Consider the following 144,179-nt stretch of genomic DNA (forward strand, 5'->3'; position numbering starts at 1 on the left):
TACGAGTGAACAATGAGTCTATCCTCTTGGACAGCAGTTGTGTAATGTACTTGGGATCCTGCTTGGTAGTGTGTATGGTCCTGCTAAACTGACCAATTCAATATTTATATGAAAGTCATGGGATTCCAACCAACAAAAGCAGAAGTATTGTAGAATGATGAACTAAAGCCTCGACAGCCCACAATCCTGCTGCTTTTGAATTTCTACATGTACTGGTATGTGTTTCTCCTTACACAAGGCATAACATGACTCACAAACAACACTCAAATGACAAGGAGTTTGGTGTTTTGTTAGGTGAGGAAAGTTTCCTAGAGATGATCTATAAATAATTTAGCATAGCAGGGTGCCATGCGGATGCCCATGGCTGTGCCGCAGATTTGTTTAAGTGTCTGCTCTTCAAGGGAATGGTAGTTGTGCATTAGTATATAGCTGGTAAGCTGTATAAGGAATGAGGTAGCAAGTTTGGAGTGAGGAGGATGTTCAGAGAGATAGTACTGAATAGCAGTGAGGCCAGGGACATGGTGGGTGTTGGTGTTTACACAAATCCATATGACGCTACTTGGCACCCTCATGGCAGCCTCCTATGCTAACCTGTTTATGAGCCATCTGGGGGAACCTTTCTACCCTGCCAAAACCCAAACTCCTAGCCTGGTGGCGATTCATTGATGATATCTCCATGATCTGTAACCAGAGCTGATGCCCCTCCACAACCTCTATGCCTTCTCCATTTAGTTCATCAGGTCCTCCTCAACCCAATGTGCCTCCTTCCTGGACTCACACCTCTCTGATATCCCCATCTATGTCTCTGTCAATATTAAGCCTACTAACCACCAACAGTACCTACATTTTAACAATTTTCACTGTGTATACACACACACACACACACACACACACACACACACACACACACACACACACACAAAAAAAATCACTCCCATGTAGCATAGCTTTCCACGGATGGCATATCTGCACTAATGAGAACTCCCTTTTCTCACAAAAGGATTATGCAGACAGGCTGCAGTTATTTAGCTTGAGTTCAATGGCTACTTCACAACCTGTGTCCTGTGGAACCTTCCCTCCAGTGTCAGCTTTTCTGAACTACATAGTTGGGAGTTGTTCTTGCAACACATCTTTCTCTCCCATAATATCACTGGCCTCAGTCTCTGCTAAATCATTGTCCCCACACTCTCTACCTACCTGTTTTCCCTTCCTCTGTCCTGTCATTCCCTCGTAATCCACACCATCATATGATCCTCATTGTGTGTCTCACGAACCCACTGGCCCTGGTGCCCTTGAGGCAAATGCTTAACCTTGTACCTGCCGCCACTCCCTGCCACATTCCTGTTATGCACAGCTACTGCCTCCCTCCAAGCCACTATCTACCTGTCCCCCACCCCTCCTTCTGATTCCCCCACCTCCCTTTAGCCCTCTAATCCCCCCCCCCCCCCAACAACACCACCATCACCAGACACAATCCCTGACCCCAGTCCACCTGTGAACCACACATGCACTGGTGGGTAGCCTGTAATTCTTTTTGCTGATGTTTTTCAAGCAAATATTTAAAAAATATAATATGGATGTTTCTGATGTTAATGTTAGAAAGATTGAGGCGTAAATGTACCATATATTTCGAAATCCAAGACTACTCCGAACTCCCATTGTTCAACATGGGAGTACAGAAAAAACATACATAGCTACAAATATTAAGTTTATTTTGAAAAATTATAAATGGTTACTGGTATCTTACTACAGGTAACTGAAGGAGACAATAAAAGTACTGGAATACGGAACATAAAATCAAACAGACCTCCTTAATCAGATACAGATGCCACTTAGTCCTCCTAAGTGGAATGGTCCACAGAATCTGCAGTGTCACTTCACTCCCATCTAATGCATTTGTTACAAACCAGTAAATACTGAAGGCTTCATCAACTTCCTGGTTAGGACTTGAACACCTTCAAGTAGCCAATTGCCCTACAACTGCTTCAGATGGACTTTTTTATTTTCAGTTTATAGTAATGTTAATTATGATGATATGAAAGTAAGGACAACACAACACCCAGAGAGCAAAGGTTGTTCGACATCGCAACACAAGTCCATTGTGTCACATCATTCTTGTACACCAAGCCTTAGGCTGTACATTTTTTCATTTGGTTTGGTATTCTACATCTACATCTATTCTCTGCAAACTACCATGTGGTGCATGGCAGAGGGTACATCTCATTGTACCTTATATTAGAGTTTCTTCCTGATCCATGCATATATAGAGCACAGGAAGAATGATTGTTTGAATACCTCCATATATACATAATTATTCTAATCTTATCCTCACGATCCCTATGTGAGTGATACATAGGGGGTTGCAGTATATTCGTAATCATTCAAAAGTCAGTTCTTGAAACTTTGTTAACAGACTTTCTCGGGATAGTTTACGTCTATCGTCAACAGTCTTCCAGTTCAGTTCCTTCAGCATCTCTGTGAGACTCTCCCATGGATTAAAGAAACCTGTGACAAATTGTGCCACCCTTCTTTGTATGTATTCAGTAGCCCCTGTTAGTCCTATCTGGTATGGGTCCCGCACACTTGAGTTATATTCTAGAACTGTCGCATGAGTGATTTGTAAGCAATAACCTCTGTAGACTGATTGCACTCCCTCAGTATTCTACCAATAAGCCGAGGTCTACCATCAGCTTTACCTACAACTGAACCTATGTGATCATTTCATTTCACATTCCTACAAAATGTTACACCCAGGTATTTGTATGAGTTGGCCAATTCCAGTGACTCACTGATATAATGGTCAAGGGATACTATGTTTTTTTCATTTTGTGAAGTGCAAAATTTTACACTTCTGAACATTTAAAACAAAATACCAATCTCTGCACCACTTTGAAATCTTATCAAGATATGACTGAATATTTATGCAGCTTCTTTCAGTTAGTACTTCATCACAGATAACTGCAGCATCTGCAAAAAGTCTGAGGTTATTATTAATATTGTCTGCAAGGTCATAAATATACAATGAACTGCAAGGTTCTGACACACTTCTCTAGGGTACAAGTTACTTATACATCTGACGATGTCTCTCCATCTAAGATAACATACTGTGTCTGCCCTACCAAAATGTCATACACTCACAAATTTCACTTGATATCCCATATGATAAAGCTTTTGATAATAAGCATAGATGTGGTACTGAGTCAAATACTTTTCGGAAATCAAGAAATACTGCATCTACCTGATTGCCTTGATCCGAAGATTTTAGTATGTCATGTGAAAAAAGTGGAAGTTAGATTTCATATGATCATTGTTTTTGGAATCCATGCTGGCTGGCGTAGAGGTTGTCATTCTGTTCGAGATACCTCATTACGTCTGAGCTCAGGATGTGTTTTAAGATTCTACAACAAATCACTGTCAAGGTTATTGGACAGTAGTTTTGTGGATTGCTTCTACTAGCCTTCTTGTAGACAGCTGTTACCTGAGCTTTTTTCCAAGAACTGGGCACAGTCTTTTGTTAAGGGATCTATATTTAGAAGAGGGCTAACTCAGCTGCAAATTAAGTATGGAATCTGACAGGGATTCCATCGGGCCCTGGAGCTTTGTTCAGTTTTAATGATTTCAGCTGTTTCTCAACACCACTGACACTAATACTTACTTCATTCATTGTTTCGGTGGTATGAGGATTAAACTGAGGTAATTCTTCAGGGTTTTTCCTTGTAAAGGAACACTTGAAAACTGTGTTAAGCATTACAGCTTTTGCTTTGTTATCCTCAGTTTCAGTTCCTGTCTCATTCACTAGGGACTTAACACTAACTTTGGAGCCACTAACAGCCCTTTACATATGACCAGAATTTCGTTGGGTTCTGTGAAAGATCACTTGATAATACTCTGCTACGGTAGTCTGTGAAGGCACCACACATTACTCTCTTGACAGCCAAATGTGTTTCATTCGGCATTTCTCTGTTTACAGCCCTATGCTTTGTTTTATATCTATTATGCTGTTAGTCTCTGTTTCTTTATAAGTTTCTTTACAGTGACTGTTTACCATGGGGGTTCCCTCCCATTATGGATTGTTCTACTGGGTACATATCTATCCAGTGTGCGGTCAATTATTCTTTAAACTTGAGCCATAGTTCATCTACACTTTCCTGCCCTGTGCTGAAAGTTTCAAGTTCCTCACTGAGATATGTCACTACTGACTTCTTATCTAGTTTACTGAACATATAGATCTTTCTTCTTGGTCGTTGTCCTTTGTACTTTGATAATCATTGTTGCCACAACTGCACCATGCCACTGATATGTTTCAATGCGGTCATCCTCAAAGAGGTCAGGTCTCTTTGTTGCCATTAGATCCAATATGTTTCCAACATGAGTGGAGTTACTAACTATCTGTTCTAGGTAGCTTTCAGAGAAGGCATTTAGTACTGTTTCATGAGATGTCTTATCATGTCCACCATTAACAAAACAGTAATTTTCCCAATTAGTCATTGGATGATTTAAGTCTCCACAACTAATTACAGTATAATTGGGGAACTTACATACAAGTGAACTGAGGTTGTCTCTAAAGTTTTCAATTACATCAGGAGATGAGTCTAGTAGGTGATAGAAGGATCCAGGGATCATTTTATGCCCACCCCTGATACTGAGTCTTGCCCAAACAATCTCACATGCATCTTCAATTTCCGTCTCGGTAGATTTGAGTTTCTTGTCCACTGCAACAAAAACACCACCTCCATTTCCCATTTGCCTATCCTTAAATTCTCCCCAAAAATATCACTGCTAACAATAACAGTTTTCAACTAGCTTTCTGTACCTAATAATATGTGAGCTACACTGTTTTTCATGAGCACTTCAAACTCTAGCAGTTTGTTGCGAATGCTTTAGCAGCTTACCAATAGATTTTAATGCTCTCATCTGTAGGAGACATTTCTTTTGATCTCACACTCATGCTTCTGGTTTTTCTATGGCTATCATTATATGGCTCGGCTGGAGATGTATCTAATCTAAAAAAACTCTTGTGTGCACCCCACACACACAGTCAGCTACCTGAGCAGCAGCCTCAGATGTATAGTACAAATCTGACAGATTTCGGGGGACTCTCAACTCTACGGTGCAAGCCCAGGAAGTCACAGCATAGCTTGTCACAGAACCTTCAAAGTCTCTGGCTCAGTCCTTCCACTCGACTCAGAACCACGCTCAGTCTTGGGGACAATGCTGCAAATTGTGAACTTCGTTGAAACTCCATGCATAAGGCTGGTCTTCTCGAACTCCTCTACCACTCGCTGAAATGGCTCAAGTGTGACCTCGGAGTCCAGATGACAGGCATCACTTCTTCCAACGTATGCCACACTCTGCAGTTGGTTGCACCCTGTTCCTCCAATGGCCGCTGGAATAACCTCTTCAGCATGTTGAACGAGACCCGCCAGGCATACACACTGAGTGCACCTGGTGCCCTTTCCTGTCCCTTGCTGCCATTTCCCTAAGGGGTACCATCATTCACCATATGTTTGAACTGCAGACAATTCATAGACCCCTATCATTTTGAATTTGCGTCCTCTTGACAATGGACAAACCAGGTTTCCCCAAAATAAGAGAAGTGAGTCCCAATGGCTCCGTTTCCGATTCAGCGAGAGGAAGCACCTCAAACTTGTTGGTTAGAGGGATCGGTACAACACCCTGAGTCCTTCCTGGTCCATGTGTCAGCTATACAGGCTGCCTAGATCTACCATTGACAAGTCACTCACAGTCAAGTGGACGAGTAATGACAGATCCTGTATTTTCTGCAGATGAGCCAGGATCTACAGAAGAGGAAAATACTTGAGGTACCTCTAACACTTCTTTGCGAATGCTTCGGCAGTGTACCATTACGATATTAATACTCTCACTTGTGGTAGGCATTTCTCTCGATCTTACATGATACTTATGGGTTTCCTACAGCTGTCGTTATCTCGATTCGGAGGTGAGTCCCCAAACCTATTTTTTTTTTTTAATGTGCACCCCGGCATATGTATGCAGCTAACATGAGTCAAAATAAAATTATTTTTATTTTTGTATTTTCCTTTATTAGCTCTCGTTATTTGGTTATCGAAATATTGTATGTTTTGCCATGAACAAATACACGACATGTTACATGGTAGTTCAGCAATAGTTTCTGGTATAATCACGTTCTTTCCTATCAGAATAGTGTACCTCAACACTTTTTTTCCAACGTCTCAGAAACTAAAATTACAAATTTCAGGAATGCCTCAGACTCTTGACCCAAGATGACCGCCACAGGGAAAGAAAATTTATTCCGAGAGACAGAGCTCTGCTACGGACAACTCATCATTACCCCCGAAGTTGCGCGAATCGGCTTCAAATAAGAATGAATGATTAAAACAAATTAAAAATGACTAACCGTTGAACTACGTTTATGAACGATAGCATGCATTGCATATTTTGATAACTTCCGTTATTAGGCTACGATTCGTTTAAAACAAAGATCTGACATTTCAAGTACATCATTATTGTCTCGATTAACACATTGCTTACGTCTTTATCCCTACATTTTACCTATTCCACCGGAAAACCTACATGCTAATTACTAACACCGCCAGAATTTTTCTGCATGCAAGAAAAAAAGGTTTTGACAGAACGCATTGTAGTTTGTTCGCAACAGTTGGCTACCGTAGAAGTAGTAGAGCATGGATTTACGCTTTGAATGCATCTTCAATGAAAAAAACTTCAGCGAAAATGAGGATGAAATGCACTACTTTGCAGTAAAACATTGTTTATGAGTACCCTAAAGCGTAGGTCTACTTAAAATTTGCGTCTCAAAATTAAGACTATATTTAATATACATATTTCATACCCGCATGTATGAGAAATGTCTGGTAACTTTTGGGAGAGTTCGCACAAGTAAGTGTGCCTAGTTAGCTAAATAATCCACGAAAGTTACATTGATTTTGGAATTTCGTGTATTTGCAGGTAGTACAGAAATCTCTTGAAAATGGCTGGAAACTTTTGGCAGAGTTCTCACTAGTAAGTCGAAAACCTCGCCAATATTCCTGGAGTGGCTTTGTAAACATTGGTTTAACCAGAAAGTTACACTGATGTTTCTTCGGTGGAAAAAAGCACTTATGAGTGGAAACCAACTGATATTTACTAGTGTCATAAAAGATTTATATTGCAAAACGAAATCACTATTTCATGAAAAATATCTTACTCAAATTAGCATCACGATAGATGTAAACAATTCTCTGTAACTTTGTTATTGACCCGGCATTGTTCACGTTATGGAACACGGTGTAACATTTACCAGCTAACGTGACTCTGCATTTGCTTCTATAATTTCCACACGTTGAATCCAAGATCCGTACTCTTAAATGCCTTGTTAAATTTCGTTTTTGTGAAAGACGAATATTGTACTGGTTCAGAATATGCAAAGCTTTGAATATATGACTAGAGAAAAAGGCAGAATTAATATAATAGGCATCTGGTAAGGATAGATTCCTAGTTTACATTGCCCGTGAAATGTTCGTTGCTTTTGTTCCTGTGGTGTAAGATGTGAATAGTATGTGTGTTGTGTAATATGATATGTTTTTGTACATTTGAGATTATTGAAGTGTAGTTAAAATTCAGTTACCAAGCCATAACACATGGCGCTGTGTAAAGTTTTGTGCTCTTGTCAGATTAAAGTCTGTATTGCTGCAATTACAGGCCTAACAGAAAGTTTGTTTCATGTTTGTACACATGATTCAGAATTGATACTCAAAATTTCATGGAGCAAATATTACTTGCTTTTTTTTCTTTTTACATAAGGAGCAGTTTCATGCAGAATGAAGCTGTTAATTTGCACGCATTTTATGTCCATTGTATTTCACTTTGGTTATGTTTTAATTGTGTTTTTGTTACAGTCAGCAGTGGCTTCTGGATAAACAGGACCTGATCAGAGAACGGCAGTATGATTTAGGAATTTTAACTGAAGAAGAGTACCAGAAAATTTTCATCTTCTTTTGTAATTGTGAGTAATCAACTCTTAAGGTATAAATGATTGGCCCAATTCTTACTAATATATGTTTTTTTTTATTTCGGTGTTATCTAATTTGGTGGTTTGTGCTAATTAGCACTACTAAATCATTGCTTCGCTAGAACTGTTTTCAATGTTTTGCGGCAAAATGTGTTGATGTAAGATGAGGTATTTGGGTACTTCACATTCCCTAAAAATTATTAAACTGCATATATGGTTCACAGCTAGTAAAATAAGACAAATGTATTCTCAGAACTGTGTATCTTAAGTGAGTAAATTATTTAGCCAAATAAGATTTTCTTGGTCCAACATAATAACTTCTACAAATTCTGTGTTAATTTCTCATGTGATGTTGTGCCATCCTGCACCTCTAGCTTAGATCTTCTGTTGTGTTATTGAATAATTTCAGTTAGATGTCATTATAGTTCTCTCATCAATGCAGCATCTAGTTCTTTACCCAACATTACCCATTTGAGCAAGCCCCTATTGCAGAAGACCCGTAAGCTGGCAGAATTGAACTAAAGTTTACAAAGTGTTATCTGGGGATAGTGGTTGCATGCTGTACTGAACTTGTGGTAGCAATGCATAACCAGTCAAGTTAGAGGCACCAAGGGGGAGAATTATATGGCATAGCCAGTGACAAGCTTCTAATCTGGTAGCAGCTAAATGCTGTGAGATACAGTTTGCTCACATTTTGTGCACAATATTGCCGTAATTTTGCCTGTTTGCCAGATATTGACATTTTTGTTAGTGATCACTTTCCGCAGACTTGTCATGTGTAAATAGTTACTTTATATATAGAGTTTTTCTGAAATACTAGAGTTAGGTTTTGTTGACACAGACTGATGTCTTTGTTGACAGACAGGTCTGTAGGTTAGCAGTCACACGGTAGCCTTAGTACTATGTTAAGGTGGTAGATGATTATTTGGTTGAGAGTTGGCAAAGCAAATAATGTAGATATACAGTTTTCCAGCTTGTGACAGCTCGTACATAGTAATGGCTAAGGTTGCTTGTTTAAGGGGGGAGGGGGGACACTGTAATGCAGTGTGCAGTCCCCTATGATCTGCTGCCTTGCTGTTGGCTGACATCTCAGTGTGCCTTTAGTCAGTTAGCGTCTTCAGTCTCATTTGACATGAGCTACAAAAATAGATCAGCTAAACTGTTTAAAGGACAGTCCATGGGCTGTGCTTGCTCACCGTATAAAGCAGATGTTGGTAATACGTCTCCATGTCAAGTTGAAGGCAACCAGAGGGAGGATGATGAGTGGTAGCCAATGAAAAGGTGTTAACTGCATGTGTCATAGTGCTGCTAACATACAAATTAATTGGGTGTTCTATCCTTTACATTCTGCTTTTGATGCGTGTTGACATATCTGAGATTATCAGTTCATCTGGAATACGAATCTTGATTGTGGTGACAAAATTACTTTCTTCATTTTCTGCTTTTGCCACTAATACAAGTTTCTTTTACTGTTCTGTACAGCACTGTCTGTGTTGAAATTAATATTAACAACTTTATCTCATAGGCAGAATCTGTATTGTACCGATGTCTAGGTTACGCTGGAAGATAACAGTGTTTGTTGAGAACTACCAACAATTGTGAAAGTGATATCTTGGTTGAGGTGATAAAAAGAAACACAAAAATGAGGCAAAAACCAATTAATGAAAACTCAGTTTATATTACGTGGTTTATATTACATGGTTCCATGCATTTGCCCCCGACAGGGTTTTCTCCGAAAATTCAGTTTGATCACACTCTAGCAGGTAATAAGTTAAGGTGGTTGTTACGTTAAATCTCTGATGATAAAAATGCAAGGATTGTTATATCACTGGCTTTTCTGCTGCCTTAACTTCCCATGACCGCATGCGTCAGATGTTACCAACATACACTTCAAGGTTACAACATGGACTGCTCCTTTTGAAGTTTACTAGTTGATCATTCATGGAAGTCTTCAAAGCTTTGATCATTACCAAGATTGCCTTAGTACGTTGCAATCATTGTTAAAACATATGACTTCTATGATACATTATTGGAATTGTGTAAATGGTTTAATGAATACTCTTCTACTGGGCTCTGTCTGCAGTTTAGGTTTATACTTGACAGTCCCATAAATATTGGGCCATTATATGTGAAACTCCACTCATTGATGGTACGCGCTGCAGTTTCAGCATTATTCCTTGTGACAGCAGAGTACTGTTTCCACTGTTATAGACCAGCCTGTTCCATGTAAATAGAAAACAAACTCAGTTTTGTTATTCAGCATGTAAGAGCAAACGAATTCAGGTAAAAGAAATGACGGAGAAACAAAAGAAACATATTGACATTAAAACAAAAAGTAGACGTAGTTGGAAGATTTGAGAAGAGGAAAACTGCTGCAAAATGTAAGTGCTGATTGTGGTCCGTGGAATGCAGACTGTTTGGAACATAACACTGAAGTGACAAAAGTCATGTGATGCCTCCTTTTGCCCAGCATAGTGCAGCAACTGAGCATGGCATGGACTCAAAAATTGATTGGAAGTCCGTGCAGAAATACTTAGCTGTGCTGACTTTATTGATGTCCATAACTGCGCAAGTGTTGCTGGTGCAGGATTTTGTGCACAAGCGGACCTCTCAATTATGCCCCATAAATTTCTGATGGGGTTCGTGTTGGGTGATCTGGGTGGCCAAATAATTTGCTATAACTGTCCAGAATGTTCTTCAGACTCAGAAGAAATTGTGGCCTGGTGACATCATCCATAAAAATTCCATCATTGTTTGGGAACATAATGTCTCTGAATGGCTGCTAATGGTCTCTGAGTAGCCAAACATGACCATTTCCAGTCAATGATCGCTTCAGTTGGACTAGAGGACCCAGTCCACACCATTATGGACCACCAGCTGACACAGTGCCTTGTTGACAACTTTGGCCCACGGCTTGGTGGGGTCTAATCCACACTTGAACCTCCTATCATCAGCCCTTACCAACTGTAATTGGGGCTCATCTGACAAGGCCATGGTTTTCCAGTTGTCTAGATAGGGTTAAGAGCCCGGGAGAGGCACCGCAACGATGTCATGCTGTTAGCAAAGGCACTCGCGTTGGTCGCCTGCTGCCATAGACCTTTAACACCAGATTTTCATCGTACGTACAACATTGATCCCTGCCATTATATTGCACAAAGTTGCTTGTCTGTTAGCACTGACACCTCCAAGCAAATGCCACTGCTCTCGGTTGTTAAGTGAAGGCCGTCAGTCACTGCATTTTATATGGTGAGAGGTAATGCTTGAAATTTGGAATATTCGGTATACTGGAATGTTGAATACCCTAACAATTACCAGAATGGAGTGTCCCATGCACCTAGCTCCAGCTACCATTCTGTGTTCAAAGTCTATTAATTATTGTGGTGCGGCCATAATCATGTCAGAAACCTTTTCACATAAATCAACTGATTATCACAAATGATAGCTCCACCAATGCATTTCCCTTTTATACATTGTCTACGCAATATGACTGCCATCTGTATATGTACGTATCGCTGCCCGACAACTTTTGTTGCTTCAGTGTAAACAGAATAAGCAGAAAATAAAAGATTTTGTGAGAAAATGTGATTGTAGTCCTGGACCATATGCACAAAAAAATGAAGACATCTACATTTACATTTGATTTATTAGATGCTGCTCGTTTGCAGTGGTTTAGTCAAAAACGAGCAGAAATGTCTCATTGTTTCAGGTGTGATGTGTGCTAAAAGAGTTGAATTTTTCATGAAGCTCTGGGGTTAGAGGGAAAATTTAATGCCTCATCTGGAAATCTAATCAGATGCCAGACTGCCCGAGTGGCCAGAGATAGTAGTCATGCCTATGTGAAGTGCTTGCTTGTGCGAATGTGTGTGTGTTTTTCTTTCTGAAGTAGGCTTTGCCAAAAATTCAGTGTGTATCAGTTGTTTCGATGTGCCTTTCTGCAACTCAACAAGTCTTTTACAGTGAGTAGCAATCTATCCTTCTTAAAATCATACCCTGAAATGAAGTCCATTCTGTCAGACATTTGCCCTTCACACCTAGAATAGCTTTTTATTTCCCTTCCAACCTCCACAACATCCTTGTCAAACCCTATGCCCCTTCTGCATCGATCGCCCTACCCTGTGGCGCCTACCCCTTGACCATCCCTGCTATAATACTTGCGCTGTGCACTCTCCTACCACCACCTATATCAGCCGTGCCGACCATGCTCTACAACATGACAGTCATGACCTCAATGTCTGTTACACCACACCTGCCATCTGAATTCTTCCCCGAGACACCAGTTTCTCAGAAATCCACAGATGGGAATTAGTCATACATCATTGGTTGTCGCCACCCACCTGGGCTTAATTTATTTTAATTTCTTCAGTCTCAGTGTTTCTTCACAGTAACTATTGCTTTCTACACTCCCTTTTAGTTTTCTACATCTTCCATTTTCTGACCTGTCTTCTTTTTGTTGATCCCCTCCTACCTCAGTCACATACAGTGCACTTAGCTTTTCGCTTTTATTAACTTTATTACCCTATCTTCCATCTTTAAGATCTCAAGTTTTCAAATCTTGTCTGCTGCAGTTTCCAACAGTCTTTCCATCTCATCCTGGGGAATACGGAAGCGTCCGATCCCGCCTGTCGGCTTTGACCCATGACATCACAAATATGGCAGAAACGATCATAAACCACGATTCCAATATGGCACATATAAAGTCATTACATACACATTATGAGGACGAAAATACATTGAAAAACAAACACACACACTTTCCACAAAAAGCCTAATGACACTAACAGGACAAGTGCGGGAAATGGGGGGTTTTTGGGTGGGGACAAACTAAATATAAACAAATTTAGAACCCACCCCCATACAAAATGACGAAAAAAACCGATACCGCAAGACTCCCCAAATACCACTAAACACAATATCATCTGGAATCGGGCACTTCCCTTGACCTATATCACTCAACAGCAGCTGCCCTTCCCATAAATTAGGACCTAACACTTCCCCTGACCTATATAGCTCAACAGCAGCTCCCGATCCCATAAATTAGGATCAAACACTTCCCCTGACCTATATAGCTCAACAGCAGCTCCCGATCCCATAAATTAGGATCAAACACTTCCCTTGGCCTATATAACTCAAAAACCTCTCCCGATACCAATACCAACATTCACAGCCACACATTTTAATTAAACACTTCCCTAGACCCCAACACACAACACACACACTGAAAACAAAACAATAAAAACTTACCCCAAAAAAGTTACGGCACCACAAACTAAGTTGGCCACCACAATCTCACACAGGCACAGGCGCGCACGCGCGCGCGCACACACACACACACACACACACACACACACACACACACACACACACACACACACCAACGAAAAAATGCTCAACCAAAAGAAAGGCCCGACCGCCGGGCGGTGTGGCCGAGCAGTTCTAGGCGCTTCAGTCTGGAACTGTGCGACCGCTACGCCATGCCTCGGACATGGATGTGTGTGATGTCCGTAGGTTGGTTGGGTTTAAGTAGTTCTAAGTTCTAGGTGACTGATGACCTCAGATGTTAAGTCCCCTAGTGCTCACAGCCATTTGAACCTTTTTGAAAGACCCGACCCACCCACACCTCAACCCACCCCTCTCCCCAACCAACCCAACCTTCCCCCTTAACCCAAAATAAAAAACCAATATACAAAAACCAAATGCACCATAAAAAAATCTCAATTACACACTAAAACTCAACAAAAACTTCAACAAAATAGATCCTCCACAACTGAAACACAAACCAACACCCCTCCCCCCTCCCCCACAAACACACTAACACAAAATAAACCACCCACCCCTCCCTGAGCCGCAGCCAACCACCCACCTACCCAAACCACCCTAACCAACCACTTTCGGCCTATACATTTTACTAACAGCCCTTAGAAAACCCGAAAAAACACAATAGCCCTCAGGGACACTCTTCTGCCAACAGTACTCATCTAAATGAGACTGAAGGTTGGAAGAGCGCCTCTTCCCCCTCCCAAGAACTGACTTAACAGCTCCCCACATCCCCTCTATGGTATTTGTGCAAGCCCCCGTCTCATAATTTTTGAACTCTAAGCTATGGTTAACGACTAAATGATTGAATCCCCTTTCACCCAACCCCCTATATGATGAAAATGCATCTGAAACTACTGTGGCCCTCGGTTCTATGTACTCCTCAATTAACCCCACTAATTCCGCCTTAGACCTCCCTTCTACAACCATAAAAACACATTCAGAACACCCAACCCCCAGAACAGCAGCCCCCCCCCCCCACCCAGAGACCAACCACAGACTTACCCCTCCCATACTTCCTTTTCCCAAACCTCCACAACAACCCCATGCCCCCCCCCCCCCCCCCCCAGCTTACCCCTGTACTTAATGAACTCAGAACACACTTCATGGCAAGAAGAAAACCAATCAAGCACACTCCTCTCACTCACACCAGTCTCATGCACGCAAAAACTGTGTGGTGATCTATAACAAAAATAATAAGTCACCAGTACAATCTTGCGCATGCCCAACCTAGACTTCTCGAACCAGGAACCACGTCGTATGGAAGGGCAAATGTCATCTGTTCGACAGCGCCACATATAACCGTCCCTGGTCCGAGGCGCTGGAACTTTAGCGAACATCATTTCTTCGCCACAAATAGAGCATTTCACAACCTCGGCAATTAAACAGAAAAGCAGCAAAAACTTGATCAGTTCCAAAGGAGTGATCCCCATCATATCCCTCAGACGCGCACTGTTAATTTTATCCGTCATATCCATTCCTGAACAAAAACAACCGATTAATTTTACTAAAGTTACCACATGACGTACAGCGAACAACACTAAATTAACCTTCACACAAAACCACAAACTCGTTAACTCACTGAAACGAATTCCACTACAAACACAGCCAACACTCAAACAATTCTGGATAATGAGCAAGAGCAAACTGAGCCCATTGCACCACACAAACGAAAACCCTGAACATCCCACCAGAGGGCACAACAAACCACAACACGACGACATCTACAAACACATCACACTCACAAACCAAACTCCCCGCCGTCGTGACATCACACACCACAACACCCTTATTTCACGGGTCAAAGCCGACGCGTGGGATCGGACGCTTCTGTCGACCCTCATCCTGTCTGTTAAGTCTCCCCTGACCTGGAGTTCTGGATGACTTTTCAAACTCCACCCCTTTTCCTAAACCTGATCAATCCTTTTCCTTCATCCCTCTTCCTTCCTTTTCAGCCCTTCTGCAGAAGGAGCCGCTGGCTCCGAAAGCTGCAAACTGTAATACATTTTATGTGTGCGTTCTCCTGCTACTGTGTGGTGAGTAGATTTTTTTATCAGTCCACTTAGATCATACTCTGTCCTTTTCATAATATTGTTGATATTCCAACCTGGGCTATCCATTGTTTGAACGTTGCAGTTAAGTATCAGGACAGTAAAAAGAAAAAAAAAAAGAAAGAAAAGAAAATAAGCAAGTAAGTAAGTAAATAGTTATAATTGTTGTTTATTGTTGGTTTTATATACACTGTGGTTTGAATATGAGCTACAGTGATGTGGAGATCAGTCTCAAGGTTGGCTTTATATTTGGAGAAGGACCATCATGTGCCCCATGAAGATTCCCATAGCAGTCCCTATGATTTGTTGGTAGGTGTAGCCCTCAAAAGTGAAGTAGTTATGGGTGAGGATGAAGTTGGCTGGGATGACAGTAAATGATGTTTTAGGAAAACTTTCAGGTGGCTGTTGGTAAAGGTTTGTTCTTGGGCTGAGAGGCCATTTGTAACTGGGACATTTGTATAAAGTGAAACTGCATTAATGATGATGACATGGGTTCCAAGTGGGAGAGGGATGGGAATGGATTTCAGATGTTCCAGAAAGTGATGAGTGTCGTGTATGTTGGATGAGAAGCTCTGTGTGATGGGTTCGAGGTGGTGGTCAACTAGATCAGAGATGTGTTTGGCAGGACATTTAAGGGCAGCTACTGTGTGACAGCTGGGATGGCTGTACTCGTAAGCAGTCTGAGACAACAAAGGTGATGCACCATGAAGGAATTATCCGAATGTGAGGGAAATTGGTAGATGTGATGTACATGTACAGACAAGCAAATCATTCCAATTTCAGAGAAACTGGATGATTTTTTTCAAGAGAAAGAGCTTCACAAACTGAGCAGGTCAGTAACGCGTTGGTCTCTTGGCACTCTTGCTAGCAGTTATTCAGCTCGGCATTGATTGATGAAGTTGTTGAATGCCTTCCTGAGGGATATTGTGCCAAGTTTTGCCCAGTTGGTGCATTAGATTTTCAAAATCCTGATCCGGTTGTAGGGCCCTGCGTGTATAGCTCCAACCATTCTCAATTGTGGAGAGATCCGGCAAACTTTTTGGCCATGGTAGGGTTTGGCAAGGAAGAATAAAAGCAGTAGAAACCCTCGCCATGTGTATGCTGACTTTAACTTGCTGGAAAGTAAGTCCAGGATGGCTTGCCATTAAGGGCAACAAACAGGGTATAGAATACCATGATGTATCCTTGTGCTGTGGGGATAATGTAGATGACAACCAAAGGGGTTATGCTATGAAATGAAATACCACCCCACATCATTAGTCCTGGTTGTCTCGCCTTATGATGGGTGAAAGTCATGTTGGTATTCCACCGCTGTGTGGAGCGTCTCCAGACATGTCTTGCTGGTCATTGGGACACAGTTCAAAGTGGGAATCATGTCCAAAGACAATTCTAAGTCAATGAGATTCAAGGCCGAAGACATGTCTGGAGACACCTTGGACACAGTGGGATGCCAACCTAGTTGTTGCCTGCCGTATGTCTGGACAACCAAGAGTGATGGTGTGGACCGCTATTTCTTTTCATGGCAGGACCCCTTTGGTTGTCATATGTGGCATGCTTACAGCTCAGTGGTACATCATTGATAGTCTACATCCCATTTGTCGCCCTTTGTGGCAAACCATCTGGGGTTACATTTCAGCCAGACAATGCCCATCCACACACAGCGAGAGTTTCTACGGCTTGTTGTCATGCTTGCTAAGCCCTACCAAGGCAAGCAAGCTCGTCAGATCTCTCCCCAGTTGAGAATGTTTGGAGCATTATCTGCTGGGCTCTCCAACCATCTTGAGATTTTGACAATTTAATGTGAAGCTGAATAAGTGCTTGCATAAGGTCCAGAGGTGGACCAACTCGTTATTGACTTGCTCAATTTGTGAAGCTCTTTCTCTTGAATAAACCAACCAGTTTTTTTGTAATTGTAATCATTTGTTTGCCTGTACATGTACACCACATCTACTAATTTCTGACCCATTTGGATATTTCCTTCATGGTGTGTGATTTTTTTTTTTTTTTGTCTTAGAATGTATTTTTAGAAGTAGGTAAGAAATGTGGATGTGTCAATCGGGAGGAGTAAGGAGTTAAGTGGAATCGGTTTTGAGTCCCTGTGAGGGCTTAGGGTTTTCAGCATTTCTTGTGGTTCAGTGTGGATGGAACAATTTTTTGTATGTTGTGAAAGCAGAAGTTTCTAAAAAACACTAACAATCAACCTAGTGAGTGTGAGGTCGAAAAAGGCCAGTGGTGTTTACGGCATTTGATGTCCCACATATTATCTAACATGCAACCATAATATTGGCTGCTCATGGCAATGGTGGAGTGGGACTGGAGGTATCTACTGGTGAGCACAGCACGAGGCTATGGAACATAGTTGAACTGCTTAGTCAGCAAGTAACTCACAGCAGTGGTACAGTGCTAGTAGTGTTGATACAAGGCAGAACAGTGGCAACAATAAAAAAAAAATGCAAATATTGCCTTATATTTACAACAACAGTTGCTGAAGTTGACATTTTGTTAGAAAGCACCCCAAGGAATTTTGCAGAGTGAGAAAGAAGGAGCAGATGAAATATTAGCATTTCTGCAAGATGAGTCAGTGGAATGGGGTGGTGTATACTCTCAACTGTGAGGACACTGTACATAAGGAGTACAATGATGATAATATTTGCTTAAAAATAGTAATTTTGAAACAGGTGTTGAGCCATGTAGTTCATCATCCTTGTTGGACATGTAGCCACAAATCCTGTCTCCAGTGAAATGTAATAAAGGACAATCTTTGTCCAAGGAGTGGGTACTAAACATTATTACATACGTGGAAGAGTGTCTGCAGCATAATAAAAAAAGTTATGAATAGATTTCAAATATGTCTGCAGCAATATGATCATGTAGTGCATACGAAAAACTACAGATATTCAAGGGAAGACAAGATGCACTAGTTACAGAAACTGGTGTTGGCATGTTCCAAGGATAATCGATGCAGTTTACATGATGAGCGTGATAGTGACCTATTAAGTTACACACATCAGATTGCACTTGACATAAGTTGCAGTGATTTCGATGTAAGATACGGGTGGTTGCACTTGCACAAATTCAAACAGTACTACAGAACTGGAAGCCGTAAAATAACGAAATTTCAAACAAGACATCAACTTAATGATGCATGGCAAACTGTGGAATTGGCCAGAAATTTTGTTGTTGTTGTTGAGATAAACAAACTTACCCCATTGTTCAGTAAGGAATTTTTCAACTCCGACAATCAAGATTTGGAGAGGAAATTACAGGTACCAAGAGAATTGTGTCAAGATCAACCAACATCAGTGCATTAACATATTTGTGTCAAATTAAGCTGGCTGTTAATCTGGACAGTACATTGGCTGGAAAGTTATTTATTGTGCTGCAAGAAGTTGGAGGTGCCTATGGTGCCCCTATGGTTCTTTCTCGTGTGTGTGATCTTGCAAGGGCGGTAGGGAATGTTTACAAAATAGCAACCAAAAATTGGGAAAATGGGTTTAAGATAACTAAAACAATGGTATGATAGCTGGTCAAAATATCTTGCTTTTGCTTGGTTCCTGGTGTGCATGTAAAAATCATGGTCCTTTACAGCAAACTATTCCTCTGGAAAACTGAGTAACATTGCAATTCATACCATCTGGAACTATTGGACAAATTCAGCCTCTGGATGTTTTTTTTTCCCATGCTTATGAAACGTATCACACTATCTGCAACTACACCTTAAAGGATAGCCAGTGTCACGATAAGCTCCATGAAAGACGGATTTGGTTGCATGTTATCAAATTCCATCAGTTCTCATCACCCCGTTAGTTAAGTTTCCCATTGATCAATCTCTTGGTAACTGTTATGACATGGCATGTGTCAAGTGCATAAGAAATGCATACATGAATGAAGGTTTTATTATTTTTTTAATTTTATTTTTTTTCAACATCAGTATTGTTCAATGTGCACTCTTTCAAAGTGGATACCTAGCTGAATGTCCTACACAGTTAGTAACTCCCAAAGAGTTTGCCATCTTAATGGTGCAAACCTGTGTGATCATTGTGGTGCACCATTTTTCATTTGGCGTTCATGGTGTAAATTAATGGTTTATTTTGAATGATTCTTGAATGTCGATGATGTCCATTCTGTGAAGTATAATATGTACATCTCATAAATGTTGAGCTGTGGACCTCCCAGACACTCATTTTCTTTTGCTGTTCTGATGCATGTGGCAAGCCATTAGCAGCTAATATTTTTTCTGTCACAGTTGTTAACACTGTCAATTGAATTTGCAACATTGCACTGAAGGGGTTACTTGTAAGAACAAATGATGTGATAACACAAAATTGTTAAGGCTTTTGTGGCAACTTGTTGACAAACTGCCTATTGGCTTCTGTCTCGGGTTTTTCGGCCGACGTTCATCTAATGATTTTTCTGACGTTTCGCCAGCACGAGTGGCTGGCATTGCCGGCAATGGAGGGTGAAGCTTTGACAATGCCAACCACTCGTGCTGGCGAAACGTCAGAAAAATCATTAGATGAACGTTGGCCGAAAAACCCGAGACAGAAGCCAATAGGCAGTTTGTGATGCGATAACGATTCAGTTGGTACTGGATAAATCTGATCTGTTCAAGAATTTTGTGCTTGATTAACAGGTGACCAGTACTATCTGACTTTGACTGTACTTTTCTAGGGTTTTGTCGAGACCATTTGTTAAAGTATATTTTTCTGTCTAATTTCATAAGTATTGATCACATAATTGTCTTGTATTTCATATTTATAAGAATGTATGTTTATTGCACATAAGGGTGTGTGTTGTAAGACAAGGTTTAGTTACACATTTTTATCTTGTAAAATTTTGAATCACAGTATGTTTTGAAATTTTACAGAATGAACCTGCATTGTAATGAAATATTTCTGTCACTTGTGTTACTTATTTCTCAGTGATTCAGGTACTTGGGGAGCAGCTGAAGCTTAGGCAACAAGTGATAGCCACTGCCACAGTTTTCTTCAAACGTTTCTATGCCAAGAATTCTCTGAAATGTATTGATCCTTTGTTGCTTGCTCCAACATGTGTCTTCCTTGCTTCCAAAGTTGAAGAATTTGGTGTAATATCCAATAGCAGACTTATTACTACCTGCCAGACTGTTAGTAAGTACATAATGTTGAATATACAAATAATTACTGTAGTTACACGAAATGTAACTAAAATATGACTTGAATAGTATTGTGGATGAAGAAAATTGTATTAAAGTGTGTTATTGTTGAACAAAGTGGAAGTAAATCATTACCAGTAAGCAATAAGCCCTCCTTCAGGAGGGAAATAACACTTGAAATTTTGTAAGTGCTTAATGAAAGAAAGTTGTTGGCAACAATTGTACAGGGTGGCACAGATAAAAGTAGTCCATGTAAGTGCAAAGAAAATGCAGTGAAATTGCAGAAACAAAGAGCTGAAATGAACTTACTATTTATTCATAATGGAAAAAAGTGAAAAATACATTTATAGATGATGTTGGGAGTGACCTCCTGCAACACAAATACACAACTTTTCATGTCTAAGTGTGTTCAGATACAACCGGCATGAAGTTCGGATATCGATGGTGGCAACTTCACAAGTGATTATGTCTTTTAGTTCCTATATTGGGTGTGGATTTGTTTCATACACCTTGCTCTTAGTGTCCCCACAGGAAAAAACACATGTTGTTAGATCCGGCAAATGTGGTGGCCAAAAATGTTTGCTGACATTTTGTTCCTCAGTGGAGACATGTGGACTCATTCCAGGGGTGCATTAGATGGGTGGCACACTGGCCTATCATTCTGGAAGAGGCAGTATATCTTTCATATTCAGTGAGTTGAACACAAAATATGCAAAATTTCCATGTATGCATCTGTGTTGAGGGTAGTTTTGAAAAATATTGGTCCGATGATATGTCTTCCTGTTACACTGCATCAAACACTGGTTGCTGATGCACAGTGTTAGGGTTCTCTGTTGCCCAGAACCTCTGTTATGTGAATTAACATGATTGGAAAAATGAAAGGGTACTGGGTAAATGGAAGGGGTCTAACAAACCACCATTGATGATACTAAAAAGCCACATGCAGTAATCTGCACATTTATGACTGTCATTCTCCCATAATTGCTGCACAACCATCACATGTTATGGCTTAAAATTAAGATATTTCAGTGTCCACTGGCAACTCCTCTTACTTAAATGTGCCTGTTGGGCCACTTTACATGTAGACTTTTTTGGCCTCTGAATAATTCTTTTGGTAAATGTCTGCAACAACGTCTGATTTGTGAACTAAAGCAATTCTATGGTGTTTCACATTTTGTACAGATCTGTAGGTTTCTCGGTTTTTGTACAGACACTGTATTGCTCTCTTTGCTGGTAGTCCTCTGTCCAATAACTTGATCTTGAAAATTTTGAGTTTCCTTTATCGAACCTGTTTTCAGTATGCTTACACAATTCTAGTTCTTTCTTCTATCAAGAAAGTCATTCAAATTACAAAGGGAAACATCCAACTTCAGTGATGAAATAAACTGAAATGCTGAAAAAGAAAACTAACAATGGAATATTGTGTGAAATGTTCATTGTTGTAGCTTTTTACTCTATTTCAGAAGACAAAATGTTGCATTTGCTTTCAAAGGGGAGGTGGGTTACTTTTAACTGTGACACCCTGTTCTTCCCCAACTGAATTTCAGGAAAGTTACATATTTAGCAGTCAAGCAGAAATTGAAGTGCAGAAAAACTGTATGATGATCTATTGGTTTATGGCTGATTATTCTTTGAATGTACACATTGCGTTTATTCTAAGATACTTGTCATTTAGAAGAGTTCTGTGGTCTACTGACTGCCTTAAGAGGTAATGCTACACTAACTTATGTTACCTGCTTGAACTTAGTTTGTAATAAGAGGTTTTCCTTTTTTTTACAGTAAAGAATAAATTCAGCTATGCCTATACACAGGAATTTCCTTATCGTACAAACCATATCTTAGAATGTGAATTTTATCTTTTGGAAAATTTGGATTGCTGCCTCATTGTTTACCAACCATATAGACCACTGATGCAACTAATACAAGATATTGGGCATGAAGAGCAGTTACTGGGACTGGCATGGCGAGTTATAAATGATAGCCTACGTACAGACGTGTGCCTGCTATATCCACCATATCAGATAGCTTTAGGTATGGCAGCTCTTTCTTTTAAAACTATTTTTAGTTAATTCCTTGTTAATTTAAAATGTCAGTAATTTGAAAGTTTTAGGAGTGGTATATAAAAGTATTTCAGTTGTCATGATAGTCCTAGTTGTAAAGTACAGTGATTAATTAAAATAAGAAATTGTCTAGTAATAGAAATAAGGAAAGATACAGAAGTCGTGTACTGCTATCAGCTTAAAAACATGGTGACTAATGTTTATTACTGTTCGTTGAAGGTTATGACTAGAAATTATAGAAACTGTTAGTTTGCTTATTGTGCTATGGATATCGGATGGTTTTTTCAATATTATCATACATTTGAGGTTTTGAAAGTAACTGATTTATTTTAACTACCAACATGGTAGTGGAATGCGGGTGATAAGTTTTTCATAAAGGGTGACAGGTTTAACTGATTTTGGTGGTAACTAGAAGTCATAGAAGTGCAAAAGACGAGATGATTGCAGATGATAGGTAACAAGTTGAAAACTGACAGCCAAAGAAAGTTGGGTAATTTAATGAATTATAATGAAGACTATTTTAGAAAAGATAAGATTTTTGACATTGATTGTGGTAAATTGGTTAAAACAGATGAAAATGCTTAAAATTAATAAACCATTCATGCTGCATGGATGTATGCTAATGGAAAGGCAAGGAAACACCTAATTTTGTTGCTGAGCACCAAGTCACTTTGTATCAGTGAAAGCAAAAACTGCCAGAGGTACTTGGGACACACTACATAAGATTTATGAAGTTCACTCAGCTGAAAACATTGATTTACTTACACACACATTTCATGTCATCGTCTGTACAAGGTCATCCAGCCTAATTTGAAGAAATACAAACTCAACTTTCTCTGTTAGACAAACCAATCAATGATGGTGAACCTTGTGTACAATTTTTGCAAACTCTGCCAAAAAGAGTTCAATTACATTTGTTACAAGGCCTGATTATCTGCTGAAGGGGAAACGTGGAATAAATTACAAAAATGGAATTTAAATTCTGAGTTGAGAATAACAGATCATGATGATGAAAGTGATGCTGCAGCAGTGATGACGGAAATGTAGGCTAACAGCAATGAGGACCCAATAAGACTACATCTGAAACAGATGTATTAAAAAGTCTCATTATAAAACAAATGAAGATAGAAAAAGGTTTTATGTGTGAGACTGGTGATTTACCAAAACAATGTAACACAGATTTTGTGTGTTTTAGCAGCAAGGAAATGGGCCTTCAGTCAAATGAGTGCCCAAGCATAGAGAGAAGAAAGGGTTGTGCTATGTTGTCAACTTTCGTAACATCAATGGGAAATTGAAGAAATTTAACCCCACAGATATTTTGAAAATTGAGAAGACAGGTTCATTGTGAGATACAACATTTTTTTCTGTAGATAGATACAAACAAACTGGTTAGTGAAGAGTGGTACATTGATGGTGGTACAGTGTATTATATAACAATTCTTTGTGTTCTGTACACCATGTATGAGCCATCTAAAACTCCAAGAAAGATGGATAGTGCCCAAAATGATGTACAGGTTGAAGCATTTGTTATCGGTCAAATTAATGTACTGGTATTCAGTGGACAGAAATTGAGAGAGCGATATTTTGATGATGTTTGGTTTTGTCCATATGACTGTTGTGGTTTACTTTCTCTTAAGAAAGTTGCACAAAAGGAATAGATCAAGAAATGGAAAATGATGATGAGTGTACGTATTTTTCAAAAACAATATTGCAATTGCTGCTGCTGTAGTCAGTGTTGAAAATGAGTTTTCTCATTGAGCTAAGAAGGTTTTTCATCAAGAAAAACCTTTTGTTGTTATTGAAATTGATGATCCCTTATAGAGACTGCATGGAAAAATGGGTCATCAGAGTGAATGCTTTGTGTGCCAGTTTTTGAAAGGCGGTGGTAAAAGGAGAATGATTTATACCAGCTTCTGTGAGGGGATGTATCTGTGGTAAAAATCATCAGTTGGTATTTGGAGAATAGAGTGCAGAAACCCACCAAACATGGAGATATTTGTGGACAAGTAGAAGAAAATGGTTTGCATGGTCATTGATACTTTCCTATTTTTAACCCTTTTGCACCGGTGAACTCCTGTAGAAGTCGGGAGGGACTGTGTCCTTCAGTTGGAGGACTGCTGTAGCAGTTCCATCTCTCTCGGGATTTCTCCACTTCGCTACACTCGGTTTCTGTGGAAGTTTGACCTATGCGCCATCTGGTGGCCATCTTGGAAGATTTTAATTAGCAGTAAAGTTGCAAGATGGCAGTTGCATTCAGTTTCAAGGTGTAGTTTCAGCTTCTGTTGCACTACTGATTTCTTGTCTTGTTTCTGTTCTTTACTGCATTCCTCTCTTAGTTTCTATCAAGATTAATATGGCAGAGAAATGACGTACTGTGGAGGGCATTGGCACCTCTGGAGATGTCGTAGCTACAGCGGTAGAGCCATATTTACGAAAGGGAGACACAAGGTATTGTGACAACAGGTACTTTTGTTGGTTGTATGACTGAACAACCAATGCATGTGGTACAGTCAAGCACACAAAGAAAGATATAACTAATGTGGCTGAAAAATTAAAGCAAGGTGAGCTTACTTTCTGTTCTGCGTCGTGGTTACTGTTGGTACTAAAATAGTGTGACAAAAGAGAGGTATGAATGCTTTTGACATTCTACTCTACAGAAATGGTGGAAACATTGAAGGTGGATCATCAAACAGAAGAAATTGAAACCTGCAGCAATATTGACTACAATAAATCTGTGGATAAAGGTGACATGGATTAGACAGTTGAAAGCATCAGAAAATCCACCAAATGGTACTGGAAGTTGTTCATTCACATTGTGGACATGTCACTTTTAAGTCTTGCCTATACAAGAATTTATAAGGAAAAGTAGCTGTGCCATCTTTCAAGTGGGAGTCATACAGGAAATCTAGAAAAAGATAAATGAGAGAAAAGGAGATCTGGTGGAGAAAAGAGATCTGAACTCCCCTCGAGACTGATAGCAAGACCTCATGTGCCTGACAAGTGGAGCAGATACAGAACTTGCGTTATCTGCAAGGAGCAGAAGAGGAGGAAGGAGATCAAAATGTGATGTAAGTAATGCAATACAACACTGGGCACCTTTGCCTGTTTCAAGATTTACAACACACAGAAGTAGTTCTGAAATGTAACACTTTGTGTGATGAAATTGACATAATGGAACGTATTGAAATGTAACTGAACCAAATGTAAATTAACATTACTATACATGTGAAAACAGAAATAACGTTAACCATACATTTTTAATAAAGAGCACCCACCCCACTAATGCTGTGTCCAAACCTACAGACATGAAAAAAGGCATGGAAAAAATTACAAAAATTGTCTAAAGGATCAAGAACATCCTTTTCATTCAAAATGAAGAAAAAAACATTTAAATGTATGTATAAATATTTTCTTAAATAAGTATATGTTATAAAGTCTTATCATTGTGATTAAACTGAGAGCGTGAAAGCAGGTACAGAAAAGTACTGGTTGGATGGGAAAAGATGCTGTACGGCATGCACAGCCAGGCAGGACAGGCTTGTGTCCTCGGCACATGACTTGACTTCACTTTGCAGGTGTGAAAGGGTTAAAAATAATTTTTCCAATTTGAGGGTAGCCTATGTTTTACTACCATAGGGTGAAATTAAAGAAAAGTTACCACTGGCTATTACAATTATAAAGATTGAAGTTGAAATTCCTGTGAAAGAATTAAGTACTGATGATAGCAAGAAGTTCCATAATAAAGATGAACATAGGTTTGCTGAATCAGTTGGACTGAAATATTCACTTGCTGCACCATATACTCCACAGCAACCTGGAGTTGGTGAGTGGGAAAATAGAATCCTATGTGAGATGACATGTTCTTGGCTCTGCTTTGCAAATCGTGTGAAAAGTGTTGTGGGATGAGGCAAATCTGGCTGTAACAGACATTCTGAATCGTTATGATCCCACAAAGATTAAAAGTAAAACCCCAGTTACAACATTCGTATATAAGGGAGATCTGCTGAAATTTTATTTTTGCATGTAAAATCTTCCTAAGACATTCAGAGTGCTGAAGTTGCATTTATGTAGATGTTCCATGGACGTAGCGTGGTTTGTTTATTTTTTGTGTGACCGCTTATTTTTTTATATATTTCATCAGGTTATGGGTGCAGAATAATTGCATAATTGCGGCACATGATTTTATTACATCTTGGGTTTCATGTATGATTAGAGTTGCTCTATGCATTGTCTGTGATTTTTCTTTTTCCCATGTACCGTGTCAGATGAAGGGATCAAAAGCAGCATCATGAAATTCAACAGATCAAATTCAGGCTTTATTTGACACCTACAGCATTAGAGATGTTGTGGACGGTCAGAGAGCAAAACCTGAGGATTTGACAGTGTCTGATGGAACACTGTGGGTAAAAGACAATGCTTGTGCCATGTGTTGCATTTCAACTACAATTGAGTACACACAACTTGAATTTTTGATTAAGTGAGGTGAACGACTGTCTCACACAAAAATCTTCCACAAGTACTACATGAACGTGAGTGATATGGTGGCAACTCGAAGATGTGGGTGAAATTGTGTTGGACATAGTGATCGTGGCTAAGAACCTTGTAAGCCTTTTGACAAAGTTCTATACACTAAGTCATGACGTGGGACGGTGTGCCCGCAGATCAGCAAATGATCTGGAAACTCCAAGAATGGCTCAGTACTGGAGAAAAATGACTGTGACATAGAGGAGGTGTCCATCATGCTGGCAGCGACTTCATCACAAGGCTGGAAGCAAGAGCATATGAGTGTGAACGAAAAGAATCTGAGTCAGGAGAATTCGAGAGGAAAATTTATTTACTAGACCTATGGGAAGAAAGGCCGTCTGTCGAGAAATTGACACTATAAGGAGAAGGAAAACAACGAGCAAGAAAAAGGTAATGTAAATAACGTAAATGCTTTTGTTGTCACTGATGGAGGGTCATACAAAAGAGTTCTGCATGTAAAGTGATTTGTGAGAATTTGCTGAACGCTGATGTAAGTGATGTCGTGACTACCAACAGTGGGGCATTGCGGCACGTCACTTTTTGGCGGGAGTGGTTCAGTGAAATTTGCGAGTGTCAAGACATTGAAATTTCACTTGAGACAATGCTAAATGTGAAGCACAAAGAATCAGATCAGTTAAAATAAAGAAATTTTTAATGGGCATCGGGTAGATGAATTGATGATGTGGTGTGTGTCCCTAAAATAAGAAAGTATTTGTTTTCTTTCTGTGTTTGTACGATGAATGGATTTGAAGCAAACTTTGTAAATAAGTTTCTAAACCTTTCTCGTGACGATTGTGCCATTGCTCAAGGGATAAAACAAGAAAACCAGATTTACAGGATGCTGTTTGTATCAAACACCCAGTGTGATGTGAATTTGACAACCACGAACATCTGGCATTAAGGATTGGGTCATAAAAATGTCAAAACAGGTCTTATTAAGGGAATAAGCATGTCTGATGTGACATCATTCTCTTGTGAAACATATCAGTATGGAAAGTCTCACAGTTTGTCTTTTAACAAGAAATTCGTAAATTGGTGATTTCATACACAGTGATGTATGTGGACCAATGCAAGTCTAATCACTTGGTGATGCAAAGTATTTTGTAACATTCATGGGTGACAGCTAATTTTTGTCATGTCTGTTTTTTGAGAGATAAATCTGACATTTGTGATCGTTTCCAGGAATTTGAGAAGTTTATGTCGAATAGGCTGTGTAAAACTATGAAGATCCTGAGGATCAATCGAGGTACTGAATACTTGAACAAGAATATGAAGAGCTTTCTCATCAAATGTGAGATAGCGTTCACGAAAACGGCACCATATACTCCTCAACAAAATGGGAAGACAGAATGCGAAAACATAAACATTGTCAAGTCCGTGAGGTCTAAGCTAATTGCGGCAAATATTCCAAAAATTTTGTGGGCAGAAGCAGTTAACACCACTGTTTATATACTGATTCAGACTTGATTCAAAAGGGAAGAAATGCAACACCATACGAATTACGGACAGATGAAAACCCCAAATTTCACACGAGAGAACTTTTGGAGAAGCAGTGTTTGTTCCTAACTTGCTCTGCTGGCAGCTGGAACTTAAGGCCAAGAAAATGTCCATGGTAGGATATCAGGGAGACTCTTGCAAGTACAGACTTTTTGATCCAGAAAACAAGAAAATCATTGAATCCCACAATGTGACTTTCAATGAGGGCACCATGACTATCCATAAACCTGTTTTGAAGCAAGATTGTGTTGATTTATGTCTTTTAGTTTTGTGTTTTGGACACGAACACCGAAGAGCGAGAGGAAAGTACAAGTAGAGAGGGATCGAGATAATGAACAACCACTTGAAGATCAACAGGAGTCTTGCAGATTACATGACAGGATCCAGTCTTGACCCCTAGACAGATATTATGCGAACTATGCAGATTATTTTGAACTGAACACTGTTGAAGAGGCAATCTGGTGTTCAGACAACAAAAAAGTGGCAACGAGCAATTGAAGAGTAATTTGAAGCACATCTAATGAATGAAATTTGGATCATCATGCCAAAAGAGACACAAAGGTTGATAGGTTCAAAGTGGGTTTTCAAAATTCAAGCACTGAAAACTAAAAATGGTTCCCAACATAAAAATCGACTTGTCGCACGAGGATTTATTCAATGTCATTGACTGGACTACGACAAACTTTCCTACTGGTAGTGAGATGTGACTCACTATGCACATTTCTCATGATTTTGGCTGAAGAAGATTTTGAAATGTTGCAGTTTGATGTAAGAATTTCCTTTTTATATGGAAAAATGAATGAGGAAATTTGTATGTCGGTACCACAAGATGTAATGCTGGACAAGAACAAATATGTATGCGAGCTTAAAAAGGTCAATGTATGGTTTAAAGCAGGTCTCATGTTGTTGGAATCGAACACTTTGTCAATTCTTGAGAAAGTTTGATTTTTAAAGAGAGCAACACAGATAATTGTATTTTCACTGGGAAAGTTGGAAATGATTGGTTTCTTGGCTTCTTATGGAGACAATGTCTGCCTTGATAGCTGAGTGGTCAGTGTGACGGATAGCAGTCCTAAAGGCCTGGATTCGATTCCTGGCTGGGTCGGGGACTTTCCCCCCTCAGGGACTGGGTGTTTTGTTGTCTTCATCATCATTTCATCCCCATCCGGTGCATAGGTCGCCCAATGTGGCGTTGAATGTAATAATACCTGCACCAGGGCGGCTGGACCTGACCCATAAGGAGCCTCCCGGCCAATGACGCCGAACGCTCATTTCCATTTTCATGGAGACAATGGGTTATTGATTGGAAAAAGCAAAGAATCTGTCAAAGTCATTGTAGACAAAATGGCAAAAATGTTTGTAATAACAGGTTCAAAAGAGAGTCTTTTGTGGAATGGAAATTGAGCGAAGTGGAGAAGAAAAAACGCTTGTGCACCAAACAGCATATGCAACATGAATCTTGAAAAGTTTTAGCATGGAAAATTCAAATCCTGTATCCATTTCAGTGAATCCAAATGTGAAATTGTCTTCACTGGATTAAAATAAATAATTTATATCGAAATTTTCATTCAGGGAAGCAAATGATTAACTTTTATTTCTCGCTACTCTTAATCAGCCACATCTGGTGTTCAAAGTGTGTGCAGTGAGAAAATACTTGAACACTTATGATGAGAGCCATTATGAAGCTGTCATAGGCATTTTCAAGTACTTGCAGTGCTTGATAGATTTTGATATCCTGTACAGAAAGGGTGAAGGCAAGATGAGCATGTTTGGTATAGTGACAGGGGTTATGCTGGAGCCGTAGAAACAAGATGACCTACTTCTGGTTTTATTTTTCTGTTAGCAAATGACTGATAATGTGGTTCTCTCAGCATCGAAGAATGGTGTCTTTATTCACCACGGAAGTCGAATATGTAACAGCTGGCATGGCTGTAAAAGACATGATGTGATAGCCAAAGTTTGAGTCATTTCAGAAATCAGTGTGATAAAGCAACAAAAATCTATGTGGATAATCAGACTGTGATAATACTCATAAAAAATACAGAATTTCACAAAAGATTGAGATACATTGATATCAGATATCGTTTCATAAGAGAGAAGTATGAAGACGGAGTGATCATTCTCCGGTATGCTCTAAGTGAAAAACAGTATATGAGCATTTTAACCAAACTACTGAGCAAGGATAGGTTTCTGATGTTGGTACAAGTTTGAACATAGTCAGAAATGGATTTTAAGATGCTGAAACAATGGGAGCATTGAAATTTCATTTATGCATTTAAAGTCTCTTAGACATTGATTGTGCTGAAGTTGTGTTTATGTAGATGTTCCACGAGCATAGCTCCATTTGCTTATTCTTTGTTTGTTACTTATCTTTACAGTTTGCATTGTATTGTAAAACGCAAAAATGTTTATCTGTTGTATTCCTGTTTCTGAAATTGAATCCCATATGTGCCATCAAGGTTGTTTTGATAATTTGGTGATATGCGGTACAGAAAGCAATGCGTGGATTCTCACGCAAAAATGGAAGAAGTTTAATGCTAAATCTTCAAAAGATACGTGGTTGCTTATGAGTAGTGTGGGTATCGTGTTTATTTTCGTGAAAAAAGGTTTCCTGTGTGAAGAAATGTACAGCTCAGTTGTAAAAAAGTTACAGAAACCACAGAATTGTGACTAAAAGGATTGTCGATGTGTCAGATATAGATGAAAAGGAAGAAGTTACAGAAAGTGAATGAGAAAACATTGACTTTGATGATGATAGTGAATTGTATGAATCAAGATGTAAGTAACAAAAAGGTTAGCAACTATTTTATGAGAGTTGAGAGCAACTCTAAGCATGAAATGAAGACAGAGAATGCAATTCAAAATTTGAAGAAACCATAATGTTATCATCCCATCAACAAGGAATGATGCTTCTTTGCGAGACGCCAAGGAATTGTAAAGAAGCAGTGTGGCCTGAAATTCGTGAACAACAGAAGACGGAAGAAAGTAGTGGAGGAAGAAACGAATTCTCTGAAGAAAACTAAAACATGGGAATTAATTTTGCTACAAAATTAAATGCAAATAATGAAGTGGTTCCGTATAAGGTTCTGTTGGTGGCAAAAGGATTTACTGAATTATTTGTAACGGATTATGTTTATATATTTAGCTCTGTAGCAAGATTTGAGATTATGAGAGCCCTCTTGAGTGTTGGAATTCAGTAGGATTGGAGTAGAAGGCAATTTGATGTAAGGGCTTAATATCACAATGGTACTTTGAAGGGGGAAATTTACATGTATTAACCAGAGGCCTATGATGATGGCACATGACGGGTATGTGAATGGCTGAAGAGTCTCTACAGTTTAAAGAAAGCCTCAAAATGCTGGTGTGAATGTGTTGTTAAATTTATTAATGAATGTAATTTACTGGAGAATTGTTCAGATTCATGTATGTTCTATAATGGAAACTGGTACTACTGTACTTATTTATAAATATAACACAGCTTACATAACATCATTTTAGAGGATATGACAGGTAGCCTATGGGGATAGGACAGGTAATCAGTTGTGGCTCTGTTTAAGGAACCATCCTGTCATAAGCCTTAGTGATTCAGGAAAACTCGAATCAGGATGGCTGGACAGCTCAAGCCTCCCATATATGAGATCAGTGTCCTAACAGCTGCAGTGCCTCATTCAGTAATTCTCTAATGAATAATATTTCTTCATTTAACCCACAAATTGTATCATGTAGCTTGCCATATGAAACACAGTTTTCTTCTTCACTACCCACCGATGACTCCTGAACTGAGAAGATGCTGCTGTGCTCCATGACTCAGTTCTGGACTCCATATTCAATTATGTTCTACTGTCCACCTGAAAAATTAAGCCAATAGGTATTACTATCATGCATTATACATCATGACACATGATATTTGTGAAAGCAGTAAACCATAATCAAGTATTGAATGTGACAAGGTGCTGTATTTATCCCCTTTCATTACTATCCACTGCTGTGGGTCCTCTAAGTAATCTTTAATTGTGTAATATACATTACTTGTGTAGAACATTTTAGCTGCCTTTTTAAAGACATGTGGTAGTAATCTTTTTCACTTCCTTTGTATGATTTTATCCCCGCATATAAAATGTTGTTATGAGTGTTTTCTTTGTTTTTCCTGGGTAAATGTAACTCCCAACTGGCTTGTGTTTCATGATTGTATATAGAACTATGAGTGCAGTATTTATTATTATTTTCCCTGGTATGCAGAACAGATTGGTGTATTTTCTCACGTGGTGCAGTAAGGATGCCCTTTTTTTAAAATAGCTCTGTACAATGAGCCCAACTACTATTTTCAGTTACAATTCTCATGGCCCTTTTGTGCAGTTCAAAAACTGTTTCCATGTTTAGTGTCTTTTATCCCCGGAAAATAATCCCATAGCTAAGAATTTAGTGTATGTAGGCATAGTGTGTCACCATAAGACATTGGCTTTTACAAACTGATGCTAAAATCTAAGAGCATAGCATGCTGATGACATTATTTTTGTCAGTATCTTTGAATGTTCACTCCATGTTAGCTGACAATGTTCGCCCCTAAAAATTTTGTGTTTGCTGTACACTCTATTGATTTATCATCTATGCTTAAAGTGACAGAGTTGCTTTCTCTCTTCGTGCTGATGTGCATACTGTTAGTTTTTAATTTATTACATGCTGCCTGATTATAAACATCCTTGGGGGTTTCATTTGCTTTCCCTAATAGGAGTTGTGATGTTTTACGAGTGACTATAATGTTGGTGTCATTGGCAAAGAGAACTTTTTCTCCATGTCTTGAACTATCTGGAAAATCATTGATAGACATCAAGAACAGGATTAGACCCAATACACTACCCTGAGGAGCAGCTATATTTATGTATTTTTTGTCTGACAGTTGTTCTGCTAAAGTTTTATCATTATAAGACTTGTGAATGATATCTTCATACTGCATCCTGTTTTCCAAATAAGGCTGAAACCACTCATTCATTGTTTGTCTTGTATCTAGCATTCCTAACTTCCTCAGTAGTATTTTGTCCCCCGTGTTAAAAGCCTTGGACAAGTATAGAAAAATGCCTGAAACCAAACTGTGCTTCATTAAAGATGCTGTATTTATACAAGTAACTTATCAGTCTATCGTTCATGATTCCTTCAGTTATTTTTGAAAAAGAAGACTGCAGTGGAACAGGCCTATAGTTTTCCATACTTTTTGCGTTATCTTACTTTAGTAAGGGCACTACTCATGCACACTTTAGGTACTGTGGGAAATATCTGAACTAAAGGATTCTTTTATTGAGAACTTTTAACATCGCAGCGCATCAGCAATCGTGAATATTTTAATGATTATAAGGAATCCGCCTTGATTGCAGATAGAAACCGGATGTTGACCTAGGTTTCGGTGCGGATAACCATGCCTTCTTCGGAACACACTAAAACTACAAACTGCCTAAAGAGGCATGGTCCAACATTAATACAGAACGCCCAAAAGGGCAAAAGACTTGCATAAAATGTAAAATAAATGGTACATGTGTACCATGTCAATAGCTGTATTTAGCTCAAATGTCAGAAGCGTGCTTCCTCACCCCAGCCAACGTTCGGTGGGCCGCGGGCTCTCAGGTAAACTGAGGTGGCACCGACAGCTAGGCTGTGAGAATGTCAGAAAGAAACGCGCATGCACAAATTGAGAAATTGTCTCCTTCCATGTGATTGGCATAAAATGTGTTACGAAAGTGATGCGATGACTGGGTCAAAGGCACAGGAAGTTAATGCTTGTGTATGTATAATGTCCTAGCTCGAGGACGATTTTATAGAATTATAGAATGTGGATAGGCTGAAACTATATATGTGGGATAACAAATTCCATGGATGGTCAAAACGTGTGCACGCAGGACAGACAAAATACCATCAGCTAGAAGCAGTCTAAAAATACGGGGGACGAATAGCCCATTTTTCAATTACTTGGGGTCAGTGATAGTATTTGATGACTATGCTTGGATAAGTGTGTAAAGTTACTATATTAAATTCTAAGCGCTGTTGACCAGAAAAGGGTCAAATTAGTATGACAGTCTGAATGTAATTTTGTGAGAGGACGTACAATGTCCCTTCATTGCTCTTAATATCTAATGACCGACAGAGGTAATTTTGAATAGTGATATTGGATATGTACCAAAATAGTGTAAAAAGAACCTAAAGCTAAACTGGTTCTTAAAATCAGGTACTTGAGATACTGAACCATGAAGCTTAATAAAGTGAGATCTGTGAACGCATATAGCTTGGAACAGACAAACTACCTTTATGTTCTAATAGTTGTTGACGTGAAAGGTCAAATAATGTAATGGGCTTAATATACATGCGTGAAAGGATGTACAGCGCCGCTTTCATTGCCCTTATTATCTATTTACCGACAGAGGTCAAAGTGATTAGTGCTATCAGGTGTTACCAAAATTGTATGCAAAGTTACATGTATATGCGTGAAGAGACCTACGACATCACTTCAAACCTTTTTAAAAAAGGTTAAGGATTTATTTCCTAATTTTAGGTCAGAGCTCGGACTTGGAATGAATATGACTTTAAACATCCTTGCATCACCATATTCAACTTGGATAATAACAACTAAGTGGAATGGCTATTTGGACCGTATTAGAAATATTGGAGCTTGTAAGAAGTGAGAATACTGTCAACATATACAAGAATTACTCATTATAAGGCTTTAAATGAAAGAAAAAAACATGTGTATTGTATTAGTGTGCCCACATTTGTAAGGGCAGCCGTCATAACTAAAATTAAGGGAACATTTTGTACAAATGGCTCACGTGCCTAATCCCTTGGCCAGTACTGAGCTGCTTCATTCTGAAGTTAAGGGTATGAAATTAGACATATTAGAAGAAATGGAGATTTTTAAACATCTATGGTATGACAGAGACTGCATCCTTAATGACCAACTCCAGTTAAAAAACAAAAATTTTTTTGAATATTTTATCCCCTTGCTCAGTGCTTCACATTCTACCATATGACACAGAAGATAGCTGATGCATTCATGCGGTTGCTTGGTGTCATGGATGGTCAATTCGGCGCCGCCTCAATTTACCTGAGAGTCCGCGGCCCACCGAATGTTGGCTGGGGTGAGGAAGCACGCTTCTGACGTTTGAGCTAAGTACAGCTATTGACACGGTACATATGTACCATTTATTTTACGTTTTATGCGAGTCTTTTGCCCTTTTGGGCATTCTGTATTAATGTTGGACCATGCCTCTTTAGGCAGTTTGTAGTTTTAGTGTGTTCCGAAGAAGGTGTGGTTATCCGTGCCGAAACCTAGGTCAACATCCGGTTTTTATTTGCAATCGAGGCGGATTCTTTATAATCATTAAATTGTTTTATTGTATTTGTTAATGGGCCTTGTATGACATCTATGCACACCTTCAGGTCATAGACAGGAACTTCATCTATGCCTGCTGACCTCTTATATTATAATTGTTGTACTGTGTTCTTAACTTCAAGCTCTATTGTGGGAAACATTTCCACTTTGGTTGTTGTGTAAGTCATTGTGGGTGCTACATGTGTTTTAGGAAGATTTTGCTGCAGCTTCTCCACAAACATCAGAGCTATAATTTCAAAATTCCCTAATTCCTGAGGACTTTGTTATTGTATCCCCATCTTTAATTTGTATGTTGCCATACTTGTCTACCTTTCTCAGTTTATTATTGTACAACACTCCACACAACTTTGCTTTTATTTTCTGCATTATATACTAATGTGTCATTGAATGATTTTTTGCCCCAAGCAGTACCCTCCTGTATATTTTTCTATACGTGTGGTAGTGCTCAAGGAACTGTGGATTAGGCTTCTGCAAAGAACTGAGAAATTTGAAGACTTTCTAACACCCGCAGTTGTCCATCCATTTTCCTTAGCTGCTGCAGTTGAAGTGGCTACTTTCGAAAATGTTACTTCGAAAACTAATTTAATCAATGTACAAAATTTAGAGAACTTAACATCTACATTGCTTTCTGTACATGCCTCATACCAGGTTCGATTTGCCAATGATGTAGAAAAAGTATGTACCTTATGATCTGAGAAAATGCTTTTGTAGGCCTGCAGTTTTGCAGGTTTCACTGAGTCTGTCTTTAGCTTTATTGTCTGGCAGTAATGATACAAAATGCCAGGACCTTATTAGTACTTTTATGCTGTCAATGTGTCTAAGTATATGGCCCAAAATTGGAGCTGAACTTTTTCAAATCCTTGTGGCAGTGTTTACCATTTGTGCCACAGCGAAAGTCTCAAAATGTTTAGGAAGTTATTACTAATTTCACACTGAACACCTGTATTAATATTCGTGTCTCAACATACTACTAGGCTAGTTTTGGGGATGGAAACCCCTTCCAAGGCTTTAGTTAATTTATTGAAGAAAGTGTCCACATTACTGCTTAGTGAACAGTAAATACACATAATGATCACCTTGTAATCAGCTAGCTTTGTTTCTTCAATGGCTGACAATTATTAGTGTTTATAGACACTAAATGTAGGTAGATCTACTCACTTTAAATCGTGTGCCACCTCTGATAGAGATAATGAATCCCCACCCTTCAAGGTAAACCTTAGTAGCATCTTGCACATCCATACGATGATAATACTACAGGATGTTCACAAATTTCCATTATAAATTTCTAGGCTTTTAGAGGGGAGTGAGTACATAATATTTTGAATAGGAACATCTGGAAACATACTGTTTCCTTTTTACGAAAGTTTCAGTTCAGGCATTTAAGTCATACACATCTGCTTGAGGAATTGAATTAGGTGTGTCCCAGTACAGTTATTAGGTAACAGTTCGACAGGAAACATAATGAAACATCTGTTATCTCTTAAGCACATTCACTTGTATTAACACTTGAACATTGTATGTGTACATTATTCCAAAATAGAAAAGAATCCAGCGTAGTGTACTTACATAACAGTACTGATATATTACAACAGCGGCTCAATGTGGCGAACACCAGTGTACGTACTAAGCATGACCTGATACACACTATCCATCTCACCTGGTGTCTCTTCAGTTTCTAGTACAGCAGCCAGAACTCGTGCCAGCAGATCTTCTTTTGTCTCTACAGGAATCTCGCAAATTAAACTTTGCATATGACCCCAGAAGTAGTAGTCTGTACAGGTGATGGTCTGCTGTGGTACATGTCATCCTGTCTACCCTATTGCGTGCCCAGACAAGCAACCCTGAGCCTTTTCTCTTTCCATCAGCAGACGTGGATGCATTAGATATCTGAATTGAAATTATCATAGAATGTAACCGGTATGTTTCTGGACATGGGTTTCTATTAAAAATATTATGTACTCACTCCCCTCTGTAAGTCCTAGAAGTTTGTAAATGGAATTTGCGAACACCCTGTCAATGCTGTAATTGATAATCTCTACACCAGTGCCCCGTAACACACATTACGATGCTGTTTAAGGACTTCAACTTCAAGCTGATGTATTTTATTTTTATTGGACTGCACGTTTTGATGAATAATAGATAATTCTGAGCAAATCTCCATGGTGCTTGCACACTCTAGTGTGGTACATTCTATTTCCAACGTTCACCATGCAGAATTCTCTAATCTGGCTGAAATACTTTTAAGTGGTTTATCGTAAAAAAGGCCTACCTCTCCTGCCGATGACAGCATGTATTACACCATGTGTGACCCCACACCCACCCAACATACTCACACTGATGACTCCACGAACCTCCCTTTCCCAAACTTGTCAAGTTGCAGACCATGCCTAATGTAACCCCGTCTCCCAATAGCCCCACTGGCACTATCACAGTGTGTGCCCTGCCAGCAGTCGTTAGCACCCCCTCCAGCTCTGCATTGACATGCCTTACAGCATGATCACACTGCTGGAACAGCCCCTATACGACCCCTAAAAAACACTCCATTTCAAATATGCCTTCTCCATGATATCACATTTGAAACAGTCAGCCTACTAGTTGTAAGAACCAAGATTATAAATAATATCACTACTCATTTCACTCACAGCTTTTTTGAGTTATCCACTTAGGTTCCTACCTAACCTAACCATCAACAAACTTGCCACATTACAAAAACAGCCAAATAATTGTGAGAAAGAACATTATAACAGTCTAATTGTGCTCTTAGATCCCTGTCTAATGTTACCCTTGGAAATCATGCCAGATACGGAAACAGCCAGCGAAACATTTCCGAGAAACAGGAATATAAGAATAATTGCTACTAGTTTCTCTAGCAACAGTTAAGCTGTGTTCTAAGGTTCTACCCTAACCACACCCTCGTAACTAGTGACACCTTTTGAATAAACAGTGTAGTTTACAATCATCATAGTTTACACCAGTTACTAAGTGAATCACAGATAACATTTAATAACTGGACACTTACATCCTTTGCATTGTTAACTCGTGATCTCACACAGCACATTGGATTAAAGCAGACAGGTGGAATTGACCCTATGCTTGGCACATGTTTTATTTTAAAAACTGTCTATTGTGTTTTACTAACAATTATCTAGACTGTACTACTTATTTGTCTTCATTCCATTTCGATGGTCAAAATAACATATTTTGAATTTACAGTAAATTGACTTTTTCCCCGTGGTTGGACAAATGCATTGACTGCAAAATCATGCATTCAGAAGAAAAATACTAAAACTGCAACACAAATTTATAATGTGTCACACTAAATTTGAAAACAGCATTTGAATGTACACCACAGTACAGATATTTGTATTGTATTTTAGAGAGACATTGTAAAACATTACACAGACATAAATGTTTCATAATAAATGAGGGCTGCAACTTGCCTCTACAGCAGTATTCTTAATTCATCAAATTTCTCAGTATCTGCATCCTTGTTTTATGCTTTCTCTTCTTTACAAACATCTGTCATTAAAAGAATAAAAGGGTGAGTTATCATTGACACTAAATACACTATCTCATCAAAAGTATCTGAGCATCTGTTAATGGATATCAATATGAGGTAATACCTTTATGATAGCTTGAACTCTGTTGGGGACTCTTGCAACTGAATGTGAAACCTGAGTTTCTCCTGGTATATAGAATGTTCGAATAACTTGTAGGAATGCAGTAAGGTGACATCTTCAACAACTGCTGATAGTTTGATGGGTGCACACCCTGTCATTTTCAAGGTACAAATGCAGGTGGGAGGTGCTGTGTAAGGGAATTTAAAACTGTGGTTTGCAGAGAATATCCAGAAAGCCATCTCTATTTATAAGGTCACTCACTAATTTAATTTAAACTGGTTCCTTAATAACACTATCGCAGTAGCTGGAAGTACGTGCCAGACACTTCATGTTACTATATCATATACAGGGTCCGGCATAAAAAACTCCCCGATTACAAAGTAACGTGCAGCGGACAGTAGAAGGAGCAGAGTGGTGGGGGGCGCGTCGTTAAGTAGCTGCCTATGTGCCGTTTTCAGTGTACGCCATGGCGTGGTCTGGTGAACATCGTGCCTTCGTAGTGGAAGATTTTATTCAAAATGGCGAATCGCCTATTAATACTCAACGTGCTTTTCGCGTTCGCTTTGCGCTCGGACGACGGGACCCTGTTCCCGATAAGAAAACAATTTATTCTTGGGTTGCTAACTTTCGTGAGACAGGTTCCGCATTAAAAAGGAAACCACCTGGACGACCACGGACTGCAACAGGCCCCGGAAATGTTGATGCAGTTAGAGCTTCAGTTCAACAATCTCCTCGATGATCCGCTAAAAAGCATGCGGCAGCATTACGGATATCTGATCGAAGTGTGAGAAGAATCTTGCATCGAGATCTTAAAATGCATCCTTACAAAATTGTAACTACGCAGGAACTGAGTGAACGAGACTGTGGTGTCCGTGTAAGTTTGTGCCAAGACCTTCTTCGGAACATTCGTCCCAACGATATTGTGATTTTTTCTGATGAAGCATACTTTCACCTTGCCGGAACAGTGAACAGCCAAAATTGCAGGTACTGGTGTGAACACAATCCCCAAGAACTTCATCAACGACCACTTCATAGCCCTAAAGTAACAGTATGGTGTGCTGTTTACAATTCCGGAGTGATCGGTCCTTACTTTTTCGAAGAAAATGACAGGAATTTAACCGTCAACAGTGAACGCTATTGTGCCATGCTCCGCGACTTTCTCCAACCGCAACTAAGGGAGCTTTTTGGTGAAATAGAGAACGTGTGGTTCCAGCAAGATGGTGCTACTGCCCACATAGCGCGGCAGTCACTGGCATTGGTGAAGGAAATGTTTCCTGGACATGTGATCTCGTTGCGTGGAGACATTGGCTGGCCCCCACGATCGCCGGACTTAACGCCCTGTGATTTCTTTCTTTGGGGCTATTTAAAAGCAAAAGTTTATGAACAACGTCCACAATCTTTACGAGCCCTGAAAGAACCAATTACACAAGAGGTTGAAGCTATTCCACCTGAAATGACTCAAAGAGTAATGAATAACTTCAGGGAAAGACTCAAACAGTGTGTCGACAGTGCAGGAAGCCATTTAAGGGATGTTTTATTTAAAAAGTAAGACCATAAGAGTATTTTCTAAAATGGCATAATATGTACTTTTATTTAGTATAAATAAAATTGTTCGACCTTATTTGTTTTTGTTTTTATTAGCTTTCCTTAAAGGGGAGGTTTTTCTGCCGGACCTTGTATAAGCCAGTGTCCCGCAATAGAATATGGTACCGGACAAGCAAGATTATGTTCAGGAGATGCAGTGTTTACTGCCTGATACGGTGTATTGTAGGATCAGTGCTGACCTTAGGAAAAGTGTTGAGAGACAGACTAACAATCTCTTGAAGAAAAGTTCCTTGTTACAGGAGATTATCAAGAGATTTAATTCTTATTGTAATGACTCCTAGATTATATAGCATTTAAGATCCATAAGGAAGGTGTTCCTCTTAGACCGATTATGAGTAACATTAGTGCTTCAACATATTGTGTAGCAAAATATGTTGCTACTGTGTAGAGCCCACCAGTAGATTGTTGAGAGCATCACATTAAGAATTCACTGGATTTCGTCCAGAAATGACTGGGAATGCCTCTGAATGACTCTGATATTTTAGTGCATTGTGATGCAGTTTCTCTTAACTCATGGTCCTCGGTCTGACTGGTTACGGTTAATTGAGGTTAGGTTTGGTGTCGATTTAATGAATATATTTTGACTATAGCAAGACCTTTCTCACTACTTTTTGTCAATTTGTTTATGGAAGACTTCAAGGAACATGTCTTGGAGCTGACAAATAACCATTTCATGATAGAGATGCAAAAAGGATGTTCGCCTTCGCTTTCTTGATGTGTTTGGTGAGGAGGAAGGTTGATGGTATGTTGGGACATGCCATTTATAGGAAGTCAGTGTACTCAGAGTTGTATCGGCAGGCTGATAACTGTTGCCATCAGGCTCAGCATGAAGAGGTATTTCGTACACTGGGTCACAGGACCCATGTCATGTCAGATCCTGAAAGTTTGTCAGCTGAGTTAGCCCACCCTTTCATCAGAATGGTTGTAATGAAAAACACATCAGATGTGCAATGCACTATCGACCAACCCATGAGTGATGATAGTATGAAGGTAGCACCAAAGGCTACAGTCTTTTTGCGTTGCACAGGATATTTCCCACACAGTTGGTCATATTTTGTGGAAATATGATGTGAAATGTGTTTTTTAACCATCATATAAGATTAAAGACTCTCTTATGATTCATAAAGACTGATCTTGATTTTGTAAGGCAGGTGTCTGTCTTATTCCTTGCAGTTGTGGCATATCATCATATCATATATATTGGTCAGACCTTTAGGATTATCAAGGACCAGTGAGCTGACCATAAGTATCACACACACACTTACAACATTTGAGGACATCTGCTTTTGCAGAACATTGCATTGGCATCAGTCATCCTGTGGGAAATAACAGCAGGAAGATTCTGCCAAGCATTTCCAGCTGTTGGGATAGTGTTATTAAGGAAGCAGTTCAATACTAAAATCAACAGCATTAAAAAGACAGGAAAAGGAAATATGGGTACAAATAAAGATCTGCAGTAATTGGCTGAGCAAACATATAATATTTCTTCCAAATAATAACTTGGTGTTAACAACCGAAACTGCAATTACTTTCTTCCTTCTCGTTTTGTGATAGTTCATCATTCCTGAATCTGAGAATGAAATAGACTCTTAATCTTACAAAATACTTTACAGTAAGCAGGTTTATTTCCTCACAACAGCCATTAGGAAAACCTGCAACTAGGCCATTCCATTCACATATTTTTCTGAAATTTTGTAGGAACATTTCCACATATTACCAATGAACATTGGTAAAGTTTTACTTTCGCCAGTTTAATACTTGGTGAAGTATAGTCATTTGTGCGACCCCATAGCACAGCTATCAACAGTGCACCCACGCGTTATCGGCTACTTTAAGGCACAATATCTCTGGAAATATGTTATTGAAAGACACAAAACTATGCTGTCTTGTACAACCTTTTGTGCTCTTTTAAATGAAATACTAAAATAAATTTCTGAACGATTTGCATAGGGATAGTTTGAAGCAAAGTTGGCCAAAAAATATACACTCTGAAAAAATGTGAAGCTTATCTTTTTATATCACTGGAAGTAATTGCGGGATACACCTGAAAATTTGCATGTAGTAGCTTTCCAGTAGTGTACAAATTGAGGGCAAAGTGGACGATTTTTCTAAAAACGTCAAAAATGATAACTTTGCCTCACTTTTGCAAAAAGCACCCAAAAACTATATTTGGTATTGAACCGCAAACATATAAGGCCCTAAAAAACGACGACAAGTTGGGAGACCAATATTCTGCTGTTACTCAAATCTGGTATCGTTTATGTTCTAAAGTTGTTTAGCGTTCTCTGTGGGAGATAATCACAAAAATCTTGATGGCTAGGAAGTGAGCTCGAGTCAGTAAAACTGCAAGTAATTTATTTTTTTGTTTTTATTTTATTTTATGTATTTATTTGCACATTGCTACAGCGTCCAGCTCTACAAAATTCTTTTTCTAAAACTGAAATGGAATAAGGGATAAAATAAAAAAATAGTTTTCTCTTTTTTGTGAATCTAATAATTTGAGGTACAGTAGAGTCTTGATAGTTCGAGGTGGAAGGGACCAAGACCATCTCAAACTGTTGAAAAGTCATATTGTCGAAATGCATGTAGGGACGTTGAAAAGAATAAATCACGTAAGAACCTCACTTCAGTAACTTTGTGGACACAGTATAGGAGTGCAAATTTTTTATTGTCTTCTTTATTTAGTAGTTTCGATGTTTCTGACTTAACAATCAAAGACATGAATTTTGTTTCTTTGTTACAGCACTCATTTTAGAAGGTTTACATACAAAACCAGTCAAGAAAGAAAACTAAACACATCTCTGTACTGTATCAACAACGACAAATGTAAAACATCAGTTAACAACAGATGGTTTGGCTGTGTATACAATTAAATACCAGGAGAAGGATATGCATGAGGTCATTGACAAAGACACAACAAGGGGGAGTGAGTAGTTTGGCAGGTGTTATGGCATGAGTGTGGGGGAAACATCGAGGATCGCTATACAGTACAGTAATCTCCCCCCCCCCCCCCCCCCCCTTTTATGCAGTTCGAATTTATAGGAAACTCATAATTCTGAGACTTGAATTATTGAAGCACATTATTTCAAAAGTGTCTCTTTTTGTGTTCTCCCTTATTAAAACTTTTTTCCCCAAATATTTGCATCATTGACATTATGTGGTATGTAGTACAGGTTTCCTCATGACATTCTGCGGCAAATTAATGAAACCTATAAAAAAATTCAAGTAGCTTGAAGTAAACATAGGGTTAGGATCCTGAAAGAGGCCTCTTCAAGCTTTGGCCTCTGGCACTTACAGAAGTGTATCATCAGTTTGGGATCTTGCATAAAAAAATCCTTATCAGGTTGGGGAACCTGTTGTACAGAAACTCATTCATGGCTGCTGTTGCACAGCTGTCGGACATGGGTCCTATGGCAATAGGGATGCTGGTTTTCTCCTTTAAAAGGAACCAGTAGTGGTTAAGGCTTCATGGGCCATAGTGTGACATTTACACAATTTTTCTCATCTACACTAATTTTTCACATTAACCCACACTAACCGCAAAATATGGTAACACAAAGTATGCTATACCTTATCCCAAATTAAACTAGCACATCAGTAGCATTACACAATAAAAAGACAAACTGATAATTCTATAAATCCATTCCATAAGAAAAGTCAGGAAGTCTGCTGCGAAAACTTCAACAAAATTTATACAATGTAAAACACATTTACACATTTTAAAACCTGATGGCTATTTACATGATGTATGCTGCAGCTGACACGCAACAATTTTACTATCATCATCTCCATTGCCTTGGTAATGCACAGTTAAACTGTGAAGGTTATAACTAGTTTGACTCTGTAGTTATAGCAGAAAAACATACTGAAATACGTCACAATGAATAGTGACAAAAGGAACCCCTTTTTAAGTTTTTAGATTTATTAGGACTTTATCTCACTTTCTGGTCATCAAAACTTTTGATATTGCCTTCCTCAGATAGTACTAAACAATTGTAGAACGTAATGAAAAATGCAAAATTTAATTTGAGCACAAGTGGAATATGGACCTATTTTCATTGCACCTCCATCTTGTCATTGTGTGCTCGCACTGCAAAATCAAATACAGTTTAGGTGGTTTAGAACATGCTCCGTGGTGTCCCACAACAGATTCTGCATTTTTCAACCAAAATTGGGTGAGAAAGAAGTGTTGTGTTACTTACTGAACACTCCTTGTACTTTTTAAACTATATGCATCTTTGTCACAAATGAATAATCTTAGCAGCTTTATGCAATTGCTTCTTTTGGTGATCAATTGTTTCTTTTAATTATTTCTTCCTTACATGAACTGAGTGGTGCACCTGATGAATCAATGAGTGGTGCACCTGAATCAATGAGTGCATCCTCCCCTCCACGGGGGTGTGTATTATGGGCACATACTGCTGTACTCAATTCACTTTCATCAGTTACACCCACAGAGCATAATGATTTTTTGCTCCTATTGTACTAGCACAGTGCATCTGTTGGGCAATTTGTGTTTGAGTGAAATATCTGGGGTTTGGTTTGGTACATCAGATGATATTGCCACTCCATTCCACACAAATTTCTTCTTGCCTGCACAAAAGGACCTACACATTTCCTCACTTAGTCTAGTAGGTAACTGGAAAAATATATCAGTCTAGTAGGTAACCGTAAAAACGTATCATAGTATACTTTTTTGTGAAATTAAAGTATGAAACTAAGTACTAAAAAGTTGTAGCCTGATATGCTTATCTGCAGTTGAGAAATGTTCAGACATTTATACAGTAGTAACACCCGAAGAAGTGGTTAAGTTCTGAAGACATTAAGAGTGAATGGAAATGTTAAATATTTTCTCACAGGCCTTAAAGTATAACTAACCATCCTAAAATGAGCATGTATTTTTCGTAACCTTCGTGTACTGGTGCCTCTTGGCATCCTTGGAAATCAGAAAAATGGTGTTCTATTTTTGATTGCTGCTACAATTTATAGTACCACTAAACTCTGAAATAAGACTGCATTTGCATTTTAAATGTTCTTCTGCACTCCACATACACAATACACAACCATTTCACAGTATGTTTATATGTGCTGCAGTAGTGAAGTAGCAAAAACACTGTGGGAGTTGTGTGACTCATTATGTTGGACTATGATAAAACAACAAAGATGTTGAAAGTTGTAAGACCCTAAACTTAGGAATAGGGAAAAGACGCCCATGCCAGTAGATTCTTTGTGTTTACAGCACAGAGAGATTAAAACTGTAGGTTTGATTTGAAGGGGGAGAGGAGACTGTGCTGTAATGAGTTGCATCAGATTGTGATAAACAGTTTTAGCAGAAATTGTGTGTCCCATGTAAATCATAATTCATAGTAAAAGGGATAACATTCAATCATTTGTTACGGTGTATGGTAAAGAAAACTTTATAACACATGCATTTTCCATGTCTCCTATTCCTCTTAAAGTCACTGCTGTGTTCTTCTTTATATATCCTAATCTTCTTCTTCTTTCGATTTCGGCCATCTTTGGACCACGTTCAACAATTCACTTGCCCGGCTTTTTGATCTTTTTTTCTCTCTTCCCAATATTTCCTCATCATTTTCGAGTGGTTCCTCCTCCGCTCTTCCGACCATTTCCTGTTATTATTCTTTAGTTTCGTTTTTTCTGGAAAACACTTAATTTCGTTCACTATTTGTCTAAACTTTTCCCTGTCCCTGATTGACTCACGGGTGACATTAAAATAGGCCAAATCCTTTTTCACCATCTGTATCCATTTATTGTTGGTTTTTTCGTTCCTGTTACTATGTTCAAACACTTTTCTTGTTAGTCTGTTTCCATCCATCCTCGACAGGTGACCATAAAACGTTAGTCTGCGTTTACGCATTGCCTCACTCACTTTCTCAATAGTTTTGTATATTTCCTTATTACTCTTTAGCTTGTACTCTTCTCCAATCTTTCTCGGTCCTAATATCTTTCTCAAAATTTTCCTTTCTTTCTTTTCCATGTTTTCTATTTCCCCCTTTTTGTTAAGAGTTAGGCACTCCGATGCATACAGGCATTCTGGTCTAATGACAGTTTTATAATGTCTTAATTTAGCTTGAATCGAAATGTTTTTTTTGTTATATATGTCTTTGGTTTTTTGAAAAGCAAATTCCATTTTCCTTGCTCTCGCCTGGTTTGCACTCTTGTCTAAACCATTCACTTGAATTATTTCACCTAAATACTTAAATTTTTCTACTCTCTTAATATTGCCGTATTTAGTAATAAGATTTTTCTTGTTATTTCTATGATTAGACATATACACGGTTTTTTCAAATGAAATCTGCAGTCCAGCTCTGGCCGAAACTTCTTGTAGTTTCTCCAGGTAGTTCTGAGCTATTTCTTCGTTTCCTGTAACTATTGCCAGATCGTCTGCAAAAGCTAAACAGTCCACTTCTATTTTTTCTTTTTTTGTTCCAATTCTGATGTCATTCTTGGTGCCTTTGAGTTCTTCTTTCCATATTCTCAATATCTTTTCCAGTACGCAGTTGAAGAGGATTGGGGATAAACCATCACCTTGTCTAACACCTGTTTTAATTTCGAACTTCCTTGAAATTTCACCCATAAATTTAACTTTGGCCTTACTGTTTGTTAGCGTCTGTTTGATAATTTGAATTGTTTTCTTATCGACCCCAAATTCTTCCAATACTTTCAGTAATGTTTCTCTATCTACCGAGTCGTATGCTTTTTTGAAATCTACAAATACTATTGCAAATCTCTGGCCTCTTGAGATTCTGTAACGAATTAGTGTTTTCAGGTTAAATATTTGTTCAACACAGGATCTACCTTGTCTAAAACCTGCTTGATATTCACCTATTTTTTTATCCAGAACTGGCTCCACGATTTGAAGTAATTTCCTTGACAAAATTTTGTATCCTACTGGTAGTAGCGAGATCCCTCTATAATTATTAACATTCATCTTATCCCCCTTTTTGTGTAGTGGGTGTATCAGGGCACACTGCCAGTCTTCAGGAATTCTTTCTTCGTCCCAGATCTTCTTAAACACATGTTCCAAAACTTGTGGGAGGTTGGTATCCATTATTTTTAGGATTTCTGGTACTATGGAGTCTTCACCTGGGGCTTTATTGTTTTTTAGACTGTGTATTATGTGTTTTATTTCTTCAGCGTCTGGAGGTTTTGACTCGGTATTAGTATTTCGGTGGTTTTCAAAACTCATTTTATCTTTGGGTGGTTCACAATTTAGTAGATTCTCGAAATATTTTGCTAATATTTCACAATTAGTCTTGTTTGTCAAACCTAGCTTGTTCTCTTCATCTTTAAAACATAAATTTGGGGATTGGTATTTGGTTAGCTGTTTTCTAAAAGTTTTGTAGAAATCTCTAGAATTATTTCTTTTAAAGTCTTCCTCAATCTGTTCTAGGTTATCCTGAAATTGTCTTCTTTTTTTATTACGGAAAAGCTTGGCTGTTTCTCTTCTCTGGATTTTAAAATTGTCAAGATCTTGAGGATCTTTTGTGGAGTTCCATTTCTGCCACAATTTCTGTCTCTTCTCCAGGTTCTCATCACATTCATTGTCCCACCATGGATGTCTTCTTACTCTTTTCACGAGACAATTTTCTTTTGCTATTTCAACTATTTCGTTTTTGATCTCCTCCCATCCCGCTTCCTTATTTATTGTGGATATGCCATCGCTATCTTTGTGCAATGCTCTTTGAAACCGTTGTTTAATTTCTTCATTTTTTAAAGTTTCTGTGTTATATTTTGGAATTTTGTAAAAGGTTTTCTTCTCTTTTCGAAATGGGAGTGGTCTGAATTTAATCGTAGTCAAATAGTGGTCTGAATCAACATCAAGGCTTTTCAGCACTTTAGTGTTTTGAATTTCTTCTTGACAATGAAGTGAGATAGCCACATGGTCAATTTGGAATTCTCCGAGAAGTGGATTTGGTGATCTCCATGTTTTAGTTTTTTGGCTCAGCTTTTTGAAATGTGTTGTCATTATTTTCAAGTTGAAATGCCTACATACCTCTATAAGCCTTTCTCCATTTTTTGAAGTTCTTTTGTGACCTGGGAAGAGGCCTACTGTTCCATGGTATTTTTTCTCCCTTCCTATTTGTGCGTTAAAATCGCCTACCAACATTTTTATGTTCTTCTTTGAGCATCTATCCAGTTCCATTTCAAGTATCTCCCAAAATTCTTCAACTTTCTCCGGGTTATTTTTGTTGTCCTGGTTTATGGGTGCATGACAGTTGATTATAGAGTATCCTTTGTTTTTACATTTAATCTCAAGAATGGATAGTCTCTGAGAACTCGAGTAGAAGTTAGTAACTGAATCTAAAATTGAGTGATGTACCAGAAATGCTGTTCCCAGGTATGGCATTTGTTTCATTAAGATTTTACCTGGTTTTCCTTTAAATAAACGATAGTTTTCAAAATCTAAAGCAGTTTCATCTAAAAACCTTGTTTCTTGTAATGCACATATTAAAATTTCTTTCTGGTTCAGCTTTTCAATCAATAATTTCAATTTTCCTACTTTAATTAGAGAGTTTACATTTAGGGTTGCAAACATAGTTGCTTTCTTAAATTTCAGTGTTGAGGGCTGCATACATGTTGGTTGGGGTCCTCCAAAATCCTTTGACCCCTTTGCATTGTTTCTACGAACAACGGAGGATTTGCCATTCGGTCTACCTCTTGGAGTAGTGTCTATCTTTGACGACGTTCCCATCATGCTTTGCAGTAATTGTTGGATAATAAATTGGGGGATCGGGTTGCCCCGAATCCGAAATTAAAACCAAGGTAGTAAGCCCTGGAGTTAGCTCTTCCGCTCTCTCTGCCGTTGGGAAATTGTTCCTCTTCCGCCATTGAGACCGTTGGCTGGGTTTCACCTAGTAACCCTAGGCAGGGGCCCTATGACAGGGTGCTACCATCTGGAGCCGGACGGACCCTGGTTTTTTTACGAGGTTGTTACTCCTCCCCCTCCACACTTCCCCATCCTCTTGTTTTTAGATGGGCCCGGGCTTGGGACCGGCTTGCGGCTAATCTATTTTACATTGCCGTTACATGATATCCACAAACAGCTAGTGGCTAATATTGTCTGTGTATTCCCTTGGAAGAGAGTTCATATTATTTTCTCCATGGTTACGTGTGGGAAGCATAAATCTTCCCAGTAGAACTCGTGAGTCTATTGTATGTATATACAACACTTGTGCCAATAAAATGAACCCATTACAAACTAAACCTTTGAACTACATCAGTTTCAAAATTGTTTTCAGCATAGTAAAGATTCCACACGTGTTGCAGTGAATTTGCGCAGTTGGTAAACCATTAATTGCTGCTCCAGGCACAAATTTTCTGCTTATTCTCAAGTTTTACAATGTTCCTCACAAGATGATATGTTATTGTAAATCAGAGAATTTTTTAAAATTAAAGTGGGTCTACTGCACTTCCCTAATACATGCTTGATGGTGTTTAGTTTGTCTCAATTTAGCTTTATTTTTCATCTGATCTTACATAAAAGTACAGATTATTGATTTTGTATTAGTTTGCAACTTTATCAGAAGCCTTTTTAAAAGTAATAAAATAAAGTATACCTGACTATTCTCTGCAGTAATATAAAACCTAATGGGAAAAAATTATAAATGAGTTTCATGGTAAAAGATTTATAATTCAGCAGATTGATCTTATAACTAATCTGGAACATCAGAATGCCTTAGACATCCTTTAGAAGTAAAAGATCAAAAGAAAAGAGGGGGAAAAAAAGAAAATAAGAAACTACATAGAAATGACACAATAGAAGATACAGTAAAATGGAAAGAAGTATGGGAGAACATTCATTATCTAGTAAAAACAGTGAAAAATGGCTCAGATTCGGTTCTCATGTGCTGAATAATTTTGATGTTCAGTACAGTTCTTTAAATTCCTTGCTTGATACCACTTCATCTCCCACCTACTTGCCTGTTTTTGTATGTTTGAAGAATTGCCTCTTTTCTGTTGCTGCAAACCAGTTCAAATGCCTTTGCTTTTTGAATGCAGTATCATCTCACTCTACTAAAATGGGAAAATATTATGCACAGTTTCATCATTTACTTATGTGGAACTGCTGGCAGTTTCACAAACATTTCCTGGGATCACGCTCTACTATCTACAGTTTGCACCCTTGCTGAAATATCTTCTACCAAGTCATCAAATATTATACAAGATCATGCCTAATTAAGATTATTATTAAAATGTTGCATCAATCATTTACTGCTTGCCTTGTAGTATTGTTGAAATTAAAAATGAGTGAACCCTTCTTCGCTCTAACAATGTGATATGAGATTCAGCCTGTGGTACTAATAATTTCTTGTCTCATGTTTGTGTAAGGCATCTGTTTAGGGTCTATTACCACAGTCACAAATTGTGTGCAGAATAAAATATTTTTCAGCTGTGATGTTCGTTATTACCCACAGTCTAGATTTTCTTGCTCATCCACTATGACTGGCCATGTGTCCTATCACTTCATAGTATGATTTTAGCCATATTGTAGGCCTCATATGAACTTACTATTGAGACTTTGAGTTTTCAGAACTGAAAAAGAATGACACTATAATGTCATTGAATTCTTTGTGTAATGTATCTTCAGTGTGCATACTTCGCTTTTTCTTCTGAACACCCGGTTTTCTCATCTGCAAATGATTGTGATGTATAATATTCTCATACTCCTGTGTACGAATACTATCATTCATGATTGCTCTCTTTATTCATGTTTTAAAAATATTTCATGTAGAATTTATGTTATTTTCTGAGTCACTAGAATTTGTGTGCACACCCCCATTTTATATTTACAACTTTTCTAAATAAGTTACTGCACTGCTTCGTTCTTAACAATGTTGTTTTGGTCATCAACTTTTAATGTTGGATTGATGCCATTCTTGGTTCTTGTTGCTTGCAAGCTATCCTCTTCATATCAGTACAGCTCGTGCATCCCATATCATTGACAATCTGCCTAATGTAGTCATCTCTAGGCCTGCTCCTACAATTCTTTTCTTTTACCATACATTTAACTACGATCTAAGAAATGACTTCTGTGTTAACATGTGCCCAACCACTCTCTCTTTTCATTACAACGTGTTCTTTGTATGCACATTTTCACATTGACTTTAATCCAGAACATTTCCATTCTTAATTTATTAATGTACTTGATCTTCCCCCCCCCATGAACCATGGACCTTGCCGTTGGTGGGGAGGCTTGTGTGCCTCAGCGATACAGATAGCCGTACCGTAGGTGCAACCACAACGGAGGGGTATCTGTTGAGAGGCCAGACAAACGTGTGGTTCCTGAAGAGGGGCAGCAGCCTTTTCAGTAGTTGCAAGGGCAACAGTCTGGATGATTGACTGATCTGGCCTTGTAACAATAACCAAAACTGCTTTGCTGTGCTGGTACTGCGAACGGCTGAAAGCAAGGGGAAACTACAGCCGTAATTTTTCCCGAGGGCATGCAGCTTTACTGTATGATTACATGATGATGGCGTCCTCTTGGGTAAAATATTCCGGAGGTAAAATAGTCCCCCATTCGGATCTCCGGGCGGGGACTACTCAAGAGGATGTCGTTATCAGGAGAAAGAAAACTGGCGTTCTACGGATCGGAGCGTGGAATGTCAGATCCCTTAATCGGGCAGGTAGGTTAGAAAATTTAAAAAGGGAAATGGATAGGTTGAAGTTAGATATAGTGGGAATTAGTGAAGTTCGGTGGCAGGAGGAACAAGACTTCTGGTCAGGTGAATACAGGGTTATAAACACAAAATCAAATAGGGGTAATGCAGGAGTAGGTTTAATAATGAATAGGAAAATAGGAATGCGGGTAAGTTACTACAAACAGCATAGTGAACGCATTATTGTGGCCAAGATAGATACGAAGCCCACACCTACTACAGTAGTACAAGTTTATATGCCAACTAGCTCTGCAGATGACGAAGAAATTGAAGAAATGTATGATGAAATAAAAGAAATTATTCAGATTGTGAAGGGAGACGAAAATTTAATAGTCATGGGTGACTGGAATTCGTCAGTAGGAAAAGGGAGAGAAGGAAACATAGTAGGTGAATATGGATTGGGGGACAGAAATGAAAGAGGGAGCCGCCTTGTAGAATTTTGCACAGAGCACAACATAATCATAACTAACACTTGGTTTAAGAATCATGAAAGAAGGTTATATACATGGAAGAACCCTGGAGATACTAAAAGGTATCAGATAGATTATATAATGGTAAGACAGAGATTTAGGAACCAGGTTTTAAATTGTAAGACATTTCCAGGGGCAGATGTGGATTCTGACCACAATCTATTGGTTATGACCTGTAGATTAAAACTGAAGAAACTGCAAAAAGGTGGGAATTTAGGGAGATGGGACCTGGATAAACTAAAAGAACCAGAGGTTGTACAGAGATTCAGGGAGAGCATAAGGGAGCAATTGACAGAAATGGGGGAAATAAATACAGTAGAAGAAGAATGGGCAGCTTTGAGGGATGGAGTAGTGAAGGCAGCAGAGGATCAAGTAGGTAAAAAGACGAGGGCTAGTAGAAATCCTTGGGTAACAGAAGAAATACTGAATTTAATTGATGAACGGAGAAAATATAAAAATGCAGTAAGTGAAACAGGCAAAAAGGAATACAAACATCTCAAAAATGAGATCGACAGGAAGTGCAAAATGGCTAAGCAGGGATGGCTAGAGGACAAATGTAAGGATGTAGAGGCCTATCTCACTAGGGGTAAGATAGATACCGCCTACAGGAAAATTAAAGAGACCTTTGGAGATAAGAGAACGACTTGTATGAATATCAAGAGCTCAGATGGAAACCCAGTTCTAAGCAAAGAAGGGAAAGCAGAAAGGTGGAAGGAGTATATAGAGGGCCTATACAAGGGCGATGTGCTTGAGGACAATATTATGGAAATGGAAGAGGATGTAGATGAAGATGAAATGGGAGATATGATACTGCGTGAAGAGTTTGACAGAGCACTGAAAGACCTGAGTCGAAACAAGGCCCCCGGAGTAGACAATATTCCATTGGAACTACTGACGGCCGTGGGAGAGCCAGTCCTGACAAAACTCTACCATCTGGTGAGCAAGATGTATGAAACAGGCGAAATACCCTCAGACTTCAAGAAGAATATAATAATTCCAATCCCAAAGAAAGCAGGTGTTGACAGATGTGAAAATTACCGAACTATCAGCTTAATAAGTCACAGCTGCAAAATACTAACACGAATTCTTTACAGACGAATGGAAAAACTAGTAGAAGCCAAACTCGGGGAAGATCAGTTTGGATTCCGTAGAAACACTGGAACACGTGAGGCAATACTAACCTTACGACTTATCTTGGAAGAAAGATTAAGGAAAGGCAAACCTACATTTCTAGCATTTGTAGACTTAGAGAAAGCTTTTGACAATGTTGACTGGAATACTCTCTTTCAAATTCTAAAGGTGGCAGGGGTAAAATACAGGGAGCGAAAGGCTATTTACAATTTGTACAGAAACCAGATGGCAGTTATAAGAGTCGAGGGACATGAAAGGGAAGCAGTGGTTGGGAAGGGAGTAAGACAGGGTAGTAGCCTCTCCCCGATGTTGTTCAATCTGTATATTGAGCAAGCAGTGAAGGAAACAAAAGAAAAAATCGGAGTAGGTATTAAAATTCATGGAGAAGAAATAAAAACTTTGAGGTTCGCCGATGACATTGTAATTCTGTCAGAGACAGCAAAGGACTTGGAAGAGCAGTTGAATGGAATGGACAGTGTCTTGAAAGGAGGATATAAGATGAACATCAACAAAAGCAAAACAAGGATAATGGAATGTAGTCTAATTAAGTCGGGTGATGCTGAGGGAATTAGATTAGGAAATGAGGCACTTAAAGTAGTAAAGGAGTTTTGCTATTTGGGGAGCAAAATAACTGATGATGGTCGAAGTAGAGAGGATATAAAATGTAGGCTGGCAATGGCAAGGAAAGCGTTTCTGAAGAAGAGGAATTTGTTAACATCCAGTATTGATTTAAGTGTCAGGAAGTCATTTCTGAAAGTATTTGTATGGAGTGTAGCCATGTATGGAAGTGAAACATGGACGATAAATAGTCTGGACAAGAAGAGAATAGAAGCTTTCGAAATGTGGTGCTACAGAAGAATGCTGAAGATTAGATGGGTAGATCACATAACTAATGAGGAAGTATTGAATAGGATTGGGGAGAAGAGAAGTTTGTGGCACAACTTGACCAGAAGAAGGGATCGGTTTGTAGGACATGTTCTGAGGCATCAAGGGATCACCAATTTAGTATTGGAGGGCAGCGTGGAGGGTAAAAATCGTAGAGGGAGACCAAGAGATGAATACACTAAGCAGATTCAGAAGGATGTAGGTTGCAGTAGGTACTGGGAGATGAAAAAGCTTGCACAGGATAGAGTAGCATGGAGAGCTGCATCAAACCAGTCTCAGGACTGAAGACCACAACAACAACAACAACTTGATCTTCAACAGTCTCTTCTGTCACCACATTTCAAAGGCTTATAAGTGTTTCGTTTCTCCAATCTCATTGGTCACATTTTGCATTCATAGAGAACTGTGTTCCAAATGTACTTTTTTGTGAATCTTTCTCTGGTTTTGAAATAGGTGGAGTTTAATTTTAAGACTTCACATTCAGCAGATTCCATACTACCTTTTCTGATAGTTAAAATAGGCCACAAACATTTAAGTGACAAGCTGCCTAGCTCAAAAATGCCAGTTGCAATGGACATATCTTATACACAGTTTTGAGTTTAGAAATATCGACAATAAAACATGTCCCCTGGCAGATTGAGATGTAAGCCAAGAAAGTCTACACACACAGTCAGCATATGTTTGTATTTAAGCCCTGAATAAAATATTAGTTCCAAACTTGTGCATGGAGTAAATGTTTTCATTGATCAGCAAGTTTAGTGTATTTTTGTTTAATACAAATTCTTAATTATAATTAACTGCATTTCAGGGTGCCTTCAGATTGCTTGTGTAATTCTCCACAAGGACTTAAAAACGTGGTTTGCTGAGCTGAATGTTGATATAGAGAAAATACAGGAAATTGCTAGGTATGTAATTAACCTATTTGAGCTGTGGAAATCGTATGACGAAAAGAAAGATATACAAGCTTTGCTTGCCAAGATGCCTAAGCCCAAAACACAACCCAGCAGATAATGAACTTATGGTTCTTAGAGGCATTCAACAATCATGGTGATACATATAGATATATGAATTAAACAGCAGCATTATTTTATTATTGTACTAATTATTATAATGCATTATGCATTATAAAAATAATTGACTAAATGTTTATGTTAAACATTTTTGATGAAACAGAAATTGTGATATCTGAGATATTGAGTGTGTACTCCTGACTCTTTTATATCACTATGTGCATTTAAGAAATAAAATATTTTTAATGTATTAGTTTGTTACTTTGTTTATTGGACTGAGTTATTCCAAAGCCCTTGCCCTTGTTGCTCATATTTCATGTAATATTTTGTCTCCATCCCATTCAGTTGCCTACATTGCACACTGCTGGAGAACTGAAGATTTCACTGCAATATGTAGTTCGGGTTGTGTGTTATGCTCCAGTTGTTCATGCTTAACTCCCTATAATTTCACACTGTACCCAGAAGTGAAGAGTGGGATTTATTTCGCAGTGAATAAGTGATGTGGAATACATAGCAAATAATTTACAACAAATCTGGACCATACCATTACTTCTGGTGCCCCGAAAAATGGCCATAAACTTTTAAACTAATATTCAGGGCAAACATCACATACGTTCAACAAATCACAACACATTTCGTTAGTGTAAAATGTGGTCATGCTACAATATAATGTCAATTGATATTAATGAATTATAGCCAGCAAAAAATGCTCCTATCAGACCACAAAAAGTTGAATATATTCCTATTCAGAAGACTCTGACAGGAAAGTGGGGAATCAGCCATCTCAATCCTTATCCCGCCTTCCTTCCCAAAACTTTTGGCATGTAGGATAATGCGTTCATGCCCTTTTAACCCAGAACATTCTAAATCCTTTTACTCAGTTTCTCTGTGTAGTTAATTACTTACACTGTCTCACTTTGTCTTTCTTTCTCATTGCTACTCTGTCCGCCATACCTTGACAGATCAAAAATTGTGTGGTATTCAACTTATTTTTTCCTTTATACCCAAGTGTTTAAAATTTTGATTCAAAATGCATCCTTCCCTATTCCTACATGGTAAAGTGTGAGGAAGGGTCCAGACCCTCCAAACCTATGTATGGTCTCCACTCATCCATATTTTTCATTTTCACTGTCTCCTCTCTCTTGTACTTCCTTTGCTTCTATCTCCTTTCTCTTTTACTGCTACTCTCTCTCACTGACCATCAATATCCCCTTTATCTTTGGCTCCCACTGCTATTGTCTTCATCCATCTTTCTTTCTTGTTTATTGCCCCTTTCTCTCTCCTGCCATCACTGTCTCCTCTCTATTCCACCATCATTGTTCTCTCTGCTACTTTCATTTAACACAAAAAAATGTGGCTATGCTGGCTTGCCAAAACTTCTGGTGAGGAAGGCGGAATGAGGACTGAGGCAGCTGGTTCACACTTTTCTGTAAGAGTCTTTGAAGAGGAACATATTTGCCTTTTTTGTACTCCGAGAGGAGCATTTTTGTGCTGGTTCCCTGCTTTTCTCTGCTATGGCAGGGTGTGCTCTTTATATAAAATAAATACTATAGGTTGGTAAAGTTTTGACAGTTTATTTCCTTCAACACATTTGTAGACACTAAACTCTTGATAATCCGGTCCTCAGTAATCTAGCCCACATCTGGCCTCCAGTTGGTGAAGCAGAAATGACTTGCACAACAATGAATTATTGTGTGCAACAATGTTGTTAGTTAATTACAATATTAAACAATGCTGTACAATACAGGAGGAGGAGGAGAAATTGATGAATATGATGCCAAGTGGTTGAATGAGGAAAACGTGACATAGACCAAACTTTAACATGTGAAGAAATACACAGAAGTGTGCAGAAAAGTAATAATCAAAGTGACAAAGGAGAGGGCATACAGATTTCTCACACTGCTGATGCTGAAGCTGCAGACATCTTCCTGGAGTACATTATGCAACAACCAGATACATGCAGTGTGAATATAATGCTTGTAAATAGGTTGCATGCCAGGGTTGTCATCATTCCAACAGATAAAGATTCAGGGCATGTTTAGAAATGAATGTATCCTTGGATTTAATATAGTCTTAATGAGTCTAAACAAAATTTCAGGCACTTCCACTCATTCAGCAGCTGTTATGTGCAAGGAGTCGATGGGCTTAGTGAGAATCTAGTATACTTGGACACATATAAACAATATATAACTGTGCATAATACAAGATTAACACAAAATTGTTTGCTTTACGTTTTTTCTGGATACTTTGTGTATCAATCACAGTTCATCGAAAATGCCTGGCTTATGTTTTGTATCTTAAGAGAGCAAAAATGTTGTTAGAAGTATTTTCCTGACTTTGCAGTCTTTCCAATGTTATGTAATTTTTGTTTTTTTAAAGCATGTTAAGTCCGCCCCCGGTAGCTGAGTGGTCAGCGCGACGGACTGTCAGTCCTAAGGGCCCGGGTTTGATTCCCGCCTGGGTTGGAGATTTTCTCCGCTTAGGGACTGCAGAGTTGTGTTGTCCTAATTATCATCATTTCACCCCCATCGATGTGCAAGTCGCCGAAGTGGCGTCAAATCGAAAGACTTGCAGCAGGCGAGTGGTCTACCCGACGGGAGGCCCTCGTCACACGCCATTATTATTATTAAGCATGTTAAGAACCTTTTTAGCCCTTTTCTTGTCACTGCTGTACCACTTTGGGCATGGCTAGACAAAGGCCTTGAGTTCAAGTTTCGGTCTGGCACACAGTTTTAATCTGCCAGGAAGCTCACTTTGGGCATATTTGTATAGGCATCAAGTACCCATTATACAGAGACAGTGTGACATAAAATTTTATTGGTGAAAAGTGCTGGCTAAAAGCATAATTTGGTGACTTCATAGCCCTTGTGATTACCCTAGAACACTTTCCATCTGTTCACTATGTCAGTAAAAACTACATTTATGCTTCAGAATGGATATTATGTGCATATGTATGGTTACTTTGAACCTTTGGATCTTGGTAAAGCATAATCATACCGAAAAAAGTTTTAAAGCTACCCAAGAATATCATCTTAAGAACATATGGTAAAAATCTTGATGATCTGCCATGAATATAAATTACATAAGTTGCCGTCCCCACAATTGGTACTTTTTGTACCCGAAAGTCATGGTTTTTTGGGATTTAGACAGGAACCGCCTGTAAACGAATGGTGCTTTTATAAGGCACCTAAGATACATCCTAGATCATACCTAACGTAAAAGAACCAACAGATTTGCTCAATCTCCCTGGGCTAGGGAAAGTGTCTAATATTTTAATTTTGACCCTGTACTATAGCATACCTGCAGTGTGCCTATTCTTCCAATAAGTATGCAAATGGTTGCTAGGCCAAGGGCTATCCAGAAATCTGGACCCCTTATTTCTGTCATCAATAGAACCCGCAGTATGACTGCCTGAAATATGAAAGCTCGCACACGGCTTTTTGGTACATATTGGTACTGTGCTAGGGCTGCTAAGGCTGACAAGGTGAAGGAGAAGTGGCAGTGAAAAACACAATAAAGTACACGACCGTAGAAGTAGAGTAGCCACCTACTTCCATACTCGCACTTGATTCACAAATACTGCCAGAGTATATCAATAAAGGATTTTTCAGCTTAAGAGTATGACTTTTCATTCCTCATTCAATGCATTGTTACAAATGTGAACACTTTTGGCATACCAGCTGATCCAGTATAAAACTGTGAATATTCAGTTAACATTGCAAAATGAAATACATAAGATTTTAAAGTTACTAGAAAGACCACGAGAAATGCTTGCTTGAACATAAATGCAGATGCTAGTCAAGCCTGCAGGTTGTGCTATTGTATTTGAACACAAACAGCACCTTGCAATATCCTCAATATATAGCAGGAATCAGTCATGGCCAAAACAGTGTTCTTTGTAGTTGTGAGTACATTATGTCAGAGCTAAATGAATTCGATCATGGGCAAACTGTTGGTGCTCATATGATGGGTGCTTTCATACCTAGAGTAGTCAAAGTGTTTGATGTTTCAAGTGGCATGATATCAAAGATTTATACTGCATACAGGGAAAGTGGAAAAATGTCACCCACTAAGTCACAACGCTGATGAAAATGTGTGTGTTGAGTGATCATGACAGAAGGTTGCAGAAGAGGATAGTGACGAGAAATAATAGGATGACAGCTCCAAATGTCACTGCAGAACTGCATGTCACATTTGCGAACACCATCAGCATCAAAAGAACATGAAGGGATCTCTACAAGCTGAGAATTGCAGGGTGAGCTGGAATTCCAAAACCACAAATCAGCAATGAAAATGCCTGTAACAGGGAAGTGGTGCCAGAGCCATGAAACCTGGACTGTGGAGCAATGGAAGGAAGTCGTGTGATTGGATGAGCCTTGTTTCACATGGTTTTCAACTTTGGGCTGAGTTTAAATCCCAAGAGTGAAACATGGTAAGGGTTTGGTGGTGATTTAGGCAATCATATTGTGGTATTCCATGAGCGTCATGGTTACTCTGCAAGGTCTCATTACTGTGAAGCATTATGGGACCATTTTGCCTGATCAGGTCCATCCCATGGCACAATGTGTGTTCCCCAATGGTGATGCTGTGTTACAAGATGACAGGGCCCCTGTTCACAAAGATTGACTCGTCCAGGACTTGTTTTGTGAGCAGGGGGTTGAATTGTCACATCTCACTCAACCACCACAGTCATCAGATCTCTATCCTACTGAGTCTTTGTGGTTTACCTTGTATAGAAGAGCGTGTGATTGCTATCCACTTCCATTATTATTTCTTGTGCTTGCCACTATTTTGCCGGAAGAATGGGATAAGATTCCCTTGAAAACCATACAGAACCTCTATTCATCCATTCTGAGATGAGTGAAAGATGGTTTGAAAGCTAACAGGTTTGCTACACAGGCATGGTAATATGTTATGTTTTCAGTGTTTCAGCATTTTTGTCCACCCCTTGTACATTCCTTACGTTGATCAATAAAAATAAAGTACATGTTGCTTTCCAAAGTCCCACTTCTCTATAATCCCCAGTGACAACAGTCTGTGAAAACTAACAGTTAATCAAAGAAGACTAGGTAAAAACCATCAGACCCTGCCACACTGGCTGTAGCTGTTGGATCAGATGGCCTTTTAACACAAAGGAAATAAAATTATCTATGGCTCCTTGCACAATACATTAGAGCAGGGCTTCCCAACCTTTCCAGCTGGCGGACCCCTTCTTCAGTCGAAAATGCATGGCGGATCCCTAGTCAGTCAAGAGCACAGTAACTTTAAATTTCAGAGCGAAACCCATGGGAACTGAAAGCTTCTTAATGCAAGTGCCATGTTCCCAATGACTCCCCCCCCCCCCCGAAGTATCAATAGTCTTTGGTTTAGAGATGAATGAAAACAACTTGAAATCAACAATCCAATTTGAATTCCCAGTGTATCTAGACACTTACTGGTGGATTTACTCCCTTTGTTCAACACACTATAGCCTGATTAAAATTACTTGGTAATTGACATTTCACATGATGAAGCTGCCTTCCTCCAAGAGCAATCAACTTCATGTCCAAACTGTTTGCTGTTGACAAGCTGCCACTTGCAGTCTGTTCACTTCCATTGTTTGGCTACTGTTGTGTAAGGAGCATGCATATTTCGTAATAGTCGTGTGTGTGTGTGTGTGTGTGTGTGTGTGTGTGTGTGTGTAATTTTTCGTAAAATCCGAAGAAAAATGTTCAAATGTATGTACAGTCTATGGGACTTAACTGCTGAGGTCATCAGTCCCTAGTCTTACACACTATTAACATAAGTTTAACTTCCGCTAAGGACAACACGCACACGCACACGCACACGCGCGCCCCCCCCCCCCCCACCCCCCCCCACACACACACACACACACACACATGCCCGAGGGAGGACTCGAACCTCCGGTGGGATCGGCCACGCAATCCACGAAGACATGGCGCCTTAGACTGGGCGGCCATTCCGCACGACTGTGAAGAAAAGAGGCGGACCCATGATTCGGGATACAAGCACATCACGAAAGAAAAGAGACCAAGTAACTGCCTTTAAGGGACTATTGTAACATCTGTTGTGCAGTGTGTGGGGATACATTCACCCAGTTTACATGCGTTTCCAAAACTGGATTTCGTAAGCCAATGTCCCAGTTTCGCTTTTGGTTGGTCAGGTAAACACTTCAAAAACGATTCTGGAAATCTGCTTCTATAAAGCCGTTTTCCAGTTCCACAATCGATTTTCGTGCCAATGTAAACAGCTCGGAAAGTCTAGTTATTTTTACGTCTTCGCGTATCTACTGAATGGCAGCTATCAGTCCATAGCCGGCAGCTAGCAGTGGCGTTCCAACAGTGTACTGCCAGTTGGTAGCTGGCAACTAGCAGGTGGCGTGGCAACAGTTTAGCCACAGCTGACAACTTCAATTACTACTTGGACACTATATTGTGGCGGTCAGCCTCGACTGTAAACAAATTAGGAAAACAAACAGACTCTCTTATTTCTATATAAGAAGACAAGCATTTCACAGAATGTAAGACTATTTTTCTCAAAGGAAACAATTCTGGGAGAGGAGGTTTACCTTTTACAAGGTGGCACGTGAAAAGTCCTCATTTGTTTACGCTCACAGCCAGTTGCCACAATATAGTGTCAGAGTAATAGCAAGTAATTGTAATTGAAGTATAGGCAGACCATATTTTTAACTGAGAGGACGGAATATATTATAAAGAAAAGAAATTAGCTTTAGAGATAATTTCAATTTTCGTAACAAAAATATCAATGCCAACAGAATTCAATTAATAATTATTTTGTAAATGATAGAAGACAGAAACAAAATTCCTACAGAGCTATAGTTCAGGTACGTTCACTGAGCATCTATAAAGAAAATAGCTTTCTTCTTTACTATAGATGAGTCTGTAGGAATAATAATGGAATCCTAATGTGGTGGTTGATGGTGCTTCTGCTGACACAATTTTGGAAAGTTGGGTACAATTCTTGACAACTGGAGACGGATGTCTGGTTCTGCATCTAGACAGCTTCGGTACTTAGTTTTGTGGGCAGCATAGATCGAGAATCCAGACTCACACATGTATGTTGTGGCAAACGGAAGTAGTACACGTTTTGTCTTTTCAACAAGGCGGTAGTATTTCTTGTTATCCAGACGGATCCAAAAGTGTGGGTAACCGTCAATGTCAAAACTTGATTTCAAGGTAGTGTCTATGGCAATTTCTATTAACAACTCATATTCATTTGATGATAGAATGTTCGGCTTTTTGGATACAGTGAATGGGTTGACCACCCATTCGTATTTCTGCAGCTTCTCATCTTCAGCTGTTGGGGAATGAATAATCCTCGAACAATGACATCAAGCTTCAGAGATGTTCCAGGATTTGATGAAACAAATTCTTCCCAAGTGCCAATCTTTTGTTTTTCAAAAAGTCCTTGAGGAGAGGAAAATACTCGACCTTCCTCTCCTTGACACTCTCTGCCCAAAAATTGATTTTCCTCTTGAATGCTCAAAATTTGTCGATAGCAGTGACCTTTGTTTCACATTGCCCATGGAGTGAGATATTTATTTCGTTCATTTTGGAGAAAATATCTGACAAATAGGCAGGTACACACTGCCAATTTTCATAATTAGTAAGGTCTGCTAATTTGGTGTTATGCTCCAAAAGGAAAGCTAAGACTTCCAATCTTAATTCGTACAACCAAGAGAGTGCATTCCCTCGTGAGAGCCACCTCACCACTGTGTGGAGAAGCAGAAATGATGAAGGCTTCCCATACCTTCACACAGTATTGTGAAAAGTTTTACTTCAAAGGCCTTGATTTTATGTAGTTAATGATTTGAATGGATTCGTCTAAAACTTTCTTGAATGAAACAGGCATTTGTTTCGTAGCTAAAGCTTGTCTGTGGAGAGCACAGTGACTAGTGGTGCAATTCTTGGCGTTTTCTTTTATTTTCATTATTGCTCCGACTGTAGGATCCGTCGTAACTTTTGCACCATCTGTGCACACATCTATGCAATTAGACCATGAAACTTGGTTAGTCCTTAAAAAATCATCCAGTGGACAGAATATTTCAGTACCTGTTGTGATGGCAGGTAGTGGTCTGCACAATAAGAGGTCCTCCTCAAAACATCCAGAAAATTCATAGCAGACAAAATCCAATAAAATCACTAATCCTGCAACATCAGAGGATTTATCTACCTGCAGAGAAAATTAATTGTGTTGGATGCGAGAAACAAAAGTGTCTTTCACATCATTTGACATGTCAACAATACGTCTCTTGGCAGTATTGTTTGATAATGGCACCGAAGATACAAGCTTTACTGCCTTTTCGTCTAGCATGCAAGAAACAATATCATTAACACACGGCTTTATGAGATTTTCTGCAATGGTATGATCTTTGCCTGTTTTTACCACTCGATAACTAACCATGAAAGAAACTTTTAATGAATTCTCATTAATTGTTTTTGCATGAGTTTTCATGCAATGCTGAGAAGCAGGTTCAGAACTCTTCCTTTTGAAAAAAATCGATGTCTTTAGCCTGGAAATCCGGGTGAGTACCTTCAAAATGATGGCCAATTTAATTGGAACCATTGAACTGTTCGGAAGGACTCCCGCACAAATTACAAACTGAGCTTTACCCTCCTTTGTCTCCATAAAGCCCATTTCTAAACAGCTTTCGTTGTACTTGCACTTCTTGGTTATTCCACTTCCGCAGGATATTGCAACCAATGGAGTACTTGCAGCATTTTCACATAATAAATGCGGCTGTGCAGCTTCTTGTGATTGTTCTTCCTTTGGTCGTCGTCCTTCCTAATTCATTTCAACAGGAAACTTCCCTTGTTGTGAAGGCAATGGAGAAACTGCACCCTTCTTCAATGATCCTGACTGCAGCCACCGATCCATGTTAGAAGTAATAAACTGGTCAAAACTCGATTTATGAAATAGGGGTGCACTGACAAATCAAGTTTAACATTTAAGAATGCCTGGGGCCGCATACGTGCCAGCGAGCACTGTGATTGGTCGACAAAGCTAGCTCCGCTCATGCGTGAAAGGTATCAGTGTGCCTAGCTCCGTGCGCCGGCGCACAAACGACCCACATATTGTTGCGAAACAGTCGATCAGAGAAGCCGCATTCTCTGGCACTAAACTGTGTATGTGTTCTCACTTAGGAACCGCAAAGGCTGCTTGGGAATACGACCTGAAGTAAAAGTACACATGTTTTTCACATGAAAAAAAAAAAAAAAATAGTGATGAATTTGAGTTTCACATTTTTATTCAATAATTTTACTTACTGTTTTACACGATTTGGTGAAAGGTGGCCACGGACCCCCTAGAAAGAGCTGGCGGACCCCTAAGGGGTCTGCGGACCACATGTTGGGAAGCCCTGCATTAGAGTAAAACCTCAAGCTTTCAATAAGAATTTTCATTGTCTTCAGGAGGAACAGGTGACTGTCATAACTACTGCTGTGATTTCCTTACATAGCAAATAATTGGTCTATGTTGGATGACTTACGTCATCGTGGCATTGATCTCCAGAGATTCTATCAATGTCTCTGATGCTATCATGGCCTGACTCCCGCTAAACATAAAAAAAAAAAAAAACGTGGTGAATTTCTCTGTAGTACAGGATGTCCATAATTAAAGTTACAGTTCAAAACACTGTAGAAAGGGAATAACTGCTCAATTTGACATCAAATTTGAACAGGATATTGATGCAGGAGGAAAAATTCATGGAACAAAAGAAAAAATGAATGACAATTTGACCAGCAAGTGGTGCTGTACGTGTCAGGACATGCACACCAACAGATGCATGGCACAAGACTGTTCCTCAGTTTGCATCCGAGTTGCCCAACATGACTGTCTCAATGAAGGGTCATACACTGCTGGTAAAACTCTTTTACAAGAATAGTGACTGTGTGCTAGTAACCCTGCAGAAGTTCCAGACACTCAAGGGTATGAAAAAGTCTGCTAAGAATCTGGAGAAAAGATTACAAAATTTGAAAGCCAGTTTCTTTCAAAGTGAAGTGTGGCGAGGGAGGAAAGCAATTGATCCAATGTCTATCGAAAATGTGGCCACAGCATTGAGGGGTAGTGTACAAACGTGCAGTGCAAGGGAAATTGCCCAAAGATTGGACATGCCTGTGAGCACAGTGCAAGAAATCCCACGAGACATTCGCATTGCTATCCATACAAAATCACCTGTATTCAGGAGTTGCTTCCTGCTGTTCTGCCAGCAACACAAATGTTCGTTTGGGAATTTGTTTCACGCATGGGAGTGGACAGTGAGTGACCATGGAACATTGTATGGACAGATGAAGCCCATTCCCATCTCCAAGAACATGCGCAATAGAAAATCCACACACACATCAACTGCTACCACTTTCTTCTGCGAAGGTGGCTGTGTGACGTGGGTTTCTACATTGTTCATCGTACAGCTGTATTTTTTTGAGGAGATGAGTCCTGCGGGTCCTGTCACTTGTACCGTCACTGTTAAACAGTCTGAGTGTCTTTTGCCCACCAATGTCATTCCAACACTTCAACAGTGTGGATGTGTGGGCAGGATTATTTTTAGGTAAGATGACACTGTCCTGCAATTGCATAGCCAGTGATGTGACTGCTGCAGAGGCATTTCAGAAATGCTAGAATTATTGGCTATCTTTTCCCTACAGCCCAGCCATCCAGATCATGTGATCTTAATAACATGTGACTTCTGGCTGTGGGGATATCTGAAATATGCTGTGTTCAGTTCTCCAATTATGAATGTTACTGAGTTCGAAGGCACACATTGGGCAACACACTCTCAATGTGACTCTCAAGTCACTCCGATCTGTTGGGGAACTTGGTGTTTCTCAATTTCAACCTATAGGAAGAAACAGGAGAAGTATACTGAACATGTGTTGTGCCAGTCTCACAACAATTAGAAACCAATGTCATTTGCTTTTTATGCAATTTTTAGCTCAAGGACTATTAAAAAATCAATTTCATTTTACTTTTTATGTGGTTTTTGGCCACAGGACAATTAAAAACCAGTTTTCCCCATCTGCTGTAATGGATGGGCTTACCTCACTAACAGTGCCACAACTATTGACTGCTGAACTTGTTTAGTCATGCACATTGAACAGTATGGATGGTATAATGAGCAACTCAAACCGTAGCTGTCATATTGCGATTCATCTGTCATTTGTAGCCCACCCCATTTATGTTAAGACGCTTACAGCGCCATGTATTGGTAAAATTTTCATTACATTTTTTTTGTTCCATGACGTTTCCCCCTGCATCAATAATATGCTGTTCAAATTCGATGTCATTCTGAGCAGTGACACTCGACAGCATTTTGAAACTGGAACTTCAAGTATGCCACCCCGTATGACAATGCTAAGAGCCAGCATCCGTGCACCACTAGGAGTATAGCTGCTGTCCTGTCTCAAGTTATTCTTGCACATTCTGATCCATATGTCTCTTTGAGGACAATGTCCCAATAAGTTGCTGCACCAGACAAGACTTGCTTTATGAAACTTAATTTTAGTGGGCTGTGGTCAGCAACCACAGATCATTCTAAATCACAATTTTCTGTATGCCATTGGTGCTTTACACATTGTTCAGAAACTATAAATACTGATTGATCGATTTAGCAGCTTCTACATTGACAAAGAGTTGTATAAATTCCAGAGATCGTAAGGCCAAGACTGCCCTCAACTGGATGCAGAATCTTTTTTTTCTTGGCCAGTCAGAAAATAAGTCTTTCTTCCTGTCTACCCAGGATCCTACTTGTTTTGCTAGATGTAGCCACACAGAAAGGAAGTGTGCAATAGGAAGATTGTCTTGTAACTGTTGAGCAACTTTGCAGTTCCAGCTCTTGGCATAATTCCCACAAACATTCATTTAGAAGATGTGCTTTTGAGATTTTACCCTGGAATTCAAGTGGACATTCTCAGAAACTGCTATAACCCTGTGTACCAACATATTCAAAACTACTCTCTTTTCAACTAATGACGACAGTGTGCATTGGCTTGCGATGAATAGAATGGGTGAGTATCCCATCTGGTTTATGTTCTTCTAAAACATCTAAAAATGGCAACTTTCTTTTTCTCTCCACTTTGATAATGCACTTCATGTTAGGGTGTGTTGTGTTCATTTTCTGAAGAAGCTGCTAGAGATTTCCTTGCTCTGTGGGCAGATTATACACACATCACCATAACAATGTGGCAAAAGGGAGTCAATTCTGAAGTGCCACATTTGGAATACTCCATAAAGAAGCTATTCCTTGCTGTAGATAGTGAGGAACACATGACTGACTGATTTGTCATTTAAAAAACAAATTCTGAATGTTGTACAGAACAATAGCAACATATAAAAAAAATCATGATTCAGAAAAAAATGCCCAAAGCAGTTCCATAAATAAACATAGAATTATGTTTCATGAAACAAAAATCTTGTCCTATGCATCAACTTACAAAGACTCCATCATCAGAGTGGCCACAGAGGTCATAATGAGCAACAATATCTTTAATCGGGACAGCAACCAAAGTGCTTAAAATGTCTTACACCAGTTGTATATTTGCACATGTATGGGCTTAGATTCAAGGAGAGCTGGCAATGAAAGATTATGACAACAATTTCAGTTTGTGTGGTGCTCAATGGCGTGGTTGTCAGTGTCCATACAAATTCCTGATCTTTTCAATTTCCAGTCTCGCCATTTCCTGAATGATGATGAAATGATGACAACACGAACACCCAGTCCCCAGTCAGAGAAAATTCCCAACACGGGCGGGAATTGAACCCGGGACCCTGTGCTCCTGGGGCAACAACGCTAACCAATAAACCATGAGCTGTGGATGGCAATGAAATAAAAGGTGTCGTGAAACTATAAGAATAACTTCGCTGAGAAATAAAAACAAAACAATATTCAAAATTATAGCAGTATGTTGCACACATTAGCACCCTATTAACTTCTTGTCCTTCTGCGTAACAGTCATTACCCTGTTGCTCTGTCCCATGCTTAGTAACATACTTGGACCCTCCTTTGCATGCCCCCCTTGTTTTGTCTGTGGTCCTGCCGAAGTCATCCACTGTATAAGACTGATGACACATAGAAAGTTTCTACCACACCCAAGCTTGGTCAAGTGGGCTCACATCAGCAGATGCATTTGGTTCATTCCTACCTTCGGGAGGAAGATGAGCATGAAGTATGCATGCTTTGTCTTGAATGAGAAATGTACTGCAGAAATTTTGACTGCAGAGCTGGATAATAGATTGGATGATCAATATTGCACAATCCTCAAATTATCCTAAATAGCAATGAGAAGTGTCTGACATTCTTACATAATACCAGTCCAAAATATGAGTGACCCATCCATCTGCTGAATCCATGGGATTGCATGCCTGAAATATGCATAGATCCCTGGCCATCTCCACATTCTTCTATGACAGTCGTTAGAAATCTGGTGATGTTGGTGACGAGAACTTGATACCAGTGATTCAGTGTCCTTACCAGGTGTTCCCATTCACAACTCCTTCACACATCATGCGGGTGAGGAGTTTGTACTGTTGTTAGGAATGGATACCTTGAGGCCACATTGATTGCATGGTTGCTTACGGTCTGTATTGACACAGACCTACCAATTACCTAAAAAGGCAGTGCATAGTACTTTTGAATTCTCCTCGGGACACTTACATGTCATAATTAGTAGGTAGTGGTCATGAGCTGGTGTTTTCAGTTGCGGGTAATCACAAGGAGGCAGAACTTCAATGATTCACGAGGCAGACTGAATGTCCATATGATGATGCTGCGGTGTATTTATGGAGCCAACTTACCATGCTGACAAACCTTTCTGTGATAAAGTGACAATTTACACACAGTCTAAACTTGAAATTACTCTTTGATTAATGTTGACAGACTAAATGGTGTCCATGATTTGTAAAATCCCGTTCACGAGTGGAGGGAAAGTGTGCTGTACTGAATTACACTGAAAATGCAGGTTTAATTTTTCCTGTGTGTTGGAAATGGCTGTATGTTTCATTCTCATGTAACCAAGAGATTCTTGAGAAAGAGGTTTCTGATTTAAAAAAAAGTATGCAAGTTATGAAGGAGATGCAATACTGAATTTGAGCTCTTTATAAATTCAGTGGTGAATGTAAATGGGCTTCCTACATGAGAGACTACAAGTAGCTTATATTACAATGGAAGTGGTGACACTACTAACATTGTAGCCATCAATATATATGACAGCATGTCATCATGGTGATGTCACACACCAAATATTTCCCATAAAAAGTCATCAAAGATGGAGTTACAACAGTCAATTGTATCTGGTGAAGATGATGGAGTTTTTACTCTAGTTTGACACAGCAAGAAGATCAAGGAAATTTTATACAAGGCTGTGCTGCAGGAAACTCCCCTCTCATCTAATCTATGGAAATTGTATGTTTCTCGAGACAACCATGAAGTCCTGCCAGTTCTCTTCCAAACACTACAACCTCTCAAACAGTAAAAGGTGGTCAAGGGTGATTATTATTGGACTCAATCATCCATTCCAGCAGCTCTTCACAAGTACGGGGAAGTCATCAGTCTGTACAAAACAATCACAAAAAACAGCCCTTTTTCTGTGCCATCATTTAGCATTGTTAAGGCTTGGTTGCCCCCCTATGAACCATGGACCTTGCCGTTGGTGGGGAGGCTTGTGTGCCTCAGCGATACAGATAGCCGTACCGTAGGTGCAACCACAACGGAGGGGTATCTGTTGAGAGGCCAGACAAACGTGTGGTTCCTGAAGAGGGGCAGCAGCCTTTTCAGTAGTTGCAAGGGCAACAGTCTGGATGATTGACTGATCTGGCCTTGTAACAATAACCAAAACGGCCTTGCTGTGCTGGTACTGTGAACGGCTGAAAGCAAGGGGAAACTACGGCCGTAATTTTTCCCGAGGGCATGCAGCTTTACTGTATGATTAAATGATGATGATGTCCTCTTGGGTAAAATATTCCGGAGGTAAAATAGTCCCCCATTCGGATTTCCGGGTGGGGACTACTCAAGAGGATGTCGTTATCAGGAGAAAGAAAACTGGCGTTCTACGGATCGGAGCGTGGAATGTCAGATCCCTTAATCGGGCAGGTAGGTTAGAAAATTTAAAAAGGGAAATGGATAGGTTGAAGTTAGATATAGTGGGAATTAGTGAAGTTCGGTGGCAGGAGGAACAAGACTTCTGGTCAGGTGACTACAGGGTTATAAACACAAAATCAAATAGGGGTAATGCAGGAGTAGGTTTAATAATGAATAGGAAAATAGGAATGCGGGTAAGCTACTACAAACAGCATAGTGAACGCATTATTGTGGCCAAGATAGATACGAAGCCCACACCTACTACAGTAGTACAAGTTTATATGCCAACTAGCTCTGCAGATGATGAAGAAATTGAAGAAATGTATGATGAAATAAAAGAAATTATTCAGATTGTGAAGGGAGACAAAAATTTAATAGTCATGGGTGACTGGAATTCGAGTATAGGAAAAGGGAGAGAAGGAAACATAGTAGGTGAATATGGATTGGGGCTAAGAAATGAAAGAGGAAGCCGCCTGGTAGAATTTTGCACAGAGCACAACATAATCATAGCTAACACTTGGTTTAAGAATCATGAAAGAAGGTTGTATACATGGAAGAACCCTGGAGATACTAAAAGGTATCAGATAGATTATATAATGGTAAGACAGAGATTTAGGAACCAGGTTTTAAATTGTAAGACATTTCCAGGGGCAGATGTGGACTCAGACCACAATCTATTGGTTATGACCTGTAGATTAAAACTGAAGAAACTGCAAAAAAGTGGGAATTTAGGGAGATGGGACCTGGATAAACTGAAAGAACCAGAGGTTGTAGAGAGTTTCAGGGAGAGCATAAGGGAACAATTGACAGGAATGGGGGAAAGAAATACAGTAGAAGAAGAATGGGTAGCTTTGACGGATGAAGTAGTGAAGGCAGCAGAGGATCAAGTAGGTAAAAAGACGAGGGCTAGTAGAAATCCTTGGGTAACAGAAGAAATATTGAATTTAATTGATGAAAGGAGAAAATATAAAAATGCAGTAAATGAAGCAGGCAAAAATGAATACTATCGTCTCAAAAATGAGATCGACAGGAAGTGCAAAATGGCTAAGCAGGGATGGCTAGAGAACAAATGTAAGGATGTAGAGGCCTATCTCACAAGGGGTAAGATATATACTGCCTACAGGAAAATTAAAGAGACCTTTGGAGATAAGAGAACGACTTGTATGAATATCAAGAGCTCAGATGGAAACCCAGTTCTAAGCAAAGAAGGGAAAGCAGAAAGGTGGAAGGAGTATATAGAGGGTCTATACATGGGTGATGTACTTGAGGATAATATTATGGAAATGGAAGAGGATGTAGATGAAGATGAAATGGGAGATACGATACTGCGTGAAGAGTTTGACAGAGCACTGAAAGACCTGAGTCGAAACAAGGCCCCCGGAGTAGACAACATTCCATTGGAACTACTGACGGCCCTGGGAGAGCCAGTCCTCACAAAACTCTACCGTCTGGTGAGCAGGATGTATGAAACGGGCGAAATACCCTCAGACTTCAAGAAGAATATAATAATTCCAATCCCAAAGAAAGCAAGTGTTGACAGATGTGAAAATTACCGAACTATCAGTTTAATAAGTCACAGCTGTAAAATACTAACACGAATTCTTTACAGACGAATGAAAAAACTAGTAGAAGCCGACCTCGGGGAAGATCAGTTTGGATTCCGTAGAAATGTTGGAACACGTGAGGCAATACTGACCTTACGACTTATCTTAGAAGAAAGATTAAGGAAAGGCAAACCTACGTTTCTAGCATTTGTAGACTTAGAGAAAGCTTTTGACAATGTTGACTGGAATACTCTCTTTCAAATTCTAAAGGTGGCAGGGGTAAAATACAGGGAGTGAAAGGCTATTTACAATTTGTACAGAAACCAGATGGCAGTTATAAGGGTGGAGGGGCATGAAAGGGAAGCAGTGGTTGGGAAGGGAGTAAGACAGGGTTATAGCCTCTCCCCGATGTTGTTCAATCTGTATATTGTGCAAGCAGTAAAGGAAACAAAAGAAAAATTCGGAGTAGGTATTAAAATTCATGGAGAAGAAATAAAAACATTGAGGTTCGCCAATGACATTGTAATTCTGTCAGAGACAGCAAAGGACTCGGAAGAGCAGTTGAATGGAATGGACAGTGTCTTGAAAGGAGGATATGAGATGAACATCAACAAAAGCAAAACAAGGATAATGGAATGTAGTCTAATTAAGTCGGGTGATGCTGAGGGTATTAGATTAGGAAATGAGATACTTAAAGTAATAAATGAGTTTTGCTATTTGGGGAGCAAAATAACTGATGATGGTCGAAGTAGAGAGGATATAAAATGTAGACTGGCAATGGCAAGGAAATCGTTTCTGAAGAAGAGAAATTTGTTAACATCGAGTATAGATTTAAGTGTCAGGAAGTCATTCTGAAAGTATTTGTATGGAGTGTAGTCATGTATGGAAGTGAAACATGGACGATAAATAGTTTGGACAAGAAGAGAATAGAAGCTTTCGAAATGTGGTGCTACAGAAGAATGCTGAAGATTAGATGGATAGATCACGTAACTAATGAGGAAGTATTGAATAGGATTGGGGAGAAGAGACGTTTGTGGCACAACTTGACCAGAAGAAGGGATCGGTTGGTAGGACGTGTTCTAAGGCATCAAGGGATCACCAATTTAGTATTGGAGGGCAGCGTGGAGGGTAAAAATCGTAGAGCGAGACCAAGAGATGAATACAGTAAGCAGATTCACAAGGATGTAGGTTGCAGTAGGTACTGGGATATGAAAAAGCTTGCACAGGATAGAGTAGCATGGAGAGCTGCATCAAACCAGTCTCAGGACTGAAGACCACAACAACAACAACAAGGCTTGGTTTTAACTTAGTTATGCAACAGACTAGCAAACCCTGCAGGCTTTAGTTAAGAAAATACACGAAGGAAAATTCAAATATCTGCTCCCAAAATGCAAATGTGACTGTATCATGATGCTGAATTTTGCAGGTTCATGTTTCAATTGACACAGAGTTTTAACTGGGGACAAATGTTCATTGCAATGTATGTAATCGCAGAGGTCATGGCATTACAGGTTGCCTCAGTTTGTCAGCAGGAAGCATAAACATTGATTACATCACTGCCGAGACACTAAGAAGAGATTAACAAAAACAAGTTTTAGAGGAATGCTGCTACATATGTACGCTGATGCAAGACATCGAGAAGATGCAAAGAAGAGGGGCACATTTTGTCAGGGGATCATTTAGTTGGCATGAGAGTGCTACAGATATGCTCAACAAACTCAATTGGCAGACTTTAGAAGGGAGGTGTTGTGTATCACAGAGAGATTTACTACAGAAATTTTGAGAGAGCACATTCTGGGAAGAGTCTGACAACATATTACCTGCCCCAGATACATCTCGTGTTATGAGCATTAAGAGAAAATTTGAGAAATTAGAACCAACATAGAGGCTTATTGACAACACACTATTCGCGAGTGGAAGAGGGTTGGAGGGCTAAGTTAATGATACAAAAAGTACTTCTGCCGTATACCTTCAGGTGGCTTGCGAAGTATGATGTAGATGTACAGACGCCTTAGTACCTTATACCCATTGTCTACAAGAGAAACAGTGGAAGCCACAGACCAGCGCACAGTGAGATACTTTTTCCTATGATACCTAATTTGAGATGATGATAAAAGTAATCAGAAGTGAGCCCTGATTTCTATAAATATGTAGGTAGTGAGAACAGAGTGTAGTCAGTACCATCAGTCTCAAGAATTCTTGGAATTCAGTCATATGCAGCATTGCCAAGTACCAAAGGACTCTAAGTAAGCCAAGGGCTGTCTTTGTCACTGATACTGATGAAATCTTCTTGGCTTATCAGCTGAATAGTGACGTGTTGTCGCAACGTTTCAACGAGTTTACTACTCATCATCTTCAGGCTCTGACCCCCCCCACCCTATAATTACTGATTCAAACTAATTATTTAAATTCTGTTTCTGTTTATTTTGAGAAAATATGCTTTGTCCTTCATTGCAGCACACTGAGCAAACAGGGTGGAAAGTTCAGAAATGTTGATTGATCATAATAATTGGTACTTAGCTGGTAAAATTCTTCTTTGTTGTTTTTATGGTTCACGTCTTCTTTCTTTCTTTCCTTTAGAATAGTGACAAATTATTTGGATATGCAGAAGTTCAAGGTTTGATTTTGTTGTATCAATTGTAATCAGAGCGATGAACACATTTCAGTTTTCACTTTGGTGATGTGTTCTTGAAATGATTTCACAAATTATAAGTAATATGATTATAAAAGGATAATTTTGAGCATTGTTATCTAGACATAATGGACACCACTTGCCTAGCTTTGACCACATGCGGCCATAAACAGCTTCTCTTGATACAGCAATTAACTTAGTTAACCCACTGATCGTCCAAAGATTGTTAAATACAAAGATAACAACACATTAAATTTCTCCATGCCTCTTTGACATTTACATTCATCACAATAATCAAGACAATTTTTATAAGAAATATTTACAAAATTTCTGACAATTAAAAAGGGTATTGCAAAATGTGTGATAAAATGTCTTGTATTGGAAATTACACTTGGTACATAGAACAGGATGTAGTTAGACCAGTTTCATTACAAGGTAAAGTTGTTGATTTCATGTCCAGTTTGAACACAAACCAAATGGACTACAAATGCGTGTCATGTGATAAATACACCACAAATCCACAATAGCCACTGGACTGGAGACTGATTTTTTTTTTTTTGGGGGGGGGGGGGGGGGTGGCGGTAGTGTGGAGGGGGCTCTGGATATCATTGCCTCCACTGCTTTCACATCAGAGCACTCCTTAGTTGAGGATGGTAGTAGGGAAGGAGAATGGTCAACTTATAGAAAGAATTTTAGAAACATATAGCTCATCTATAAAGGAGACCTATATAGACACTATTGTGACTGCTCATGTGTTTGGGACCCTCACCAAGTCAGATTAAAGGCAGACATAAAGGCAATTCAGATATGGGCTGGCAGATTTGTTACCAGTATGTTTGGTCAGTAAGCTAGTAATATGGAAACGTTTCATGAACTCAAATGAGAATCGTTGGAGGCAAGATGTTCTTTTCATAAAATGCTGTTGAGAAAATTTAGATAGCTGACATTTGAAGATGGCTGCAGAAATATTCGACTGCCAGCAATGTATGTTTCGCATTAAAGATGATAAAGATAAGATGAGAGAAATCAGGGTTCGTATGGAGGCAAATAAACAGTGGTTTTTCCTTCGCTCTATTTGTAACTGGAACAGCAAAGGAAATGACTAGTAGTGGTACAAGGTACCATTTACCATGAGCCATATGGTGGATTGCACAATATGATGATGTAGATCTAGATTTTCTAATGCTACATCCCTTGCAGAGCTCAATTGGAAACCACTGAATGAGGCGGCACAGTGGTTGACACACTGGACTCACATTCGGGAGGATGACAGTTGAAACCCATGTCCAGACATCCAGATTTAGGTTTTCTATGATTTCCCTAAATCACTCCAGGCAAATGCTGGAATGGTTCCTTTGAAAGAGCACAGCCAATTTCGTTTCCCATCCTTGACACAATCCAAACTTGTGCACTGTGTCTAATGAACTTAATGTTGAATGGGATGTTAAACCCGATCTTCCTTCCTTCCTTCAATTTGAAGCTGCTGCTCCAGTCGACAAGATCATCATGTACTCTTATTTCCACTACCTCATTGATAATTGAATCCCAAAACCTGTTGGCACGGCAGAGTACCTTCGTCTGTTCGAAAACAAACATGTGTCTGCCACTGCAGACTTGTTGGTTCAGCCAAGATGAATGTAGGGAGGATGGGTACAAGTTGCAGATGGACCAACTGCCAGTGACCCCAGTCCAGTAGGCCATATATATATTATTGAACTATATGAAAAAAAACGTAAATTAGTTACAAACTACGGCATGAACACACTGCATTCAATGTGTAAACATCACTACAGATGTTTGGATTTGGGTTATGACATGTTCGATATGCTTGCCATCATTGGCGATGATGTGGTGCAGATGAACAGCTAAATTCTGCATCACCCGATGAAGTGTTGGAACATCAATGCTATCGATGACCTCCTGAATGGTTGTTTTCAGCTCAGCACTGGTTCTGCGGTTATTCCTGTACACCTTGTCTGTAATATAACCCCACTAAAAGTAGTTGCTTGTGTTCAGGTCGGGAGAATATGGCAGCCAATTGAGGCCCATGCCAGAGGCCTCTGGGTATCCCGGAGCCAGAATGCAGTCCCCAAAGTGCCAGGACATCAAATACACTCCTGCTTTGATGGGGTTGAGCTGTGTCTTGCATGAACCACATCTTGTCAAAATCAGGGTCGCTTTGGATAACAGGGATGAAATCATCTTCCAAAACCTTCACATATCATTCGGTAGTCACCGTGCCATCGAGGAATATCACACCAATTATTCCGTGACTGGACATTGCACACCACACAGTCACCTGTTGAGGGTGCAGAGACTTCTCAATTGCGAAATCCAGTGTCTCACCCCCAAAATGTGCCAGTTTTGCTTAGTCATGAATCCATCCAAATGAAAGTGGGCTTTGTCACTAAACCAAACCATGTTCACATCGAAGTCCTGTTTGTCAGTTCTGTGGACAGTAGTGTTGGGGAAACACAACCGCTGTTCCATTGCCCTGGGGATTAACGGCTGATGGGTTTGAATGTTGTATGGGAAGAGATGTAGGTCTTCGACAACAATTTGTTGCAGTGTCTCCCAGTTGATTCCCACCTGTTATGCAGCTTGTCTGATTGATTTCCTGAGACTGGTTTCTAAACACAGTGCACGTCTTCCCGATGTTTTCAGGTGTTTTCACCCTTTTTGGAAATTGACATTGTGTACATTGCAATCACAAACACTACCTGTTCTTTGAAATTTGTGAATAAAATTCTTGATCGTTAGCACACTTGGATGGGTTATTGTCAACTTGAGCCTCTTTGCAAACTTCCTTTGAGCTGGAATTGGGCTGTTATTGCTCACATAGAAGGCCTTCACAAGTGCTGTACGCTCAGGCAAGCTGTACTGTGACATATTCATGTGCAAATGGCTGTCAAAAACACAGCACGTGCACATGCACATGCTCATACTAATTCCCATCATGCCCCACAGCCAACAGTGCAGTTTGAAGATCCTAATGTAAACTGTTCCCCTCGTAACTCAGTACCAACCGGGACTGGAGCAACTGAATTATATTCCCCACCAGTGTTTCGATTACCTCTCGTCATGCCTTGAAATGAGAAATGTCCTGCCCACTATCCTTCTCACCCCTCCTACCGTGGTATTCTGCTGTCCACAGAACCTACACAATATACTCGTCCATCCTTACACAACCCCTGCTCCCAATCCCTTACCTCATGGCTCATACCCCTGTAATAGATCTCGATGCAAGACCTGTCCCATACATCCTCCTACCACCACCTACTCCAGTCCGGTTACTAACATCACCTATCTCATCAAACCTGTGAAACCAGCCATGTGATTTACAAGCTGCAACCACTGTGCTGCGTTCTATGTAGGCCTGACAACCAACAAGCTGTCTGTCCGCATGAATGGCCACCGACAAACTGTGGCCAAAAAACAAGCGGACCACCCTGTTGCTGAAAACGCTGCCAAACATGATATCCCTCATCTCAATGACTGCTTCACAGCCTGTGCCATTTGGATCTTTCCCACCAACACCAGATTTTCAGAATTGCACAGATGGGAACGTTCCCCTGCAATACATCCTACGTTCCCATAACTCTCCTGGTCCCAACCTTTGTTAGTCACAGAGATCGAAATTTAGAGCTGAAATCCTAATCGGACAGGGGCTGCAGATAAGTGGTGCTCGATGGGTATGTAGATCGGCTATGACGCATGCCGAGATAGTCCACGCAGTTGTGATACTGCTGTGTCGCAGATGGCACAGTGGTTAATGCACCTGCCTACTTGAGCATGAGGTCCCAGGTTCGAATCACAGTCCCAGTACACATTTTCTCTCATCGTCGCTTATTCCACATAATGTCCCGATGCAGCAGACAGCAGTGATCCCTTCTCTTTTCTTTCCTTTCTCCCCCTCTCCACCTTCAGTTTACATACAACACCTACCACAGTTTGCTGAGGCCAGTATGTTAATGTCTGAGAGACTCTTGTTCATTGGTATTGTGTCATATAGTTGTTTTACCAAATTGCATACAATTCCATGGCAATATGGGATTGTTGATGTTGGACCACACTTATCTCCAGTTCAGCTGATTCCAGCTTGTGCACAAGGGGTCATCCTAAGAAAGTCATATAGAGCTTTTGGACCGATCTGTACTTGTCAGTGACAATATATAATACACACCTCTTGTTCAGGAAATTGTCTTTGATGATAGACAGCGAAATGGAATGTCCGCCACTATGACGAGTGTTTCTGCAGACGGGGGCTGATACATTGCGAGCAGTCCTAGAGGCATTTCATCTGGGTTGCTAGCCCATATGGAAACTGTACAGCGGAATAGCAGTGCCAAACACTTGCATGAAAAGTTAACAAGTCCAAAGACCCTAGGAGCATATTTAAGACACAGGTTGTTGCATTCAACTTAAAAATTTTGTGCCTCCATAGGAACCATTAAACTGCCTTTGAAACTGACCTGCATATGAGAGTAGGACAGACCAGTGCAACCCCACACTGAATTGTTGCTAAATTTATTCAAAATGGCGGATCAAAGTTGGTGGCGATAAATCCGGCAATGTCACAGTGACGTCATGGCTGGAAGATCAAATTTTGGCAGGAAAATAGGTCAATTGGACTACCTCCACCAACCAATCCCCTCCCCTCCCCTCTCCCCTCCACCAGAAAATGGCGGGAAGCCCAAATTTTGGTGGGAAAAAAGGTCACTTGGGCTCTCTCCACTGACCTAAGAAAGTGGCGTGAAAATACATCAATTGGGCTACCTCCACTAACCTCAGTCGTCCAACCATCATCTCTTCCTTGGAATTCCTGGAAAAAGGACACAGTCTGTGCTGGGCTGCTGGAGAGCGGAAGGAGTGTATTTTATTTATTTTCAGTGGGAAGTTGGAACAGTTTATTTGGCGTGGACTTCATGTAGTTTATTTATTGTGCTGATACAAACATTCGCCCTGACGTGCTTGGGGTCACAATACATAGCCTGCAGAACTGCAGTCTGCTTGTAAATTACCGAAATAATGCAGTATAATAATGTTTAGGCACGTTCATAATGCGTAAAATTGTCAAAATAATGCATGTATAACACTCAGCAAACACACTCACAAATTATAAACTGTTGAAATAATGCATTGCACTCCTTACAGACCTGTTCATAAAGTAATGCAGTACACTGATGCACAGCCATGTTCACTTTGCATAAAACTGCCAAAAAATAATGCACGTACCTGTACAACACTCTGCAGACATGCTCACAACGCTTAAACAGCCGAAAATAATGCAGTGCACAAACACTCATTGCACGTAAAAAAGCTTCTGAACCTATCGTTAAGAAATTCAACTGTGACTTATCAGCAAACTGTTCCTTACAGCGTTCCTAAGGCACTCACACTGGGGGTGGTGCGCTCACACCGATCCAATCAATCCCACATGCAAGACGCCTCTGGCCATGTGTATATGTTTACCTAGGCACCGTTGCTGGCGCGATGATGTGTAGCCACGAGATGTTTAGCTAGCGACTCACTTTCATAGGTGGTGCTAAAACGTTGTTAGTGTTATACTGGCGTCTCATATCTATGTAAATAACAGCCAAGTCCCTCTCTGGACGCGCTATAGAAATCTTTTGCAATGCTTCCCAGAATAATATATAATGCATTCTTCGTAGGGGTCCTAAGGGACAACTCGTCCCACATGCGAGACGCCTCTGGTCCCGCAGGTGTTTACCTAGCCACCATGCATACGTGTGAGGCCAGCGCTGGCCTAACTGCTCAGTCAGATGTTTCCCTAGCAACTCACCTGGGCAGGCGCAGCTAAAAGGTTGTCACTGCTATACTGATGTCTCATGTCTATGTAAATAAGAGCCAAGTGTCCCTGTCAGAAATCATAAAGTGTCGCAGAAATAGTTAACAGTCACTTTTGTTGTTGTAGGAGGTTTCGTGATGTCTCAGCTTGCCTGCATGGAAATTCTTGTCCTAACAGAACCAGAGTAACACCGAATGTATTCTTCCTGATGGTCCTAAAGAGGTTGTTGTTGTTGTGGTCTTCAGACCTGAGACTGGTTTGATGCAGCTCTCCATGCTACTCTATCCTGTGCAAGCTTCTTCATCTCCCAGTACCTACTGCAACCTACATCCTTCTGAATCTGCTTACTGTATTGATCTCTTGGTCTCCCTCTACGATTTTTACCCTCCACGCTGCCCTCCAATGCTAAATTGGTGATCCCTTGATGCCTCAAAACATGTCCTACCAACCGATCCCTTCTTCTAGTCAAGTTGTGCCACAAACTTCTCTTCTCCCCAATCCTATTCAATACCTCCTCATTAGTTACGTGATCTACCCACCTTATCTTCAGCATTCTTCTGTAGCACCACATTTCAAAAGCTTCTATTCTCTTCTTGTCCAAACTGGTTATCGTCCATGTTTCACTTCCATACATGGCTACACTCCATACAAATACTTCCAGAAACGACTTCCTGACACTTAAATCCATACTCGATGTTAACAAATTTCTCTTCTTCAGAAACGATTTCCTTGCCATTGCCAGTCTACATTTTATATCCTCTCCACTTCGACCATCATCAGTTATTTTACTCCCTAAATAGCAAAACTCCTTTACTACTTTAAGTGTCTCATTTCCTAATCTAATCCCCTCAGCATCACCCGATTTAATTTGACTACATTCCATTATCCTCGTTTTGCTTTTGTTGATGTTCATCTTATATCCTCCTTTCAAGACACTGTCCATTCCGTTCAACTGCTCTTCCAAGTCCTTTGCTGTCTCTGACAGAATTACAATGTCATCGGCGAACCTCAAAAGTTTTTATTTCTTCTCCATGGATTTTAATACCTACTCCGAATTTTTCTTTTGTTTCCTTTACTGCTTGCTCAATATACAGATTGAATAACATCGGGGAGAGGCTACAACCCTGTCTCACTCCTTTCCCAACCACTGCTTCCCTTTCATGCCCCTCGACTCTTATAACTGCCATCTGGTTTCTGTACAAATTGTAAATAGCCTTTCGCTCCCTGTATTTTACCCCTGCCACCTTCAGAATTTGAAAGAGAGTATTCCAGTTAACGTTGTCAAAAGCTTTCTCTAAGTCTACAAATGCTAGAAACGTGGGTTTGCCTTTTCTTAATCTTTCTTCTAAGATAAGTCATAAGGTTAGTATTGCCTCACGTGTTCCAACATTTCTACGGAATCCAAACTGATCTTCCCCGAGGTCCGCTTCTACCAGTTTTTCAATTCTTCTGTAAGGAATTCGCGTTAGTATTTTGCAGCTGTGACTTATTAAACTGATAGTTCGATAATTTTCACATCTGTCAACACCTGCTTTCTTTGGGATTGGAATTATTATATTCTTCTTGAAGTCGGTGGGTATTTCGCCTGTCTCATACATCTTGCCCACCAGATGGTAGAGTTTTGTGAGGACTGGCTCTCCCAAGGCCATCAGTAGTTCTAATGGAATGTTGTCTACTCCCGGGGCCTTGTTTCGGATTGGTCTTTCAGTGCTCTGTCAAACTCTTCACGCAGTATCTTATCTCCCATATCATCTTCATCTACATCCTCTTCCATTTCCATAATATTGTCCTCAAGTACATCGCCCATGTATAAACCCTCTATATACTCCTTCCACCTTTCTGCCTTCCCTTCTTTGCTTAGAACTGGATTGCCATCTGAGCTCTTGATATTCATGGAAGTGGTTCTCTTCTCTCCAAAGGTCTCTTTAATTTTCCTGTAGGCAGTATCTATCTTACCCCTAGTGAGACAAGCCTCTACATCCTTACATTTGTCCTCTAGCCATCCCTGCTTAGCCATTTTGCACTTCCTGTCGATCTCATTTTTGAGACGTTTGTATTCCTTTTTGCCTGCTTCATTTACTGCATTTTTATATTTTCTCCTTTTATCAATTAAATTCAATATTTCTTCTGTTTCCCAAGGATTTCTATTAGCCCTCGTCTTTTTACCTACTTGATCCTCTGCTGCCTTCATTACTTCATCCCTCAGAGCTACCCATTCTTCTTCTACTGTATTTCTTTCCTCCATTCCTGTCAATTGTTCCCTTATGCTCTCCCTGAAACTCTGTACAACCTCTGGTTCTTTCAGTTTATCCAGGTACCATCTCCTTAAATTCCCGCCTTTTTGCAGTTTCTTCAGTTTCAGTCTGCAGTTCATAACAAATAGATTGTGGTCAGCATCCACATCTGCCCCTGGAAATGTCTTACAATTTAAAACCTGGTTCCTAAATCTCTGTCTTACCATTATGTGATCTATCTGATACCTTTTAGTATCTCCAGGATTCTTCCAGGTATACAACCTTCTTTCATGATTCTTGAACCAAGTGTTAGCTATGATTAAGTTATGCTCTGTGCAAAATTCTACAAGGCAGCTTCCTCTTTCATTTCTTCCCCCCAATCCATATTCACCTACTATGTTTCCTTCTCTCCCTTTTCCTACTGACGAATTCCAGTCACCCATGACTATTAAATTCTTGTCTCCCTTCACTACCTGAATAATTTCTTTTATCTCGTCATACATTTCATCAATTTCTTCATCATCTGCAGAGCTAGTTGGCATATAAACTTGTACTACTGTAGTAGGCATGGGCTTTGTGTCTATCTTGGCCACAATAATGCATTCACTATGCTGTTTGTAGTAGCTATCCCGCACTCCTATTTTTTTATTCATTATTAAACCTACTCTTGCATGACCCCTATTTGATTTTGTATTTATAACGCTGTAATCACCTGACCAAAAGTCTTGTTCCTCCTGCCACCGAACTTCACTAATTCCCACTATATCTAACTTCAACCTATCCATTTCCCTTTTTAAATTTTCTAACCTACCTGCCCGATTAAGGGATCTGACATTCCACGCTCCGATCTGTAGAATGCCTGTTTTCTTTCTCCTGATAACGACGTCCTCTTGAGTAGTCCCCGCCCGGAGATCCAAATGGGGGACTATTTTACCTCCGGAATGTTTTACCCAAGAGGACGCCATCATCATTTAATCATACAGTAAAGCTGCATGTCCTCGGGAAAAATTACGGCCGTAGTTTCCCCTTGCTTTCAGCCGTTCACAGTACCAGCACAGCAAGGCCGTTTTGGTTAATGTTACAAGGCCAGATCAGTCAATCATCCAGACTGTTGCCCCTGCAACTACTGAAAAGGCTGCTGCCCCTCTTCAGGAACCACATGTTTGTTTGGCCTCTCAACAGATACCCCTCTGTTGTGGTTGCACCTACGGTACGGCTATCTGTATCGTTGAGGCACGCAAGCCTCCCCACCAACGGCAAGGTCCATGGTTCATGGGGGGGCCTAAAGAGGTATCCCGTGCTATCCTTCCTGGAAATCGTGACGTCCTGCTTTCAACATACATCTCAGAAATGGTAAACATTCTTACCACTAAAAACTTTCATCATGTATGTGGATGCTTGCAAAAACACCGTTAATCATAGAAGCATTTTTGTTGTTTGGAAAGAGGGCACTGTTTAAGAACAGATGGGAAAATCAGAACAATTATGCAAACAGAATTCAAAGCGTTGTGCTACAGAAGAGAAAAATGGCTGGAATTTTCGGTGTCCTACAGCTACCGGTCTGGAGGTGTCCTAATGGAGGATGAGGGATAACATCCTACCAGAGATGGATGGTCTGCTTCAACTTGTCTTTGAACACTTGAAGAAAGAAGACATCAGAACTTTTGATAGATACCTTGGTCCCATCTTTTTTGAACCAGTCTGTAGAGGCTTCTATGTACCAGCACAAAGGATGTCTTGTGAATGAATGGAGCATTCTGATTGGCTCTTACTGAATTCAGCCGCCAAATTACTGATGCTGCTGGTGTGGTAGCACTGTCCACCTTTTTTCTGCAGACAAGACTTTCAGTGGCAAAACTATTTTGTACAGATCACCATATTACACTGCTAGTTAAAACCTGCTAATTGGTCACCAGATCGTCAAATATGGGAAGACACTTCCTCAATTACACTTTTCTGCCTCTAATGATGGAAGCTTGAATATTTCAACGGGAAACCGATCTCCAGCCCAGCTATATATCACCACATACCATATCAATGTAGTAATCACGCAATTCGTACCCCGCTCCAAACAAAATCACCACTTCTGCACCCTGCATATAGCTAGCAACCATCAGATGCTCATACATTTACCGTGAAGACAGCATAAGCAAATGTATTATATACATAGTCCTCGCAGCACTAGATATTTTTCCTGCAAGTTTGGTAGGTCATCCATGGCAGCCGACAGTACAAGTCATCTACCCCTGCGCACAGACTGGCCCGGTGTGTGACCAGAGCACCTTCAGCGGATTGAGGTCAATCTCCGGACCTTTGTCAGATTCTAGACTGACATTAACATGTTGTGATACATTGCCTCTCACAGAAAACTTGACGTCGCACGGTGTTGTTGCTGCCACATATTGGATGATTTTAATAAGATAGTTACAACATAAGGAAACTGGAAGGGTTATTTGACGTTGTCATTCATTTCCAAACTGCTGTCTGAAGCTGACTGACGACCTCTACATTTAAACTCATCTGTCACAGTGACAGTGTTCCATTTCGATTGATTCCCATATTGCAGTCATCTATGTGATCACTGATTTGGTGCTAGCCATCCCCAGAAGAGGTCGCCCCTCCACCAAAACTCTTTCTCAATCTCAAACAAGTGATGGCAGTCACTCATTATGTGGTAATCAAAAGCATACCGGTGGATGGATGGGACGGAAAGGACACTGTTGATGTACTGTAATAATAAACATCACAGTTGACAGTGGGTACAATTTTTGCAATTTTACAGTAATTTCAGCATCAAACAATGATGCGACAGCACGCTTCCCAGTTTTGATATCATCGCTAAACCGCCTCCTCTAGTTTGCGAGTACTATTGTGATTGTAGATAGATGACTATGCAGTATGTCCATTCATTGTTAATTCTCGTACATATACATCATCAAAGTATACCAGACAGCGATCTACATATTTCTAACACCTTATGCATTGTATATAATTTACGATATTTCTCTATGCGGATGGGAGTCACAGGGGATTCTCGCATTCTGAGGATAAAGTTAGAGACTGAAAGATCCCCTCGCACTGTCTTTGCCCACCCATCCTGCAGCACCATTACCGGTCTAACCTGCAGCTGACCAGAAGTAGACCGCTACATTCTGTGTCTCATGAAAGAATGGAGCTTGCCGAGTCTGTAACTGCTGTTCCACACCCATCCAAGTGCACAAGATTTTTCCAAATGTGTGCATGTCAAGGAGGTTAGCATCCCTTATCAGTGTATAGTAGTAGATTTGAATGTATTGTGATGCAATATCAGACGGTTAAGAAGAAGCAGAAACGGGTGGTTTTTATGCATGATGGAGCTCCATACGGTTAGAGTTTGAAGCATTGTACATAAATCAACTACGCTATCAATTCTAAAGTATCGTTCTAGTGTCTGGGATCAGTACTAGGAAGGTATTGGTAAGAGATAACATAAACACATGCACTCCTAAGGTTACACAGTTCTGCACTTAAAACAGGCTATAATGTTAGATTGCTTCAGTTGCCGACCTACTAATCGTATGGAGTGTAACGCTGTTAATGATCCAACGTAAGAAATATATTTCCATTGCATGACATACTTCCTTCTTGCAGGTTTCTCTATGACAAACTATGGTAACAAACTGAAAAATGAAAAAAAAAACTGTTCCTTAGCTCCCATCAGCACTTCAATTCTGTCATTGTTTCCATTGCCGTAACATAAAACTGCATCAGAGACACCTATTTTGAGTGCTTCAAGTCCACAGAATGTCCTTTTTGAATATCTAATCCAAACTAAATTATTGAGGCTTTCATTTGCATTTTGTGTCTTCTGTGAAGACACTTCCACAATAAATGAGGGTTTGCAAGAAACTTGAAAGTGGGCTTAATTGCATTCATAACACTTTCTGGTAATGAGTGTTTATGTGAATACGTCTCATTTCTGTTGTTGAATTTCCACCAATCGTCTTTTGGAGACAGATTGTGCATTGGTGTTTGGTGAGTGGATAGTTTGTGGAATAAACTGCCCACACAGCACACCTCATTGCCCATAAATTGTGTGTATTTTTCCTGATAGCTCTCCCATAAAATAACTGAAGAGAATCAATTTCTTTCAGAGCAAGCCTGCCTTTTCCTCCTAGTGGTTTTCCATCCTCAAGTACTTCACCTTTCTTCTCTTTCAGCAAGCAACAGAGCCTACTTCCAAGCCTCTTTTGGATGTGGCCAACACATTCCAACTTGTCTATTCTTGCATTGTATGGATTTTTATCTGTTACAGCAATGAACGAAAATGACTCCCTATCACCAAGGTATTTAGTATATCTAACACCATACTGGTCCTCAGATCTGAAAAACATCCTCACAACTGCAGCAGCCTTCATGCCCCCCCCCCCCCCCCCCTTGAGCCACTATAATTATTAGAGCATGCTACTGCATGCTTTTCTTGCCACAATTTCTCACTGTCTTCACCGTTGGACATTTACCTTGTTGCACATTGGTGGCAGTATTTAGACATAATTTCTACATCTTTATCTGAGTCAATAACAATAACAGATGTAATTCCATACAGAGATGTGTGACCCCTATTCATCCAGGTCCCAACTACAGACACATACAGGTCAGTAACATTTGTAGGAGATTCACTGTCATGAAAATTTAAAAATCACGAGCTATTCGCACTCTTCTTTCTTCAACAACAATCAAGCATTCCGTATTTTTACAGCGAACACATGAACATGAAAACTTTATAGCCTGACAGAGGAGTTCTAAATCCAGTCTGAATCCAGTGGAATCCATATAAACATCATTCATGCACCTGTACAATTATCCTGTCACAAGTTTTCATGCTGAAGCTGAGAGCTTATGTTCTTCATTTCGAGCTGCTTCGTCTTTTTTTGTCGATAAACCGATTTCCATGAAACCTCCATTTCCTAAACCCAGTTTTTCCAGTATTGTCAAAATGTAAATAACCCACATGCAAGAAAGTTTTCAGGCCAAGATATAGATGTCAGCCAGAGATACAGAAGTCAGCAAAAGATATCAAAAGAAAATAGCCTTCACACTGGCAGAAATTCCCAAATGTCAGGAAAGGTGTGAGTGGCAGCCAGTGCAGAGTAAATTTAAAGGCATTTGTAAAGCTGCTATCACTATAAAATTCACACACAACATAGATTAAACTGTGTAGATAAGGAAAAAAATATTTTTGAAAAATCGAGTTTTTAGACCAAAATCCATTACATCCACCTTAAAATGTAGATTCTGTGTGATAAATGCACACTCTAGCTTTCCAGAGATGTATAGCGCCCACTGTTCACATCCAATCATAGTTCAGAAATTATACTAAGCTCGCATCAGTGCTTTATAAAATGATCATTAGTAATGGAGAATACCTCTTCCAAGGTAACAGATAAATGCATAACAGAAGCGTTTGACATGTGAAATTACACGTCATGCCACCACTAACTCTGTAAACAACACATCTGTCAAGCAGATGTATACACGGGGACTGCAGTGCCTTACAAACACCTGTTGGGAACTTAGAATCACCTTAATTATGAAACTGAGTATCAATTTTATACCCACGAGGCGACAGGGGAATGGAGTATCTCACATAAATCTTCTTTCATGTAGAGGAATGTGTCGGAACAGAATGGTAACATTTCATCACACATGAGATGGAAGTCCTCTGATGACCAAGAGGTTTGCTGTTAGCGATCGCAAGTAGACAGTGCTCTAAGACACACACAGAACACATGGTTGTACACGAGTTGAAGACAGGCTGTACCACACAACTGATGCATCCTGACAGAACAATGGAAAAAATGGTCAAATGATCTGCAGCAGCATCTCCCTCCATCTCTAGAATGTATCTTCAGTCTGCCACTAAATTGTACCTTGTTACAGCTCCGTATCAACCATCCTTTAACACAGATGCCTGTAAGTTTAGAGGCAGGTGGTTCTCTTTTCCTGGAAAGCGTCAAATATAGTAGTCAACTCGCTTGCATCACTGTTACCTTAATAGACATACAGCAGAATGCTGTCTTGACAGAAAAAAAGTAACTGTTTCCCTGGTTCGCGATGCTTCCATGTCAACATTTTCTCGGACTCCTCTTGCTGTCGCATACTCGTTCCCATGTACAAGAATTGTCCTGCGCCAACCAGAAGACACGCACCTACTTCCTCAATCTCCCCGCATTTCGGTGTATTTTCCCACATTTTATACGTATTTTCCGTCATTTTTCGTAATTCTAACAATTTTATGTCATTTCTACCCCGCGATCATGACATCACTTCTCATTCCGTGTTCTAAAATTGCATGTGAATGTAGTACAGCTGCCAACACCTAGTGCAAATGCACTATTTTTCTGATTGGGTGGCATAGTATAGCACTGTACCTGAATGCATCCAGCCACCTCCACCACATATTCTACATCTGCAGTGCATTTGTTCTGTTTTCTACATGTCTGTGTATGTGCATATGTCACGGATGGCTAGCATTGGAACAGTGATCGCGTACATGACTACAATACGAGGAATCAATCAAAACGGAACACAGAGTCATCAGCTATCCCATCACTGTGGCAGATGAGTTTAAATGCGGAGGTCGTCAATCACCTTCGGACAGCAGTTTGGAAACGCTCCACAACGCCACAAAACCTTTCTAGTTATGTTGTAACTGTATTTTGTTTGAAGTTTTACAGTGTGTGTGTGTGTGTGTGTGTGTGTGTGTGTGTGTGTTGTGATAGCAGCAGCAACACCGTGCGATACCCAGTTTTCTGTGAGAGGCAATGTACCAGAACGTGTTAATGTCAGTTTAGAACCTGACACAGACCTCGAAGTCGTGGCGGTAAAAAACAAAATGTATGAGAGTGTACAAAGCATGTTACAGCAGAAAAAAACATGTTTCAGAGAACGACACAGGGAGCGTCTCTTAGGACAGACAGTATAGTCTGTGGGATACGGTCATCCTCCTCCTTCTACGGTACAGACATTGACACTTTATATTGGTCTGTGCAGGAGACTTCAATCACTGACTGCCTGCCCCGATGGATCAATACTTGTATATTTGGTAGAATCGCAACATGTGCTCGATGCCGGCACAGAGACGGTATTTGTTTTCGATATATGGGAAGAGAGAGATGCTATAAAAATCGTGTCGAGTTCTCTACCGCAAGAAGTTAGCGGAGCTTTTATAGTTCGTACTTTTTCTCTGTTGGATGGTACAGAATAACGATGATAAAATGTTGGGGTGATAGATGTGAATGGACCCTGAGGGTCGTGTATCTGCTTCAGACTGCAGTGCCTGTATGATGTTGAGTCTTCCTAATCTTCCCAATAAGGAACACCATCATAACTGTTCGTACTATCTTTATACTACCTCATGTTGCAGGAGCAGGTTTCCTTTGGCATTGGCCTTACACATCGTACACTGCTGGCGGAGCTACGACGATATGTTCCCATTTCCATCGAATGGTCAAAACATGGTCCTCTCGCACTAACTCAGCTTAGCCTGTTTCTACACGGGCTGCAGAATGTGGTAGACATAGCTCTCTCCGACTTCTGCTCAGTTCTGACTTAAGTTGGAACGATCACATGCACAAAGCTTCAGGGATGGCAGTGCAGAGCCTGAGGAGCAGTTGCAAGATGCATAGGGGCTATATAAAACCACTTTGGAATTTTACTGTAGCAAATGGGTTCGAAAAAGGTGACCCGTGTCGAGATATGAGAGTGCCAGAAATATGATTCACTAGTGGCTGTAATCATTAAGGGACTTCTCCATAGGATCCAACGCAGGTATGCGGTTGAATGGAAAGACTTGATTCGAATCACAGACAGCATTTCTACCAGAAAGCGTAGAATTAGAGATCTGAAAAGCTAGTTTACATTTCTTACGACTTCCATCAGCACACTATCTACTGTATGTGACCATTCTCAATCAACCATCAACTCTAACCCAGTGGATATATCACAGAACCTTTGACGTGGCTTTGAGACAGAATGCGTTACAAATACTGGAGAAATATATAGTGGCGGCATGAGGGAGTTGCAAATACTGGCTTCATATGGCATTCCTTAGCCGAATAACTTTCTAAATTCGGTGATTTTATTATGAGCTTACACCGTTCCGTGTTGTGGTATTTGTCTGGAAAAACCACTTCAAAATGGTTCAAATGGCTCTGAGCACTATGGGATTTAACTTCTGAGGTCATCAGTCCCCTAGAACTTAGAACTACTTAAACCTAACTAACCTAAGGACATCACACACATCCATGCCCGAGGCAGGATTCGAACCTGCGGCCATAGCGGTCGCGCGGTTCCAGACTGTGGCGCATAGAACCGCTCGGCCACTCCGGCCGGCTAAAAACCACTTCATTCAGAGGTAATGCCATACCTAAATTTATAAGGCTTATATAGTTTTTGATATGGATATCGTTAGCGATACTTGTGAGCACCTGTAGATTCAAGACTGCTTGTGACAGTAACTTAGTCGTTGCGATCGTGTTTTTTAACATCTGGTAGCTTGTAAGACGGTTACATGTCTCTTTATAAGACACCGTGGTACCACTCGCAAGAAAAAACTTACGAGACATGGCCACCCATTGCTGATTTTCGCTCAGTATTGTTTCGTATCGCCAGCAATGAGTTATTGGCGAAGTATTATACTTGTTAGTAGGGGATGCATGATAGGTTCGCCTTAAGCATCAGGCTTATAGTGTGTGTGTGCATGTGTTCCGACATGTGCAAAGAAAATGACTATGTCCTGTCATAGGGAAGATATAGATTTGACGGGGAATACTGCGATAGCCGCAAAGGGAATGAAAGATTTTTTTTACTTGGAAAAGTATGTAAAGTCATCAGAATGGTACAGATATTTCTATTTCCAGAGCCACTGCCGTCAGAAGAGACTATTTCTGATACTTTGATCATTGTCGGATGTCGTCCAATTGAGACTGCGATCGTAATATTTAATTGTAAGTACAGTGATAAAACACATGTGGCCGGTTTCCTAGGACGATTCTGTCTGGTGTGCGAGGAGTATGTGGCGGCGGTGGCCTGTAGCAGGAATGATTCACGTTTCCAGCTAACGGCAGGAGCCGTCTGAATGGAAAGACCTGTTGGGGTACAGGAATGTAGCTGACTTAACCGAGTTGCCCTCTAGATGGCTGAATAGTGAACCAATACTCGCTTATGTGTTGGACGGGCTTCGTGATCACATGTGTTCTCTGTGGAAATTTGAGAACATTCAATATGGATGTGTGTATGCGATGGACCATTATTCCCTCCCATCTATATTGTCCGGTTGACTGCTTCTGCACATTTCCCGCCTTTATTTGGTCGAGAGAACATCAATTGTGGTGCGTGCATCTAGCAGGTGAAAGGCGGGTGGAAGACACGTTTGCTGGTTCTCCAGACACGAGAAGCACATTATGTGACTTCCTATATCATAGGGATGATTTGGAAACTGCTATATCACCGACATCGGTATTCACGAGTGGAAATGTCAGCTTCCTCTATTTTTTCTAGTTTTTAAGTAAAGATCTTTGCAGACGGGATACGTTTCTAGTTACTCAGTAGTTTACAGCACACTGTACCTCGCTAAAGTTTTGGGTTTCTAGTGAAATAATTTCCAGTCTATATCTTCGGAATTATACTGTGCAAACGATCGGTAGTGTACTGCTATGTGCTTGATATTGAGAAGTATCTTGTAAATGGTATGATATTGTGGCAATGTTCTTGTAATCCCAGAGTCTGGAGATGGGTGTAGGATGCAAGCAGCAAGCAGGTCGGTACCAGAAGCAGAGACGCCTTTGTGACAAGGGGAACAGACCCAGCCCTTGTACAACAGTCTGGAGAGTGACCTCGGTCTGCTGAGGGTGCTCTGGTCACATGTCGGACCAGTGCGTGTGTGGTGGCAGATGACGTGTGACTGTCGGCTGCAGTGGATGACCTAGTGCTGCAAGGACTATTTATGCTATCCATGTGCTTATCTATCTGTCTTCACGGTGTATGTACAAGTGTCTGGTGGTCGCTAGCTATATGAAGGAGCAGAAGTGATTATTTTGTTCGGCGCAGAATACGAACTGTGTGTTTACTACAGCAATACGGTATGTGGTGATATATAGCTGGGTTGGAGATAGGTTTCAGGCTGAAATATTCAAGCTTCGGTCGTCAGTGGCAGAGCAGTGTAATTGAGGAAGTGTCTCCTGGCATTAGACGATCTGGAGACCAATTTTGCAGGGTTTAGCTATCAATGCAATACGGTGATCTGTACAAAATAGCCGGCCGGTGTGGACGTGCGGTTCTAAGCGCTTCAGTTTGGAACCGCGTGACCGCTACGGTCGCAGGTTCGAATCCTGCCTCGGGCATGGATGTGTGTGATGTCCTTAGGTTAGTTATGTTTAAGTAGTTCTAAGTTCTAGGGGACTGATGACCTCAGAAGTTAAGTCCTATAGTGCTCAGAGCCATTTTTTTGTACAAAATAGTTTTGCCACTGAAAGACTCGTCTGCAGAAAAAAAGGCAGACAGTGCTCCCACAGCGGCAAGATCAGTAATTTGGCGGGTAAATTCAGCAAGAGCCAATCAGAATGCTCCATTCATTCACAAGACATCCCTTGTGTTGGGACATAGGAGGCTCTACAGACTGATTCGTACAAGATGGGGGCAAGGTACCTATAGAAATTTGTGATGTCTTCTTTGTTCAAGTGTTCAAAGACAAGTTGAAGCAGACCATCCATCTCTGGTGGGATGCTGCCCCTCATCCACCACTGTGGCATTAGGACAACAACAGACCAGTAGCTGTAGGGCACCGAAAATTCCAGCCATTTTTCTCTTGTGTAACACAATGCTTCGAATTCTGTTTGTGTAACTGTTCTGATTTTCCCATCTGTGCTTAGGCAGTGCTCTCTTTCCAAACAACAAGAATGCTTTTATGATTAATGGGGTTTTCGCGAGTGTGCACATACGTGATAAAGGTTTTTAGCGGTGAGAACGTTTACCAATTCTGAGTCATATGTTGAACGCACGAACGTCATGATTTCCAGGAAGGGTAGCACGGGATGCCTCTTTAGGACCATCAGGGAGAATACATTCGGTGTTATTCTGCACTATTTTCGTAAACAGGTTCTGTTAGGACAAGACTTTCCATGCATACAAGGTGAGACATCACGAAAGCTCCTGCAACAACAAAAATGACCGTTAACTATTTCTGCGACACTTTATGATTTCTGAGAGGGAGACTTTGCTCTTATTTACATAGACATGAGACGTCAGTATAGCACTGACAACCTTTTAGCTGCGCCTAAGGGGGTGAGTAGCGAGGGAAACAACTCGCTGAGCGATTACGCCAGCACTGGACTCACAGGTATGCATGGTGGCTAGGTAAATACGTGCGGGGCCAGAGGCGTCTCGCATGTAGGATGGGCTGTCCCTTTAGGACTGCTAGGAAGAATGCATCCTGTGTTATTCTGGGAAGCATTAGATTTCTATAGTGTGTCCAGAGGGGAACTTGGCTGTTATTTACATAGACATGAGACATCAGTATAACACTAACAACCTTTCAGCTGTACCTACGAGGGTGTGCTGCTCGGCTACGCGTCATCACGCCATCAACGGTGCCTAAGTAAACACGTGCCCGTGGCCAGAGGCGTCTCGCAAATGTGGTGGATTGGACCGGTGTGAGCGCGCCTCCCTGGCGTGAGAGCCTTGGGTACTCTGTAAGGAACAGTTTGCTGATACGTCATGGTCGAATTTCTTAACATTAGTTCGAAAGTTTTTTTTTTCGTACAATGAGCGTTTGTGTACTGCATTATTTTCGGCAGTCTAAGCATTGTGAGTGTATTTGCAGAGCGTTACACATGCATTATTTTTTGACAATTTTACTCGTAGTGAACGTGTCTGTGCATCAGTGTACTGCATTATTTTTTGAACAGGTCTGTAGGTTGTGCAATGCATGATTTCTACAGTTTATAATTGGTGAGCATGTTTGTAGAGCCCTTTACATGCGTTATTTTTTTTTCAATTTACAGTTTATTTGCATGTCTGCACAACAGTGTAATCTACGTGTAGTTTGCAGGTCTGTAGGCTGTGCAATGCCTTATTTCAACAGTTTATAATTAGTGAGCGTGTTTGCAGAGCGTTGTAATGCAGTTTTTCGACAATTTTATACGCGTAGTGAATGTGTCTGTACATCAGTGCACAGCGTTATTACGAGCAGATTGCAGGTCTGTAGGCTATGTATTGTGACCCCAAGCACATCAGGGCGAGTATTTTGCATCAGAATAATAAATAAACTACGTGAAATCCATCCCTAAATATACTGTTCCAACTTCCCACAGAAAATAAATGAAATACACTCCTTCCTCTCTCCAACAGCCCAGCACAGTGAGTCCTTTTCCCGCCAATTACAAGGAAGAGGCGCTGATTGGATGACTTAGGTTAGTGGAGGTAGCCCAGTTGACCTACTTTCCTTCCAAAATTTTCCCACCACTTTCTTAGGTTTGTGAAGATAGCCCAAGTGTCCTTTTTCCCACCAAACTTTGAGCTTCCCGCCATTTTCTGGGGGAAGGGAGGAGGGAGGGGAGGGGTTAGGTTAGTGGAGGTAGCCCAATTGACCTACTTTCCCTCCAAAATTTGAACTTCCCGCCATGCGGTCATTGCAACATTGCGAAATCTATCGCTGCCATCCAGGACCCGCCATCTTGAATAAATTTTGGCAACAATGCAGAGTGGGGCCGCACCGGCTTTGTTCCCCTGTTTATGAACATTGGCCCAATGAAGAGCTGAGTGAGATATCAGGCCTTAGAGAGAATTAGGGTGTTGATATTGGTTACTTTTTGGTGGGGAGATAGCCAACGAGTTCCATGATTCCCACAAAGGCCCGTGATGGAAGTGAGGCCCCTTCTCCAGTTCTGTGCCTCATACAACACGGTACCATGGTCGAGTAACGTCAGTGCCGAGCCGTCCCTGAGGAATCAGCACAGTTACAGTTTTGTGGCCGTTAATCACTGCTCCAGATGAGCGTGCGTTCGTACAGCGAGAAGAGCGAATCGAATCAATGTCGGCAATATGATCGATGAAAGCCCCAGCGTCATCTGCATATGCTATACATTTGATTATAGCTTTGCGTATTTTTTCACTGTTGGCTGTCCGACCTAGGCCCGTGGAGAGGGTCTATGGTGATAATATACAAAAACATTGGAAGGGGACGACTTTGTGTAACTGATTGACAAATAGAAATACGTTGAGTTTTCCATCCACTAATCGTCACCACTGACCGTTCTCCTGTGAGTAAATTCTGTATTGTCCTGATAAATTGTGGGGAAAAACTCGTTTTACCCATCACTCGAAGTAAGTACGTGTGGCTTGTGCGGTCGAAAGAGTTAGCAAAGTCAATCGTTAGTATGCCCGTCTATAGTCTGTTTGCTGCAGTATGTGCGACTATATGCGGAGGCCACGTGGAAGATATGGCTCTGAGCACTATGGGACTGAACATCTGAGGTCATCAGTCTCCTAGAACTTAGAACTACTTAAACCTAACTAACCCAAGGACATCACACACATCCATGCCCGAGGCAGGATTCGAACTTGCGACCGTAGCGGTCGCGCGGTTCCAGACTGAAGCGCCTAGAACCGCATGGCCACACCGGCCGGCGCGTGGAAGATATTGCGACGCGTTACGCCACGTGATTGATAGGAGCTAATGACTTTGTCAATGACTGATTTCATCCTCATTTCGATACCTAGCGGCAATTTAGTAGTCCGTGTTCAGGAGGGTGAGGTTGTACTTTCGGTACAAGTACGACTCGACTTTCAAGGAATTTGCCAGAGACTTGACGCCACGAATTATTTCATTGACCTTTCGTGTGAATTTGCCCACAGAAGATATCCCATAAAACCTGGTATAGCTCTGTTGGGAGCCCATCAGATCCTGGAGGCTCCTCTTTAGAGTATATTCATAATTTCGATTTTATATTTTGTGTCGACACCTTCTCCCCTAATTCCTGGCGGTCAAGAGTACGAAATGTCGCATTCCATGTCGTGTAGCAGGGTGTTTAGAGGAGCGTCGTCACCCTCACCAACTCGGAATAAGGTCTTGTAAGAGGCCGTAACTTGGGCGACGATCTCTTATTTGTGAGAGAGATGATCGCCAGTTGCCGCAATGTTTGGTGCCACATGTTTTCTTCGCGCCCGTCTCTTTTCACATGCAAGCTCCGGCGTCTAGTGTACGGAAGGGACGACTTTGGACCAAGATTCCTTTTGCCTTTTCGCTATGAATCTGGAGCCCGATCTTGGAACTAATTCTATTTAGACGCAGGCGAAGGTTGTCATGTAATCCCATAGCGGCGTTGAGAGCAACTTTCAGGCATTGCTGATAAAATTCCACCATGCGTCGTGTCCAGAAAGAAACATCCTGGCTGTATCATTGTACGACCATCCTGATCTGTGGCTTTGTATAAGCAGTCTGCCATGCACGTGTTGAACTGTAATTGTTCTCTTCCTGTTGGCAACGTTACCAATCAGGTAGCACTGCCGAGCGGAGGACTGTCGGCGCAAGATGTCGCGTATTAAGCTACCAAAATCTGGAAACAGGAGCCACACTGCCACCCTCACATATATGACGCAGACGGAGGCGCAGTGGTCGCTGAAATTAACGCGGCTAGTATCAACGCTTGCCGGCCGTAGTGGCCGAGCGGTTCTAGGCGCTACACTCTGGAACCGCGCGACCGCTACGGTCGCAGGTTCGAATCCTGCCTCGGGCATGGATGTGTGTGATGTCCTTAGGTTAGCTAGGTTTAAGTAGTTCTAAGTTCTAGGGGACTGATAAGTCTGTGAGCTGCTGAGAGACGTAAATACGGTCGATGTGCTATCACCACTGAACATACAGTTCTTTAGTACCTAGGAAATCCACGAGTTTGGATATTTTGTAGCCAGTTTGGTGTTGGTCGGCAGAGGCTATCAGACAAGTCACCACTTAAAACGATGCGACGGGTCGTAGCCAGAACGGGAACGACTTCATGATTGAAGAAAGCAGATCGTGTTCGTTATTATCTGTGCCAGAGAGTGCGTAAATGTTGTTCAATTCTACCCCTGCTGCCCCTCCCCCCCCCCCCCCCCCCTCCCTCTGCCCCGTCCGTATGTTTCACGCTATCGTGCGCTCGTTTGGCAACATCCGAATATTGCTAGCCGCAAGCGTGTCTTTGTATAATATAGCAGTGCCACATTTGGCATTGTGGTTGATGTTGTAGACGACATCATATCCATCTATGTTATTAAAAACATTTGTAATCACATCCTGAAGTAAGACTACGTCATAATGACCGTACTGAGAGAAGTCAGCAAAGGACAATGTCTTGTGGAACGCAGAAATGCCGTTGACGTTTAGGATGAGAATGGTCTTATCTGTCTATTGTTGACGGGCATTAAAGGAAGAGAGGCAACTTTGGCAGACGTCCGAATCCCTTCAGGAAAACCAAATGGCGTCCTTTGGGTGTTGGTCTAAGACATCTTTTTTAAGTTCGTCGTCTTCTTCCTCACTCTAAGAATCTGGACGATTCACGTTTAGTTGCCTACGTGGGATGTGTTCATCCGAAAGAGTTTTAGACAGTTCACAAAAATTTTTTGCGAAAGATTCTATTTTTTTTTTCACAGCAGTTGTCGATCGACATTTGCAACTGATGCGAGAGACTTTAATCCGTCGTTAAGAATCCCATTTTTGTCAATTTCATTGAAGTTTTTCGGATCCAAACAAGCGGCATCCGTTCATTAAATGTTCATTGCAATTGAATTTTGCATCTGTTTTAACCAAAGGTGCTTTAATAATGACTTTGCAGACGGAAATAGAGTAGAATTCCTTTGCGTCCGCAGACAATAATGCCATTCGTCTTAGCATAACTCATCATGTTATTTCGATTTTTTAGGTATTCCTCATAATGGCAGCGTGACCCGTATGTCACTATCAGCATTTTCGGCTTGCTTTAATCCTTGATCATGGGATGCAAACAAAGTTGCAGCTCCGAAAACGTTGTCAAAATTATCTAATTGTTCTTGCAAAATTATCTTCAAACTTCTTATAAGCCCCCATGCTTTAAGGTGGTCTAATGTAGGAGTTTGGAGGTACTGCCTTATCAGGGTTAACAGGTCAAACATTTTCTTAAATGCGAAGGTGTCAGGATAGTTTCGAATTTCGAAAAGGAATCCATCACTACCTTCGCTTGAAACGAAACGTTTGGCTCGAACTCCATGCTTGAAGTTAGGGCAGTTAAAGTTTTTATCAACGCGATGTGTCGAGTTTTCTCCATAACAGTGGTCAAGGCTCTCTCTTTAGCCCACCTCCTCCTGCTTTCTGTGTTCTGTTCTCGTCTCCGTTTATCTTGACCAGCTGTTATTTTCGAAATTTTGTACACCCATAAAGATGTGCGCTTAAATGATTCGCGAATAAATGGAATGGTAGACTCCAAGAGCCCAAGCAAATTCTTTGCTACAGGACAGCCTGACATCGCTCCTCCCTGCACTAAATTTAAAACATGCGCGTAATAATGTGTGAAAATTAATTTTGATACTCTGTCCTTCAAGTAGCACTGGCAGACCAGTCAGTATACCTGTCTGCCATATTTCCTGCGTCATAGGAAGATACCGTAAAAAGATCTTGGAAATTTAAGCCTAACGGGGCAGATTCATAAGTTACAAGAGATATGTAAGCTTCTTTTATTGATTTCCGTATAGGAACTATGCTGATCGCCCGTTCTCGTGGAATTCCATTCTTAACATGGCGCACGAAAATTACAGCCTGATCAACAACGCCGACATCCTGGCAAGACTCCACACTGAGGCTAAAAGGGTTCGCCACCTGAATTTCTTTGACGATCTCTTGTTTAACTTGACGAGCACATATATTTAATAATTTATTTATAATGGTATTTGACAAAAAGGTAGTAAGACTATCTCTGCTCTTACCTTTTCATTACTGTTTTCTTATTTCACTTTCAATAATTGCCTCGGATGTGTTGGTTTTAAGAACTGAATCGTACTTCCATAACCGGACAACTAAATTTAGGAAGTTTCAGTGATACTGGTTTTGACTGTCGGCGATATCCGTCAATGAGTACAAGGCCTCACTTTTTACACGGTACCGATATGTTGTTTACATATAAATATTACTATATCAATGAATCTTTTCGGAACTAGACGCCTATTGGAAATCTCTTGCATATGTTTTCGCCTTAGATGTTGTTCAGCATTTCCTCTTTTTTTGCTACTCGCAAGACGACCATCGCTAATTGATGACTGTGGCTTTCTTCGTGTTTGACTTGTTCATAAGCACGTTTTTTTGAAGAAATAACACCAGCAATGAATGGACTTCTTCCTCATTCTTCTTTCTTCGTATAGTAAGACGCAAAACATTTGTAGGTAGTACAAAATATCTTACTTAATTCTAGAGAATAAGAAACATTTTCGTCACATGAAAACTCCGGTTAATAACCTTCGGTAGTAAACTCGATTTTCATCAAAAGACACGCTGTTTTGATCATCGAGGGCTGGCTAGGGAGGACAGACATGAAACTCAATTTCTCTGTAATGGTGGCATTTTTTCTTGGTGGAGCAAATTGAAAAATTTATTGAAATTCACTGTAGCCGTCGTTCGCAATGCAAGCGGCGCTGGCGCGACGATGTCGATATTTGCACTAGTTCTGGTATGGCTAGAAACTGAGAGAATTGTTTCTTTAGGATTAGAAATGCATGCATTTATTTCTTGTGCTGTGTCATAGTGATTTATACAACAGCCGCCGTAGCCATGCCCTGTTCTGAACCACTTCCATGCGAAACAGCAACCAGTTTTTTGTTTTACTGCAATATTGATGACGATCACGGTCGTATAAATAGGGCGCACTTCAGGGTTCATGAAGTAAACAACAAAATCATATTGTTAGTTCAATGAGATTCAGGAATTGGAATTTATGTTTATTATGTTCCATAAACTGTATATAAACAACAAATACTGAAAATTCCGATTTATATTGTTTTTTGTAAACTGATACAATTAATATGAAACAAATGTGGTTATAGCTTGATACCAGTGCCTACCAATTTTAATTGTATATTACAGGTACGTTCCTACCAACTGTTACTTTCATACGCAGGTGTAGTTGTGGCTTTCGGTCTTATACTCTCTGATCGTTATGTGAAAATTTTTAACTTCTAGCACTGAGGATGGCCACTAAGTGACCGAAAATCGATTTTGCTGACAATAAAACAACAAAATACGGCCAATGCTGATTTTCCTTCCAATTTCTATACACTATTTGGTCGTGCTGCACACAACACGCCATGGAGTCGCCAATCAACAAATTATTTTATGTTAATTTATATTAATTCAAAATTTGGGATGAACACGTCAGTCTTGCAGCGATTTGTTATAACTAAATGTCAGTTAATGACATAACAGCGGTAAGAGCCTTCAGGACATCATAAGATGAAAGATTAAGCCTGTCATAAGAGGAAAGATTATGTGTGAAGTTGCGTGAGTTCACCGTAGTGTAATGACCTGAAGAATGGAGTTATGGAGTTGAAAGTAGATTGATGTGTTGCTACATGTAAAATTTTTTTATCTTTGTTTTTGTAGCAGATACCGGAAGTTTATTATTAATGTAATACAAGTATGTTCTGCAATATTCGATCCTATTTACCTTTCAGGAATGAGTGTCTTCGATTCTGTAATTTTAGTCTGATTAAAAAACGAAAGATGAAATTGCTAAACGAGCAGCAAAAATATCATTTGTTGTTTGTCTTGTCACAAACATTTGGCTGTTTATTTCGGAATATGTTGTGGCTTCTGAGGGTGTGGTTAGGCGGAAACTTAAGAGGACAGCTTAAATGTCAATAGGGCTCTTTATGGACGGAGTCACCAGGCGGCGCTGTTACAGACTTTCTGCGTTCCTTATGACCTGCCAGCTGATAATCTCACAAGCTGCCAGCTCCAGCATATTGGTATTTGATTTGGAGCAAGTGCTAGTTTTGTGGGATGTAAGATCCATTGATGAGCCAGAATATTATGACCACCTACGTAATAGCCAGTATGTCCACCCTTGGCACGGATAACAGCGGCCAGCGGCGACGCGTCGTAGCGTGCAAGCTGCGAAGTCTTGGTAGGTCGCTGAATAGAGTTGGCACCACATCTCCACACACGTCACCGAATTTCCGTAAATTTCGGGGAATGGGACGATGAGCTCTGACGTCACGTTCAATCACTTCCCAGATGTGTTCGATCGGGCTAAGATCCGACAAGTTGCGGGACCAGGACACCAACTGAGACTCGCCACTATGTTCCTCGAACTATTCCATCACACTCCTGGCCTTATGACATGGCGCATTATCTTGCTGAACAATGTCACTTCCGTCGGGAAAAGTGATCGTCGTGAAGGGGTGTAGGTGGTCTGCAACCGGTGTACGAGACTCTTTGGCCGTCACGGTGCCTTACACGAGCTGCACTAGATCCATGGAGGTCCGCGGAAAGATTCCCCAGAGCACAATCGAGAGGTATCAAGGAGCTGTTCCCCTGGTAGGCAACAGATTCGCGTCCTCCCATCGGCATTATGAAGAAGGTATCTAGATTCATTAGACCATGCAACGCTCTGATAATGCGCCAACGTCCAGTTCCGACGGTCACGTGCCCATTTCAGTCGTAGTTGCCGATGTCGTGGCACATGCATGGCTCGTCGGCTAAGGAGGCTCATCGTTAGGAGTGTCCGGTGCACTGTGTGTTCAGACACACTTGTACTCTGTCCAGCATTAAAGTCTGATGTTAGTTCCGCCATAGTCCGCCACCTGTCCTGTTTTAGCAGTCTGCCCAGCCTACGACGTCCGGTACCTGTAATAAGGGGTGGCCGACGTGTGGACGTTCACTGTAGTTTCGCCACGTGTTGAAGACATTACAGCACTCCACGAACATTTATTTATTATTTATATTATTTATTTCTCATGTAAAGATTATTACGTAAAAGGTCGTACATTATGTGATTTTACATGTTATATCATACAAATTCAGTTTTATTACTAGTATATTTCTTTGTTGAAAATCAATGAACAACAAATTTGAAGTGAAAGTGTGTAAATTGCATGATTTTGAGTTAGTTATATTTATTTCAGTATAAGATGATACAAAATCATCATCTTCATAAATATTTAGGTCTAGTTTTTTTTAAAAAATGTACTCTACATTTTTGAGTAAATAATTCACTAACTAAATACGCATTCGTGTTCCAAGATTTAGCATAATAAATTTTAAGTGAATAATTACTTGAATTATGTTATGTGTTACGCAGTGATAAATTTCAGTGACACTCTGGAAGTACAAAAGTAAAATATTAAAAAAAACGAAGATAATATTACATGAATGAAAATACTTTGTAAGTGTATTTTGTACAAGAACTATGTAAAGTGCAAAAGAAAATATATAAATTAACTGGTCACAAATGTATATAAAGGATTACAAATGTTAAATGTCCATATGTACAGTACATACAATTACATATTTTGTTCAGAGATAAATTCAGAAGATTACCTTTTTCGCTTGGCTTGACGTTTATACACATACTCGGGAACATCCCTTATGACCACCCAGCAGTAATCTGGTAAAATAGTAGGGCTCCACTTTCCGGCATACCTCTTCTCAAATGTGGTAATATCTTGATGAAATCGCTCCCCATGTTCATCACTTACTGCACCACAATCTTCGAGGAAGAAGTCAAGATGACTATGTAAGAAATGCATTTTCAATGACATGTTGCAACCAAGTTTTTCATAAGATGACAACATGTTTCTACAATCTTCTTGTAATTTATTGCTCGTTTGTTCCCTAAGAACTGTAAACAGACTGTCTTAAAACATTCACATGCATGCTTCTCATCACCTTGTATGATTCCATCCAAAGTATGGTCTCCAAAAAGCTCTCGAATCTGTGGGCCTACAAAGATGCCCTCCTTTACTTTGGCATCATTTAAGTAAGGAAATTTTTGCCTTAAGTACTTAAACGTCACCATGTTTGTTTATTCCCTTAACAAAGTTTTTCATGAGATCCAACTTGATGTGCAAGGGCGGGAGCAGAATCTTTTTAGGGTCTACTAGAGGTTCACTCTTAATGTTCTTTATACCTGGTTGAAGAGATTTTCTGGTGGACCATTCATGTTTACTGTAATGAGATGCACAAACTCAGCTATTCCATTCACAGAGAAAGCAGCAATATTTAGTTTACCCTAACTGCATACCTAATAGCAGTGCAACCACTTTCAAGTCACCACAAATCTGCCATTGAGAGTCATTATACTTGATGGCTTCTAGTAAAATTTTCGTGTTTTGGTATAACTCTTTCGTATGCACACTGTGCCCAACTGGAATAGAAGGAAGCTCATTATCAATATGTAAAAGCACTGCTTTCAAGCTAAACTTTGACGAATCAATAAAGATCCTTCACTCATCAGGGTTGTAATTAATTCTGAGAGCCTTCATTAGACCATTTATGACTACAGATGCCACAAGACTATCTTGCATGTTAAAAAAAAAGGAGTGAATTGTTGCTCTCTTCTGTGATAGAATGAAACATTTACATTGCTTTCCAGAAAATTACGCTGCTGCAATCTTGATGATAAAATCTAAGCCTTAGCTTTAGAGTGCTCCAGATCTCTAATTCATTTTGAGACAATTTTTGCGGATCATCAGTTGATGATATATTTGGAAGAATCCCCATCAGAAGTAATCTCGTACTCTGTCGGTGGTTCAGACATTGGTAATCGTTCCCCATGTAGAACTGGACGTATGGCAGATGGAATAGATCACTGTCCGCTTCTTCTTCTTAGATATTCCCTTCTTGATAGGAGGATCCATAGCAGTCACTGACATAGTTAGTTGGCTCATGCCAGACCATGGGCACTGCAAAGGACATTGAATGTCCTTTCCCATGCATCCAATTCCTGAGGTTGCTGGCACAAGTGTTGCAGATCACATGTGGAGCCCAGGGTTTAACTTGATCACCTATTTTGCACCCAAAATAACAACTGTAAGCTTTTTTAATCAATGGAGTTATTTGCTGTTTTTGTGAAGCAAATGTCACTTCTCCACACACATAGCAAAATGTGCCAGCACTATTAACACAAACTCGTGGCATTTTTGTTCCATGCATTAATGAAGTCACTGAAGTTGAATAGGAGGGAGACAAAAATATCACTAAAATTGGTATCAAAATGTTTATATCCAAAATATTTTACACAAGTAAGACCAGGGATAATAATATAATCCATTGTTACTAGGTATTATGACTGTGACAAATCATTATAATATTTGATTTTAAACTTAACATAAACATCGGTATATAATTATATCAGCGTGTAAAATGAAAACTAGAGCCAATTTTGAATTGCCTTTGTGATATTCGCGATCGGCACATTAGAACTGATAGGAATTGGCTATTTTCATTCAATTTACATTCTCATTGTTGCACAGTGAAATTTTACAAAAGGAAAAAAAGTAACAAATAAAAAAATATAATAGGTACAAACCCATATACACAGTTTTGTTTAAACTTGTTGCTAGCTTAGATAATGACACCAAATAAGATACGTAATAGGTGTTGGAAGTATTGTAAATTGAAATTAAAAGTGTATTTAATGGAAGAAACAAGAGACGGCAATTTGGCTTAGTTATGATGTGATAGTTCTTCCCTTTATACCTTCTGCGTGTATGGTTATATCCGTTACAGATGTAATCTTGACAGCGGTAATACCTAATTTAATGTATCGATTAGTTAGGTTGTAATGTGTTTCCGAACCTAAGCTAACAGTGGGGATTGGGAGTTGATTTGGAATGTCATACTCAGCTGCATCAGGTGCGAGGGCTCGATAAAACTTCGAGCCAGTCACACGCGATGCAGCGAAAGAAGAAGAAATGTCACATCGTCAGATAGTATTACATGCTACGAAACTGTATGGAAAACAGCTACGTAGAGTGTTACATCTTCAGATTGACGGATTTAGTGCTGTAGAACCTTCACTTACTTTTGCTATGTCTGTATGTTTATTTCGTCTTCATTTCCTGCGTGTGATAAAGCATCCGATTCCGTGTCTGTGCTTCTGTCTGTTTTGTTTACTATGTACTGCTGATCTGTCCGACGTGGAGCCCGTTTTATTCTAGAGTATGGTCTCTCCTGTTTGTATGCCGCATATAGTGCTCTCGATACTTTGTCACCTGGACGGGTTTATATCGATAGAAGGTCGGTGGTCGTAATGTTCTGGCTGAATAGTGTAGTGATCTGTAGGTGACGTAAAAATTAATTTTTTCGATGAACAGTTTCTGTAAAATCGTATGAAAAAGGACTGCAGAGCTAACGGAGCGCTCATGACGTATACCCGTAATGGCGCTGCTGCATCTTGACTAGCGGGCTAACCAGCATTCTCCGTGTGTACCCTTCTGCGCCTATACTGTAGCTACGCTGGACAGCGAAGCGAGGCGGAACTTTCTGTTCTTACAGTAAGTTGTAGCGTCCGCATAAATGAACGAGATAAAAGTTACTTATTCAAAATTCAGTTTGGTCAATGCAGTTTCATAAAAAAATGCCTTAATTAAACGATGTTACTTTTATATTATAACATCAAGTTAAATTGCAAAGAGTTTTACTACTAAATAAAGAAATTAATTTTCATAACAAATATTAACTGCACTGAAGACTGCATAGCAGGCTCCTCGAATTGCACAATAAAAAATTTGACTTCATGGAGGTGCGTGCTTTGAGACAATATAATTTCCTGGGTGACGACACGCCAAACACAGACAGTCCCAACATTCAGTCTTGAACAGTCGAATCAGATACAAAATGGTGAGTACATTCAGGTATTATCTATCTAAAAATCAGTTACATAGAAAGACTTTTTACCTTGTTCTTTAATCTAGCTTCTCAGAATGTAATGCTTTATAATGAAATCCTTTACATCAATGCTTGTGCTCCTGATCTAACTATACAGCGATCCAGGTGAGATTCTTGTAGAATCAAATCGACTGATAGAGCATTGGCAGAATCCGACCATTTCGCTCAATGCCAATGCAAGAGGAAGCACCAAGAGATCGGGAGAAATGAACAGTGTGAAGTAAATGAGGAATGAAATTCCGCCAAGAATTACATAAAAATCGTTTATATGTCCTGTGACTTTGAAAATGAGTCTCTGGACACGAAAAAAATTTAACTAATTTTAGTGCTGACGTTATAAAGGTTAATGCTGATAAATTGAAATGGCTGTGTGCACTGTGGTAGAAACTACTGTACAAACAGTTCTTCTTATGGGGCAGCCGGAACTGTAAACTTCCATTTTGAAAAAAAGAAAGAAAAAAACCGCAGGGCAGTTGCTTAATCCGCGATCTTTTATTGGGTACCCGACTGGTTTCGGAACAGTTACAGTTCCATCACCTGGTGTAAAAAGTAACACAAAAAATGGTGTTCCCGGTCGTGCAGCACGGGGAAGCTGTTACGGAATTTTTATCTCTTTTTACTCTTTTAATACGGAACCTTTGCTTCCATGACAACATTAGGGTGAAAAAAATGTGAGTGTAATCTTATGGGACTGTTAAGGTCATCAGTCCCTAAACTTACACAGCACTTAACCTAAATTATCCTAAGGACAAACACACACACCGATGCCCGAGGGAGGATTCGAAATGGTTCAAATGGCTCTGAGCACTATGGGACTTAACATCTATGGTCATCAGTCCCCTAGAACTTAGAACTACTTAAACCTAACTAACCTAAGGACATCACACAACACCCAGTCATCACGAGGCAGAGAAAATCACTGACCCCGCCGGGAATCGAACCCGGGAACCAGCACGCGGGAAGCGAGAACGCTACTGCACGACCACGAGCTGCGGACGAGGATTCGAACCTCCGCTGGGACCAGCCGTACAGTCCATGACTGCAGCGCCTTAGACCGCCACTGGGGTGAGGATGACCTCAGATGGTGATTTTACTTTTTACACCAGATGATGGAATTGTAACTATTCTGCAACCGGTAGAGTACCCAATAAAAGATTGTGGATTAAGCAATTGTCCTGCGGTTTTCTTCATTTTTCAAAAAGGAGACTACTGTAATGGATTCGACTAGGAAATCTTTGAACATATGCAACCGTACGAGAAGTATTTTTGTGGTGCACAAAAGTAAGAAATCTAACATCCCCCTGAGGTGGCGACAGGCGGCCAATCGGTGTGATGGATTTTCGGAAGGAACATACGAAATGTACTCGTCTCCGTTTGTGTGTCGCCGTGAGGAAGGTTTCCTTGCATCTTCTGGTATGAATAATATTAGCAACTGTCGCCAGTACCGTATGTGGTGTGGGCGGAGCTGACTGCTGTTACCTCTCCTTCGTTGGAGTGGGGTGCCCCTCCTTGGAATGCCTCTGCTCTTCGTTCACAAGCCTAGACGACTGTTGAATTAAGGGGTTTGCATGAGTGCCTACAGCAGCACTGTCGTTACTATGTCACTGGAAACCTTAGCATGTCCAACAGAGGCACAATTACAGCTGTTTTCAGTGGCTTCGGCCAGGCGAACCAGCTGGACAGTTCCAGAAATGGAATTGTATAAGGAGCATTCAATAAGTAATGCAACACAGTTTTTTCTCGGCCAATTACGGTTGAAAAATGCCCAATTTGGTGTGGAACATCGTGGAATATTCCTGATTCGGCTCCTGTAGTTTCATGAAGTTATGATCGGTGGCGGCGCTATACGTAGCCTTCAAAATGGCGCCTGTAACGGAGGTGCGTCCCACGCACAGAGCTGTCACTGAGTTTCTTTTGGTGGAAAACCAAAGCATCGTAGATATTCACAGGCGATTACAGAGTGTACACGGAAAGGTGGCAGTGAACAAAAGCACACTGAGTCGTTGGGCGAGGTGTCAGTCATCCTCGGAACAATGTCGCGCAAACCTGTCCCATCTCCTGCGTGCCGGCCGGCCGCGCACAGCTGTGACTCCTGCAGTGCTGCAACGTGTGGACACTCTCATTCGTGGTGATCGATGGATCACAGACAAACACCTCGCTGCACAACTCGACGTCTTTGTTGGTAGTGCTGACACATTCTTCCATCATTTGGAATACTCAAAGGTGTGTGGCCGCTGGGCTTAAAAAAAAAAAAAGCCTCTAAGCACTACGGGATTTAACATCTGAGGTCTTCAGTCCCCTAGACTTAGAACTACTTAAACCTAACTAACCTAAGGACATCACACACATCCATGCTCGAGGCAGGCTTCGAACCTGCGACGGTAGCAGCAGCGCGGTTCCGGACTGAAGCGTCTAGAACCGCTCGGCCACAACGGCCGGCCCCGCTGGTTTCTCAGCCGCCTAACAGAAGACCGTAAAGAGCAACGAAGGACCATCGGTGCGCAGCTGCTTGTGCGTTACGAGGCTGATGGTGACAATTTCTTGTCAAACATCGTCACATGTTTCATCACTTCGCATCGGAGACAGGAAACAAAACGGTGATCCATGGAGTGGTGCACACCACCTCTCCTCCGAGGAAAAAGTTCAGAGCCGCCCCCTTAGCCGGTGAAGTAATGGTGACTGTCATCTGGGGCTATGAAGGGGTTAGTCTGTTGATGTCCTCCCTCACGGTGCAACGATCAACTCTGAATTTTTTTGTGCTGCCCACAGGCCCTCAGGAAATTGAAGAAACGACTTCAGCGTCTTCATCGCCACAAAAATGAAAACGAACTTTTCCATTTCCATGACAACGCATACCACACACATGTCTGCGCACCCAAAAGCAGCTCAAAAAGCTTCATAGGACTGTTTCGTTTTGATCCACCATACAGACCGGATCTCGCATCTTCCTATTTCCATCTGTTTTTCCCAATGAAGGTTGCACTCCGCGGGAAGCATTTGGTGGACGATAGGGATGTTTTTGATGCAGTTAGACATTGGCTCCGACATCGACCAGTAGAGTGGTACCAGTAAGATAGCGTAAGGCCGCCCGCCCCATTGAAAGGGAGAAGGTAATGAAAAACAGGCTTTTGTAGCTAAAAGAGTGGGGAATAATATGGTGTACTGGATCCTGAATAAAACGAAACTGCTTTCAGAAAAAAAGGAGTTGCATTACTTACTGAACGGCCCTCGTAGTGTTGGGACCTGCATATAGAGCGTTTGCGTTTCGGATGTTTGTTCAGCCGTATCATTTCTCGCTTCTGGTTTCGACTCTCGGTTTCGCCAACAGTGACGCTGGCGACTTTTCTCGGAGATCACGTCTTGATGAAAGAGCTACTAATAACAGAACAGGTAGATCCACAAAAGGCTTCATCCAATAAAAGTTATTCTGACTACTGTAAAATTTCGTATAAATAATCATAGTCATTAAAACGAGTGAAAAGTTTTAACCAAAAATTATTACGTTTGAGCCTAACGTCTAACAGACACGCTTTCTTTTAGCCTCTCACCATAAAATTCCAAAATTTTAATGCAATAAAGTTTCTCAACTACGAATACACGTGAGAATAACGAAAATTATGTATTATAGAGATTTCACAATCATAATCAAAAATGGATGTAGCCGATACTGCCAATGCGCACTAGTTATTGTAGCGATGAGCATTAAACATTTTGCCTCACCAGCCCGCATATGCCACTGCTAAGCTGGGGTTGGCTTTGCTGGTTGGCAGAGCTGTGTTATCTGGGGATGAAACGCTGGTTTATTTCGGGAGGGGCGGGCGTCTAATTGGAGGTTACAGCTGCAAATCATTTGCGTCACACTTATTACAGAGAAAACGAACAGCTTGCGATCGTTTGCTGTTACGTGAAAGCGCGATATTCATAACACCTACGCCATTCAGAGGCGATTTTGAATGTGGACGCAGCCCGGACCGTATGGAAACAGACCGAATGCTATAAATTTTCGAAATAATTGGACACTGTCGCGCGATGTGTTCCCCCGGTTTAGCACCGAAACTGAATTTTTTTTCTCCATCATCCCTGACGGGAATGCGACCTGGCGCCCAGTACCCAATACAATCGCGATAATGAAACAACGCCAATTATTCGCAGCTCCGAAACGTGCTACTGTACCTGTTCTCTGATGATTGTTCGCTACTTAATTACCGTTAAATTGGATCGAAAACTGGGCTGCTTAATTAAAGTGCTGTTCGCTAATGACGCCAGAGCACGGAGCTGGCGCACAATGGCTCGCGGTCCCGTGGGCCCCGCCGGGGTCGTAATTGGCGGATTCCGGGCTCGAGGTCCCCATTCGATGCCCGGCGGCGCCGGCCTGGCCTCTCGCTTCACGGCCCGTTGTCGGATTGCGGCGGGACGCGGCGGCGCCGGAGCATCTAATTAGCGACGGTGTCACCGCACCGCCCGCGCTGGGACTAGGTTCACACCCCGGCGCGCTAGTCTGGAAACTAGCTGTCACTCTTCCAAATTATGGGATCGTATCTCTCAGTTCCTTTTACTGTCTCTCAATATCTTTATTTATGCGTATTCTCAAAGTCTCAGTTTCGTCATCAGTCAGTTATGTAACAATGGAAAATGAGAAATAAACCCCATGAAGGGACGACACCACGTAAGTGACATTTCATTCAAATATTATTTGCTTGGTTTTTGGACAACATGGTTATGGAGATGAAGCAGCGATTAGTATGATTAATCAGTTATTCAAAAACAGTCTTAATCGCATTTATTATTATCATACCGCCAACCCCTTTCAACCCAACGTAGGGGTCATCTTCTGGGCGTTTACACTGCGAAATTATAGATATCCGTCAGAAAGATTCCATTGTACAACAGCTAAAATTATGTAAATTTAAAATATGTTACCCATTGGTCGACTGCTGGTAGTGTCACTCCTGTCTACATAACGGCAGGAAACTATGCGAGACTAACCCTTCGTAAGGGCTTAAATAGCGTGCTGATGTCACGTGAATAGACGTCAACATCACCAGCGCGATCAACGGCATTTAATACAGTTTATTATATGTAATTACTAGTCACCTTGGTTTAACATAAATTTAAGTGACAGGAAATAACAGAATACGGAACCATTCCATTTAAAAAGAGTTACAATTATAGTGTTAATTATAAAATAATAACAAATGTTCCGTAGTCAACGCGTAAAATTCGTGAAAGTATATTACATTATGTGCCATAATATAAACTAAAACAATTTGTGACACACAGAAACTGGTGTCGTCTTGTATTATAATATATCTATTCGTACATTTACGTAGAAAACATTTGAGTCAATTTACTAAAACGGCTAATATGGGAGGACCACAACGCCCTCTACTCCTTGTGGTGAGGACGCGGTTGCCATGGATTATAAATCAGGCGCCCTCTAGTCTGTGTAGCGAGGACGCCGTCGTCATGGTAGCAGCTGGTGTGTTCATATGATGTTATCTTTGCCCTGGGGGTGTTGACGTCTATTCACGTGATCTCAGCACGCTATTTAAGCCCTTACGAAGGGTTAGTCTCACATAGTTTCCTGCCGTTATGTAGACGGGAGTGACACCACCAGCAGTCGACCAATGTGTAACATATTTTAAATTTACGTAATTTTAGATGTTGTATAATGGAATCTTTCTGACGGATATCTATAATTTCACTGTGTAAACGCCCAGAAGATGACCCCTACGTCGGGTTGAAAGCGGTTGGCGGTATAATAATAATAAATGCGATTAAGACTGTTTTTGAATAATTTATTTGCTTGGTGCCTAAGTTCGCAGGGTTTTTGTTATGCATGTTGGTATTCCGGTTGCAATGGGTTTATTTATCGACTGGCATTTCTTATTTATAGTTCACTCTTGCGATGTGAGTTTACGTACTGTGATTTTGGCATTTGGAGATACTGAGTGGAGTGGAACTGTGTATGCTAGAAAATGTAGTGCCAAGTGGAAAAACTGGAACATTTTCGTTATATTTTCTGCTGAGTTCAATAGATGGGTTATGTCAGCGGAGGCAGTCAGAAACATTTGCGTCCTGTGCGGGGATACTGCCACTGGACAGAGCACGGCAAGAAAATGGTTTGCTCGTTTTAAGATGGACCGTAATGACATCAGTGACTCTCCATGTTCAGAAAGACGTTCCGGGTTTGATAGAGATCCTTTATGAAGATCGTTTGAACACATTAATGCACAACTATCCACGTCAGTGTGCTGGAGAGCTGGCAAAATTTGTGAACTGCGATCATTCAACCATCGTGCGACGTTTGCGTGCAGTGGGGAAGGTTTAAAAATCGGGTACATGCGTACCGCATGCTGTAAGCCCAAATCACATAAGTCAGTGGGTAGCTGTATGTGCATCTGTGCTTGCTCGTCATCAACTGGCTCGTGAACGACACCGACCATTTCTATTCTGTATCGTTACTGGTGACGAGATGTGGTGTCTTAATGCTAACATAAGAAGAAAGGAATGGTTGAGCCCAAACAAAGCAGCAACTCCCCGTATAAAGACCTGCGTGCACCTGCATAAGATAATGTCATGCATCTGGTGAGACAGCGATGGTGTGGTGTACTACGAATTGCTTTCTCAAGAAGTAAGCATCGCTACTGAGGTTTATTGCCAACAACTGAGACGTCTTGCAGACACAATCCAAGAACATCGAGCAGGAAGTCTGCGGAACTGATGCTACTCCACCTTACCGCCCGCCAGCATTCTGCTAGGCTGGCAAAAATCGCTATACAAAAGTTGAGTTGAGAAGTCGTTCCACGCCCACCTTATTCATCTGATTTTGCTCCGTCGTTTTGTCATCTTTTCCGCTCTCTATCGAACAACCTTCAAGGAACTTTCCTTCTGGATGACAATGCGCTCCGAACACGGCTCGAGCTCTTCGCCTGAAAACCAAGTGATTTCTTCAGTCGCGGAGTCGAAAAGCTACCTCAGTGTTGGCAGATTGTTGTAAATAGTGAAGGAGAATGTATTATTGATGATTAAAGTTTCTGTTATTGGGAATCTGTTGCGTTTATTAAACTCATGCAAAAGCCGGACGAACTTATGCACAACCTATATAAGCAGTGTATAGTGAGTTGATTATACTCAGTGGGGCATTCACTTACATACGAAGCATGTTGGAGAACTGCAGAACCACATCGGTATCGGGCATTGATCCGCGTTCTGTTCCAGGTGGAAGTGAAGGAGAAGGCTAGAATTTAGTGCCTCCTTACCCCTCACATATACACTGAGCAGCCAAAACATGACCATCTGTTTAATGGCTTGTAGATCCACAGTTGCATCACAATACAACGGCGACTTTGCGTGTTATTGATTCGATAATTTCTTGGTTGATTTCCAGAGGTATGTAACAGCAAATGCGTACGCACAGGTCGCACAATTCCTGTAAACTACTGTCCGATAGTTTGTGGGCATGGGACTAGCGCCCAGCGGCCTCCTAGATGTTTTCGCTCGGGAATAAATGGTTCAAATGGCTCTGAGCACTATGGGACATAACATCTGTGGTTATCAGTCCGCTATAACTTAGAACTACTTAAACCTAACTAACCTAAGGACATCACACACATCCATGCCCGAGGCAGGATTCGAACCTGCTCGGGAATAGATCAGGCGAATCTGGCGGTCAGTACATCAACATGAGTTCACTATCGTGACTCTCAAATCGCTGTAGCATGGCTCTGACCTTTTGACACGGGCAGTTATCCTGCTGGAGGATGCGATCAGGGTAAGACATCAGGCATAAAGGTATAGAGGTGGTCCATAATAATGTTCACGTAGTTCACAACCGTCTTTGTGCCTTCGATTACAACTACAGTTCCCATGTAACCCAGGTGAATCTCGCCCGTAGCGTAATAGTGTCCCCACCGGTCTGCATCCGTGGCACTGTCATGTTTCGAGCTGCGGTTCACTTGGATGACGGCGTGTCTGGGCACTTCAGTCGACCTGGTGCAGCAAGATACCGAATTCATCGACCAGGCGACAAGTTTCCATTAAATCCCTTCTGTGTAGTCAGACCTGTCTTCCTTTCCAGAGCGGGAAAGCCTTCGACCTCAGCGTTCTGTGATGAGGCTTGGGCATTCAACGCCTTGTCGCTTACTGGTGGTTTTACCGTCCTTCAACTACTCTCCATAGATGTCCGTGATAGTATCTCGCGAACAGCCGTGCAGCTTCGCCGTTTCCGAAACGCTCGCTCCCAGGGCTTAAGTCAGTGGATTTCTGCTCTCGGTGGTCCTTACGCGACGGGCCTTCGCGGAGTTACGCACAATTCTCGAGTTATTTTTTAGAGTTCATAACATGTTTATGTTGTTCCTCCTGTGTTTTGACGCGGGCAGGAGCTCCAAAACGGTCCCCTAGACGTGGGACCTCGGCATGTTCATGCAGCTGAGCCTTTGAGAGGTCCCTGGTAGGTGTAGACCAGCCGCAGTGCGCGGTACCACACTCTTCGTAGCGTCTGTATGTGCGTTTCGGTTGTTTCATTCGACACGATGCCAGCGTACTCCAGTAAGAGGCGGAGAAGCGCTGTGTACAATGCTCGGATATGCTGGCGCCATGTTAGACGGCGGCCTAGCGTGACACCAAAATATCGTAGTGTGTCACTCAATGGAACAGTGTTGTTGATGAGTGGCAGCGCTGTGGCAATGGCGCGGTGAGTTACTACCAAGAACTGTGCCTCGGTAGCACGGGGTTTAGGTCGCCACTTGACGGCCCGTGAGTACAGGTTGTCAGGGACAATCTGCAGTCGACGTTGGAGAGTGTTGTATTCATGCTGTGGCTTAATACCGCTGTATCGTCAGTGTGCAGCGCGAGCTGTACACGATCGGTGTTAGGTGCGTCATCGGTGTGGAGCGTGTGCGGTATCGGTCCAAGGACCAAGCTCTGTGGCACGTCTGCACAGATTCGAAGGACTAACTGTGGACATTCAACTTCAGCTCGCACATGGAAGGTCCTGTCGTGGAGATAGGAGAGGACAAGGCGGTCATGCGACACCAATACCCAGTGCTCGAATAACATGCCACACACTGCAGAATGCTCTGGAACGTAGAGGAGCACAACCCCGAAGTTCTCGTGGGGCCTGCTAATAGCCGGCCGGTGTGGCCGAGCGGCTCTAGGCGCTTCAGTCTGTAACCGCGCGACCGCTACAATCGCAGGTTCGAATCCTGCCTCGGGCATGGATGTATGTGATGTCCTTAGGTTAGTTAGGTTTAAGTAGTTCTTAGTTCTAGCGGACTGATGACCTCAGATGTTAAGTCCCATAGAGCTCAGAGCCATTTGAACCATTTTGAGCCTGCTAATTGCAGAAGCTAATTCTTTGTCGAAACTCTAACTGGTTATTGTGTAGTATTGCCTCGGAAGTGACGTGATGCTGTAGCCTCTTAAGATAAGCACTCTCGAAGGCCTTGTATGGAGCTGGTGATTAGTTTGTAGGCCTACGATTCTGTGAAAGTCACAGATCTTTGCCAATCCTCGGTAAGGCCATTATTTCTGCATGTTTACACGCTAAAACCGTTCTCACAGGGACGTGTCCATCATTGCAAAGCGCGCCAGACGCTATATCCGTCGTGGTTTTGCGTTCCCTGAACGTCCTGCTACATCTCACGGAACGTGCTCCTCATCGTGATGTGCGACCTCAGCGCTCTCCAGCGGCAGTCTGTGGCATCACACCGTTTCTTTACGAAAATGGACGCGCTTAAAATAGCTGAGGTAACTGTTAGCGATTGTCGCAGAAAAGCGGAGAACATCGCGAAGACAATTCTGGACTCATCGATGGCTTGAACAGCGAATAATGCTGTACAATGATCTGACATACATACCAGTACAAGCTATTCGTTCACTCAGTTGAATCTTTTTTTCTATTTCCTCTTTTAAATTTTTAATCTTTTTTCTGTTTTCTCTTTTAAATTAAGTATAATTAAAACATAGTGTGTAATGTCAGTGTGCGCATACATAATATCCACGTTCTCGATGTTGCATTGACTACCATCACTCTAAAGTAACGTACTTCATCACACAGATTTCGAGACAGATTTGTACCGTAATTTCGTATGAATGGAAGATGAGATTTTTTATACAAACATGAGGCAGTCCATAAGACCAAGAAGAGCGTACATTTATTTTACACAAAATTGAACAGCAACAATTACTTCCCGTGTATAACTTATGTATACTTCCTGACAAAGGCTGGCAGTTGATTTAAGATTTCTATCCACGGGGAAACATTCCAGTCGTTGGCCTTTGCAACAAGAATTGCAGCAAATACATTACTTATAATAAACAACGACGACTACTGCAGATAATACTTCCATTATATTAATAAGAAAGACCCAGGATCTATTAGAAAATAAAAGGTGAACAATATTGGAAGGAGGTGAACGCAAAGCTGTAACCTTCATAGCTCATAACGCTGTCGACTAAGCTACAGCTTCATGGCAACCAGGCGTCTGTATGCGATACACACAGCCAAAGACTGTATCTACTAACCTCATTATCTGACATTTAACTATGACAAATAGTATCAAAATGATGCCCTTTTGATGGATTATTATTGTGTCGTAGCACTGAAACAACGTACTTTCACAACATACAAGTTGTAACACTAAATAACGTCAAACAGAGCAAGCCTTTATCTACCGATATGTAGTTTCCCGTCATTTTATTATAACAAATCGTAGCAAAAATGATAATTTTTCGGAAGATCATAAATTATCTGATTGTTTAAAACAGTTTGTTCATACCACTTACTCTATGATATTGAAAACCGACCAAATACGTAGTTTAACTCATTACAATATAGTGGTTCCTAAGTTCTGCTTTGTCCCAAGAACGACGTCGCATTTCATTGGCCACGTTTCCATCCACGAGGGAAAAATGTGTCAGACTAGATTCTTCGTTTCACTGTGTAGCTGGACGTTGAATTCCAGGCCGTGACGACACCAGATCGTCCACGTGCGTTTTCGCGGCCCGTGAGAGGACAGTTTAATGGATAATGACAGGTCCGTAAAATCTCATTAAATACAGTATACTGACCACACGTGCGGCGGCATGTGGTGGCATCTGTTTCAGTAGGGTATTATGAATGTCATCGCAACCCCCAGCCCTCCTGGTGTTGAGGATGTGGAGTAGCTTGGAATCGGCTCAGTCACCAATGCAATATGCGCTGCATCCACTGCATCGGCGAATGTTTTCTTTTTCATTTGGCTCGCTGATAACGCTGTTACTTTCCTGGAGCGGAAATATTTGCTGAGTATGTCGGAGAAGGTGAGCGGTTGTGCTCCGGGCAGAAACATGCCACCCTGGAGTTTAGTGGCCTTATTTGCTTCTGTCCCCAGCTTGATGTTCCGGGCTAGGCGACTGAGCAACCGTTCAGTTGTCACTGTCGGTATGTTCTGTTCTACTCAGTTGTGGGTGCAAGAATATCTGGTGGTAGCAGTCGTGAGTTGTTCCCTGGTTAACATGTCACTTAGCAGCGGCTAATGCTGCCTCACTGAACTGCACTATAACGATTCTGTATTCTGTAAGTCTCGAGACTGAATGAAAACCCTTTCGCATCTGTTCCGCTTACTATGTATACTTTCCTTACCACATCATGTGACCACAACGCCGCCACACAGCATACAATCTCGCAGTGGCCAGTGCTCATAATATTTTAGCTCGTCAGCGTAATTTGCCATCGTTCTTAATTTTAACGGACCACACATGCCCAACAGTTTAAAAATAATAATAATAAAATACCGTAAATAAAATGTTTTAGTATACTAATAATAATATGTCTGTATTAGTCATTGGCATATCAAATTAGCGTAATGCAAATTACTAAGCGACTATCCTGGAGCCCGGAAAACGGATAGAGGGGCTGTCTATCCAAAGCGGTTCAGAGGCAGCAAAAATTCGATTTTCAATATTTCGCTTATAATTATCCACCGAATTAAAAATTTGTAAAAACATTCATGAACTTCCTGGTAGGAGGTCTAATCTTATGTCAGAAGTTTAACACAATAATACAAGTATTACAGTTAGAAACTGAATGTTTGTCTTGAATCAGCGGAACTGGCGACGCTCAAATACCCGAACGTCATTCATCCAAAATTTGAGAATGAGAGCACTAAGCAACATCCAACAAACTTAATACATAATTTCAAATCTTTACGAAACTGTTTCTTGATGACATCCCCTGCAAAATGATGAAAGGAAAAGGTTTATCGCTTACATTTTTGCTGTTCTGTAATATATTGATTATTCCTTGCTACTGTAGTGTTATCTTGAAGCTGTGAGAAAGGAGGACAGGTGCTCCAAGGCCCGGAAGCAGAGACGATGCTGGGGGCAGACGAAACTAGGAGAGATATTGTTACATAAAGTAAACCGTAAGAGGAGAGCCTTGCCAAAATGCAGACGCCCCCAGACGCGGTCCCATGGCGCTAGTTACTCTTCAAGGAATTAACATGTAACTTCATATGTCGTCTAGATGCTGTGGTAGGTTGCCACCGTAGAACTTTGTGACTAACAGGCACGTATTAGCGTATAAAGCCAGTTTGATACCAGCCCTGAGAACAGCAACGTCAGTAGGCTCACAAGGGTTAGAAAGAGAGCGAAAACGCCAAAAAACTGTTGACCTAGTAGTCCCTGCTCCGGGGAGCCCGAGGGGTGGGGCTAAATGACGTATAACAATAATGTTGCAAGCCTAATTGGCAGAGCAGTTACGTTTAACTTTCATCTGAACAATGTTGATACCAGATACGGACTTAGTTAGTGCATTAACATCCCCGCCTTAGGAGCAGTAGAGGGGACCTAACTAAACCGTGATTGGCAAGCGCCTGCAAGTGGCCTGCGGGATTGGTTGGGTGGCTTTAAGTGGGAAGAACAGTCCCACCACGCGACTTAGATTCCGCATTTTGGCGGAGTTCTCAGTCAGACGATCTGGGCGCCGAATCCGCGTCCGTCGACTGCAGCCTTGGTCCAGCTCCACGTAAGTCTGCTCTCTCACTTGGAGTGCCTCAGTGAACAGTGTCACATTCAGTATGTTTTGGTTTGCAACTAAGTTGTTGCCTTAAGATGCTGCTAGTGTTTGCTACTGTGGTTAGCACCCACTCCTGAGACTTCTGCACTGCCTTCTGTTGTAACAGTGTTATTCATGCTTTTTCTAACCCTAGAACTAGCCTCCAGTGTATTAGTTATTCCTGTCTGGAATAAACAACTATTTCAAAACCCTGTTTGTCCAAGGATCTCCACAACGAGTTCCCTACCAAGTCTCACCACCTGAATTTCTAGTAAACACCTGTACCAGTGTTGGCTCAGATAGAAGAAAACAATCAAATGCCTTCACTGTGAATTATCCTTCTGCCTTCTGCTCTGTACCGCTCGGGAGCGCAGACTGACCAGTAACCCTTTTTCTTCCTCTCCCACCTATGTGAGGACACGACAGTAAAACTCCAGTATCAGACATGACATTTTAATTTATTACTTCCTTACTACCGACTCAGTTGGCAACACAATTTGCACACAGTATCCATATACACCACTGAAGGAGACATGACGTCATAAACATTGAGGTGCGTGAAATAGTAGTTTCTGCTTAAAACGGAGCGCGAACTACCCAGAATGTACTCATCCAATGTTTCATAATGGCGGCATTTAGCGACCTAACAAACGTTAATTCTTTTCTAAACTAATTCTCGCTTATATGCTTAATGTCAAATTTTGAACCAATTAACTCATTTGTAAAGTAATCAGACGTCTGAAGCTGTTTTATTCATGGGAGTTTGATTCTATAGGAAATCCTGTGTTTACTGTTTTACAGAAAAGTTCAGTTCAGAGAACTACTTAATGCCATTTGCATTACTCCGAAAACTTGAGATCTTCATATGTTACACAGTTCATTTAAGTGCTATAAAAGCAACAAACTCGAACAACTTCGACAACTTAATTTACGGGATATAAAATCGAAATGCCCGATAACCATTAGCAGTAATTTACGTAGCACTACGACTGAACACAGCAAGCAGTTTCATTTCTGTCAGTCTTTACGCCTGTGTCCTGTTACGTTTTTCTCTTTGTGTTTTCAACTTGGCTGATCTGTCAGCTCTAGCTATGGAGTCAGAAATCGTGTTGCAGGACATATCACAGCAATATTAGCGATTTTCTGTCCTACTCCATTCAACTACTGAGCGAGGGTAAAATAACTGCATGCCTGTACCTTACATTATTCTCGTTAGCCTAGCGTGAGATGTCGGTGAAGGCAGCAGAAATGTTGCTCAGTCTTGCTCGTCTACTATTTCTCTAAACTTACCCTGCAAGATTTTGCGAAAAACACCGTCATCACTAAAAGTTTTCAGAAATTACTGCAACCAGCTGCCTTTGAAATGGATCAATTTTTATTATACCATGACCGGTTTCGAACCGCCTAGCAACTCATCATACGTTGATACACTCTTTTAAAGTTTGTTTTCAGAAATGTGGGGGTCGTGAAGCTGTTGCAAGACAGAAATAAAAAACGAAACAGGTAAGTACAGAATGTGGCGAGGTATCGGGAAATATTTACATCATTATATCGACTTGAAAGCATTACTTACAGTAATTATTAGCGTCCAAGGGTTTAATCGTGGTGCACACGATACTCTGGAAAACATAATTTATGGTTTCCAATTACCTTCAATCTACAGCACTACAAAAACTTTACAATAGGTAACAACTTGCAATGTGCTGTTCTTTTGTTTACGTCCTATAAAGCACGTGAGAGCTGTTACCTGCAGCAAAGTTTGTGTAGTGCCGTACGTCTAAGCTAAATGGAAAACAAAAATTATGTTTTTCAGAGTGATGTGTGCACCAGGATTAAGCTAGGGATGCTAATAACTGTATGTAATGCTTTCAAGGCGATCTTATGATGCAGATACACTCACGTTCAGAAAAAAACAGAACACCTTGAAGGACTAGAGATAGGACGTTCATGTTGATAGGACATGTACATTAGTAGTTTCTGCAGAAATGATCAGCATTTCAGTCACCTCGATTCAGCCACGGTCCCTGATAAAGTGTTCCACGCGTGATGGCATCGCCGCGTAAAAGGCGCGAATGGTGTCCTGTGGTGTAGCCATCCACGCTGCATTCACCTGGTTCCAAAATACATCCGTGGTACTGACAAGGGAACCTCCCCATCGCACCCCCCTCAGATTTAGTTATAAGTTGGCACAGTGGATAGGCCCTGAAAAACTGAACACAGATCAATTGCGAAAACAGGAAGAAGTTGTGTGGAACTATGAAAAAATAAGCAAAATATACAAACTGAGTAGTTCAAGGGAAGACAGGCAACATTAAGGATGCGGGGAACCCATTAAGGATGCGGGGAACGCAGGAGCGCCGTGGTCTCTTGGTAACGTGAGCAACTGCGGAACGAAAGGTCCGTGGTTCAAATCTTCCATCGAGTGAAAAATTTAATTTTTTTCTTTTCAGTTTATGTGACAAACTCTTATGTTTTCATCACTTTTTTGGGAGTGATTATCACATCCACAAGAAAACCTAAATCGGGCAAGGTAGAAGAATCTTTTTACCCATTCGCCAAGTGTACAAGTTAGGTGGGTCGACGACATATTCCTGTCATGTGACGCACATGCCGTCACCAGTGTCGTATAGAATATATCGGATGTGTTTTCCTGTGGAGGAATCGGTTGGCCTATGACCTTGCGATCAAATGTTTTCTGTTCCCATTGGAGAGGCACGTCCTTTCGTCAACTAATCGCACGGTTTTGCGATGCGATCGCAAAACACAGACACTAAACTTATTACAGTGAACAGAGATGTCAATGAACGAAAGGACAGATAATAACTACGCAAAAATAAAGAAAGTAAAATTTTCAGTCGAGGGTAGACTTGAACCAACGACCTTTTATTCTGCAGCTGCTCACGCTACCACGGGAGCACGACGCTCCTGATCTCGCAATATCCATTATGTTGCTTTTGTGGCCCATGGACTACTCATTTTGTATATTTTGCTTATTTTTTCACAGTTCCACACAACTTCTTCCTGTTTTCTCAATTGATCCGAGTTCAGTTTATCAAGGCCTATCCACTGTGCCAACTTATAACTAAATCTGAGGGGGGTGCGATGGGGAGGTTCCCTTGTTAGCAGTGGGTCGCAGTGCTGCACCCGTCGTCTCACCATATCCCACACATTTTCGATTGGCGACAAGTCTGATGATGTCGCGAGCGAGGGCAATAGGCTGACACCCTGTGCCATCAAGAAGGCACGTGTTCGTGCAGCAACATGAAGTCGTGCATTGTCTTGCTGAAAAATGGTGTCTGGGGTGTTGTGTAGAAAGGGCAGAGCTGCTCAGGATGTCATTCACGTGGGTGATACTGGTCACGATGCTATGGACATGCACCAGCTGTGATTTGTGGTTTTACCTAATAGCACCACACACCATAAGAGCTTGAGTTGCCGCTGTATGTCTTGTGCGAATGCAGTCACTCTGCAGTCGCTCCCCCTGTCTGCGGCGACCCAAAATGCAGCCATCATTTTCAAACAAACGGAATCCGCATTCGTTCGAAAATACTGTCTGATGCCATTCCTGTCCCCACTCACGTTGTTCCTTACACCTATGCCATCTAGGATGTTTGTGCATATTCATCAAAGATAGGCTGAGAAGTGGACGACACGCACGTAACCCACGACGTAATACACGGCGACGGAATGTCAATACTGGTAGTGTACTATGTGTTATACTGTTCCACTGTTGCGTCAGAGCCGGGGAGGACGCAGATGTGTCCTGCAATGCCGTTCGGGCGAGATTTCGATCTTTTCAGGGGGTGGTCTAGGTGGTGCAACTTGACCCATCTCGTCGTGTTCTACGGCCTTCCATGAACCATTCTGCACATACCCGTTGCACTGCCTGAACACTTCGTCCCGCACGTGCAGCAACTTTCCTGCTGGATGCATCACATTCTCTCATGTCGATAACGCGCCCTCTTTCAAGCTCTCTGATTTGACGATACGGTCCGCGCATCCATCTGCGTGGCCTCTTGCACGTCTGTTCAAGTTACACTGGTCCATTACCTTCGGTTTATAACAACAACTAGAGCCGCAGGCACATTTTAGTCTTGCTTCCATTATAAACCGCAACGTCAGAGCTGCCTCTCTCGTGCCTTTACCTTTCCCAAAGGCAAACTGATCGTCATCTAGCGCATCCTCAATTTTCTTTTCCATTCTTCTGTTTATTATTCTTGTAAACAGCCTGTATGCATGAGCTGTTAAGCTGATTGTGCGATAATTCTCGCACTTGACAGCTCTTGCCGCCTTCGGAATTGTGTGGATGATGCTTTTCAAATGGCTCTGAGCACTATGGGACTTAACTTCTGAGGTCATCAGTCCCCTAGAACTTAGAACTACTTAAACCTAACTAACCTAAGGACATCACACATCCATGCCCGAGGCAGGATTCGAACCTGCGACCGTAGCGGTCACGCGGTTCCAGACTGAAGCGCCTAGAACCGCTCGGCCACTCCGGCCGACGATGATGCTTTTCCGAAAGTCAGATGGTATGTCGCCAGATTCTTACATTCTACACACCAACGTGAATAGTCGTTTTGTTGCCACTTTCCACAATGATCTTAGAAATTCTGAAGGAATGTTATCGATCCCTTCAGCCTTATTTGACCTTAAGTCCTCCAAAGCTCTTTTAAATTCTGATTCTAATACTGGATCCCCTATTTCTTTTAAATCGACTCCGTTTCTTCTTCTGTCACATCAGACAAATCTTCTCCCTCATAGAGGCTTTCAATGTATTCTTTCCACCTATCCGCTCTCTCCTCAGCATTTACCAGTGGAATTCCCGTTACACTCTTAATGTTACCACCCTTGCTTTTAATGTCACTTAAGGTTGTTTTGACTTTCTTGTATGCTGAGTCTGTCCTTCTGACAATAATTTCTTTCTCGATGTCTTCACATTTTCCCTGCAGCGATTTCGTCTTAGTTTCTCTGCACTTCCTATTAATTTCATTCCTCAGCGACTTGTATTTCTGTATTCCTGAGTTTCCCAGATCATTTTTGTACTTCCTCCTTTCATCAATCAATTGAAGTATTCGTTCTGTTACCCATGGTTTCTTCGCAGTTACCTTCTTTGTACTTACGTTTTCCTTCCCAAATTCTGTGATGGCCCTTTTTAGAGATGTCCATTCCTCTTCACCTGTACTGCCTACTGAGCTACTCCTTATTGCTGTATCTATAGCCTTAGAGAACTTCAAGCGTATCTCGTCATTCCTTAGTACTTCCGTATCCCACTTCTTTGTGTATTGATTCTTCCTGACTAATGTCGTGAACTTCAGCCTACTCTTCATCACTACTATATCGTGATCTGAGTCTATATCTGCTCCTGGGTACGCCTTACAATCCAGTATCTGATTTCGGAATCTCTGTCTGACCATGATGTAATCTAATTGAAATCTTCCCGTATCTCCCGGCCTTTTCCAAGTATACCTCCTCCTCTTGTGATTCCTGAACAGGGTATTCGCTATTACTAGCTGAAACTTGTTACAGAACTCAATTAGTCTTTCTCCTCTCTCATTCCTTGTCCCTAGCCCATATTCTCCTGTAACCTTTTCTTCTACTCCTTCCCCTACAACTGCATTCCAGTCCCCCATTACTATTAGATTTTCCTGCCCCTTTACATACTGTATTACCCTTTCAATGTCCTCATACACTTTTTCTGTCGCTCCATCTTCAGCTTGTCGGCATGTATACCTGAACTATCGTAGTCGGTGTTGGTTTGCTGACGATTCTGATAAGAACGACTCTGTCACTCAACTGTTCACAGAAACACACTCTACCCTACCTTCCTATTCATAACGAATCATACTCCTATTATACCATTTTCTGCTGCTTTTGATATACCATATACTCATCTGACCAGAAATCCTTTTCTTCTTTCCACTTCACTTCACTGACCATATGATAAATCACATGTAGCAGCAACTGCTAAAGAGGCGCTGCCAGTAATACAGATCAGACCCGGATCCATCCCCATTACGTCTCTCGTAAGCTCCATCTGATGATCTGGTGATCATTCTGGTAGCAAATGTAACTAACATTCTGGAGAGGCCGTTTGGTAATGCATGAGCAGTATGTTTGGGCACTGCGAGTCTGGATGAGCACATCTCACTGGCGTTGAACTACGAAGTGCTAGACTGAACATGTCTATCCTCCTTGTGCGATTGTCAAGGAAAACGATACTCAGATGAGACCTCATGTACATTGTTGGACATTCTTGGGAAGGATACAGTACATCATAGATGCATTAATCCTCTACACGACCAAACTGACGTTCATTTTATCCCGCAAACTGTGATCGCAGATGCTATCTGGGTTTATCTACTTTTATTGACCCTGTGTGATGATTAAAAATAACGCACCAGCCTTCCAGCAAGTCAAATATAGTTATTAGATTCTTCGCGTTTTACATAGCTCGTATGCCTCCAGCAACACTGTGCTTGTAGTGCTGTCAACCAGTGCCCCTAACAAATATTTTGTATCTATGTCTCGTTTTTCATTTTATACTGGAGATTTTATTCCAGTTTCTTTTCCTATTCCGTTTCTGCTTAATGTACATAATGCAAAAATAGTGCCAAATAATTCAAACAACATTGGAATTAGAATACTTTATTGACTGGAGAGAAATCACAAAGGGTGCCCCACAGGGTTAAATTTTGGGTCCACTCCTATTTTTTATATATATTTGAAAGACTTTCATCCTAACATTCAACAAGCAGAATTGCTACTTTTTGCAGATGATAGTAGTATTATAATAAATCCTATTAGAGAGAAATCAGTAGAAGAGATAGTTAATTTCTTTTTTGAAGATTATTAGGCAGCTGTCTGAAAATGAATACTGTCTTCATTTTGAGAAAATAAACTGTATTCAATTGTGTACAACAATTAGAATCATACCAACAGTTGATGTACCACATGAACGAGACTCAGTAAAGACGAGTAGGGTAGAATGCTGCAAAACTTTTGGATGTTTGTACAGATAAAAACTTGACCTAGAAGAAACATGTTACTTAGTTTCTCAGATAATTGAGTTCAGCTACTTTTGCTTTTCATATAGGAAGCTAACAGTAAGGTATCTCTTCAAGGGGTTAGGCATTTTAACTGCGCCATCACAGCACATATACTTGCTAATGAAAGTCGTTATAAATAATAGCTCACAATTTGGGAAGAATAGCGATTCCACATCTACAACACCAGAGGAAAAAATGACTGTTATTGTCCTTTTTTAAAGATGTCAGTGGTTCAGAAAAGAGTTCAATATGAAGCATCAAAAGATTTTGAACATAGTGTCTTAGAGGTAGCAAAGCAAATTTGAAATTTAACCTATAATTTTCATTAGACAACTCATTCTATTCCATGAACGAATTTCCATTTAAAAACTGATAGCCCGTAAAAAAAACAAGTTTTTAAGTCTAGTTGCATGAGGAGTGTTCATTAATGCTAACATTAATCGTGTACATATTGTGCTGGAAATTGACTCCTTCCACATCATTTCAATAAAATAATCGTTCAAATGATCTATGGAAGATGTAACTAACGAACTAGCTAACGAGCCGCTACTCCTCCGATTGGAAGATCACCTTAATAAGAGTGAGCTTCAGTTTGACATCAAGATTTTATTGAAGAAACAATCATTTGCTTGCTCTGCCTCGTGTTAATTTGCCTTCTAATTGAAGTTTTCCTCCAAGTTGGAGAACATGTTTCTCCGTGTATTTGTCCAGCACGTTGGAGACATCCGCAAAGTCCAATTTATGTTAATCTCTTGAGATTAAAGATATTCTGCAGATGTTTCTTTTTTAACTGCTTCAATCAAGAACGCTAATTATTAATCCTGGTTCTTCCTTGTTTCTGATCTCTACCGTCAGGACGAGAGTGTCACACGCGCTCTGAAATTCCGAAAAGTTCAGGATTTCGAAGTAAATAACGGAAGTGAATTGTGATTCCATAATGAATAATCCCCACTCGCTTAACACGACTTTGAAGTTCAGTGGAATGAAGTCGAATGTTTATTACGATTACATCTTTTCACTGACTGTATAAAGAAAAGAATTAACCAAAAGATCTGGAGGACACCCATTTTAATGGGTACAGTTTTCCTGAAACTTCAAGTAACCTTTACAAAAGTGTTGCTGATCATTACAGCTTCAAAAATTTGCGTGCCTAATGGGCACCATGGTGAGTTTTCAAAATCACATTGTGTCTTATGTCGACACACAGAGCTTGCACAAAACAGCGGAAAATTAGCACCAGTCCATGAAATGGCATTGTATTTGATTTCCATCAGACACAGAACATTATTCCCCTCCATTTTGGGCGGATGCAGCAACAGTGGTTCAATGTTACAAAAATAGAAAACAGTCTCAATTGCGTTGTACTGAAAAAGAAGCATTTCTCCTGGTTAGCGCGTCTTCAGACAGCGAAGTCAGCATTACTCATGTTCAAAAGCCATTGATATGTTTTGACAGGTACTCAGCTCAGGGGAAGTGATAGTGACCATCTTTTGTAGCCGAGATGGTTTGCTTTTGCCTGACTACATGCGAAGAGATAATACGAGACAAGGACTTTTTAAAATGATATTTGGCTCGTTGAGGCTCTAAATTCATGAAATTTGTAACCACCTATCGAGGTTGCATAGTGGTTAAGACGCAGAACTCGCATTAAGGAGAGCAGAGTCTAAGCCTCCTTTGTCCATCGAGATTTAGGATTTCCGCGGTTTTCCCTAACTCTTAATTGCGAAGTTATTTTCGAAAACGATGCTGCCGATTTCTTGCCCTACCATTGTTCTACAGCCATGTTCGTGTCCGCCTGCTTAGCTGAGTGGTAACATGCTTGCCTCCAATGCAGCGGACCCAGGTTCGATTCCAGGCCAGGTTGGAGATTTTCTCCGCTCGTGGATTGGGAGTTGTGTTTCATCCTTATCACTGGCATGAAAGTCGCCCAATGTGGCGTCTACTGAAGTAAGACTTACACTTGGCGGCCGAACTTCCGCAGACGGGGTCTCCCGGTCAGCAATGCCATATGCTCATTTCATCCATATTCGTGTTCAGTCTCTAATGCACTTGTTGACAGGATGTTAAACCAGAACAATATTTCCATTCTTATTTGAGCACTGTAATCAGCACATTACATAAGGTACAGTACTTCTGAAAATTTGTGATTGTAAATTTTTAATAGCTATTAAAATACTTGTGAGATTTATAACGAAAAAGGTGGGTCACATGTGATAGAGAATAGTTTGGAGGTGAACTATTCAAGCACCGATTGTGTATTGCATGCACCACACTTTCTTCATTATAAATCTTACAGTTATTTTCAGAGCTATAAAAAATTGACAATCACAAATTTTCAGAAGTATTTTTATGGGGTTAGGAATCTGTATGGGTCTTGGAGAAATTGTTTTATACTTTTTTTTTCTATTTCAATAATTACTTTCTACTATTTAGTTTTGTGTGCGTGAAATTTCTCAGACGATTTTAAACATTTTGATGAGATTAGAAGAGAGAGATGTGTAAAGTTTCAAGTTTACATCAGTGTCGTTTGACCTAATCATGTTTGAAATACAAAAGTGTTATACATACGTGCTAATAATGTATCAATCTCTTTAATTGTTATTTTTCTAATTGATTAAGTAAAAAAGCAAGCTAAACTCTTTTTGATGATGCTACAGTGTCTGTGTTATTTCGAATGAATGCATGCATCCATGCTTGTCCAAAGGAACAGGCACTGCAGCGACTATAGCCGTTATGAAATACATTAAATGCATTCGCAACTGCGAATATGCACAACCATCAGCTGTAGAATGGAATGACGACAATGAAAATTTGTATCGGGACTCGAACCCGAATTCCCGGCTTATCGCCAGCGGTCCCTTTACCATTTGGCTATCCATGCTCGACGCACAATCGGATCCAAACTTCCATATGTCATCAACCATGTGTCTACAACCTGCACTCGTCCATTCATTATGTATATTCCCGTACATGCATGCATGTCCAGAGGTACATTACATTGTAATTGAGAATAACACAGGCACTGCAGTATCGAATTTATCCACCGACAGAGGGCAAGCGACTTTTAGATAATATGTCTTGCCTGTACGGGAAGATACATAATGGGTGTAGGAGTACATTTTGTAGACATAGTTGACGGCATATGGAAATTTCGGTGTGGCCGCCAGTGGTGCATGGGTAGCCAAATGGTAAAGGGACCGCTTGGGGTTAGTGGGAAGTCCGGGTTCGAGTCCGAATCTGGCATAAATTTTGATTGTCATCATTCCATTCTACAGGTGATGGATGTCCATATTTGCAATTGCGAATACATTTAATGTAAATTAATTTTGTATGATTTTTGTGAGATTTTTGTTTTTATTGCTGCAAACTGTTGTCACCAGTAGCTGACAAAGATCTGGAACGACTCAAAGAACAAACTTAAGTTTATGCCATTTGGCCAAGGGCTATCAACAATGGTTAGCCGAGTTAAAGAGGAGAACAACATCAAGAGAAAAATGGACAACTGAGATAGTATAACGAAGTCCAAGCAAGTAATGCAAAAGTGGAAACCTAAGGCATAGCGAAATCTGACACCTAACCAATAGTGCTTAAAGATGGCGTTGCCTTCCGGGCAGGCCACTGGCATGGTAATACCCGTCAGGCACCTCCCCTTTCATTTTCTTTTGGTGATTATGAAACAATTTCATTCGCATTTGGTGTATCGAAATTTTCGCTGATTAGTATTAATCTGATGGACTATTAGGGTTAGTGTAAACCACTGATTGATCTCACAGTACTTGCATGACTTGAGCAGCAGTAGTAGAATTAAACTCGGCTATAGAGACAGATTTTTGAACGCTGGAGGTGACCATTGCATTAGGGGCAGCTTTAGATCTATCCTCGAGCAGCAAGCCAGTTCGCAGATTCCGTTGACCTGGCAGGGCAGTGGTTTATGGGCCGCCGTTCTGGCAGCCGGCCTTGTTCCGCTAGCGGCCAAGCAGGAGGGTGGGAACGCTGTGGCTGAATGCGAAATGACACTTCTTTAGAAACTGGTGGCGCCGGGCAACCTTGCGGCAGCCTAACCGCTTTATCAGTGAGTGGACGTGGTGTGGGATTCTGGTCTCTTTATTCCGTGTGCGGGTCCAGGTAAAGTGGTGTCGGGCTGGCGCCCAGCTGATGTGTTTTTTACAAGAACAGCGTATCTTGGGACGACGAATGTCTCAAGATGTCACGTTTCTTAGATGCCGCCGCTCCCTCCAACACGAGGCCCACTAAATCGGTTTATGGACGAGACGGAGCTTGTTTTCACTAGGAAGCTTCCCTCATCTTGTGAAATGCGATTCAGGTTTGGCTTCAGCACCTCCAGGCATTGTGTGCTGTTTTCTCAGAGAACAGAATGTGTACTGCACTGCAGTGATTGGTTGAGGAAGATCGGGTCTCCTTGCTAGAAAATATGATTGGCACGGTAACCACTGCTGGCCCGTGATAGGTTTATTCGAGAACATTGGGGGGTTCGGAAAGTTTTGAGCCAAAGGGAGAGGCGGGGACTTGCTTCTCGACCGTCGCGGTGTACAGTCGCTAGAGCTCTTCCGATTCTACAGAGAGAGCAGTTAGTTGTAAGGACGTCCGGACATCCTGGCGAAACTTTATATTTTCGGGGACATGAGACAATCACCGGCGGTCGTAGAGTCATCTCCTGCAGTATGACGCTTCAGCAGCACCCGAACGCAGACGTCAACATCTCGTCTTTCACCAGCTATATCGGTAACGTTGCGCAGCTTCGGCAAATTCAGAAGCCTATCAATCATTTTCACAACCATCTTTTCTCATAGCAGCCTTCTACTCGCAGTAGTCACTCCCAGTGTCCATTGCATGCTTAATTGTACCTTGACACCAGAGACCAATCAGTGGAACGATACACTAGAGTGTGCTTGCCTTGATTGACATCCTTCCACTCACAGCAGCCAGTCTCATTTACACGTGAATTCCAGTTAAGTTCCCCAAGTCTATTGCCAACCAACCTGAGTTCGTGTTAATGAAATGTTACGCAGTTGAAATTTCTGTTTACATGTTTGTTCTCTCTTGACCTTGATATTAGTTAATAAATCTCTTTGTGATACTGTAGGTCCTCGTTATTAATTTTTCAACGACACCCATTCTCATTCCCTACGATGTAATTTGTTTTGTTGTGGGTTGGACGTAATTAAATTAATTTTATGTCTGGTTAGCCAACTCAGCGGATCCATACAGTGGCCATTATTTAATGTCAGATTTCCCCTGCGCTATCGATAAATGTGGCACGTTTTGGGTGTGGTGGTTACGACTTTTTTGTTGTTTGGCAGACAGAGAACTGCCGCCACCATAGGCTAGCTTGCAGTGTGTAATGACAACGAAATGAGAGCACACCGAATACACAATTGAAGGTAGAGGCATGGTGCAGCTAGCTTTATGTGCTGCCGTGAGCGCCAATTGGCCGGCAAGGTGGGCGTGGCTCTGCGACACCAGGAGGCCATCGCTGCAGAGGTGATACTAGTGGTCGCAGATACAGCAGTGCAGCTTAGCGGCCATCATCTAGTTCCACACATACCACCCGGAACACACTGTGGTACTACTCACACAATATGCCAGTCCATGTCACTAGCCCCAACCCTATGGAAGCTGGGTGGATCAGAGAGACAATAAAGTGAGTTAAAAATCTTGAATGATGGTGCTCTGCAGCTTTTAGATATTTCTGAAAGGGCATCATCGAAACACAGTGAGCTGCACTTAAAATGTGTATTAGCCAAACTAGTATTCGGGTGTGGCATCTGATGCAGGAGGGACAAACAACTGTCTGTACTTCAGTATTGACAGCATGACAACTGTATACACATTAGCAGAAACGTAAGTCCTGTTGCATTCTGCATGTCACTGATATAGAGATACATAATTTAACTAGACTTATGTTTCTGCTATTATACAGGGTGAGGCAGCTAAGTCATAACACCTCTTGTATCTCCCCAACCGTACTAGATACAAAGATGCTGTTTGGACAGTGAATTGTAGGGACAGGGGCTACTTGAATGCATCATATTTCATGGTTGTGTTATTTTTAATTACAGAGATATGAGGCCATCTTTGGTTTTTGAAATGGAATCCTATGTTAAATTTTAGCGTAACGTGATGGGATTAAAAAGTCAGTTTCAAATATGGGTATATCATAACATTTAGGCGAATAGTTTTTGAGACACAGATATGTGCCGGCCGGTGTGGCCAAGCGGTTATAGGCGCTTCAGTCTGGAACCGCGCGACAGCTACGGTCGCAGGTTCGAATCCTGCCTCGGGCATGAATGTGTGTGATGTCGTTAGGTTAGTTAGGTTTAAGTAGTTCTAAGTTCTAAGGGACTGATGACCTCAGAAGTTAAGTCCTATAGTGCTCAGAGCCATTTGAATCATTTTTGAACAGATATGTTCTCGTATCGTGTTCATCCTTCGAAGCGGCGTTGTCGAATGCGACCTTTCCTGTTGTGTAGAGTACATGGTAAACGTCGCGAGTCCGTCCTTACACAAACACGACAATATTAATACATACTGCGATATTTTGCGTAAAAATTAACTGATGATGTCGCGCAAATATTATTCATTTATTTGACAACTGTGATACCAAAATAGTAGACAATATACAGTATTAAAATACTACAAGTTGTTAATACATTTTAAGTAACAGAAATACAAATGTAAATGAGGATCCCCTTACTGGTCACAATTAGTTCGTGCATATTTGTTTTTTATTTGAAAATATTTACTATCGATCACAACACGAAGTGAATACACACAAAGATGCAAAATACATACTGTACATGATACAAAACTTTACTGAAGCATGTTCTCAAAATGCTTCCCCTCTGCTGCAGTGCACATTTGTAGTCGCCGTTCGAATGATTTGTGAACGGCTGCGAGGTGTCACGTGAGATATCAGCGCACGCTTTGATGATACGTTGCTTCATATAGTCTGGCGTTGTCAGTGTTTGAGCATTCACTTTATGTTTGATTGCTCCCCGCAGAAAAAAATCAAGAGGGGTCGAATCAGGAGACCGGGCTGGCCACTTTACTTCAGCACGTCGTCCTAACCAACAATCCAGGAACTTTTCATTTAACATATTTGTAGCCACACGGGAAGAGTGGGCAGGACAGCCGTCATGTTGGAACCACATGCACTGACGCGTAGTTAGTGGTACCTCTTCCAGCAAAATGGGCAGAACGTTTCGCGGGAACTGTGCATAGTTATTGCCATTTAGTTTACCCGGAATGACGTACGCCCCCACAATGACATTTCCGACGATGCCGTGCCACACGTTAACTCTCTATGGTTGCTGATGCTGTACCTGTCGAAGGCACTGAGGGTTCTCTGTTAACCAGTAATGTATATTATGCAAATTCACATTACCGTGGTTGATGAAAGTCGCTTCATCAGTAAAAAGCACCCGTTGAAAAAAACGTTGGATCATCTTGTAGGCGCTGCATAGCAAACCGGCAAAATTCCTGGCGCCGTTTGAAATCCGCACCGGAGATTGGCTGATGTAATGAGAGGTGAAACGGGTGAAATCTACGCCGGTGCAATATGCGTAGAACACTTCACTGACTTATACCACATTCCGAGGCGATACGTCGCGACGATAAGTAGGGTCGTTATGCGCCAACGCTAGAACGCCCTCTTCATGTACCTCGCCAGTTGTAGTTTTCTGTCTTGTTCTTAGTATGGCGTTCCATGATCACGATTCAAGTAGTTTCTTGTAAATACGTGCAAGAAGCTGGCGCGTAGGACGCTCACGATCAGGATACAGCTCTCCATATTGCTTTATTGCTCTAACAGCAGTTCTTCTGCTTTCGCCATACACTAGAAGCGTATCTAACTTTTCTTCGTTGGTGTACATGTCTGCTCCAGGAAACTGTGACGGAAATGCGATGACTCATTACCCCAGCAGCATATTTATACCCTTCTCTCCATCTACCTCAAGCGTCACCTTGCGGCGTTATCGAGAAGCAGGAAAACTACGCCTTCCTTGTTAACTTCCTCAGTGGTCAACATGAGAGGTCGCACTGGACAACGCCGCTTCGAAGGACGAATACGATACGGGAACATATCTATGCGTCAAAAACTATTCGCCTAAATATTATAATATACACATATTTGAAACCGTGTTTTTAAGCCCAAAATGTTACGCTAAAATTCAACATAGGGTTCCATTTAAAAAACCAAAGATGGCCTTTTATCTCTGTGGCCAAACAAGTCTTAATGACGAAAAATGAAGTGGCAGACCATTTCTCTCTGTAGACCCTCTACTCTCCGGAAAAGTGGACGTCCGCTCCGTGATCTGCGTACCACAATCACGGCGATAGTGGAAACAGTGAAAATCAGTTATGGATCAGTTTTCAACGTTCTGAACATTACAAAGGCCGCCTCCTACTGGGTTCCACAACTGCTCACAGCCATCAAACAGCCTGCCGAACTGTAGCAGCAGTAAATACGTTTAGTTATGTCAAAAAAGTCCAGATGATTTCTATAGTGGCCTGATCACCACAGACGAGTGCCGGATGTATCTTCAAGACGCCGAGACGAAGGAAAAAAGAAAGGAGTCAAAGCATGTGGATTCACCAGCGCGAAAAAGCGAAGACTCAACCATCGTTGGGTAAGGTGACCCACAGTCACAAATGCTGCTTCTTTGGGCTACCAAATTTTCCTGTCATTCACCATATTTCCTGAGATTGTACGCAGTGACTTCTTCTTTCCTTGGATGGAGAAACCACTGCGTGGCAGGTATTTCCGGAATGACGAAGGAGCGATTTTTAGGGTGGAACATTTTCTGAATATCCGAAAGAGCAGATGTTCACAACCTAGTTATCCTAGTAATGTGTCCTGTGGCATCATACATTATCGATAACACCCCATGCAGAACGCATCCCGAGGTTGGCGGTAAACGATGTGAAGGCCCCGCCAATCTGCTGACATCTCGAAACCACACCTCCGGCTGTAGGAGCGCGTAGCGCCACCGCTGATACCGCTGAGGGAGACGCCGCACTCAGGTCAGCCCAGTCGATTACTAGTCAAGTAGCGGAGTCAGCCGAAGCCTCAGTAGTTTATAATAATCTGTAATGGCGTCTATGTGTGACGACTGGCTCTGATTAACGGTCTCTCTCTCTCCCTCAGGACTTTCTGTTAGAGTTAAGTGAAGTTATTGTGTTATTCAGATTGCGTGTGCAGCTGATTATTTCTTCTTTCTATCTACCCACCTATCGCTCGGCATCGACCGCTGGAGGATCCAACATGTCCTTGGGAAAAGTGTTTCAAAGTGTAGGATGCATATTCCAGTGAGCAAAAACATTTTGACCATCTACATCTACATCTACATGATTACTCTGCAATTCACATTTAAGTGCTTGGCAGAGGGTTCATCGAACCACAATTATACTATCTCTCTACCATTCCACTTCCGAACAGCGCGCGGGAAAAACGAACACCTAAACCTTTCTGTTCGAGCTCTGATTTATCTTATTTTATTTTGATGATCATTCCTACGTATGTAGGTTGGGCTCAACAAAATATTTTCGAATTCGGAAGAGAAAGTTGGTGACTGAAATTTCGTAAACAGATCTCGCCGCGACGAAAAACATCTGTGCTTTAATGACTTCCATCCCAACTCGCGTATCATATCTGCCACACTCTCTCCCCTATTACGTGATAATACAAAACGATCTGCCCTTTTTTGCACCCTTTCGATGTCCTCCGTCAATCCCGTCTGGTAAGGATCCCACACCGCGCAGCAATATTCTAACAGAGGACGAACGAGTGTAGCGTAAGCTGTCTCTTTAGTGGACTTGTTGCATCTTCTAAGTGTACTGCCAATGAAACGCAACCTTTGGCTCGCCTTCCCCACAATATTATCTATGTGGTCTTTCCAACTGAAGTTGTTCGTAATTTTAACACCCAGGTACTTAGATGATTTGACAGCCTTGAGAATTGTACTATTTATCGAGTAATCGAATTCCAACGGATTTCATTTGGAGCTCATGTGGATCACCTCACACTTTTTATTTAGCGTCAACTTCCACCTGCCACACCATACAGCAATCTTTTCTAAATCGCTTTGCAACTGATACTGGTCTTCAGATGACATTACTGGACGGTAAATTACAGCATCATCTGCGAACAACCTAAGAGAACTGCTCAGATTGTCACCAGGTCATTTATATAGATCAGGAACAGCAGAGGTCCCAGGACGCTTCCCTGGGGAACACCTGATATCACTTCAGTTTTACTCGATGATTTGCCGTCTATTACTACGAACTGCGACCTTCCTGACAGGAAATCACGAATCCAGTAGCACAACTGAGAGGATAGCCCATAGGCCCGCAGCTTGATTAGAAGTCGCTTGTGAGGAACGGTGTCAAGAGCCTTCCGGAAATCCAGAAACACGGAATCAACTTGAGATCCCCTGTCGATAGCGGCCATTACTTCGTGCGAATAAAGATCCAGCTGCGTTGCACAAGAATGATGTCTTCTGAAACCATGCTGATTACGTATCAATAGATCGTTCCCTTCGAGGTGATTCATAATGTTTGAATACAGTATATGCTCCAAAACCCTACTGTAAACAGACGTCAATGATATAGGTCTGTAGTTCGATGGATTACTCCTACTACCCTTCTTAAACACTGGTGCGACCTGCGCAATTTTCCAATCTGTAGGTACAGATCTATCGGTGTGCGAGCGGTTGTTGACCTCCTACTTCTTGGCGCGCTGGTCCACTTTTGATCTCAATACAGCAGCGATTTTGCGGGGCATGGATGTGACAAGTCCTACGTAGGTCTCCAAAAGTATGTGTTACCAGATGTCTATGAACAGGCCAAGCAATTCCCGTAAATTACAGGTCGGTTCTTTGTATAAGCAGATCTGGAGCTGCCTCGTGGGGTAGCCGCAGGGTCTAGGGCGTCTTGTCACGGTCCATGCGGCTCCGCCTGTCGGAGTTTCGTCCTCCCTCGCGCGTGGGTGTGTGTGTGTCATCCTTAACTTAGATTAAATTGTGTGTAAGCTTAGGGACCGATGACCTCAGCAGTTTGGTCCCATAAGACCCTACCACAAATTTTTCGAAAGAACTGGAGCTCGGTAGTGTCCCAGATGTGTTCAGTCTGGATCAGATCAGATGATTCTGGTAGGGAATATGTCAATGTTAGTTCACTATCCTGCTCCTCAAACTATTTTAACGCGATTCTGGTCTTGTGACAGGGACAGTTATCTTGGTGGAAGTTGAGGGAATTGAGGAAGGCATGAAGCATGAAGAGTTGAAGGTGGTCTGTAATGATGTTCACATAGTCCTCCAGTTACTACCACAGGTCGCAGTGAAGCGCAGATGAACGTCCCCCATGGCAGAATAATACCCTACCGACTTGTACCCGTGGTGCTGTTCATGTTCCAAGCAGCCATTCACCTGAACGATGAAGTATCCACACAGGCAGTTACGACCATCGACCTGGTATATTCAACCAGTGAGCCCCTTTTTTTTATCCTCGGTTCAGTCTCGATGATTTCAGGTCTACTGCCATCATAACCGATGACTTCAGGCCTACTACAATTATAACTGGGTCAACATGGGCACACTGCAGAACCCGATGTTGCGCAATGTGAGCTCCGAAACACTTGTGACTGCTCCAGACCGTCGCCTGTCCTACTTCACAAAAAATGGTTCAAATGGCTCTGAGCACTATGGGACTCAACTGCTGAGGTCATTAGTCTCCTAGAACTTAGAACTAGTTAAACCTAACTAACCTAAGGACATCACAAACATCCATGCCCGAGGCAGGATTCGAACCTGCGACCGTAGCGGTCTTGCGGTTCCAGACTGCAGCGCCCTTAACCGCACGGCCACTTCGGCCCTACTTCACAGAACAGGTGATCTTCCGATCTCGTTTAGAGAGGAACTGACGTCCAACAACTTGTCGCCTACTCGTGGTTTCACCGATTTTCATATATCTTACAACAGCAGCACGCTAATAGCCGACCGGTTTCGCCGTTTCAAAACCTCTAGTTCCTAGCTGTGAGACCACAACAATTTGTCCTTTGTCAAAGTCGCTTGTGGCAGGAATTTCCCCATTTGCGTTCCATATCATCACTAGACTGAGTCCGAATTAATCCTTACTTCGCTTATGTATAGGGTGATTGGAACTAAATTGTGTCGAAACTGTGTAAAAAAAGAACTGCTGCTCAGAATGATGTCAGATTCGAACGAAATATTATGGAAGAATGGGGAAACGTTATGGGGAAAAAAACGGAAATTTTATCACCAGATGGCGCAGTAAGCGGCAGAGTAAGCGGCTGTTCCTCAGTTTGCATCTGAGACACTCGACATGTGTGTCTCATTGCAGTGTCACATACTGCTGGTAAGGATCTTCTACAGTTCTGGACGCCCAAGGGTATGAATAAAGGCGATGGTCCGATGTCTAACAAGGATCTGGAGAAAATGATTACAAAATGCGGAAAGAAAGGTTATTTTGAAGTACAGTGGATAGAGAGAGGAAGACAATCGATCCGATGTCAGTAACAAATGCGGCCACAGCATTCAGGAGGGGTCGAGCCGCGGTGTGCAAACATGCACTGCACAGGGAACTACCCGAATTTCGGACATAGCTGTGAGCACAGTGCGTAAAATCTACGAAACTTTCTTCGTTGGTATCCACACAAAATTGCCTATGTTCAGGAGTTGCTTCATACCGATCCTCCAGGAAGAAAAACGTTTTCTCTAGTACCTCTTGCTCGCATAGAAGACGGCAATGAATGACACGCAACATTCTGTGGACAGACGAAGTCCATTTTCAACTCCAAGGACATGACAATACACAGCACAGCGGAATATGGGCAAAAGGATAATCCGTTCGAACATCTAACGACTCCGCTTCATTGTGCAAAGGGAACTATGTGGTGTGGGTTGACGGCAACGTTTATCGTATTTTTTTCGAGTAGATGGTTCCTGCGGGTCATGTTACCTTTACTGTCACTGGTAAATGCTATGTGAGTCTTTTGTGCACCAATGTTATTCCAACCTTGGACTTGTGGGTAGGATCATTTTTACGCAAGACAGCTCTCCTCCGCCTATTGCACAGCCAGGTAATCAGCTACTGCGGATGCTGTATTCAGTACTCCGATTAAAGACGAGGCTGAACTGAAGGCACGCATCGCCAACACATTCTGAATATGACTCCTGAGACATTCCGATGTGTTCTGGAACATGCTGTTTCTCGGATTCATCTCGTTGCAGCGAATGGCGGACAGCATATACTGAATGAAAATGCCTTGCGCCCGTCTTACGACAGTTGAAAACCGATTTCATTGTTGCTTTTTATGCAGCTTTTGGCCGCGGCACAAATAAAAACCAACTCTTCCCTTCCGATGTGAAACGACCTTGCCGTGGTGGATAGTCTTACCCAATTAACAGTGTCCGACTTGTGCGATCATGTATATTGCACAGTACGGTTGGTTTAATTTGCAACCCACAGCATTGGCGTCGTACTGCGATTCATCTGTCATTTTAACTGAATCCATTTATGTTATGATGCTGAAGGCGCCATCTAGTGGAAAAACTATTGTTAATTGTCTTCCATAACGTTTCCCCTTCCTTCGATAATATCCCCTTAAAGTGTTACGTCATTCTGAGCAGTGGTTCTTTTTTCCACAGCGTGTTGAAAGTGGAACTTCAGTTGTAATCACCCTGTACTTTCCTTACGGCGTCACGAGCAGACGACCTTATCAGGGGCAATCAATCTCGCGGTAGGCAGTGATCACAATGTTTTGGCTTATCAGAGTAAATAACCGATATGGGAGGAAACGTGTGAAGGCAGCAGATCTTCGCAGACGACGGCAGCTTAGCCTTAACATAAACACATGTGACATTATGATAGCGTTTATGCAGAAAGGTCCAGAATCGTTTGGCTACAAAAACTGTGATCAGTCACCGTAAACAGTCATAATGGTCGAGTACCTATGAATATCTGCCTGGAGAGATTTTAAGTGAGAGGAGCACAAAAATATAGTCACAAAAACACAGCTGCCAAGTTGAGATAAATCAAAAGAAGTGTATGGAAATCCATTCTCCCGCGAAAGGGAGTGCTTACAAAATACTCGTTCGATTAATTCGTGGGTATCGTTCGTGGGTCCTCGACTGTTAGCATGTGCACCGGAAAGGTAAAGATGATTCAATGAAGAGCTTCGCGATTCGTCACGAGTCCGCATCATCAGTTCGAGAGAGTCACTGACGTCTTGAACGAACACGAATGGGAGAGGCAGTGTGCTACAAAGACCTTTACTGTCAAAATTACGAGATCTCTCGTTCCAGTCAGAATCAAGAAATATATTATTCTTCCAACACACATCTCTCGCCGTGACCACGGGAGCGGAAGCAGAGAGCTGCGAGCATGCGCTGACGGGTACCGAAAATCTTACTTGGCCGGTATCATCAGTGAATGGAGGTGCCAAAGTGTTGGGCGGCGGTCATAGGGGGCGTTTAGAGAGACGAGGTCTTGGTGTGTCATGTGCCGTTTGCCACAAAGTTTGCGGTGGTTTGCGAAGAACAAATATAGATACAAGAGGCGTGTTCAAGAAACAATAAAAATTCTGTAATTTCGCATGTTATATTAGTCTGATTCGCGATTTCTTTGTTGCTGTATCGGTAAATGTATCCTGCCCACTCGTCTAATATAGGGTGCCTAGGAAGCTGTTTTGTCTGATACCTAGACAACAATTCAAGCAAATCTTATAAACGGAGTTTATTACAGTGAGTTACATTGAAAATGCTTTGCATTTTCAACAAAGAGGTGTCGCAAGCAATTGGCGACATGCAAACAATCAACGTCCTTTGGTAGTTTGGTATATATAATTTCAATGCAAGCAAAACACAACTGTTCATAAATCACGGCTTAAGCGTTTGGATTACGGCTCGTCTTCTAGTGAAGCCACGGCTAGGCAGAGCATCGCTTATATTCTCTTCGTATAGGGGCCGCTCCTGTCGCGGTGACGTCCTAGTCAGCCTACTATTGGCTGGTTCAAATGGTTCAAATGGCTCTGAGCACTATGGGACTCAACTGCTGTGGTCATCAGTCCCCTAGAACTTAGAACTACTAAAACCTAACTAACCTAAGGACATCACACACATCCATGCCCGAGGCAGGATTCGAACCTGCGACCGTAGCGGTCGTGCGGTTCCAGACTGTAGCGCCTTTAACCGCGCGGCCACTCCGGCCGGCTACTATTGGCTGACGTCGTCTCACAGACCTCTCTGCTGTAAAGTTCCAGGCCGACGTACCGGCGCTTGATGTTACGCCGGAACAGTAAACAAGTCTGAAAAGTCTCTGTATACTGTTAGCGACACCGGATTTTAGTGTGTTCCCGGCTGTAAAAAGATTACGTGTGTTTTAGTAGTATCGACGATAATTTAGTTTCTATAAAATGAATCAGATATTTTGTATTAAATTTTTCTGTACGAACGAAGTGAAGTGCAGTGAAGCTTTAGAAATGTTAAATATCGCTTTTGGTGAGTCCGCTACGAGTAAATAAGGGGTTACGAATGGTGTAAGGGTTTTGAAGAAGGAAGTGAGTACGTTGAAAATGACGAACGTCTACACACCAAATCACATTTTCAACGTCTCTCTGCTGCGCCACGAATAAATACCGGCTTGGATTTGGGGAATTCTTGTAAACTTCGCGCACCTGGTGCTGGAAGGTAGTAGTTAAGAGACCGATGGCAGACGTGGGCAGTGTTGATATTTGGCAAACGATTCTGCGAGGTAGGTTTACAACACCGCTCGCAGGCAAGGCACTGTATGCAGGTATGAAGTAATCAGGGCAGCACAGGGCTCTGTCTGCTGTGAAGAACAGCGCTTGGTGACCTATGCGTAGGGGCCGAAGCGGGCCGAGGAACGATGACGTCGTAACTAGTAGAGAACACTCCACTTGTCCATTCTACAGGAACTACGTCAGAGGCGTGGGGAAAAGTATAAATAAGCGAACCCGGAGGCTCAAATCAGGGAGTCGTGTCCCCATTCTGTTCACGTCTAGAACCGGAGAGAATGGCGATTGTTTCATTTGCAGGCCAGCCACTACGTCCTCTGTTGATGGATGTCGGTAGCCAACAGGCCCGCTGAAACTAACACCAACCTCCGCCGCGTGGACGCGCCTTAATTGTGGCGGGGTGGGCCGCACCTTGGGCACCGGCGCTAGAAGCGAGAGGCTGCTGGCCTGCGGTCTCTGTGGGACATCATCCGACGGACTGCAAGCTGTCGCGCGAATTTGCGGCCTCTCGGCTGCAGGGCTGCCTGCGGTCACTGACCGGGCTGCCCTGTGCGGATGGCCGCAGTTGCTAAGGTTCACTACAACGACGGCGGATGTCTTTTTCCCTTCGACGCTCTACAAGAGTTGCACTTGAGGGAGCAGCCAGCCGTGTCCCGCACTTCGGCACAGCCAACACGCGCGGCGGCCTCTTAGCTGTGGCG

General features: G+C 41.2%; 1 protein-coding gene across 2 annotated transcripts; it reads left to right on the forward strand.

The window, feature by feature from the left end:
* Window positions 1–6,652: 6,652 nt before the first annotated feature.
* Window positions 6,653–56,614, forward strand: LOC126457519 (cyclin-C). Of its 2 annotated transcripts, XM_050093856.1 has the most exons (6): window positions 6,653–6,788; window positions 6,967–7,020; window positions 7,896–8,002; window positions 20,295–20,501; window positions 22,286–22,537; window positions 56,163–56,614. In XM_050093856.1, exons 2-6 carry the CDS (start codon window positions 6,989–6,991, stop codon window positions 56,363–56,365), a joined length of 801 nt encoding a protein of 266 aa, XP_049949813.1. In that variant the 5' UTR covers window positions 6,653–6,788; window positions 6,967–6,988; the 3' UTR covers window positions 56,366–56,614. The 2 variants fall into 2 exon arrangements, with proteins under 2 accessions (XP_049949813.1, XP_049949814.1); XM_050093857.1 differs by lacking the exon at window positions 6,967–7,020 and having other exon boundaries at window positions 6,669–6,897.
* Window positions 56,615–144,179: the final 87,565 nt, after the last annotated feature.

This window comes from Schistocerca serialis, chromosome 2 (assembly GCF_023864345.2).
Source record: "Schistocerca serialis cubense isolate TAMUIC-IGC-003099 chromosome 2, iqSchSeri2.2, whole genome shotgun sequence".
Taxonomy (NCBI): domain Eukaryota; kingdom Metazoa; phylum Arthropoda; class Insecta; order Orthoptera; family Acrididae; genus Schistocerca; species Schistocerca serialis.

Excerpts from the sequence above, each read along its gene's own strand:
- LOC126457519 (XM_050093856.1), top strand. The coding sequence starts at position 6,989 with ATGGCTGGAAACTTTTGGCAGAGTTCTCACTA. Across the intron at positions 7,021-7,895 it reads TTTTGGCAGAGTTCTCACTA|TCAGCAGTGGCTTCTGGATA; the intron begins GTAAGTCGAAAA and ends TTTTTGTTACAG. Across the intron at positions 20,502-22,285 it reads TACTACCTGCCAGACTGTTA|TAAAGAATAAATTCAGCTAT; the intron begins GTAAGTACATAA and ends TTTTTTTTACAG.